This window comes from Abramis brama (assembly GCF_963993115.1).
Source record: "Abramis brama genome assembly, chromosome: 21".
Taxonomy (NCBI): domain Eukaryota; kingdom Metazoa; phylum Chordata; class Actinopteri; order Cypriniformes; family Leuciscidae; genus Abramis; species Abramis brama.
In genome coordinates, this window is record NC_139983.1 from 9,123,123 (window position 1) to 9,255,622 (window position 132,500).

Here is a 132,500-nt window from a genome sequence, read left to right on the forward strand (position 1 = left end):
TGAATAAACCTGACTTTACACGTTCATACATCGCTCACTCTTGCTTTGCTTAGAGCTCGCATCAACGGGGCATAAGCATTTGCTGAATAAACCTGACTTTACACGTTCATACATCGCTCAGACTTGCTTTGCTTAGAGCCCGCATGAACGGGGCATAAGCATTTGCTGAATAAACCTGACTTTACACGTTCATACATCGCTCACTCTTTCTTTGCTTAGAGCTCGCATCAACGGGGCATAAGCATTTGCTGAATGAACCTGACTTTACACGTTCATACATCGCTCACTCTTGCTTTGCTTAGAGCTCGCATCAACGGGGCATAAGCATTTGCTGAATGAACCTGACTTTACACGTTCATACATCGCTCAGACTTGCTTTGCTTAGAGCCCGCATCAACGGGGCATAAGCATTTGCTGAATAAACCTGACTTTACACACGTTCATACATCGCTCAGACTTGCTTTGCTTAGAGCTCGCATCAACGGGGCATAAGCATTTGCTGAATAAACCTGACTTTACACACGTTCATACATCGCTCAGACTTGCTTTGCTTAGAGCTCGCATCAACGGGGCATAAGCATTTGCTGAATAAACCTGACTTTACACGTTCATACATCGCTCAGACTTGCTTTGCTTAGAGCCCGCATCAACGGGGCATAAGCATTTGCTGAATAAACCTGACTTTACACACGTTCATACATCGCTCAGACTTGCTTTGCTTAGAGCTCGCATCAACGGGGCATAAGCATTTGCTGAATAAACCTGACTTTACACGTTCATACATCGCTCAGACTTGCTTTGCTTAGAGCCCGCATCAACGGGGCATAAGCATTTGCTGAATAAACCTGACTTTACACACGTTCATACATCGCTCAGACTTGCTTTGCTTAGAGCCCGCATCAACGGGGCATAAGCATTTGCTGAATAAACCTGACTTTACATATGTTCAGCTTTCACGCTTCTCACTTGCTGTAAGAAACCTGCCTTTACATGAGAAAAACCTGTAAGTAACATTTTTGTTCGCTGTTACTCAAATGCTATCAACAAATTACATGAAGTTTTAAGGTTAAACTGTTATTTTTTGTTATTATACAGTACGTTCTGTTCAAATGTTACACTCAATTGTTCAATTGTTTCAGTGTTGTCTGTTTGTGGCGTCTGTTTGTTACGTTTGTCTTGTCCTGTCTACCCACTCTGAGCCTGCACCTTGACGTGGTGAGTGGGCTTCTAACTAAGCCAGGCTAGATGTTGAGAGTTAAAGCCGAGATGCTGGTCATCCTTTCTCTTTTTCAGACATGCTGGTGGTTGCGGTTTCCAAGTTTTTCCAGTAACGAACACTGCTAAGTATGAAAGAACTTTTTAACTCAGATTGAGGACAGTGAAGAGCAGCACACATACAAAGCACACATACAAAGTTTAGTTATACTTAGTCACTTGGCTGTTAAGCCAGGTTAAGTTAGATAACTCAGACAACATCTGTAGTTTACTGTATTATATGCTTTCTAGCCAACATGTTTATAGCCACCTATCAGACCAATGCAATTAAGTGAGATGAATTATTTTCTCAGCTATGTTATTATTATGTCATTGCTATTACAGGTGTAATAGATCCTGGTGAACTTCTGCCGCTGCAGCATCGAGAGCATCCTCACCAATTGTGTCACAGTATGGTATGGTAACAGCTATGCCTCTGACCGGAACGCACTGCAGAGGGTGGTGAAAACTGCCCAACGCATCACTGCTTCCTCACACCCCTCCATCAAGGACAAGCGATGCTTGAGTAAGGTGCACAGCATCACCAAAGACTGATCTCACCTCAACCAGACTGTTCACTCCCTTCTCCTCCAGGATGCGTTACAGGTCTCAATGCACCCGGACCAGCAGGTTCAGAGGAAGCCCACCGATTAACCATGCATCAATTAACCATGTTAATTATGTGCCCAGCAAGCACGTTATCTTTACCAATGCCTAATTTCATCGTGCTTGATGTTAAATGATATTTAAAATATGCGCTCCCTGGGTGGTTAAATAAATATGACTTATTTAACTTACATTAACTTACATTTGACTTACATTAGCTGTTTAAGTTTAATTAATAATGTTAACTAGCATTTAGTTAGCAATAATTAAGCTGTGCCTAGTATGTTATCTCCTTACATATACCTATTGGGTATGAATTCAGATCACAAGTTCTTGAATATAATTTTACATAATTCCTTAATATTATGCATTAACTTAATATGGTGTATTGGCGTTAAATTTTAAAATAGATAAATACTATGCAAAATGACAAAATAACTAATCAGAAAACTTACCAAAAGTTGTTCCTGCTCTTAGCTTATTGATTCAATGATTCAGATAGACAGTAAAGGATTTATCTTGGCACCGCTACTAGAAGACTTACAACTGTCAGACAGGTTGCTCACGTCACATCTACGTCATCAAGCTCAGTTTGAGTCTGCGCAGTACGCTCGGCCATCAGGAAGTGAGTGCTTCAAATTTGCTTCACTTTTCTCCGTTGGAACCTATGGGGTCGCTGTGTCCAGTTTATATACTGTCTATGAGATTGAGGGGACTTAGCCAAAATTGTGAATGTTTACAACTCTCATGCCCCTCCCCCACTACCACGAGCACCCTCCCATCGAGTTTGTGCTCGTCAGTGTGTGTGCACCAGATTTTCTGTGAACACACCCGTCTCTTCAGCATCGAAGCATCATTTTCTTTTCCTTGGTTGTTTTGGACCTCCTAGCTCTGGTTGTTAACCGAGGAATTGGAAGCTTGTTAGCAGTGTGCAAATTGAACTTGTACCTGAACTTTAAAGGGGGCTCCAGGGCTCGTGCGCTAGAGATGTGCAGATCAGCTCTAACTTCACCTTAATCTGCTGTTAAAAATAAATCATCCACACGCCAACCGCTCAAACATTATATCATGATATTCTCTGATTTAGATATCTGCACCTGATCATCACATTACAATTATTCAAATTCTCAGTGTTAAGCATGATGATATGGTAACATATCACACTGAAGTAGGCTGCTTTAAAATGAAAATGTATTTAATATAAAAGTTCTTTTGGCAAAATTACATATCCTTAATAGCCCTTCAAACTTAAATTGTCACCGTTTCATTACATCACTGTTTGAAAACACTCTTATCAGAATATTATTTTATACCTTTTTTCCCCCTAATTGTATTAAATGTATGCTTCATCTTTCATTTCAAATTCTTAAATCTGAAATTCAATTAGGCACTATATGGCTGTAACCAATCAAATTAAATCATTTACACTGAAAAATTCAACTGTATTAAATGAGATTATGAGATTGTTTGTCTTAATGAGTGAGTCATTGAGTCATTCGTTCAAACGATTCTTTCAAACTGCTGATTTATTCAGAATGAGGCGGTTGTTTATGAATGGGCAATTGAATCTTTGACTCAAACGATTCGTTCAAAACGCTGAATCATTATGTAATGAAAACGCGGTTAGTGTTCCCGTTGAGATGTTTGGAACTATTTTTGCTGCTGAAACAGAACATAAACGGTCAATATTGCGTCTAAAATGTAAGTGACTTAATTTTAAGTATTTGTTTATTGGTAACTTAATTGTAACTGTGTTTATTGAACTGTTATATAATCAGTGTCACATTTTCAATTGTGATGAAATTCAGGAAAATGGCACTCTTGGTCGTGTGATGTTGCTTAACTGCATATGTACTATAATATGTTATAAATAAAAACACTCCACATTTTAAATTTTTACCGCAAGATTTCTCCTCGAGAGGCTGCGCAACTGTTACCGTCAGTACATTAGGTAGGCTTAGGCTATATATTATTATCAACAATCAATTGGCACTTACATTGAATGAAATAAAATCTGAATCATTCTCACGTTTTGGTGATTCCCTAGTTATTTTATATTTAGAGAGAGAGAGAGAGATATGACGCACATTGCGTTTTACCGTGATGAGAGTTCCTTGCCTTTATTAAACTCTTTCAGAGTGACAGAATGGAGAAAAAAAAAACCTTGGGAGAAACCAGGCTCAGTCGGGGGCCAGTTCTCCTCTGGCCAATGAACGAACAGTGTATGGTTATGATTCAGGCAGCATTACAGGTCAGAAGTCAGATTGGATCAGAATATTTATCCAGTTCCATCTGGTTGAAGATTGGAGTCACGCCGGTATGGAGACGAGTTTGAGGAGGATCAGTGCCGATGGCTGTCGTGTCGATGAGGCCTTCACAGGGGAGAGTCTAGTTGACAATCTCTGCTGACACTTCAGGGATGCGTTGTGGTCGTGTCTAAGCGCAGGTCCTCCATGTGATCTGGATATGGCCCGGATCTGGTTTGACCGGCTGACTACAGTAAACCTCAGAATAAACAGAAAGGCTAACATTAGCATAGATGCATACTTCTTATGATGCAACGAGTACATCTGGTGTTATAGGAAGTGTTCCCGGTTCCGGCTGACTTAGTTTATGCAGCCTAACAATCATTTAACTGATTTTAATAATAGTAATTGATAATGTGTTGTGTATGCCAGATTAAAGAGATGTGTTCTTAGTCGAGATTTAAACTGATTGTGTCTGCTTCTCGAACAATGTTAGGAAGACTGTTCCAGAGTTTAGGTGCTAAATAGGAAAAGGATCTACCGCCAGCAGTCGATTTTGATATTCTAGGTATATCACATGAAGGACTATAATGCGTTAAGAGCTCGCTCGCGTACTGGTCAGCAAAACCATTTAGTGCTTTGTATAAGTAATCAGCAATATTTAAAAATGTATATGATATTTAATAGGGAGCCAATGCACTTGACAGAATGGGGCTAATATGGTCATACTTCCTGGTTCTGGTAAGAACTCGAGCTGATGCGTTTTGAACCAGCTGTAGTTTGTTTATCATGCGTGCAGGGCAACCACCCATAATAGCATTACAATAATCTAACGCATGAACTAACTGTTCCGCATTTGTCTTTGAGAGCATATGACGTAATTTAGATGTATTTTTAAGATGGAAGAATGCGGTTTTCCCAGAGCACACCCAGGTTCCTAACCGACGGCGAAGACTTGACAGAGCAGACATCAAGTGTTAGACAGTATTCTAGGTTATTACGTTTTTTTGTCCAATAATGAGAAACTGTTTTTTCATAATTAAGTAGTAGGAAATTACTGTTTAAGATGATGATTTTAACCCAGTTTATATAAATAAGAAGATTGATCATCTGATTTTCGACTTATTACTGTACCTGCCCTGAAAACCAATCTTTTAAAATATCGACACCTGCTGTTCTATTTGAAGAGCCAAAAGAAAACTTTTGAGATCTCGAGCTGTTGTGGAAGCGAATCTTAGTACAGGCCCTGGTTTCTTTCCTTTGCTGCTGTCTGCACTAGGTCTTCCAATGCAATGAGCAATGTCAACATTGTTCGCCACAAAGTTATGCCCTTCCTCGACAACCAGCGCTTTGCAGATCTCCATCACCCAATTTAAAAAAAATTTTTTTATTTTTGACTGACAAAATGCCGGCGGCTGGAAAGTTGTTCAAAAACTTTTTTTAGTAAACTCTGTGTACACAAACAATATTCTCAATGCTCCAGGTCATGTGTAGAGCCCTGGTGATACTTCAAGTAAAGTTTTATGTTGTGTCGAGCCGCCTTAGTGTTTTAAAAATAGCGATTTTTGATGCTGTCATAGAAGTGCCCCAAGCACTCCCATTCAAAAGGCAATTTGACCGAAAACGAAAATACTGTCAATCTTAAACGTGGCGTTTCCATCCTAATTATGCTAAAGGAAAGTTTGCCTCGGTTAGATTCCCCAAAAAGACCCTAAGTTGCATTTTGGCGAGTTACGTTTTAAGAGCGAGATGGGCATCACACTGCGTTTAGCAGCTTATTTGCATTTTGCACTTTGCTTCAACTTGATGAGCAGATGTTTCCTGATAAAAAGAGAAGTTAGGCTGTAATTTAACTCCCTTGAGAAGCTGCTGCATCAGTAAACCTGAGATGTCTTTCGAAACTTATTGCCTCTGACAAAAGCTAAAATAAATAAAAAGCATTCAAATTTATTTATCTTTCCTTTCACTTAGTACTCTTTCAGACATTGAATTATCCATATCCTATACAAAGAATCACGTTCACAGATAATGAAGGCCTTCTTTTGGATGTCTTTTCATGAGGCACTGAAGAATAGTTCCTGGGTGTGTTTAAAGAGGAGAGCATAACCTGCACATTGCTTGTTCTTGTAGGTTAGAATCTGATAGGCTTCCCCCATAAATCTCCCCTTTGAGGGTTGTGATATCAGATGTTATTAATGCTTCACTGCTCTTTTAATGAAGGACTCTCTGTACGTCTCTAGTGTTTTCGACGGTAAAGGCATCGATAGCGCAGCGAACACCAATGGGACTGGTAAATATTATTTTTGTTCTGCACTCTTTGAAAAAAATGTTCTATATAGAACCTTAAAAGGTTCTGTCAGATGTTATGTAGAACCTTTTAGGGGTTCCTGCCATTTTATCGATTTAGTTTATGTAGTTTTAATTCATTTTTAATTATTCTTAAATGTTATGAATTAAACAGCTTGTAAACATACTTTATCACTAGAAAAAATTTAAAGAACCCATAAACATGAAAGTATTAAGCAATCATTTAAGACATTTCTCTTTATGTAGAACCTTTCTGGCATTGAGTCAAGAACCCTAGGGTTCTGTAAGTTTAGTTATTTTCCATTTTTAGTTGAAAACGGTGGCACCTAAAACTAAACAAGGCAAACTTTTTATGGGTTTTGGCCGTTCATTTACACGACAACAGCATTTTGGGGAGCCTGAAAATGCAAACTTCTGAAAACAATACTGTTATCGTCTGTGTAAACTACAAAAATACAAATTTGTGAAAATGGGTATGTCATGCGCATGCTTATTACATGTTCAGTCTATAGGCGTGTAGTTTCTCTTTACAAAGTGTAGTTACATTTACAAAATGCACAGAATATAGCGTTTTTAGCCGTTTTCACGGATCCGTGTGAACTTTATGTGAAAAACGCAAAGGAAAAACTTTTTCACGTTTTTAGTACAACGTAGTCGTGTAAACGTACCTTCTGTCTTGCCTTAGTTCTAGTTTGTTCATTAGTTGTCATAGTGTCGAATTAGTCCTCACCTGTTCCCTGTTCTGTTGATTACCTTCCTCATGTTTTTAGACAGTCTTCCTCAGTTTTAGGTTTTGTGTTGAAGTTACATTCTAGTGTGTATTTCTATATTGTTCCTGGTGTTTATTAAATGTTATTTCATAGTTTTTCTGCATCACGCATCTTTGTTTGGTTCATCACTTCAGCTAAACTGGGAAAATAGATCCCCATTGAACCCTTTTCTTTCTGAGAGTGTGATGTGATCGTGCTTTTAAAGTGTAGTTTCCTGATATCTTTACTTTTTTTTTCTTCTTCTCAGCATAACTCTCATCCGAAGCTTTACCCCGGAGATATTCTTGAGTTTCCCGGAAACAGTTACTTTTCTCATTTTGGAGTTTACTATGGTGAACGGGACGGAGTTCCTTACGTGGCCCATCTGACCATAAGAGGTGAGTGTGTGTGTGTGTGTGTGTGTGTGTGTGTGTGTGTGTGTGTGTGTGTGTGTGCGATCTGTTAGTGTGAAATCTGAAACTCATTCTCTCATCATCTCTCTTCAAGATTCAGACACCAAACTCCTCCTTTTCGGCCGAGCTATAAACGCCGCAGTAAAGCTTGACCCGCTTGATGTGGTTGGGAAGAGATACAAGGTAAGAAACTACTTGGATGACAAGCATCCACCTCGAGATTTCTACACTCTCATCAAGCCGGAGATCGATGACATCATGGCGAAACCCATCACCTTTGACATCCTGTTCAACAACAGCGAACATCAGGCCACAATGTTTCGATACGGGGTTAAAAAGTCCGAGCAGGTAAGAAATATTTTCTAATTCTAAACATGATTATCATCTTTTTCATTGTAGAGTCGACTTATTACACTTGTTCTGGAAAACATCATTGGCAATTGAGTAACATTTTTGAAAATTGTTTCCAGATTGAAAAAGTCTATTTCAAGATAGTTCCCACCTGGAAAGATTTATTTGAGAAGAAAAAGATTTAAAGGACTCGTGCTGCATGAAGACAAGAGTTCAAGATCATACAAAAACATACTTTCTTTCTTAAATAATTCTTAAATGAAACAAAATATTGGAACCTACTGATGTCAAATATGCAAAATTATTTGAAGTTGCATACAGTCTGAACAAATGGAAAAACCACAATACTCTTTATTGTATTGAATGTCTTGTAATGTGTATTGAATCTTCTGGTTCACGTCTCGCATGTTTCCACAAGGAGGCGGCAGACAGTAAAAGTTTACATTGCATTGAACAACAGGAATGATAAAATGTCTTCATTAACCAGCAAAATGTCTTTTACATATTCTTTTTTTTTTTAAGTGTCTAACTAATATAACTAATACAACTAATAGAACTGAAAAAATAAATGACTCTGACCTTTTTATTAATGTAAATGTGATAAATAATCTGCAGATAATCATGTGCAAAAGCCAACAAACTTTTGTGTCTCATCTCATCATAGTATAGAAATTAAATTGATTGTCTCTGACCTTATGGATTTATACTATAAACGTGATGAATAATCGACAGATTTTCATGTACAAAAGCCAACTAACATTTTGTAAAAGTAGAAAGTTATTAAAATGGCTTCCACAAAAACCGAGTCATTTCTGTTCATTTTCCACTTTAGTTAAAGCTTCATTTATTTTATTTTATTAAAGCCTCATTTTATTATTATTATTATTATTATTATTATTTAGAAATTCATATTAAATATATGAGAATATATATATTGAAGACTTTAGAATTTTGACAACAAGCAGATAAACACCATCTGCCCAGCAGGGGCCGAATAATCATGTTGATATGGATAGAATGCATGGAAACAATGATGACTGAAGAGCCTCTCGTTGCTTTATTTTGGATGATCTCTGTGTTCACTGCGGCATGACGGAAAAGGATGCAGGTGTACAGTATGTGTGAGAGGGACAGTTCCCTAAACAGAGGGTGATAGAAAAAGGTCATAATACTAACTATAAAAATAAACATAAAGGGAAGCCTCACACTCTTATGCAATCGCTTATCGCTTGGCTACTTTCAGCTAATTATTCAAATTTTAAGTCAGTTATTTATATCTTTTGGTGTAGTGTGTCAGTAGGAAATTTCCAAACATTCTTTTTGCCATTAATTGTAATAATCCAGTGAGATTTGTGTATGCACAAGGAGTCTGACAACAGCCGGTATGATCTGATCTCACCATCGAGTCCGTCTGTGATTACATGAAGAAAAAGAAAAAACTGAGACAGACTAAATCCAGAAGAACTGCGGGAACGTCTCCGAGATGCTTGAAGAAACCTTCCTGCAAAGCTACAGTACTGTGAAAATGATATTAATATTAACATGCCTAAGACTTTTGCACAGTACTGTATAGATAGATAGATAGAGAGAGAGAGAGAGAGAGAGAGAGAGAAATGATGATGTATAGATTATATATATAGATTAATATGCCACACCAGTGAGGTGGATGGATAATCTCAGCAAAAGAGAAGTGCTCACTAACACAGATTTAGACAGATTTGTGAACAATATTTGAGAGAAATAGGCCTTTTGTGTACATAGAAAAAGTCTTAGATCTTTGAGTTCAGCTCATGAAAAATGGGGGCAAAAACAAGTGTTGCATTTATAATTTTGTTTATATATGTATATTATATATGTATAGTGTATACATACAGATGTTGTAGTGAGAACTTTTACTGAAAATATAAAAAAAATCTTCAACTTTTATTTTATTTCATTTGCCAAGGCAGCATTTCTCATTTTCACCGATATAAAAATGGATTAAATAAAATTATATAGAGTATAGACATTTAAAAACAAACTAATAAAATGATTAAAAAAATACAACTTTAAAACTAAAAAAAATAAAATAAAAACAGACTGTAAATGTAAACTAATTCAAAATAGTTACAAAGTCAAGTCACCTTCATTTATATAGCGCTTCTAAAAATATAGATTGTTTCAAAGCAGCTTTACAGTGATGATAGGAAATTACAGTAACAGAGATTGTTTTGGCTTTACAGCAGCTCTAGAATTAAGTTATTGTCCAGCTAAAGTTAGTTTTGATTGATTCACTTCCGTCGCAACGATCATTAGTTATTAACTTAGGGGCCGCTAACACGACACCGTTTTAACTGAGAACCCTTAAGTTCTCTCTGCGCAAACTTTAAAAACGTGAACCTGTGAGAACGCTGATGGCGTGCACATGCGTATTACGAGTTTATTCTATAGGTATGTGCGTTTGAATATATGTGCGCAGGCGTGTAGTCCTTCTTTACAAAACCAACCCTCAACAAACTACTTGTCTGGCCTTTAAATTTATAATACAGAATTTTATCACGTGAACCGGAATTATCCCGACAACGTTTTATCTGTAGAGAGGTAAAGGACTGCGGTAAACCTCGGGATAAACAGAGAGACTAATATTAGCATAGACGCCATTCTTCTTATGATGTAACAAGTACATCAGGATTTATGGGAAGTGTTCCCGGTTCCGGCTGACCTAATCTATGCAGCCTAACACTGAATTATAGAAGTCTATAATGTGTTGTGTGTATGCTAGGTCAAAGAGATGTGTTTTTAGTCTAGCTTTAAACTGACAAAGTAAAAAGATACATAATTAAAAAAAAAAGTATAATAGTATCTCAGTGATACTAAAATCACAGATACTGATATTTTCAAGTATTTAAAAAATGTTTACCAAAAAAATAATAAAAATGGCATGCATAATATTATCTACAAGACTTTGAATGGAGGCTGTTTGGTGGTTAAAACTGAAATAGTTACAAAAAAATTGCGAAGAAGAATAAAACTTAGCAAACACTACAATGATTTAGCAGACCAATCTTTCCTGTCCATCTCGTCCCTTTAGATGTTCATTGCTTTTAACTGCTTTTGCACAAAGTCATTGTGATGTACATGTTACTTTGGTGAGACTTCAGTGAAAGAGTCAAACTAACAGGCCCTTCAAAAATCATTTGCATAATGAATTATTCTGAATCTTATTGCCATTAAGAAAGTCAATTAACTCAAACGGTTACAGTGGCAGCAAAAATACACTGTCTGTCACAATGAGTTCTGTGTAATTTAGCTGTCTTGTTGTGTTAAGAATGATACTCTATTAAAAAGTTGCAGGCCTAATATTTAACTGGACTTCAATCACAAGTTTTCCACTTCATGCATTCCGATCAAAGGATACATAATAGGTGGTTTGCAGTCACGTGATTGTGATGACGCGCGAAATTCAAATGGAGGGCAGGAAGTGAAGAGCGGAATGGACGAGATGGAGGAAAGTCCGTACTGTACTACTTTAGACGCTATTACAAAAGAAAGATATAACAAAAAAATCGAAACATATGTTGGACGTGATCTTTACGTTATGAAGAGGAGCGATTTTCTAACTGAATTGAAAGATTTGCCTTTAACGTTACGTTTGTCTTCAGTTACAGGGGTAACTTACAAACCCAAAGAAAAGAAGAAACAATTACTCTGACTTTACAAAGTTCGGAAACTGGTACGTTACACAAACATACTAGCCACATAAGTTGTATTAATTCACCTTTGACGAGGTGATCACTGCACACACGGGCATTTTCCGATTCGGCTCCTCCCGACCGCAGACGTAGGTTTGCAAGCAGAGTAGGCGGCCAGCCGATTTTGCCGGGGCTTCAGTCCCGAATGTATTTTGAAATTTTGACGACAAATATGAAACCGGACAATAGCCTATTGTAAACCTCCGAAATCATAAGTTGCCTTATTTCATTGTGCTATGGCTTTGCTGCTGTCTTTGACTGGTGATGAAATCTGTCTCACTCAGAGACGCACCACGTGAGCGATTTCAGCCTATCCTAGATTTCTCCAGGATTTGCGCGCAACAGCAAACAATCTCACAGCAATTAAATTTGTTTTATAAATAACGCAGTCAGCAGTAGTGATGGGCGATACTGCAAATTTTGGTACCGATCCGATACCAAGTAAATACAGGGCCAGTATCGCCGATATCGATACCGATACCAATACTTTTTAATTTTAAAAGCATGCACTTTAACTTGTATGCACTTTCCTGTGCTAGAGCAGTGTGTCATGATTTATGAGGTGAATGCATCATTAATATGATAAATCTGAAAATGTTTTCATGACTACTAGGCCTACATATTTTGTGATTTGTGCTCTCAACTCGCCTGTAATTAGTCAGTGACTTTTACAAAACTACCCTAATTATAGTATTAGCCTACTAGTACTAGCCTACTGTTCAAAAGTTTGGGGTCTGTAAGATTTTTAATTCTCTTCTGCATTTATTTGATCAAAAAATACAGTAAAAACTGTAATATTACAATTTAACATAGGCTATCTGTTTTCTATGCCAAAGTAAACTAATTTATTCATGTGATCAAAGCTGAATTTTCGGCATCATTACTCCAGTCATGATGATAATTAATTTTAATATGCTGATTTGCTGCTCAGGAAACATTTCTTATTATTATCAATGTTGAAAACAGTTTCATATTTTTGTGAAAACCATGATACATTTTATGCAGAATTATTTGATGAACAAAGTTGAAAGAACAGCATTTATATGAAGTAGATTTTTTTTTAACAGTGTAAAACCCTTGACTGTCACTTTTGATCAATTTAATGCATCGAACCTTGTTGAATAAAAATATTAATTTCATTAAAATCTAACTGACGTCAACATTTTGAACCGTTATGTACACTTTTGGTTTGTTTATTGCGAAATAACTCCCGATTGTTTCTCTGTCATCTAAGCAAGGCTTCGTTTCCCAAACGCACTGGGCCTGTGAGCTCAGCGAAGCACCAGCATCGAACGCTCTCTGTGATTGATTGGTTTCGTCTTGTATCCAGATGACTAGGAGAAAAAGTTCTATCCTACACAATTATCCGCTAACATTCGCTTATTTTTCCACTTAGAAGCTTATTTTAGGCACTGAATTGCGTGCTAAATTAATAAAAAATTACTGGTAAAAAAAAATCGATATTTTTATGTGAGGATCGATCCTTTTTGATACCACGTCAGTATCGAAGTATCGATACTTCAGGATCGATCCGCCCATCACTAGTCAGCAGCGCCGCACAGTCCTCTGTCAGATGAGATGTTGTCACGGTATATGTCCGAATATAAAACTCAGAAACACGAACTTTCCTGTCATGTCAGCCGTGCGCTCGAGGCGCACACTCTTCAATATCACGCACTAATGCAATCAATACATCTAGCCTAAATCGTTCATGACATTCTTTTAACTATAAGCAACCCAATTTGTCTAGATATGTAATATTATTTCCTTTGTATAATGAGCTTGTCTTTGTTTTAAATTATATTGTATTTTTATTGTGAGTGCATGTGAACTGCTGCACAGTCGTGTGATTTTAGTCAGCTTGATTAACATTATTACAATGTATTCCTATTTAACACAAATGCTCTTTGCTAATTATAGAAACTATAAGCAAAATTGAAAAGTTTGATCGATTTGAGCAACCATAAACGACGCAAAACATAGGCATTTTTAGTTTGTTATAGTGCTTCCTAAATATAGCACAACACTTCCTGCCCTCCATCTGCATTTCGCGCCATGGCAACGCAGTGACGTGACGTCATATGCAAACAAGCTATTGTTTATGGAGTAAGCCAATTTAAAAGCACACAAAAGACATTGATAAAGGTAGGGGATTTTGTATTACTCATACTCACTGTTTTGACAGCTTCCTTTTTAAATATTATAGAACTTGTGTGAAAATCCTTTCCGGTAATTATATGAAAGTTAAATAAAAGCAAAGAATAAACAGTCGGCAAATACTCATCTGGTATATGCATCAGTTCTTTGTAAGAAATCCATCTGAGAATAGAAAGGCTTATCAGAGCAAAAGGAAATCACCGAACCAGAACCCCAGTTTCATCTGTTAAGGTTCTTCTCTATTGTTTGCGATATGAGTGCTAGATTGAATCCCAAAATTAATTTACTGAGCAGCATTAACACATATAACAGCAGAGCTAGAGCTCAAAGAAATCTCTCACGTCACTGGAAATAATTAAACCAGCACACGCAAAAGAAGAAACTATTACTGCTGCCTTTTGGATGAATATAAATACAACTTATCACTTGCATTTCTTATAGCTCCTATAAGCACAAATAATTAAAAATTAAAAAAAAAATCAGCTTTACACCCAAGATCAAAAAGAAATATAGACAGAGAATGTATTGAGGACTAATAGTATGGTAATTCACACTGACATGATGACTTGTTTCAGGATAAATGGACAGAAATGATGAATCAGTACTATCACGCACTCATAAATGCAAACTAAATACTTTTCAGTAGTCAATATAGATTGTTTCAAAGGAAATTAAAGTAACAGACTGTTTTGGCTTTACAGCAGCTCTAGAATAAAGTTATTGTCCAGCTAATGTTAGTTTTGATTGATTCACTTCCGTTGCAAAGATCATCAGTTATAGGGGCCGCTAACACGACACCGTTCTAACAGAAAACCCTTGACGTGCTCCGGCCGCTCATTCGCACAACAACAGTGCCTGGTGGCTTGAGAACGCAAACCTTGAAATAGATTCCAAGGTGCAAACCTTGAAATTTTTTGAAAAAAAGGTTCTCTCTGCACAAACCTCAAACCCGCAAAAATGCCGACGGCCTGCACATGCACATCACATGTTTAGTCTATAGGTAATAGCTTTTGAATAAATATGTGTGCAGGCGTGTAGTCCTTCTTTACAAACCAACCCTCAAAAAACTACTTGTCTGGCCTTAAAAATGTATAATAAAGAATTATTTATCGCTTCCGTGAAGCCACGTGATCCGGAATTATCCGACAACATTTCATCTGTAGAGAGATAAAGGGAAGGGAAGGTGGCCTTCACAGGGAAAGACTAGTAGACACTTCAGGACTGCATTGTCGTTGTGTCCAGGCGCAGGTCCTTCATCAGATCTGGATACGGCCTGGATCCGGCGGACTGCGGTAAACCTCGGGATAAACGGAGAGACTTTTATTGGGTTTTGACTTTTATTGGGATTTATGGGAAGTGTTCCCGGTTCCGGCTGACCTAATCTATGCAGCCTAACATTGAATTATAGAAGTCTATAATGTGTTATGTGTATGCTAGGTCAAAGAGATGTGTTTTTAGTCTAGATTTAAACTGACAGAGTGTGTCTGCTTCCCAGACAATGGTAGGAAGACTGTTCCAGAGTTTAGGTGCTAAATAAGAAAAGGATCTACCGCCAGCAGTTGATTTTGATATTCTAGGTATTATCAACTGGCCCGGAATTTTGAGATCGCAATAGACGTGAAGGACTATAATGCGTTAAGAGCTCGCTCAAGTACTGCGGAGCTAAACCATTTAGTGCTTTGTAAGTAATCAGCAACATTTTAAAATGTATACAATGTTTAATAGGGAGCCAATGCAGTGTTGACAGAACCGGGCTGATATGGTCATACTTCTGGTTCTGGTAAGATCTCTACAACTCAGTTCTTCAACTTCAGTAGGCTACTCTTCAACTCGGAGTACAACGCAGTACAAACACCTAAACACATTACAGTACAAACACCTAAAATGAATTATTCCTCAAATCATGCATCTTGTCTATCTCTAAGAGATCAAAATAATGATTTGAAGAAAAAAAAAAAAATCCCACAGACTTGCATCGAAGGGCCTGAGCCTGACCACTTTTGAATTTGACTACCTAGCAACCACTCACATTTCAATGTAAAAATAGAGAATGTAAGAATATAGGGGTTTTTTTTCCCGTTGCAAAATGTAAACCACATTATTGCTGAGCTAAAAGCATACATACAATATACTTTTGTAAAGCAATATATATAGAGTACATTGCAAATCTCATCTGCATTATTCTTTATATTGTCGCAAAAATGTAAACTATTATCTATTGCTCAGCTCTATAGTTGGATATAGGCTATATTAAAGCTAACTTTTTTCTTTATACATGCAGTACACTCATGTAAAAAAATATATACATCTATTTGTAGCCATGCAATGTAACTATATTATCAGCCAGCTCTTTATATAAAGTTGTTTATATAAGTATGTCCAACTTTATCTGCATACGTACAGCACCATGAAACAGTATGTACTATATAAAAAATCTCAACTGCTTGATTGTTTGTATCCCCACATAACGTTAACTATATTATCACCCAGCTCTGTTCTACTAACTATAAGGTATGAAGATATTAAGTGGGGGTGTTTCCTCTGAGGAGGCAAGGGATGCAGTGCCTCTTCAAAAAAAAAAACGGATGAGAAAATAATCCATATTTTAAAAATAAAACAACGCAAATATTACAAAATGTGAAATTGAAAAAAAGTGTCAACATCGCTCGCTTTTCTAAAGTAACACTGTCCAACAGCGACACCAGCAGGTAAAGTTACAGCGGGAGTCCGTGTCTGTCTTGCCTCTAGTTACTTTACTAAGTTACTTTTCAAAAACATGATGCACGACCTGAATACGCTATAAGCAATAGACCTTTCAGCCTAATTCTATTCTTTCTGCATATTCCATCATCTAAAATTGAATCAAATTAAACATTCTCTTTTTTTAAAACTTGTTTTATTAGTTTCAATATTTTAACTTTATGCACATTGCATCAAGCAAAAATTAAATTAAATGCAACAGTCTCAGACTTGAAGAAAATTGTTGAACATTTAAACCTATTTTCTGCACATTCCACCATATTTTAATGAAATAAAGAAAGTCATTCTTCTGTTAACTTACATTTCTGCATATTCCAGCATATAAAATAAAAATATTTTTTTGTAAAATCCTTCATTCGAATAGATGTAAATAAAATACAGCAATAAAATAATTAAAATGAAAGTCTCTCCTGACTGTATTTCAAATTATTAACATTTACGTATTTTAACAGTAAAGTGCAGAGAGGAGTAAAAATGAGTTTACCAAAACAGAAAATGCTGTTGCATGCCACATTTAGGCTGTTAGTCCAGTCTCATTTTATGGCTACCCTGACAAGGCCCTATGTTTTTTTGTTTTCTTTCGGAGTGGTTATATCGCATCAGCAGAAGCTTCTCAAACCTCCTCACACACAGTCTGTTCCTTTTCGGGGAAAGCACCAATCCACCTAAACTGAACAGCCGTTCCACTGGTGCACTGGATGGAGTTGGAGTGTTGTATTTCATGTACATCTTTTTGAGGTTTGGGAACTGATTCAGAATCTCAAGCTCATACCCTGACCTTAAATAGTCAGTTACTTCATTTTCTGCTGAGAAGCTTTCTGTGGGCTGGTTCTCAAAATCAAAAAAGTCCATTTCTTTAGGAGCAGTTTTACGACACACTCTGTTACGCTCATCTCTCAGCCATCGAAGTTTGAACTTGGCACAAGTGGCCACTGCAAGAAGTCCTTCTTGGCTATCCAGTACAGCATCAAAACGAATCTTGATGGCCTGTAAAATACAATTATTTTACTATATAAATTGGCTATTTTAACTATTTTGTGGGCTCTACTGACCTAAACCATCTCATGTGCTATCAATACTTTATGAGATTTAATTTTGGTTGAGGCTGTTTTGACCTCTATTTCAATCTTCTATTGATGTTAAGGTTAATATTCATGATTAATGATGATCAATATCCCTGATATTGAACAGGGGATGAATAATTGATCTTTTATTATATTCTATCATTTTAATAATTGTACTCACTGCTTAAAACAAAGTGTAAGATCTGCCCACCATGAATGTTATAATAAGTTCAACAAATCCACCCAAATCAATTATCAAATAATAATCTTACCTGTACAATAACATCTGGAAGGCTGGCTGTCATTCTAGAGGTCATCTTTCAGGGCAAGTGTCTTTGACATCAGGCTTGTGAGTGTTGGTAGTAAAGCCCCATAGGTGCACTCATCCCCTTGTAAGATGTCTAGTGCTACGGTCAATACTCCCTTTCGTTAAAGCGACACTAAGGAACTTTTCCTCTTCGGTCGCCCTACAGGTTGGAAGCGGAATTGTCCATTACCGCTGTCGCAAATAATTTCTCCGCCCGCAGTCTACTGTCGCACACACACTCGCTGTTTATCCAGCACCGGCTTTGGAATGAACGATGTCCACTGACAAGGTAGAGTATGTTGCATGATTTCATGAAAGTATGATGTATTGTGACATCAGAAACGAAGGAAAACTAAATGACTTGTAACACTTGACGTAAAGCAAGTCAAATTTGTATTTTTCTTATCTCATTCGAACTACAGAAACGCGACCCAGTTTGGCAAACTTGCATGGTGTGGTTATAGCAGATATAGGGCTGCAAAGCGAATCCAGAAGTGCCTTTCACCCTGTTACGACTTGATGAATCACTGATAAGATTTTGGAAACATTATTTTAAGGTAAAAAATGTTCCTTAGTGTTGCTTTAAGGCACTTGATTACCAGTTTTACGCACAGGGGATTCAGCTCATTCATCGGAATTGTGAAGATTCTGGAAATGGCCTCGTACGGGAAATTCCACCTTGTGGATGTGGGTACCATTATTTTCCTGCGGCTGACTTCCTCCACCTGTTCAGAGGCTAATGTTGATCGACTTGCTTTAGTCCAAAGAGCAGAGCATTTTGCAATACTACTCCTATATACAGCCTTGGTGTCTGCACAGGAATTTAGATGTTTGTCAGCATCGCTTGTTGAAATGAGGTTAATTGTGTGTGATGCACACCTGTAGTGTGGAGGGAGGCTAAACTGTCCATCACCAGATGCGGTTGAAAGAGCTTCTATGACATCTGTAAAAGTCGGTTCCTCATCATCACCTTCTTCTTCATTTTCAGATTCAGACTCCAAATTACAGGGCTGACACACTCTGAATGCTTTGGCAAAATTAGATGCATTATCAGTTACAGTGGCAACAACTTTGCCATGCAGTCCATATGATGAATGGATTTCTTCAATCTCTGCTCCAATTGCATCATAGGTGTGCCTGCCTCTAATTCTCTTACATGTAGGGCGGCCTTGTTGCGCTGTAAAGTGGAATTAATCCAGTGAACTGTTACACCCATAAAACGTTTGTTATTCACCGTCTAGATGTCAGCAGTGGTGGAAACAAAGTCTACATCTCCGAGTGCAGCCTTCAAATTAGTGTCCATTATGTCGTATTCTCTCTCAAGGTATCCTGCAAATGACTTTCTCTGCGGCAGCTTGACACCGTGTTTGGTCGGTATTTTTTCTACGGTGCGTCGGAACGATTCAGAGTCAACAGTGGAAATTGGCAGCATGTCCTCGACAATATAGCCAGCGACAAGCTTCTTCAATTCAGCGGCACTAAGTCCTGTCGCTTTTAAGTCTATTTTCACCTGTTTAGCAGGAGAGGGGCCCTCGGAGGTTCGCCCGGTGGAATTGGATTTATCCGCAGTGGTCATGTCAGTTGGGGGTTCAGGGTTTTTTTCAGTAAGTTTCACATTCCTGTGCCGGCTTGCTAGGTGCTTGCTCAGATTTGAGGTGGAGTTTTTCGCTGTAGATAAGTTTTCTTCCCATGCAGAGTGTACAGCGGACGCTGATGTTTTGTCACCTTTAACCGAGTCAAACTCCGGTACTTCCTAGCATTAAACGCTGCATGGTCCTGCTCTCTCCCGCGCTCCATGTTGTCTATTGTTCAACACTACACATGTCAGTGTTTACCACTGATGTCGCGGGCGCGGCGCTCATACGTCATTGTCACTCACGTCACGAGACAGTCTCACGAAACAAAATGACGCGGTTAACGCAGTAACGCAGCCTGCTTACGGGGAAGTAACAGTAATCTAATTACTTATTTTTGCAATTGTAATCCCTTACTTTACTCGTTACTTGGAAAAAGTAATCGGATTACAGTAACGTGTTACTTCTAACCAGTTCACCAAATCGAACTGAATCGTTCAAAACCGTTCACATCTCGAGTCAGCGCTGATCCACAGATTTCTAAAGTTACTCTCTTTCGGACTGGCCTGGCAGTCAATCCGACTGGAAATAAACCAATATCCCGGAGTATATGTTACTCCAGTAACTCCAACAGTTGACTAAACTGAGACATGTTGTGCTGAGAGAACTGATGAGCATGAGCAGCTGATACTGAGCATGCGTGTACTATCGTACGTAAAGCCACGGTCGCTTGGCCAGGTGGTATTTATAGCATAGGGGGTGGGATTCGCGGGACGCTTCAGATTCTAGAGAGCATTTGATTGGACAGAAGATGTGATGAGAAACTAAGGTCTGCGGTGATGTCATAAAAATCTGTGATCCATTTTAGCGGAAGTGAGAGACTGTAAGTTTTGAATGCTTACATCTCCTAAATGTGAATTTTGTCATTGTTTTGGAACACACCAGCTTATTCATAACCTTAAGACTAACATATTCATAACTAAAGGCTGAAACATTTTGACCATTTTGATTTTGAATGTTGATTTTACATTTTGATTTCAGGGGGTCTTTAAAGGGTTAGTTCACCCAAAAAAAAAAATTCTGTCAGTAATTACTCACCCTCATGTTGTTCCAACCCCGTAAGACTTTTGTTCATCTTCGGAACACAAATTAAGATATTTTTGATGAAATCTGAGAGCTGTCTCACTCCTTCATAGGTTTCTAGGTCATTGATATCTGCCAGCCCAGAAAAGTTAGTAAAGTACGGTGACCGGGAGGGGACATGTTTGGTTCACTTAGTTTTGTCGTGGCCACAACATATAAACTCGTGGGAACGTCATAATATCTCGTGGGCACGAGATCATATGTTGAGGGAACTACATCCATTTCTCATGGCTAACATGCAGTTTTATAAGATGTGGGAACCGAATCTTCACACGCGATAGGGGCTCCTTTTTTTTAACCCGGTCATAATTTACTCTGTTATTTGTTAATTTAAGTTTCTCATAATTTGTTTTTGTTTATTGCCTTAAAAGGGACTTTATTCGTGACCCAAGTATTTCATTCAAGCCAGCAAATTTCTGACGAAAAAGCCCATTCAACTTAAGAATGCGCATCAGGTGTCTTTCACTTACGTACCCATGTCTTAATGCCAGAGACCGCACTATATCCTTACATGACATTCCTAATTCAAAGTAAAATGTAATTTCATCAGTCATCTCCATCTCCGACTGCTGTATATGGTTACAGTATAGACCGATGTGATTCCCTCAACATAACTCGTGGCCATGAGAAATAGATGTTGTTCTCTCAAAATATGAAGTCATGGCCACAAGAAAAATATATTGCTCCCTCAACATATGATCTTGAGTCCACGATTTATTATCACGTTGCCACAACGTAATATGACGTTCCCACAAATTAATATCTCCTGGCAACAACATATTATCAAGTTCCCATGAGTTTATATGTTGTGGCCATGACAAAACTAAGTGATCCGAACATGTCACCCGGTCACCGTAGTAAAGACATCGTTAAAATAGTCCAAGTGACTACAGTGGCTCAACCTTAAGTTTTTCAAGCGACTAGAATCCTTTTTGTGGAAAACCCGACTTTATTCAACTATTAGTTTTCTTCCGTGAGGGCCTCTGACGCGAGTTCACGAGAGTGCCACGACACATGCGCGAGAACTGAGATGATGACGCTCACGATAATTTGATGGGAAAGTGTGAAAGGTAATAGCCTGGGTTTCCCCATGCTGCCTTGCGCACAGTGCGATTTTATTCACGCTGCTAGGCAGCCTGGACACCATGGACCAGATTTTCCCCTCAAAAAGGGAACGAATCACAGAACGGGGAGGGAGCAGCAAGAAGATGACGACGTCTATGCAACACACCGAAGCAGTTTGTTTATATCTATGGATCCAACATGGCAGCAGACGCGAAATTACCTTTCCATGCAGCCTTAGATAGTGTTCTAAGTAGTTTAGAACGCAAGTTTATTTCGAAACGATTGAAACGATTGGCTATGAGCTACGTACAGGCGCATTTGATAGACATTCGTAGCGCCCAATAAACGGCTCTGGGCATTCGTAAACCACGCCTCAAATACGTGAAAATGAACATGTGGTTCCCAGACCACGTCTCAATGAGACGAGGTCTGATGTTAGCCAGGCTAGAAAGGTAAGCCATTCATTTATATATATATATATATATAATAAATATCGCGCATGCGTCGTGTCGCTCTCGTGAACGGAAGAAAATTAATAGTTGAATAAAGTTGTTATTTTTGGGGGTTTTTTGCAGACAAAAAGTATTCTCGTCGCTTAATAAATTTAAGGTTGAGCCACTGTAGTCACTTGGACTATTTTAAACATTGTCTTTACTAGCTTTTCTGGGCCGGCAGATATCAATTACCTTGCAGCCTATGAAGGAGTGAGACAGCTCTCAGATTTAATCAAAAATATCTTAATTTGTGTTCCGAAGATGAACGAAAGTCTTATGGGGTTGGAACAACATGAGGGTGAGTAATTACTGACAGAATTTCATTTTTGGGTGAACTAACCCTTTGAACTGGACAATGACTTTCTTCTAGAGCTGCTGTACAGCCAAACTAATCTTTGTTGCATTATTCTCCTGTTATCACTATAAAGCTGCTTTGAAACAGTCTGTATTGTAAAAAGCGCTATATAAATAATGGTGACTTGAAACAATGTGTATTGTGCGCTATATAAATAATATGCAGCTCATAGAAATCCTCTATCGCAGGGTTCCTCAAATCTTGCTCTGATCAGGGTTGGAGCTAAACTCTGCTGGGATGTGGCCCTTCAAACACACCTGAGAAAGCTGAGAAATCACAGGTAGATGAGTTTGATCAGGGTTGGAGCTAAACTCTGCAGAGCACCGGATTTAAGGAACCCTGCTATATTGCATGCGCAACAGAAATTTGGATACAACTAATCTGCCTTGCAACATTTCTAATCAATTTGTGCAACTCACACTTGAAACAAACAGTTTCACCAATAAAGATGAATGATTTTTGGAAACATGTGGCCCCCAAATATGCCACTAACCTGCGATCTTCATGCATCATCTGTGGGACTGAGCATTTTGACGGGGTGAATTGTCCCTTGTGCACACTAAACCTTCGAGTATCAGAAGTCTCACTGATGGAGCGCCTGTCTGTTTGTGTCCTTCATCCGATGAGTATAGAGTGATACTGTCAAACGTCATTCTGAGAGTGAACTGTACGCTGTAACCTGTACAGCACATCTCACGATACACATCGTTTCAAAGCAGCTTTACAGAAAATCATGATGTTAATGTTTATAATATCTCCATGCATTAGCAGTTCCTTTAAGAGCTGAGCGATAATAGTTTATATTTTTCAATGATGCAAACAATCATTCAGTTGAGATTTACTACAGCATATATTGCTTTATAAGAGTATACTGTCATTTTACAGGTTAAGTAGAATGTACTATTTGTCCAACCTTTAATAAGGCTGGGCAATAATATAGATTACATTTTTAAGACCGTATAAAGAAAACAAGCAGTTGAGAACTGCATAAGCTATAAGATAAGTGCACTACATATTTATTGTTGGGCTTTAATTTTTATGGTTTTGTTTGGCAAAATGAATGCATCTGATATTTAACCTGCATATGCAAATAATATACAAAAAAAATGACATTTACAGATTTGGGAGATGCTTTTGTCCGAAGCAACCCCATGTCATGTACTACATGTAAATATTTAGTGGAACCATACATGTAAATACTTTATTTAAAACAAACACACCAATATCTAGATGCCGACAGCAGACTAAGCCTATCTGAAAACTGACCAATACATTATATTCTTCCTGTTATCCATCCATGCTAATTAGGAAACATTTGTTTCTGGCCAGAACTTCAATAAAATATTCCATCATTACTGAAATTGCCTAAATCCAAAGCTGAATATGGTAAATAATTTAAGTGTATAATCATTAACAAGAAAGTGTAATTATCTATTATACAAGTGTACAAAAAGCAGAAACTTAACTTGAATCTTAGCAAACAGGAAGGATGTATAAACACATGCTCTGTCCTCTGAGAGTTAGACATTGATATTCAGAACATAATTTAAGGCTATCCCATTTGAAAACAGTGACTCGCTTGTAACTGCAAAACACTGAATCCTTTGTATATGAAATGATTTCCTTTGTATATGAAATTATTTCCTTTTTGAAATGAAGCAGTCGCAGCGGTTGTAGTGGTGAGCGCCTTCCTCTCTAAACTCCATTATAAGACAGTAATCTCAGGTCAAGGCAATCAGTCTGCTTTAACAGAGAGTGTAATCACAGCTCCGCCTCAGGAAATGACCAGACTGAGACTAGGCCTAAGACAGGACGCTTTTACACTTTAGGTTTGTTCATGTATTAAAGATGGAAATCAGACTATTATTGACTAAGAGTTAGTGCTCAACTGATATTTAGAGCAGCGTTCCTGATCAAATGCTGAAATGCTCACAAAGGCTGCATTTATTTGATTAAAAAACAATATTACTACAGTTTAAAATAACTTGTTTTCTATTTTCATTTATTCCTGTGATGCAAAGCTGAATTTTCAGCATCATTACTCTAGTCGTTAGTGTCGCGTGATTCTAATATGATGATTTGCTGCTCAAAATATTTTATTAATTATAAAAACAGTTTTGATGCTTATTTTTGTGGAAACCATTATATGATATATACTGTGTGTGTGTGTGTGTGTGTGTGTGTGTGTGTGTGTGTGTGTGTATATATATATATATATATATATATATATATATATATATATATATATATATATATATATATATATATATATATATATATATATATAAAAAGGTCAAGGTCACTTTTATTTATATAGCACCTTAAAACAACATTACTGCTGACCAAGGTGCTTCACAAAAATACTAAGACTACATATACACAATTATGTAGGCCTGTGAAAAAAGATATTTTTTCAGAGATGACTTAAATGCATATAAGGAAGAAGATAACCTAACAAATTGAGGTAACGAATTCCACAGCTTAGGACCAAATACAGAAAAGGCTCTGTCACCTCTAGATTTCAAGTGAGACAGTGGAAAAGTTAATAATTTGTCAGAGGATGATTTAAGAGATCTTCGGGGAGAGTATGGACAAATAAGGTCTGAGATATAAACTGGAGCCAGACCATGCAAGGCTTTAAATACAAAAGTTAAAACCTTGTACTCAATTATGTATTTGACTGGTAGCCAATGTAAATGTGATAAAATAGGGGTGATATGCTCACGTTTTTTCTTCCCCATTAAGAAGAGAGCTGCAGCATTTTGAACCAGTTGCAAACGCAATAGTGAAAACTGGTTTATACCAGCATATACAGTATATTTACACTCACCTAAAGGATTATTAGGAACACCTGTTCAATTTCTGATTAATGCAATTATCTAATCAACCAATCACATGGCAGTTGCTTCAATGCATTTAGGGGTGTGGTCCTGGTCAAGACAATCTCCTGAACTCCAAACTGAATGTCAGAATGGGAAAGAATGGGCCGACTGATTCAAGCTGATAGAAGAGCAACTTTGACTGAAATAACCACTCGTTACAACCGAGGTATGCAGCAAAGCATTTGTGAAGCCACAACACGCACAACCTTGAGGCGGATGGGCTACAACAGCAGAAGACCCCACCGGGTACCACTCATCTCCACTACAAATAGGAAAAAGAGGCTACAATTTGCACAAGCTCACCAAAATTGGACAGTTGAAGACTGGAAAAATGTTGCCTGGTCTGATGAGTCTCGATTTCTGTTGAGACATTCAGATGGTAGAGTCAGAATTTGGCGTAAACAGAATGAGAACATGGATCCATCATGCCTTGTTACCACTGTGCAGGCTGGTGGTGGTGGTGTAATGGTGTGGGGGATGTTTTCTTGGCACACTTTCGGCCCCTTAGTGCCAATTGGGCATCGTTTAAATGCCACGGCCTACCTGAGCATTGTTTCTGACCATGTCCATCCCTTTTTGACCACCATGTACCCATCCTCTGATGGCTACTTCCAGCAGGATAATGCACCATGTCACAAAGCTCGAATCATTTCAAATTGGTTTCTTGAACATGACAGAGTTCACTGTACTAAAATGGCCCCCACAGTCACCAGATCTCAACCCAATAGAGCATCTTTGGGATGTGGTGGAACGGGAGCTTCGTGCCCTGGATGTGCATCCCACAAATCTCCATCAACTGCAAGATGCTATCCTATCAATATGGGCCAACATTTCTAAAGAATGCTTTCAGCACCTTGTTGAATCAATGCCACGTAGAATTAAGGCAGTTCTGAAGGCGAAAGGGGGTCAAACACAGTATTAGTATGGTGTTCCTAATAATCCTTTAGGTGAGTGTATATAGTTATAGTTTCAGGATACTTTGAATAGAAAGTTGAAAAGAACAGCTTTTATTTGAAACAATCTTTTGTAACATTATAAATGTCTTTACTGTCACTTTTGATCAATTTAATGGATCCTTGCTAAATAAAAGTATTAATTTATTTAAAAAAAAACCCTCACTGGCCCCATATCAATATATCGTAATGATAGCAGATAACATACTTAAAAGAGAAGTTCTAGAGAGGTGCAGGTACTGTATGACGTCAGAACCCGGAAGATGAATTCATCACTGGTTCCTTCCAGATTTTCCTATGGGTTTTTTGATTGAGTAAAATAAAGCCTGTGGTAAACATAACTTGATGAAACTTTAACGTTTTGTTCTACAATGTACACAGCACACACTCACACCCCAAGCTTTATTATCTAGTTACTAATAATTAATAACATACATTTTCAAATATGAGCACAATTTGCGTTTTTGCTATGGGTGTGTGTAATTTGCGTAGTAGAACAAAACGTCAAAGTATCGTCAAGTAATGTTTACCACAGGCTTTATTTTACACACAAATTGGAAGAACCCCATAGGAAAATCTCGTTGCTAATCAAAAAATGACCAATTACAGAAATTGGTCTGGCCGATGTCAAACAGCAATATCAATATGTTTGTAGCAAACATTAATGATTTGTGTAGAAAGCAGTATTGATTCAGTTTTTTACAATGCAAAGGATTATTTATTAGTTTTCTTTAGCAAAGCTGTTAATAAAAACAATTCATAATAAAATGTGATTTTTTTAAAAATATTAGGTTAAAAAAAAGGCAGTGGCAGATACAGAGTGCACCAAATATAAACAGCATCTTGTTTAGACTCAGTGACAGATGCTGTTCATACAAAATGTATGATATTTGAACAAAAGATGAAATATATGGGCAGTATAAATAGACACTGCCTTTAGAAAATCTTCATTATTGCAGAATATTACAAACGACTTCATACGTAAAGCAGTCAGAGGACTACTGAAATTCACTCAACTGACAATGGACTGTTATTATGCAATCAGCAAGCCTGGACATTAGAGCACTTTAGCCGAGCCGGTTCGTTCACCCGCGTATAGTTAAATCAGGACGATCATCTCATAACTTGGGATGAACAGGGATTGAGGTTTTCTGGTGTGTTTCCTTCAGCCAGGAGATGAGGATTTTATTGAGCTCTGCAGGCCTGAAGAGAGAAAAGGGAAGAGATTGGACTAATCGGATCATGTGATAGAACCAGAAATGACTATGGCATTAAAATAATTACTAATGCTTTCGATTACTATAGCTCATGCTAAGGGTTAGAGAATTAAACAAATCATTAACCCTGTAAAGCCTACTGTATCATTTTTGTAACGTACATTTCAAAGGCCTCTAAATTATCAACATGATCCAAACTTTGACGAAAAACCTGTGCCATAGTGACAGATTCTGCGCACACAAAATGTGAAATATATTCGTACTCAGTCTGCTACATGCTTTTAATTGCATTGTCTGGTTGATACTAGTTTATACTTTTTTTCTTTTCTTTTTTTAGCAAGTAAAAGCATTTTAGTATTAAGCGTAAAAATGTCCACCTTCAGCTCGTGAAATCTTTAGTATTTTATTAAGTAAACAGAAGAATAACTTTTATATTGTAATATATTATATATTGTAATAGTTTAAGGTGAACACTCACTGGACCGAAGCAACTTAGATTTACTTGATTATCCATGCATCATTATTTAGAAAAGTCATGTTCAGGCTTTTGAGGACCGTTTATTTATTCATCTCTCGATCATCATTGTATTGCATTACATTATGTGTTAAAACTACAGAGCACTCTTGAAACTAAGCACTTAAATATCATCTACATAAGACATATTATTAGGAGATATAGAGTGACAACTGATATTTATATGCATTTATTCAAGTAGTCTGTTATAAAGATTTCTTTGATTTACATTACAAGCTATCAGAATTTCATCTTACTTTTTGGTCATAAATTTCAGCAACTGCATTAAATTGCATATTTTTGTTCAGTTTGGGCCTCTGAAAAGCTCCATATTCTTTTATATCATATTATATGAGCCATAAAAGCCTGATGTATCAAATATGATACTCAACAAATGCAAAGGTTTTTTTGTCTAAAGGTTCAATTAACTGTTGCTTGTTTTGTTTTTTTTATGATTTAAATTATTATTATTTTTTTATTATTATTATTTTTTTATCTTCAGTAGTAAAAGATATTAACCACAAACCAACTCCACAAGAGAAAAAACACTCTGATCCATGTCTACCCTTAACAAGAGTGTTTGTCTTATGGGGTCACGGAGGTCACGTCACATGTCCTGCTTTGAAAATGAAGCTTACAGGTTCAGAACGTCAGCGTTCATCCATTGATTGCTGAAGTTCGGTGGAGGGTGGAGAGGTGGACGGGTCAAGAGATATTAAAATAATTTACGGCTGCATGGGGCCGAGTTATCGAGCCCTCGGGTCATTGTGGAGAGGACGGCTGAATCGTGGTCTGCTCTGATAGTAGGACGGGTAATTAGATGCACATTAACAAACACGACAAGGACATTGCCATTATGTTTCAGAAGACACATTCACACAGCAAAAATACATTTCTTTTCTGTCAAGTTTTTCCACAGTCAAGTACAGGCCCATGTGACTAAATTTGTTGAGAAAAACAGAAGACACCAAAATCTGATAAATCGACCTGAAACAGCCCAGTTGAACTAACTAAAAGCTTTAAAACGCAGTCGCACCATGACCTGAATGGAAAGAGCAGTTGGTGGTTAGGTTTTGACAGATCTGCTAACTGTACCAGTCATTTTTCACACTTAAATTGTGCAAGTTACATTTCACCCCTCGACCAACACTGTGGCTCATTTTTGGTAAAACAGTTTCACAAAAAAATTGGTGGAAATGCATTGGAAACTGGTCGGTTATTTAGAAATTCCTCTACTGAAGCCCCTTATTATAAAAGCCTATAATATGCAACGATGTCTTTGTTGATTATGGGGTGAGATGTGACCTGGATGGGTTTGTGACAGATTATGTGAGATTCATCCTGCATCCAGGGACTGCAGATGAAATTTAGCTCTGCAGCTAATTCTGGGACAGTTTCGTACTGTCCATTGTCCCTGTCAAATAAATAAAAATGAAATGAATGATTATTAGATTGGACTTCTAGTGTTTTTGGATTTGTATCTTTAAATCATGGTGAATGAGCAATGTTTTTCTCTATATGGTTGTTCAACCTTGGGGTGAGCTGGATGTTTCTGTCAGTGTCACGTTACTGTTATTTATGTGATTGGTTGGTTGACCGAGGTGATGGTGTTGTACAATCACTAAACCTGGCCTGACCCTGTTCAATGATGGAAACCCTGTATTCAGTCTATCCTTCATTTAAAACCAAATGCCTACACCAGTCCTGATAGTAAACGCTCTCCTCTAAAAAAAAAAAATTGTGTGCTGGTCTCCCTTCATTTTAGTAGTCTTACATGCTCAGGGCTGGTGTAACGCCAACAAAAGAAGCTCTAAAAGGCTTATAAATGACAATGAAAATAATCTGTCTGTCAGAAAATAATAGTCATATAATGTTGAGTTGACATTCTGAACATGCTTTCAACACAATACAGTGTGTTGCTGATGTACATCTGCAAGGTTTTAACATGACAAAATGTCTGGGTCATGTCTGGGTCATATTTCATCCACATAAAAAGGATAACAAATGAACTAATAAATATCTACAAATAAGCCTCTTTTTATATTTGTATTATCAGTGAGATACTATAGTTTTTATTAAAATGTATATTTATATGAATAAAAGTTTTCATTTTAGTTTTAAAGTTAAGTCATTTTGTTGAGCGTTGTCAATTTTTATTAAAGGAACACTATGTAGTTTTTCAACCTTCATAATATATTTCCAAGACTCTTGTGATGGTACATCGACTTAAAATAGGTTGAATGACACGTCTGCCATAGCCTGACGGGGTCTGTATCGCTTTTACTGGCACTACGTAACTTTGGGGTTCGGGTAGTAACCCGAGCACAAAAAGAACTACAAAATTCGACTGCTTTACGGCATACGTCACTTCCCCCACCACTTCCTCAAATTTGGACGTGAGCGTTTATACTGTCTATGGACGTGAGAGGCCAACCAGCGTTTGTTTTCGGCTTTCGTGCATATGTTTTTGTCATGGGGGGTGTTTACACCTGGCCACTTCATGCATTTTCTCAGATCGGATAGCTATCTGATCGTGAAAAGACCAGGTGTAAATGCCCTCCGAAACGCATTCAAGACAGATTTGAATCCGATCGCTCAAACCACTTCAGGAAGATGTCTGAGACGCATTCCAGACGAAACTGGACAAGTGTAAATGCATCTGGTTGTTGAAACCACATATGTAAATTGTACTCCTCACAAAAATGTTAAAAAAATAAATAAAAAAACGTGTGAGAGCGTGTTATAGTCTATATGTTATTGCCAGATATGACGACGCTACTGGAACACGCATTACCGCAGATGAGCATCTATTCATCAAGACAACGTGCAAACTCATCATCATTAAAAGTAAAGAAACAAATTGATCTTACCAGGGCTGTTACTGCTCTCTCTTATTGCTGTCTTTGATTTTGAAATTCTGATGATCAATAAAATGCAGCTCATATCTGTTGCTTTCGGTGACGTGCACTCCATTAAATCTGCATATAGCGCGGGAATTGAAGATCGGATTTAAATCCGTTTCGCAAAAACACATTTATGTGACCAGGTGTAAATGGAATCGTTTTGATAAATCAGAAATCCGATCTGAGAAAACGCACGAAGTGGCCAGTAAATAAATCTCTTATTTGTAAACTTGTTTGCATTCTATGTTGTAGGCCTATGTTGTTGCGCTTGCTTGTAGTATGTCATTTTTTGACATGCTGTTCATTCATCCATTGCTTATAATTAGACCAGTCCAATAATTTCCACGTCTAGCTAGCTTTCGATTATCAGAGCTGTTAACAGACTTGCTAACAAACACTTGTTTCTCTTACGTGTTTTTTGCGTTATGTTTTATTGCCTAGCTTGCCTCACAAACTAGTTTGGAGGGGTATTTACGACAGTGCAAGTATTCCACAGCGACTCTAGGGGTCGCTGTTTGACAAAAACACAATTTCTCCACAGTGTGCCTTTAATGTTTGTTTTTATTTAAATGTCTATGTAGTTTTTAATAATTTTTTAGTATATACAATCATATACTAAGTATTTACAACTGAAATGAGTGTAGCGTTTGATCTGAGAGACTGATGGGGAGAAGGATGAAGTTTCAGAAAACGATAAGATTCAAACATGCATCACCCACTTGAGCCAGCTAACCTGACATTGTATTAACCTTTTTATTCTATCAATTATTACACAAGAGTGAACTTAAGTACTAAAGGTCAGACAGTCCGTCAATTATTTTGTTCTCTCAATTTACTGGAAACCAAGTAATCCTGATTCCTTGCTGACATTTAAACAGCAGCACCCTGTAATTTTAGAGCCGTTCAGGCATGTAACTTGTTGCTGTATGAGTGTTTGATTATGTTTGTAATCGTTTGATATGTCAATATATCTGTAAAAAGTCATTCTTGTTATGCAGTACATTTTTATATCCCCATAACATAGTGGATAAAATGAAGTCGATTTATAAAGATGCCAATCATAGTATTTTTCACAAGCAATCATACGTGTGAATATTTAACAATTGCACTACTTTGAATTAAAGCAATGCTACTTTTAAAATAAACTTTAAGATATTTTTTTGTTTTCTTCAAATAAAATGTTTTGAACAAAACATTCTAGTGAATGTTGTTTGAACCGGCAATCAATTCATAGTTTTTCCCTGTGTTCTCAATATCATTTTCCATCTTGTTAGTCTTTTGTAAAAACTCCTTTTAAAAGCCAGTTCCTCAGTGACATCAACCTTCAGGAAGTGACATAAAAAAAGAAAGAAATTGTGGGTAAACAGGCACAAACATCAGTTTCCAGTGACCCTTACCTCTCCATCTGAGTCCAGTGTCCACACTCCTCAATGTGGCCTCTGGTGAGGTTGGGGACCTTCAGACAGAAAACATCCAAGACATCCAGTTTACTGAATGACATCACACATCACTGCGTTTAGGCAAGTGTCGGAATTACCACAATTCACATCTTTGTCTAGTAATTATAAACTTGCCATAGACGGACATGAACATCTCAGAGTAAAAATGATGTGAACGCAGAATTAACACGAAGAAAGAATAACTAAAGCTGTCTCACCAGGTTCTCCATGCCTTTGGCAAAGACTGGCAGAAGAACAGGGTCCTTTCCTGCGGTCACCATTAAAGCTGGCATCATGATCTGTGATGGCAGAAGCATTTTAAATGATGAACGAAAAACAATGCACCAATTTCATTCAAATAAATGTGCAATATATTATGTTTTATGCATGAAGAAAATGAAGCCTATGCTCCATTAAGATTTTTAAAATGATCTTATGTAAGGCTTAATTTTCTTTATGCAGAAATATCTTTTCTTTTCTTTTTTTCTTTGATTTTGGGGAGGAATATAACCCAAATAAATCCTTTACCATTATCATTAGAATAATCTGGTATATGCTGAATATCCCAATTTCATAAGGCATACCAAGTTTGATTGCATTTGCAGCATGAAACGACATTTAACAGCATCAATCAATCTGCAACGGATTTTTTTTTTAAACATTTTTTTTTTTTTTTAATGAAAGATAAAAAATTGGAAGAACCAGTTGTTAATTCCCACCCTAATAAAGATGCAAATTTATGAGTGATGCATTTATGAGTTAAAACACTTGAGCTCAAGTCATAGAGGGGCAGATGTTGGGGCAAAGGGAGCAGACACCATCTGCTTCCCTCAGGTCTAGCTGTGGTGTGTATTTGCTGGAATAAGGGGCACTGGGGTATTTGTGGCAGTGATGGTGTCAGAGATCTGGTTTGCTGGCAGAGAGCCGGAGCACGGTAAGGACACTTGCCTTGGCCCTTGGCCTGGAACTCATCCAACGCCAGTTCCTCTCCCCGTTACGGTACCAGTTCAGTGGACCCCTGGGACAAAACAAGACCTTTAGTGACAACATGTCATCCACCAGGTGCATGAGCATGCATATATTAGCAGTGCCAGAAATTTCACAGATAGAAATAAAAATTCTGTCTTTCCGAACCCGTATTATTTTTCCCAGAGAAATACTGCTGTCCTTGCAGTAAAATATTACTGATATAAATCCTTGGTTGATGGAGATTCAATTATACCGACCTGCTCATCATTTCTCTGGTATTTCAACGATCGTGTAACTTGTGCTTTCTACTTAGTTCCAAATTTATAAAAAAGCAAACATCCCCTCTAGACATCACTTTTGCCCACTACTGAAGACTTTTGAGGATCATTTGAATCAGTGAGTTGTTGACTCAAGAACAGATGCAATCAGATCGGTCCAATTCATTATACTATCAGTCCAATGAATACTAATAAAACATCATTACCGGCTGATATTGAAGGTATTAGTAGCCCAGAAAAAATAGCTGAGCTTTGGCGTGAGCACTATCGTGACCTGTTTAATTGTGTTAAAAGTAACCCAGTTAGAATCGATCATGAACATATTAATTTCTCAGCAGACATGATGGTTAGGGCAGCAGATATTCATGGTGCCATCAGTATGTTGGAGAACAACAAAGCCTGCGGTATGGACTGCATTACTGCAGAACATCTAAAATATGCCAGCCATAAGCTCTGTCCTTTGCTCTCCATGTGTTTTAATGGTTGTCTGGTTCATGGTGTCCTGCCTAATGCTATTATGTCTGTAATTACTGCCTGTGCTAAAAGACAAAGCTGGTAAGCTCAACAGTATTGACAATTATCGACCTATTGCATTAGCCAGTATCTTGTCTAAAGTACTGGAGAGAATACTGTTAACAAAGCTAGAAATGTATGTCCTTACTACTGACAATCAATTTGGGTTCAAAAGAAAGCATGGAACTGACCTGTGCATCTATGCTCTTAAAGACATTGTGTTCAGGTACACAAGCCTGAATACATCTGTATTCTTGTGTTTTATTGATGCGTCAAAGGCATTTGATAGAATTAATCATGAGCGATTGTTTGTGAAATTACTAGATAGAGGTGCCCCTAAATTTTTAGTGAGAATTTTAGTGTTTTGGTATGCCCATCAAACGTTTTTGGTTAAATGGTACAATGTTGTGTCTGCTCCATTCCTTGTTAACAATGGAGTGCGACAAGGAGGAATTATGTCTCCTATTTTATTCAATGTTTATATGGATGAATTATCAAACCAGCTAAATAAGTTAAATACTGGCTGTCTTGTGGGCAATTCTATTGTTAATCATCTTATGTATGCAGATGACCTGGTCCTGCTCGGTCCATATAGTGTTGGGCTGCAGCAGATGCTGAAGGTGTGCTCTCAGTATGGCATTGATTATGATATAAAGTATAACGCTAAGAAAAGTCACAAAATGATAGTTAGAAGCGATGAGGACAAGAAATCAACTTTTCCGACCTTTTATTTGTCAGATAGCCCTATTGCTATGTGTGAGGAAGTTAAGTATTTAGGTCATGTCATATCCACTGATTGGACGGATGACAAAGACCTGTATCGTCAGCGATGTAGAATTTATTCTCAAGCTAATATGCTTATTAGGAGGTTTTCTATGTGCTCTGACTCTGTGAAGTGTCTCTGTTTAGAACCTATATCACACCGCTATATACTGCTCAATTGTGGTCCAACTATAAGAAAAAGAGTATGCAGAGGCTCAAGGTAGCATACAATGATGCAATGCGGTTGCTGCTTTGTGTCCCTAGGTGGCATAGTGCCAGTCATTTGTTTGTGTCTACTGGAGTGCCAACCTGGGAGGCACTCTTAAGACAACTGATGTTTAGTTTTATGTGTCGCCTGGACAAGTCAGTGAACCATATAATTGAAGCCCTAGTCAGTCCTCTGAAAAGCTGTTATAGATACACTTCTAGGTTAAAGCTGCAGTCGGCAAGTCTGGCAGATTGAGTGGACTTAGCCAAAATTTTGAATGTTTACAACTCTCATGCCCCTCCCCCACTACCAACGAGCACCCACCCATCGTCAGTGCGTGTGTACCTGATTTTCTGTGAACGCGTCCGTCTCTTCAGCATCGATCAACACCATGGACTCGGAGGTAGGCTGCCCTGACTAATCTATCCATAGATAGCAATAACCGAGGAATTGGAAGCTTGTTAGTAGATTTTCTCTCCGCCATCACGCTTCGTACAATCTTCAGGCGAACTTCAGGCGTGTCGTGTGCATGTGATATTGTAATGTGCGCGTCTGCGCGAGGGAGGGGGTATCTGTGGCGTGTGCACGAACTGTGATTGACAGTCAGATCTCACACCCCCCTGCGCTGATTGGACCCGATGATCTGGGAGCAGTGGATTTTTGCAAAACAAATAACACGCTCCAGGTGGAGTTAGAAGCTCGGGTTTTTTTCTAAAACCACCTTATTTATGTTGTTCTGTCGGATTATAGTGTCAATTTCACTGAATTTGATCAAAAAAATGTTGCCGACGGCAGCTTTAAGACGACATTGGTGCAATAGCCTGTATATCCTATAGGCTAATATGGGAATTTTTTATGTATATTTTGTATCTCCTTTTTTATACTGTATGATGTGTTATATGGACCTGTGTCTGCAATAAAGTTTATAATAAAGTTTATAATAATTAATGAATCGTTCAGTGCGATTTGTGAAACGATTTTACCGGTTAACTGAAGAGAATCAGCTCGTTCACGAATAGCAATATCCAATTGCCTTCAGCAATAACCTTTATTGGACTATTGATATCAATCATAACCTCTAACATTACAATGAGTGCCGCCTAAAATCTGATGGAAATGATAGTTTGGTAAGGGTTGTTCCAGGACTAACATGTCCTACTTTAGTAAATCATGTTCGCATAAGAACACACACAGACACACAAATACCCATTTTGGAGCCCATTTTCTCAGCGTACCTGAAGCCACTCTTGGTGTACTGCTGAACGTAGTACTGGAGAGTAGACTCGCTCAGAATAGCACTGCGGGGCGGATCATCAGGCAGCCCCACAAACAATCCACCTGATGAACAAGGAAAACACAACGATAAGGACAGTGCATTCATGCAGGCTTGTGAGCCTCGGTGCACAAACAGTTTGTACCGTTCTTCTCGAGTGCGACTCGAATCAAACTTGCATTCATTTCTCAATACAAAAACATAAAACCAAATCCGAAGTTGACTGAATATCAGAAACAGTTTTAATTGCTGACGCTAATGATGCTGCCAATCACTCTCCATTGTTCATCAACTAATACGAATTCCAAATGTTAGTCATAGTTTGATGTACTTTTCTTACCTCTCTGGCAGACTCCAGCAGTGTTAAAGGTGCCCTAGAATGTGAAATTGAATTTATCTTGGCATTGTTAAATAACAAGAGTTCAGTACATGGACATGACATACAGTGAGTCTCAAACACCATAGTTTTCTCTTTCTTATTTAAATCTCATTTTTGAAAAACACCCCTGAAAAACAGGCGAATCTCCACATAACACCGACTGTGACGCAACAGTCGGGATCATTAATATGTACGCCTCCAAAAATTTGCATATGCCAGCCCATGCTCAATGCCAGGCGGAACTGCACAGCCGAATCATCGGAAGTTCTGCAGGTGAAGAAAAAACAAGCAGGAGGAGGATTATAGGGAAAATGGCAGATCTATCTATAATCGGATACCGCTACAGTTTAATTCAAAGTTGTTAGTTGCTCTGCCCATTTCACCACGGACTGTTTTTCTAACCTGGAACAATATCAAGCAGCCAGGCTTCTCTCAGCGTCTCATACTGACGAAGGGGGGCAATTTCAACTAACGTTATATTCCAGCAAGCGGTAAGTAGTGATTTTATTAACGATAATTTACACTGTGTTATCTAGATCCAGCGCGATATTGTTTTTTCCTCGAGAGACATCATGGCTTGCAAACGAGCGAACGAAGCATGGCAGTTGCTCAGTGTTTGGATGTACAAATGAACACAAAAGTATTTTTTTAGTTCCTTCATCCGAGCCTCTGGAGAACCATGAGTTATGTGAATTTCTGATGTGTAATTGTTCAAGTTCAGACTGATAATCTTTCTCTCAAAGTCATTCAATACTGTTTATGCATCAGTAAATCAAGCCAGTGACTAAACGCTCAACTTCACGTCGTTTCTCGCAGAAACTGCGTATAAAAGCTGTAATAGTAAAAGTTTTCCAGATAGCTCTACATGTAATGCCAGATATTTCATATGCAAGCATGTCAGCCAATCACAGCAGTGGGCAACAACACTGAAGTCTCACAGCAGACACGCCCCTTCAAACTGAGTGTTCAAATCAGGGGATGAAATCAGGCTAGGAAATATGCCTTTTATTTCTATTTATTTATTTTGATCTAAAAAACATACTAACATTATAAGGGCACCCCAGGAAACATTATAAAATAATAAAATAATCCATTCTAGGGCACCTTTAAACTTGGGAAATGCATCCTGCAGATTATAAAGAGAAGATATTGCAGATGGTTGCCTTTCAAACAGTATAACGTTTATAATGTATATGAAAAACATTGCCTACCCTACCTAGTTTACTTTTTACTTAAAACCTACCCAGATGGTAATACACAAATTTGAACATAAGCACATTCAAGCATTTCATGCAAAGGACTTAAACTGTTCGACTCGTGTACGGCCGTTACCGGAAGCTAGTGATTATAGTTCATAAAGTTATTAATATGGACATTTTCCTTACAAGAACGCATCGCTTCACTTCAGAAGGCATTTATTTACAACCTGGAGCCGTACGGATTACTTTTATGATGGATGGATGCGCTTTTTAGGGCTTCAAAAAACAAGGTACCATTCATTCCCATTATAAAGCTTTGAAGAGTCAGGATATTTTTTTAGTAAAACTCCTTTTGTATTCGTCTGAAAGAAGAAAGGTATATACACCTAGTATGGCTTGAGGGTGAGTAAATGATGGGATAATTTTAATTTTGGGGTGAACTATCCCTTTAAAGGGACAATGTGTAGGTTTTTAGGTATTTTATTATCTAAAATCAATATTTTTATTCATAAATATGTCCTCAATGGTATACAAATACCTCTGCTAATTATCTGACTTATCCTCATAAATGAAGAATTTATTATCTTTATATACATGGGACGGGTAGGTCCACGGAGGCTTCCATGTAGTTCCGCCATCTTGAAAAACTATAATAGCAGAGAGGGACAAAAAGTACTAAGCCAACGCGTTTCCACAACGCGTTTTCATTCAGAGCCAGCGTCACGTGACTGAAGCCAGCAGAAGCGGAGGAGCAGAGCAGTGAGATGCGCTTGTCACTGCCGCGGCAAGTTTAAAAGGCTGCACTGTATGGTTATTTATAATGGAGGACCATACAAATGCTGAGTCACAGGATAAGGAGTCCTCGTCGTCGAAAAAGTCCGAAATAGATCGTAAAAGGAAACGTGACCGGAGATTACAAAAAACAAGGGTTAATGTCGGGATAGCTAATGCAGGAGAAAGCTTTCAAAAGAGATGCTGAAGTTGCCTGCTTTTTTCTCGACAGGTAAGTCAATGTTACGGTCTTAACACTAGAAGTGCCAGAATTCCATAACTACTAGAACTGCCGCAAGCGGTCAAATAGATTCCAAACTCTATATCTTTAATGATAAATAACCAATTGAGAGATTAATGCATTTATTGTATTAGGATTTTCTTTTAAAAACAAAACAACACCAAACTGTACATTTAAACAAGTTTAATTATACATTTATAAATAAATAATATCCATAGATGTCCTGAACAAAATTACAGAGTAGCCTAGCCTATGTTTTCATGTTTCCACTGTTCGATCGCGCCCGCGCCCGCCTACACACACACACACACACACACACCATATTGCAGCATTGCAATCTTGACATTGCAGCCTGTTCATTATAGCCATAATAAAATAGTCAACCTAACATATAAAAATTCCACTGCTCTGAATATAGTCAGTAGCCTAGTACAATTCGTACAATTTTTGCGCGTGTGAAGAGGATGATTTTTCCGTCGCTATTGGAACGTGAGTGAAGTACAAAGCCTGTAATAAAGAATAGTTTACCATCCAAATACATTGCAAATGTTGAAACATTTTGATTCTAATTAGAGAGTTACGTGAGCCTAACGCCGCTTACTTTCACTTTCGCTTATAAAGTATTTCATTTTGGCTTGTTTATAGTTATTTTTTCATTCTTGTTCTGTTCTGAATATCATTACATTTAAATGATTTGTTGTTGAATATGTTTGTGTATTTTTTTTACCACATTTTATTGTTGTGTATATGTATAGCCTATAATAATACCGCGGAATTCATTGCGGTCAATCTGACCGTCTATGGCCGAAATATAGGTAAATGTTCATTTGTTTTTTTGCCTTGTGTAATTTATATGAAAAAACATTTTAAATGAAAATACAGACACTTTTAGGAAAAGTCAGGTACCGGCTGGATTTTATTTATTTTTTCAACAAAGTTATTGCAGATATAAAATTCAAAATGGTAAAAATTACCGCCATGGCACTTCTAGTGTTAATTACAAGCTTTTTTTCATTGCTTGGTTGTGAACTTTATTATATAGACAGTAGAACATTTATAGTTAAAAGTTAAACAGACTCTTTGATGAATAGCAGCTATTGAGTAAAGTAGAGAAGGCCCTAAAAACAAGGTTGTAAGTTTTGTTTGTTCAAAACTGTAACATTCGTTTGTTCGTTGTGTCAAGTTGCAGTTTGTTTGAAATAACAAACCAGTTCACCCGAAGGAAAACTCGATGAAGTGCTATTATAAGACATCCTGTCATAGCTTTTTGGTACATAACGGCTACCGTAGATGCAACACGCATTTGAAAATGCGAGGCGCTGGAGAGCACTATTTGTTTGAATGCAAAATACTATTTCACCGCTAGATGGGAGAAATTCCTACACAATGTCCCTTTAATAACATACTTTTCGCAACATCAGTCGCGCACTCGAGCTCCGAGGATCTTCCGCTCTTGGCTCATATTAAGTCAGGCTTGTGAGTTCAGTGAATTGTTAACTGGAGACGCACTCAGTGAGTTACTGACTCGAAAACAGATGCAATCTGATTGGTCCAATTCATGAATGAATCGATCGTTCAGTGCAATTTGCAGAAAACAGTAACAAAGTAAAAATACTTTGTTACTGTAAGTGTCCACCCACCACTGGTTGCCAGTGTTATTTTAGTATATATACTATTATAGTATTTATTCATATTTTGAACTTAATATTTCAGCTTTATTCTAATTAACACAATTTTTAATAGTATTAGATTACAATAACTTCATTGGCCAGGATGTTGCTATGCAGTTGCTAAGGTGTTCCGGGAGTTGTTTTTTTAGCACATTACTATATGGCCCACAGCAGCTCTAGAATAAAGTTATTGTCCAGCTAAAGTTAGTTTTGATTGATTCACTTCCGTTGCAAAGATTATTAGTTATTAACTTAGCTAACACAACACCGTTTTAACAGAAAACCCTTGACACGCTCCGGCCGCTCATTCGCACAACAACAGTGCCTGGTGGCTCGAGAACGCAAACCTTGAAATAGATTCCATGGTGCAAGTCTTAAACATTTTTGAAAAACGTTATCATCTCCACGTAAGCTTAAAAAACGTGAACCTGTGAAAACGCTGACGGCGTGCACATGCGTATTACGTGTTCAGTCTATAGGGATGTGCGTTTTAATATGTGCGCAGGATAAATAACATGGCTCTTTGTTGGATAAATGGCATTGATACGTGTGAATGCAATTATTGGCTTAGTGTCTCCGCTGACGTGCTCCTCTCCTCCTCCGCGGTGATTTCCTCGTTTTATGGCTGAGACGTGCAGCAGAAGGGGATTGTGTCTAGAGATCCCCGTCTGCCCCGACACCACAGTCATTAAGATGTGGCGTGTGCGACCTGCGCCTGAGTGATGGCCGGACGGCCGTTCGTGATTCATTACTCCAGGATCAGAGTCCCAGATGAGAGCCCTTTATGTGGCCCTCATTAAGATGCTGGGTCATTCAGCACGGCTCGGCTCTTTGATCCCCATCAGCACTGGCTTTTTGATGTCGGTGATAAACAATGTAAATTTCGAACAGATAAACCGATCACTTTAGATCTCGTGCACAAGATTCCTGCTCAGGCAAGATTAATTATTAAAGTGCAACAATAATTATTATGGTTCTTTTGAACCTCTTATTAAGATACTGGCAACAGTGGCAAGATTATGATCTTGGTGAAATCTAGTTTTAACTTCCTAAATACTCACAGGTAGAACATAATTTTTGAGCCAAGAATACCTTTTTAAAGGATCATTTCACACACACACAAAAAAATTACTGGGACAATGCCATTATTAGGCTTATAGGAATATAGTGCATATACCAAAACTGTTCGGAATTTGACAGACATGATCACTATGAATGAACTGTCATTGTTTGGATACATGAAGGTTCTTGCTCTGCTTTGTATTAACTCTAATGAAATAAATTGAATTAATGTTAAATTAAACTCTGAAACTTACAATCTCAGTACTTGCAAAGAACATCAGTTTGAAGGTTCGTTCAAGGTTTTTCTCCATTTCAGCCTCTGCAACACCCTGATACAAAAGATAAGAATATTTATATGCAGAAATACATATAAATGGTATCATTTTACAGTAATGTCCCATTAGTTAATGGACTACCTAACTATGAGCAATACATTTTTTATAGCAGAGCATTTTTAAAAAATCTTTTTTAATGTTAGTTAATAAAAATACAACTTCATTGAGAAATATAATATAAATATTATTTGTAATGTATATAAAAATTACTTAGAATGAACATCACATAATTCAATGGTGATTTTACTCACAGGCTTCTGAAAATATATCTGGTAATCAAAGATTGGCACGGCCTTGAGCTTCTCCAATGGATTTGTTTTTGGATCCACAGGAAAAAGGGGGGTGTTGAGAGACGCCACAGCCCTGCATGTCAAAAGTAAATGATTAGCATGGGAAGCAAAAGTGTGAATGTCTGTTCAATGTGCACAATATGACGACATACATTCTTTAACCATTTTGTTAATGATTCTCTGCTTGAAATGTAATACCTCACTCTCTCAGGATGATACTGAGCCATGTTCCACACGAGGGAGCCGCCCCAGTCGTGGCCCACCAGGGTGACCTGAGGGATGCCCTGCGGAGCAGAAAGACTCAATTATAAACTGATTTATGCAATAATCATCAAACTGAGAGAATTTCACAAGCAAATGTCATGACATGAGAAATCATATTTCAGTCCAAAACTATGAAGTTATTAATACTATGTGTAGAACTATTAAGATGTTTTAAATTGTAACATAAATACACAAACAAATACAAATAAATACACAAACGAAATTGTAGAAGGCAAAATTACTTGAATAAAATTTCGAAAGATGCTCGAAAAAAGAATATTTGAAAGAAAGAACAAGATTTATATATATATATAACATAACATTTTGAATATTCATAATTCTAAACCCAAGTCAAGACAGCAAAACAGTCTTGAAGAAGCAGTCCTCAACACTTGGGCCAAAATGTGTCTGAATATAACAAAAGAGGAAACAACTAGACAGCTGACTGAAAATATTTATATTTATATATATATGTAACCTCATGACCCTATAGAAGCTGAAGTATCAAGGAATCCAAATTCACTTTTATCTAGTAACAGATAATTATACATATGAAGACCAATCATATTAGAGAAAAATGATGTAATGAATCATGTCACCTGTCATGCACTTACTCTATATAAAACTGTTGTACTCTTTATGTCAGGGGGGATTCTATCTGAAATTGTTTTGAGATCCTCCCAGCCACGATTAAAGCATATTGAAAGGCATTGTCTGGAGTCTGTCTGGTTACTGCTGCACAGCAGGTTAGTGGAGCACTAGAGACCTTACTCTACTCTCTCAGTCGCAATCCCATATGGAGTCAAAAACACAGATCACATGATTCGTGTTTCTCTCTGCCTTATTTACATACTTAGACCACCAACTCTAGGAGGTAAATGGAGGAAAATGACCTCCTTCACAGCAAAATGACAGTCAGACCCCCCCTCCCCCCATTAATGCCTGAGGGGAAATAAACTCAAATACCACTCACATAAGATTCTTTTGTGAAGATTTGCGCCCATTCAGACATAAGACAGGCTTTGTGCACAACTTAACCAAATACAGAAACGCACCGCAAACGTGCTGCAAATACTTGCAAGGCACATATGATCAGGATGTTAAAATAAACAAAAAACTCATCTTTCAGGTCATCGACAACACCACTGATGAGTAGACATTGAACAATAAGCATGTCCCAGCCAGGTTCGTCACTTGTTATGGGTTCCCATGAAACATTTCCATTGTGGCCTGTGCTATTTGCAGCACATTTCTGTATTTGTGTGTGTTGTGAGTGTTTGCGGTGTGCAACATAATATCAGATTGCAACATAATCAAATTTCAACATAATCAGATTGCAACATTATATCTGTTGTTCATGATAATAAATAGCATGCATTTCTAGTGCTAAGCCAGACGGCAAGGTAGCCAAGGCACACGTAGCCTTAGGTCACTAGTGTTTAGCCGGTCGGCAAGGTAGCCAAGGCACACGTAGCCTTAGGTCACTAGTGTTTAGCCGGTCGGCAAGGTAGCCAAGTCCCGTGAGAAGAAAAAAGTAAATATGTCTTGGCAATAGATCAGGGTTTTTCCTGCCATGAACATTTACTGACAGCCGCCAAAGCAAATTTTTATCTTATTTGATCAGTTATTGTGATTTGTGATTTATGATTGTAGATGACTGATACGCTTGTGACAAGGCGCATGTTAACTGAGAAAGAGAACTAGCAGAGAGAGAGAGAGATACCATATCTAGTGTACTTCCAGGTTTCTTCAACGCATTTAGTAATACAGTTCTTTCTGAATCAAAGTTTCAAAAAGCTCTTCAAAATGCTGTATGGTGTTCCATGCACCATGTACCGATGGCCAAGCACACCGGACAGCAAACAATTTCAGAGGCTGCGCAAAAGCTGAATAGGGCAACTGTCCAGACAAAATACTGCAATAATAATAATGATAAGCAATCTAGCACGTTGCATGACTGTTTATGTTTACTGTTAGAGGTCATAAACCATCATATTTTTGTCCTTGGCTGCCACCTCAAGACAAATGGGACCAAAGATACTGTGATGAATTTACTTCACGTGGCCAACAGGACAATGCCTCACTGCATGTCACTGACAAAGAACATGCTGAAAGAGTATAATGCTGAATAGGACATTTATATAGTCTGGTCAAGTGAAAAAGAATGGGCACATTCAAAAGGAATATTTAAACAGCAGGCATATTTGATATTCCTTCAAATAATCCAAAGCAAAATCAGAAAAGACCAGCAAAACTTATGCATGCATTTCAGGACAAATTCACTGAACGGATGCAACACTTTTGCACACAGTGTTTTTAGCACAAACACTTGCAAATCAAGTGCTATCAGCATTACAGCTTGCAAACCCACTGGTCTGTTCAACAGAGATTGTGAACCAACTCACAAATATAAAAAAGTCAGTTAGACGCCCTAAACCCTTCAGTGTTATCTGAGCAGAAGCAGTTTTATATCATGATATGTGCTGAAAAACTGCTGTTGTTTTTTTTGCAGGATTAAACATTTCCAAAACACATGCAATTGCATTTGACAGTATATGAGTACACTTTGAGAATCATTTTGCATGCTGAAGTAGAGATCCTGATAGAGCCTCGTTCATTTGAGGTCTCTGTCTCTCTCAGTTCTGCTGCCACACATGGCTTTGTGATACTTTTAATAAAATCGGGGAATATAATGTGCAAAGTCACGTTAACACACATTTGCTCAAGCTGAAATCAACAAGAACACTGTACTTGAAAAAGGGGAACTCTGTCCTCTGTGGGTTTTTCTCTGTCATTTAGCTTCTCTATTTTGAGAGGTGTAAAACAGCAGAGCTCAATGGTCTGATAATGAGCAACACTGAAAATGGATAAAGAATATCTGGACATTCATACAAAACTAAGGGTACATTTACACAACAACGATGTGCTAAAAACAGAAACGTTTTTCCTTTGTGTTTTCCGTGTACAGACAATAATATTGTCAAAATGATTGTGAAAATGACTAAAAACGCTGTATTATGCATGCCAGGCCAGAAGTTGGCGGTGTCACTTCGTAAAGAAACATTACACGCCTATAAACTGAACATGTAATGCGTATGCGGACGACATCCCGTTTTCACAAAACAGTTGTTGTATAATTCAACGGCCAAAAAAAACGCACAAAAAGTTTTCAATTTTTAGTTTAAAACGGTGTCTTGTAAATGGCCCCTAAACCCATCAGTGTTATCTGAGCAGAAGCAGTTTTATAACATGATATGTGCTAAAAAACTGCAGTTTTTTTGTGCAATTAAACATTTACAAAACAAATGCAATTGCATTTGACAGTAGCCTATATGATAACACTTATGATTACACATTAAAGTAGAGATCCTGATATATATAAATGACTTGCGGTGAGTGAGTCATTCGCTCTATTCATTAAAAAGAACCGGCGCGTAAGATTAATCCGTTCACGAATCGTAGATATGTGCGACCAGCACGGACAACCCCATTATGTGCCGTCAAGTTATGCTCCATGAATTCTTTTTCAATTCAGACTGCAAACTCACAGTCACAACTCAGTTAAAACATCATTTCTTTTGCCGTGGCGCTGTATATAGGAAATAGTATATTTTAGTACTTTATTCTGTCTGCTATTCGAAGGAATGCAGACATTCAGGAATCACTAAAGTACTTTAACGTAAACCTATTCAAATTAAGAACCGGTTCTCGAGATCCATCCTTTAAGTACATGTGCTAACATGACACAGCCCTTCATCAAAGTTTTTTTTTAATATTCTGTTATATAATAAGTAGCCTTCCTCAATAATCCTGTGATTATATGTATGTGTGAAACAGTACATACCATCTTATCCAAAAATGCCACCAAATCCTATAGGCCACGAGGGAGAGAAAAAATGATCAATTTCGTGAAACATAACAGATTTAATCTAGATGAATCTAATTTTTAATGGGAAAGATTTGCTTACCAGCATGATCTGTTCTTGAGAGTACTCCTCAATGTCTGCACAGACAGATGGGAATAAAACAGCTTATTCTATGATCTGCATCTTCTCATATGATAATAATAATAAACGTTAGTTAATGATAACTACAGAATATATTCTATCAGAAGGATGACACTTAATAAAATGCTTTAATGAAAAATGCGCTTAATATTTTGATTGCATTATCATTTTATAAAAGCAATAAGGCCTTGAGATTTTGTAATATTGAGCATGTTTAAAATACAGCACAGCCTCTCATATCTTATTCAAAACATGCACTCCACACACAATTAAAGTTAAACGTCAAACCCCATCACAGAAGTGACCCGACACGCATGGTGAAGAGCAATGCTGCTCGTTTTCACACTCAGTGTGATGACGCAGCGATCAAAAGGGAACAAGAATGCTAGAACCCCTTAAGGCATTTATTTCAGTTATCTGGAAATTCATGCTGCTTTTAAGTGAAAGCATGACATTTGAGCAAGCAGCGCACGCCACACGCACGCACACATTTAAAACAAACTCTCGGCAGAAGTTTATAGATTCTCTTACTCGTGCATTGAGTATATATAGGACACTTCAGAGATCAATGACACTTTTTAGGGTTTAATGCGATTGCAAGCAAAGTCAAACCTGACCTGCAAACATTAATGAAAGTTACTGTTACCAAAAAAAAAAAAAAAAAAAAAAAAAACATAGCTGTAAAAAAAAAGCAAGCAGCATGTTCCAAGATCAAAAAACATAACCTATTATACATAACTGTTTATCTTAATGAGGCAATACAATTTCCAGTCGGAATTGCTTATTTATCTTGAACGTCCTTGATCACAGGATGCAATTTAAAAAAAAAACCTTGATGACTTCCTGGGAAAGACTATGCATTTTCAATGTACAATAAGCAAAAAATAAAGTATCCAAGCTAAGTTTACGTACAAAAAACAATCTGTGTACTGATTCTGTGGATTGCAATTAGTAGTATTCATAGGTTAGGGATCTTGCTAAACACAACTAAGGGCTTTTCATACTTCGCCTTGGGGTTTTAACGGTAGGTTAATGCCATTTTTAACCCAGTGTTTAGCAATGTGTCATACTTTCTTTTTTAGTTTTGAAAGGGGATGAACACTGCCTCTAACAAGTGCAGTTGTCTTTACTTCAAAGTTGTGAGGAATCAGAAGTAACAGCAGATCTTTTCTTCTGAAATGCGACATATTTGCTAGGGTAAAAAAAATATATGGCGGGGGCATGGTTCTACATCAGCTGTTAACTGGATTTTAAGTTGTAAGCGTTGCACTCAAGAGTGAATGCAGACGAGTGTGAGCTTGCAGGGGTGCTTTTTAAGCAAACTAAATGATTACAGATGTTCTGCATACACCACCAGAGTGAATCGTTTTCACTGTATGGTCTAGGTACAGGCCCGGCAAGAAAAATCAAAGCATGAGATACACTCTATTAGAATTACAACTGACCAGGTGGTGCAGTGGAGTCACCGTAACCCTTCATATCAGGAGCCAGAACCCTGAAACCAGCATCGGCCAAAGCCGGAATCTGATGAGAAACAATAAAGAAAAACAATGGTAACACTTTACAATGAGGTCCCATTAGTACATTATTACACATTATTACAACTAAAATTAACTAATGTTGAGAAATAGTAATAATGAGCACTAATGTGCTTAAACAAGAGATTTAGAATGGTTTAAAATAGTTTGAGCTGAACAATGACACTATTGTCTTTTTTGGTGTGTGGGTTACCACCTCTGATCTTTGACCATTAACCTATGGCATGCTCGCATCAATAAACCGATTTCATGTTGCATCCGCTGGAAATGTTGATGTTCCTCACCTGATACCTCCAGGAAAACCAACTCTCAGGGAAGCCATGGCACAGGAGCACAGGTGGTCCGTCTCCCATCTCCACATAGTGGATCTTCACACCAGGCTGAAAAACAGAAGAACACCCTTTCTGTCAATAACACATTGCCAGTGAACTTTGGCATGATTATGACAGAAATAAGTATTATAAATTACCTTAATATTCACATATCCATGAGAGACGTTTTCAGGATTACAAAAGGGTGGCTGGGGGTCACTGGTGACCTGTTGGGCAGAACATCCCGCACATATGTAGTAAATACAGATAGAGAGGTTATCGATAGCATCTTTTTTGGAGGCTCCACAACATGGTGGGAATTACATGGTTTAGGATCAGAACTCCTCACCTCTATTCCTGTAAGCTTCTGGATTTCCTTAAGAGTCTCAGTGATGTCCTTGACTTGAACAGATGTTATTCCCAAACCTTCAGCTGCCTTGATGCTTTCTTCATTCACATCCAGCCAGACTGCCTTAAACAAGTAAATTAAAAGAATATTTGGTTACATCTTTAACTAGCAGGCTTTGAATCTGCAGCCAATTTTCAACTGCAGACCTTCTGAAATAATTTCCTGCACCTACTTCTTCAGGTTTGACAGCAAGTTTCTCAAGGGCCTTGTTGAAGATGTCTGGCTCGGGGATTCTGACGCCAGCATGGCAGGATCGCAAAACCAGGTCAAAGCGGCTTTCCAAAACGGAGAAAATCCTAGCAATGGCATCTCTCTGAGGGGTGTCGTCCACCCAGATATTGGCCAGGACGCCTGTAGCAATGCCTTAAAAGCAGAAGCGGACAGTAGTGAAGTATTTTTACTCCGCTTAAGTACATTTTTCAAGTGCCTGTACTTTATCAGAGTGTTATTTATTTTAAAGACATTATGCTTCGGAATGTCATGAAGTAAAAGTTTTCCCAAGAAAAACACTGAGAAAGTACAGATACTTGTAAAATGTACTTGAGTAAAGTAAAAATACTTCACTACTGTCCACCTCTGTTTAACAGTTCACCCAAAAATGAATCATCATTTGTTGTTTCAAACCTGTATGAGTTTCTTTCTTCTGTTGAACACAAATATTGCTTTAAGAGATAAATCGACATACCCTTTGAAAAAATATAAAAGAATTTCATATCTCACATCTCAAATCAAAAGCAACATACCGTGGTGACGAAGGATGGCAGCAGCATCAAGAACTGGCTTGTTGAATTCTGCCTGACCAATGACACTGAAAAGCGTCTGAGCTGAGAATTGGTCAGGTAAAGACAGACCCTGATCAGCCGCTACCTTCTGACAGCCAGCATCAAACTCAGAAATCATCTGCAAGAGGTAAACAGAAATATTTCTGTTGCACTAAATCAGACCGGATACATGTTATATCATGTCAGACGCACAAATACATTTTCTGCTGTAGTAAAACATACTGAATAAACACTGACAGCACACTGACTAAAATGATGAATCATGCTTAACATGAATGAAAGAAAATGACCTGAGTTAGGGTGAGTTTCCCTTTCTCTGAGCGAGACAAAGCATTCTCACTGCCAAGTTTTTCATTCACATTCTTTATGAAACCCCTAGAGAGAAAAAAAACATACCTTTTAAACCAGTTATTTTAATATTGATAAAATATACTCTTAAATCAAAATGCTAAAAGTTGTTAAGAATATCTAAAAACGAAAAAAAAACGTGTTTTATTTATATAATTTAAATAAATAAATAATAGTCACATACCTTGAAACGCCAGTGGTTTCCTCAAACTTCTGAAAAGTCTGGGCAAGATGAGGGGTAATAACACCACCCCACAAACTAAACAACACTGCCTTCTTCATTGGAAACTAGTTTTATTTCCTTTTATTCAAATCTAACAAGCCTCTGTGAAAAAAGAAAAAGGAACACAGAGGAGAAAACATTATACAACTTTCTATTTAACTTACTTCTGCCGGGACAAAAACACAGAATTCGCAGGACAAAGATCATTGTTCACTGCGGCCAATAAGTAAAGATGGGTTCAGTAAAGTCCTACATTTACCTGATATGCCGCAGATTCTGGGACAGTTCCCGCAAAATTAGTGACCTCAGTACAGGAGACGACTTCTACAACTACTGATGTGAGGATAGGCAGGCACTGCCGCGATTCATAAACGGACTCTCTGGGCGTATTACGATACAGTACTACTATGGCGGAGGCACAACTTATTGAATATTAATCACGTTACTTGACGTTCACCAAATAAGCGTAACTGATTGGCTGAAAGGCAGAAGTTCGCAAGAGGGCGATGATCATCATTTGGCGAATAATTGATATTGATTAGATTAGGAAAGGTTATTATATCAAGCAACGTCAACAGGACCTATTTAATATTCATGAGCTATGCCTTGACTAAAGTATTTAAAGTCTCTGATATAGTAGTTGCAAGGGATCAAATCAAATGTCAAAATGTTAATCGCAGACTTTGTCAAATGTTTGTAACCGACTATATTATTTAATATTAAAATGGTTACACTTTATTTTAAGGTGTCAGTATTACAGTGTAATTATAAGTACAGAGTAATAATTATTAACTACATGTAGCCTACTTACTATAGGGGTAAGAATGGGGGTTGGTTTTAGGGTTAGTTGCATGTAATTATGCATAATTTATAATTATTAAGCTACTAGGCTGCATGTATAACAATGACACTGTAAAATAAAGTGTTACCATTCAAATATAAACGATAATAGATTAAAATAACACGATAACAAGTAACAGTTTGCAATATCAAGAAGCAAAAAGGTTTTGTAGCTAAAATAAACAGAAGCTGATGAGACAGTCGAGACAATAAGTTACAATTGCTCTACGGTTAGGTGAATATTTTACGCGAAATTGGCTAAACCTAAAACAAATCGTGTCAAATTAATATGTACTTGCTCATTGCATTATTTGATAGTGTAATGATTAAGGACTTTGCACGTGCAGTTATGTCAGCATGTTCACCCCTCCCACTGGGGCTCTCAGTCCGTCAGAGCGAGTCTGAAGCCGGAGCAACGATCAGCACATCCAGCAGTCATGACCAGTCATTGCACACGTCTCTAGCGGACTTATTATGACTATTGATATGGGGCAAAATCATTTCAAAGTATTTTTGAAGAATCTGTGGCCGCTCTTTCTTATTGTGGAACACGTTAAACCTGGTAAGTGCACTTCTTTTTTTTACTGGCGAAAAATATATATACAAATATGGAAATCGAATTAATTAGGCTAGTTCATGTAGCTATGTATTTAAAATCATTTGCATTTATATCTGAAACACGTAGCCTACAATGTAATGCAAAGTATCTAAGCTATCAGAAAGTTTTAGATGAAGTATTGAGTGTTAGGATCTGAACCTGATTTCACCAAGTGCAACATGTTCCTGGATCAGCATCTTTGTTGATCCTGGAACAACATTTCAATCAACCAATCAGATTTGAGGGACAAGTGTACAGTTTATGAAGATTAGGGTTATGTGTTTCTGCATCAGTGTTATTAACATGTCATTTCCCTCTGATTTTAGGGTCATTTGTAATGTATAGGGTTAGGACTAAATTTCCGTACAGGAATGTTGATCCAGGAACATGTCTCTTTGGCAAAAGAAAAATCATGGTGACCATTAGTATCTTATTCGCATATATTTGTGGATGAGAGCTTTGAAATGCATATTAATAACATTTTAAACATTTTCTTTTTTGCACAACAGTCTACATATAGCATATTTTAAGGCAAGACACCCCATTTGAATAGGGTAAAAAAAAAAAAAAAAAAATAATAATAATAGATATCTCCATACTTCCCCAGTTGGTTGATTAGCTACATTAAGCATTGCAAAAAAAAAAAAAAAAAAAAATATTAGGTGTTATCTAATTAAATAAGCACTCATTTGCATACATTTCTAGAACAAAAATCTGAACATTGAATGAAGTGAGGTTCAAAATATTATTATTATTATTTTTTTACATATTAACAAAGGTAAAATGTTGACATATTAGAGCCTAAATACTGTCAACAGCCAGAAAAAAAAGCCATTCTTTTTTAGGAATAAAATCAGGCAAATTATATATGAACAAACCCCTCTGTAAAACCTTCAGAATATAGAATACAAACAAATGTTTTTCTGGCTAATTGCAGGAAAAAAAGATATGAACTGCAATTAAAATCTACAGACGCAAATAGATAAAGTGCTCTAAAGATACACTTAAAAGTGTATTTTGGATGTTTTCTTTCCACCAGTCCAAAAAAAACTGTTTTTGTAATGTCTCGCCATAATTCTATATGGAATCTTAAGTCCATTGGAAATGTTTTTAAACAAGCTAAACATTCAGTACTTATGCATATACAGTGGGAATCAAAAGTCAAAATAAAAATTCGGAAATTAATATTTATATATATATATATATATATATATATATATATATATATATTTTTTTTTTTTTTTTTTTTTTTTTTCTTCAATTCAACTGAAAGGAATGCGACAAAGAAGCATTTTCAGATTATTGATATTATTCTCTTTTTTTGACCCTCAACACACTGTATGTTTGCATTGCATTGGTTCCTGTCCACTCCACTCTTCTTTCCATTTAGATTCTAATATGAATTCCACCCTCTGTACTAAGAAACAAAAAAAACACACATCACAAATCACTGGACGGCTGGATTAATTAGAGCTGACTGCAGTGATTAAGGAACAAATAGTAATTACAGTGAGGAGGCGGCTCTGCTCGGCCAGTCTTTTCTTTTACCCAGCCATAACTATGACCTATTCAGTGTTGCTCATCCTCCACTGTGCCTTTCCAAAACATTTATCAGACACTGTAATCAATTACAGTGCAGAATTAATCAGTTATCACTAATAAAATAAAGTGCATGATCAAGATCTGTCAGAAACTCTCTCTTTGTCTATGAATATCTCTTGCAGCTCTATCAGATGGTTGGATCCATGCGCATGCAGAAGACAAACTCTTTAAAAAACTCTTCCTCGGTTACAATAAGTGGTCCAGGCCTGTACGGAACATCAGTGATGTTGTCATCGTCAAGTTTGGTCTCTCGATCGCCCAGCTTATTGATGTGGTAAGTTGATATTTTGCATGTTTTCTATGCTTGATGCTTGTCTCAGTCCTGGTGAGTGGCAAATTCAAAGCATCAATGCACTAAGACCATCTTACAAATGCAAGTCATTTTGGCCATACATTTAGTAGCGTTAACAAGAGCTTTACATATTCTGATGGAAATGTCCGGTTGCTAGGGTCTCTGTAATATTCTGGTCTCCAGAAATGGCTCAGTCCCTCTTTAAATTATGTTTTATTAACAAAGTTCGGGAGGAGCACGTTCAAATAATCAATCAATCAATCAATCAATCAATCAATCAATCAATCAACTCATCAAACAATTACCATGTTGTAAGAAAAAATGATGTGGACGTCGAAGATCTCAAAAATGAAGTTTATTACAGCATAGCAGTGGCAAGGTACACAAAGCACCTTGGGTTCACCGGCGTCAGAATGAACCCCGAACATACCCAATCCTAAACCTTTTATCCTGGTCTTAATGGATATGAAGTTGCTCTTCTTGCAACAGCTGTGGTCTGTATGTTAATGAAATTGAGACACCCCATGGTCCCTAGTGTCCCACAGAAGGTTCTCTGTTATTCTTTCAAATAAGAACAGTCAAAGGTTAAAGTGATAAGATTGTTTGAAGTCCCTTTAATCAAGATGGTTCTCGATTGCCCTCTGTCACTCCCAAACTATAGGTGACACCTGTGCCTCTGTGATACTATTTTCATATTACTGAGATTGGATGTAATCGTCTCTATATGATAATTAAGCTCTTTTAAGCGAAGGAACATTTTGATATATATATATATTGGAGTTGAAGTGGTTTGGAACAGACCATAATTTCTTATAGACCCCCATTTGATGCTCTTGGCCCAAAGTAGCATCACAACCACTCCCTTTACATAGATAACACCTCCCGAAACCTGGTGGGCAGGTGCCCCAGTGGCGGTGTAGCCCATGGCTTAGGTCGTTCCCATCTATGGCCATCAGAGAATCTTACCCGTCATAGGGTCAAACACCTCCTGCACACTGAGTTATGGCTCTACTTCACTTGAGCAGAATTATCATATTTTGTGTTAAGAAAGAATTTTTTTTCTTTTTTTTTTAAGAGGTAATCAAAAACCATCATATCCAATTGGAACATTCAATATTGATCATAGAATTATCTTCAATCTTACGTCTCAACTTGGAACAAATAACATTATGCATTGGCAAATAATAAGAAAGATACATACAGCCGTTTTAAATGTGACATTCCAAATTAAACCAGAATAGGGCATATCTCAAAGTGTCCATCAAGCATTTGTTTTCTTTCTTCAAGGCCTTGTTGGGCTCTCACAATGTCTCAATCTTTCCTTTGCCTCAGTGATATTAGCATATTGTTTAGTTTTGATAACTCAAACTATCAACAATCAATAGACAATAAAATGTGCGTGTGTGTACTGTGCACGTGTGTGTTTGTGTCCATTTTCTCCGTGTGGACATCCTTTATCCACTTGTTTTCCCTCTGTGGAAAGACTGTTGTCCATAGTCTCAGAAATGGTTTGTTTCTGAAATCTCCTTTTCTTTCTCTTCTCATTGTCCATTCTTTTCCACTTGGACCATAAGTCCTTCTATAAGAAGCAGTCACGGGTGTTGTTCGAGTCTGTGCCTCTTCATCAGTTCCATCCATCCCATGGTGGGTTTCAGGGTTTTTAGGTCTTTTAGGCCTGCAGTTCATGATTTTGCAGGTCTGGAAATCTCTGTATTCTGTAATTTTTCATGAGAAAATCCCATGGCTCCACTGGTTCTACAGTAGGCTACTTCCTTCTCGTCCTTCAAACGACCATGTCATGTTTCTACATGAGGTGACTCCTTTCAGGCAAACATCTTTATGCTTATCTGAAATGATAATCAAAAAGAAGTTGCCCCCCCCCCCTTTTCCTCACAATCATCTTTTCACATTCAAAACATTAAAGTCAAAGGTTTAATCAAATAAACATCAAACATCATTAATGTCATAAAATTTCACTTTACAATTGATGTCATTTAAACATTTATAAAAATTATAACTACATATCAATGCTAAAAAAAAAAAATCATAATGAATCAAAAATCATAAAGAATCATAAAGAATCACCCCCCTTTTGATAGTAAACCTTTCTCTACAATGTGTTACTATCAAAAACTTATTCTAATTTGCATCAGCATTTGCTTGTGACTGATACAGTCATGTTGCTGGTGCAGTGATATATTTGACAAGGTGTGAATGACTTCTTTATTTCCTTTCAACAGTGCCAACTGGGTTTCTAAATTGCCTATTTTCTTAAGCAAACAACGATAGTCCATCTTTCTTTTGTGTGAAAATTGACACTGTCTTGCCTTGTGCCCCATCATTCCACAAGCAAAACAAACAACCTCCTTATCTTCCTTTCTTATCTCCAAACAGTGCCTTGCAATGTGACCATCCTTTCCACATGCATGACAGACAAAGTTTTGAAGAGGTCTCTCACTGTCTTGACAATGTCTAGCAATGTGACCAGCTTTTCCACATGCATAGCAAAGAATAACACCCTCTGAATTTATTCTTGCAAATCTCCTTGGTCCCTGATAGAAACCATTAGGCAATGTAATAGAACATTCTCTCTCGCCAAAGGCAGCAACTGGATGTCTAGATTTGGCAGCTTTCATTTGACTATTTGCATGAACATTATTGTTGTAAAACTGTCATTTTAGCAATAATGTCATTATATTCAGATAGTGGTGTCACATGCATTGTCACAGCAGACCGGGTGAGTTTGTCACATTTGTTAATCAAGGCAGACTTGAAAGTGACATCATTCTTAGTAATGTCCGGATTGCCACTGAAAGTTTTAAACATCTCCAATAATCGTTCTGAAAATGCTGCTGGATGCTCCCCTTTCCTCATGTGCATCTCAGATATTTTATCCCAATTAACTGACATCACACCTAAGACTTCAAGCAGTGCCTTTTTCCTCTCCGACTTATTAGCATTTCTGTCCTTTACTTTCTTAGTTAAGGCTCCAGACAAAGTCTCAGGCAAGCACATTCTTAACAAAACGCACGCATCACCATCAGTAAAATTGTACACTTCAGTATATTCCTCCAAGTTTTTCAGAAAATCTAATGGATCTTGTTTGGCAGGATCAAATTTCCCAATATTCTTGATCACAGCATCTAGTTCAGTTGGATTAAATCCTTGGGCTATGGTGGTGGTCATTGGTTCCTCCCTTCCTTCTCTAGCAGGCGTAGTCGTAGTAGAATGAACTGGTGCCATCGGAAATCTAACTCTACAGTCAGAGTATTGGCTACTGAATGACTGATAATCTTTTTCCCAACCCACAGCACTGTCTTCCTGCAAATCTGGCATCTCTGGAACTGGGTTACACAACATGACACCTAACAATGTCTTACTAGGGTTTTTCTCTGTTGAGCCATTCTTTATCATAAACTGACAAGTCGCCTTCGCTTCCTCCAAATTTTTAGACAATGTTTCCACAGATGATTTAAGCATACTATTGTTAGCTCTAAGAAGTGAAATCTCATTCTGCATCTTGACCTTTTCTTCTTTCCATATCGTTTCACTAGCCAGGTAATTTTTTGTAGAAATTACCCCAACACTGAGTCGCTCATTTTCAGCCTCTAACTCATCTACTCTCCTCCTAGTTACTTTGTATGAAGCAAAAAGTGCTTGAAGCGCATTAGCAATTTTCCCATTTTTGTTCTTAGGCATTTTGGGATCATTTTCAAACTTAGAGGTAGCCCACTTGTACGGTTTATCAACAATATTCTCTATTCCGTCAAACATTCCCTGAGAACCGTGTTTAGCGATGTATTTAACAATAATTTCTTCCATTTTCAAAAGTATTATCAAGCTTTAAAATATCTTGTGATCTAATAGTTATTCACAAAGTCTGATTTAAATGACTACACGTTAACTAGTTCCTTTAAGATATCCGTTAGTCTAATTATTCACAGCTCCAGTACTTCGGACACAAATGATCAAAATAGCCACACTACCTGAGGCTTCTAAACTTAACCACAGCCACAATCCATTGGACCTTAAATTTCATTACGCAAAACAGTTAAGAAATGTAACACTGTCACAGTACGTCGGACAAAACCACACTACGTCGGGTTTTATGTTATTTTCTTAAAATAATTTACTTAGCCACAGTACTTAATATTTATTCAATTTAAAACACTGCCACAGTACGTCTGGCAAAACCACACTGCTTCGGGTTCTTGTTTTAAACTTCACAGAGTCACAGCGCGTCGGACTCACTAGCCTACACTTTAACACACAATCGTTGTGAAATAATTCTGTGACCACACTGCGTCGGGTCTATTCAATTACTTTAGAATTTCCTCAGAATCGTTACCACTTCCCAATCGGTTTCAAGTACATTAGAAACATACATTTGTTTCAGTTACTTTAGAAACAACCAATCTGAAATAACACTGCCACCACAATACTTCGGGTTTATTCAATTACTTTAGAATCTTAACAGAATTATAAGAGACCAACACCAAATTTTAGTTACTTTAGAAACTTTACACTTAAGCACTTTGTTTCAATTACTTTAGAAACAACAATTCCTATACAACTCTGTCACCACACTGCTTCGGGCTTATTCAGTTACGTTAGAATCTTAAACAAAATTGTACGGAATAGGCTTAACAACTCCTCCTGCTAATACTGAATAAACCAAATTCGATCTCTTCTGTCCTTAATTTTTCTTTTCTAGATTTTTTTTAAAACAAGGAATTCCTTGACAAAAACAGCATAAATAAAAGAAAACAGCTTTTTCTTACCTTTTCCCTTTTTTGTTGGAAATCCGTCGACTGGGTCTGGCTCGCCAATGTAAGAAAAAATGATGTGGACGTCGAAGATCTCAAAAATGAAGTTTATTACAGCATAGCAGTGGCAAGGTACACACCTGTCTACCCTATCAGCATGAGAGGAAGCATCTATATATTCACTCTGTCAACTCACCTAACTTCCTTGACAGTTTCAGCATCCCTCCACCACCCCGACTCCTCACTCTTGGCTTGTTCTTTCACAGCCAGGAATACGGGGGGAGTACTCTGGGTTCGGCCCGAATACCGAGCCCGGAGCCCTCTCCTCGGACAGCACGCCAAATACGCATTTATTCTATCTGACTTATTTGTAAGTGTGAACTCGTGAATGGAAGTCTGTGGGATTTAGTCATCTACCAGACCGAATGTTTGATGCTAACTTCATCCTCTGATATTCTACAGGATGAGAAGAATCAAATGATGACAACAAACGTTTGGCTGAAACAGGTGACTGTTATAATCATAATTATAGTCTGTTATAGTCATAATTATGAGATAAAATGTAAAAAAAAAATTGACATCCCGTCATTGTGACAACCAGGTTCTGTTTTTGTCATGTTTCTGTTTGTGTTTGGACTTTGTTTTATTTCATTCAGTCTCCTTGATTCTGCCGTGCTTATTGTGTTCAATTATCCCTAGCTTGTTTAATCATTAGTTCCCTTGTTTCAGGTGTGTGGTCTTGTTAGTTTGTATGGTCCCTCTCCTTGTTCTCATTTGCCCCAGCTGTGTCTCGTTCCCTGATCCCCTCTGTGTATTTAAACCCTGTGTGCTCTCTTGTTCCTGGTCAGTAATTGTATGTAGGTTTCGTGTGCATGTACCTGTTGCCTGTTCTGAGTCAATCCTGTTCTGAGTCAATCCTGTTCTGAGTCAATTAAAGTCTACTGCTGCATTTAGATCCGACTACCGTCTCTGCTTCTACGAGAATCATGACAGTCATATTATGAGATAAAAAGTTGTCATTGAGATAAAAAATTTAAATGACATAATTATGATATAAAGTCAAAATTACAACATACTAAGTCATAATTATAAGATTAAATGTCATAATTATGATAAAACATTAGAATGATGACATCCCATCATATTATGAGATAAAAAAAATATGAGATAAAAAGCCATAAAATTAGATACAATTGGAAATTGACAAGTCAAAATTATGAGATAAAGTCAAAATTATGATATACTAAGACATAATTGTAAGATTAATGGTCATAATTATGAGATACAATGTAAAAAATTTACATCCCATCATATTATGAGATAAAAAGTTGTCATTGAGATAAAAATTTGAAATGATGACAATTATGATATAAAGTCAAAATTACAACATACTAAGTCATAACTATAAGATTAAATGTCATAATTATGATAAAACATCAAAATGATGATATCCTATCATATTATGAGATAAAAAAATGAGATAAAAAGTTGAAATTAGTTAAGTTGAAAATTGTCATAATTGTGATATAACGTCAAAATTACAACGTGTATATATACTTCAAAATGATGAAAAAGTCGAAATTATGATATACTAAATCATTATAAGATTAAATGTCATAATTATGATAAAAAGTCAAGTACACTTTTTGAACGGGTGGTAACGTTAAATAACCATTTTTGAATTTTGAAGAATCACATGCTAATAAGAAGGCATGTGACTTTGCAAAACGTACATCAATAAATGCACTTTCTTTAAAATAAATTAAATGTAGAATTTGGACATATACAGTATAGTAATAATGGTAACTCTTCAGAATAAGGTTTCATTTGTTAACATTAGTTAACTAATGTTCAAATTAGCCTTCCTGTAGCTCAAACAGTAAAGCACAGAAACGCCAAGATCATGGGTTTGATTCCCAGGGAAAGCAACCACTGATAAAATGTGTATCTTGAATGCAATGTAAGTTGCTTTGGATCCTGCAGGAATGGAACGATTATAAACTGCGCTGGAACCCCTCCGAGTTTGACAATGTGATGTCTATTAGAGTCCCGTCAGAGATGATTTGGGTGCCTGACATCGTCTTATACAATAAGTAAGTACTGATGTATATTTCTAAAAAGGTTGTGACACACATGACATATGCAGGAAGATTTTGTCAAGGTGGTCCTGGGTATTCGGAGATTAAACGTTATAGTTAAACTAACACGGTGTCCTGTTAAAACTCTGGAAGAAAGAGGGCGGTCCAAGTCTTAACGGCTCTATTAATATCTGTAGCCCTTAGATCCAGTGCTCTGGTGTTTCTGTAACATTAATATGTGAAATCAAACAGACATGGCGTGAAATAAGATGTTAAGCACTGCTGTAGTTGATTAAAAAAGGTGCATGTTTTAATCTCCTAATAAAATGTCAAATGAGTATTGTCTATTTTTGGAAAAACCAGGTCTGTCTATCTAGGAGGCAAATTTGATCTCGACAAATAGAAATTGAGGTCCTCTTGCATCATCAGACCTGAAGCAAATGCTAAAAATAAAAAGTGATGTAGATATTTGAAGTAATTATTGCAATTGTCATGGAACATCTTCCTAGAGGCATAAAGAAAGTTTCTACCCCAGATACATCATCAAAGACACTTCCTATAATTCATCCATATTTTAAAGAAAGCACTTTTAAAAGGCTCATATCATACTTTCTGTGGCTCATTTATAACGTTAGTAAATATTTAAGTTTTTTTATGGCCCTTTGAATGCAACATGCAATTTTCTTTTCTTTCTTTCTTTCTTTTTTTTTGCTGAGGCTTAAGACTTAGATCGTTTCTTTTACTCCGCAATGATGCATTAAATTGGTCAAAAGTGACAGCCAAGACACTTATAATGTTACAAAATATTTATATTTAAAATAAATGCTGTTCTTTTTTGAGTATCAAATCATCATATTAGAATGATTTCTGAAGGATCATGTGACACTGAAGACTGAAGTAATAATGCTGAAAATTCAGCTTTTATCATAGGAATAAATTACATTTTAAAATATATTCAAAACTAGAAAAGTTATTTCACCTTGAAATCATTTTTCACAATATTACTGGTTTTACAGAATTTTTGATCAAATAAATGCCGGTAACACTTTACAATAAGGTTCATTAGTTAACATTAGTTAACTACCTTAGTTAACATGAACTAAGAATGAACAATACTTCTGCAGCACTTATTAATCTTAGTTAATATTAACTTCAACATTTACTAATTATTCAAATCAAAGGTTGTATTTGTTAACATTAGTTAAAGGAAGTTCACTTCAAAATGAAAATTTCCTGATAATTTACTCACCCCAATGCCATCCAAGATGTTCATGTCTTTCTTTCTTCAGTGGAAAATCAATTAAGTTTTTTTGAGGAAAACATTTCAGGATTTTTCTCCACACAATGGACTTCAGTGGCAACCAGAATGTTGAAGTTCAAATTAATGCCGTTTCAAAGGGCTGTGAGTAAATTATCAGGAAATTTTCATTTTGAGGTGAACTAATCCTTTAATGCACTGTGAACTGACATGAACAAACAATGAATAGCTGTATTTTTATTATACATTAACCATTGACCATTAACAAAGATTAACTAATATAATAACTCATTGCTCATTCATTGTTACATTTACTAAAGTTAACTAATGAACCTTATTGTAAAGTGTAACCAAAAAGTCTTAGCGACCCCAAACTCTTGAGCAGTAGTGTAAACCGGTGTGGTTTTGTCTACAGCGCGGATGGCGAGTTCGCAGTGACCCACATGACCAAAGCCCACCTGTTCCACACGGGGAAGGTGAGTTGGGTTCCTCCCGCCATCTACAAGAGCTCCTGCAGCATTGACGTCACCTTCTTCCCGTTCGACCAACAAAACTGCAAGATGAAGTTCGGCTCCTGGACCTACGACAAGGCCAAGATTGACCTGGAGCAGATCGAGAACGCCGTGGACTTGAAGGACTACTGGGAGAGTGGCGAATGGGCGATCATCAACGCCGTGGGAACCTACAACACCAAGAAATACGACTGTTGTCACGAGATCTACCCGGACATCACCTACTTCTTCATCATCCGTCGTCTGCCTCTCTTCTACACCATCAACCTCATCATTCCCTGCTTGCTTATTTCTTGTTTGACCGTGCTGGTGTTTTACCTGCCATCGGACTGTGGAGAAAAGATCACGTTGTGTATTTCCGTCCTTCTCTCCCTCACCGTTTTCCTGTTGCTCATCACTGAAATCATTCCCTCCACGTCTCTGGTCATTCCACTCATCGGAGAGTACCTGCTCTTCACCATGATATTTGTCACCCTCTCCATAGTCATAACTGTTTTTGTGCTCAATGTGCACCATCGATCGCCCAGCACCCATAAAATGCCCAGTTGGGTTCATTCGGTGTTCCTGGACCTCATTCCCCGCTGGCTCTTCATGAGACGCCCAGAACCCGAGCTGAAGCACCGCAACGCGACCAACCTCTGCACATCTAAAAGCTGGCTTCAGCAGGAGACCGACGTGGACGGGCAGGACTGTCAGGACATGGATTTCGGGGTGGGGATGGGGATATCCGCGTCCATCTCGTCCCCATCCGCCGCGTCTCTGCACCTGTCCGACTCGGAGCCTTTACTCCAGAAGTACGAGCTCCGGCAGTTAGGACAGGTGATGAACCTGTGTCAGCGTCCAGCAAAGCTCACGGACCTCGTGTCAGACCCCGGTCTCAGCTTCTCACCGTGCGTCCTGAAGGCGCTGGACGGGGTGCGCTACATCGCTGATCACCTGCACGCTGAGAATGAAGACTTTTCAGTGAGTCTTTCAGTCAGGCAGACGTGAGGGATTATGGAAGCCTCTTTCTGACGCACAAAAAAATAAAATCATATCATAATAATAGAAAGTTGTAATTATGAGATAAAATTGGAAATTGACAAGACAAAGTTATGAGATAAAGTCGAAATTATGATATACTAAGTCATACTTATAAGATTACATGTCATAATTAAGAGATAAAATTTCAAAATTATGACATCCCATCATATTATGAGATAAAATGTTGTCATTATGAGATAAAAAGTTGAAATTATGATGCCATAATTATTATATGAAGTCAAAATTACGACATGCTAAGTCATAATTATAAGATTAAATGTTGTAATTATAATAAAACATCAAAATTATGACATCCCATCATATGAGATAAAAAGTCATAATTATGTCAAAATTACGACATACTAAGTCATAAAATTATAAAATAAAAAGTCATAAAATTAAATAAAATTGGAAAGATGTCAAAATTCGAAATTATGATATACTAAATAATAATTATAAGATTAAATGTCATAATTATGATAAAAAGTGAAAATTACAACATGCTAATTCATAATAATTTAGTCAAAAAATTAGAAAATTGACATCAAAATTATGAGATAGTCGAAATTATGATATACTAAATCATAATTATAAGATTAAATGTTATAGCTATGATAAAAAGCGAAAATTACGACAGAAGTCATAATATAAAAAGTCAAAATGAGAAAATTAGAAATTTACATGAAAATTATGAGAAAGTTATGATACACCAAGTCATATAAGATAAAGTTGTAATCATGTAAACTTAGTATCTCATAATTCTAACTTTTTTTATCAATTTAAACTAAGTCATTATTATGACATCCTAAATATCATTTTGAGATAAAAAAAAGTTAAAATTATGACACAAAAAGCCATAGTGAGATAAAAAGTTGAAATTATGACATTCAAAATTATGACATCCAAAGTCATAAGATAAAAAGAGATTAAGTTTAAAATAAGAAATACAGTTAGATATAAAGTTGCACTTATGGGAAATAAAGTAATAAAATAAAGAAAGAAAAGGTAATAGTGAGATATAAAGTCTTGATTTATAGAAATCGTTGCAGTTACTAGAAATAAAATTGCAGTTATGACAAAAATGTTGACAATAAAAGCAGTGACCTTTTAAAAAAAAAAAAAAAAGATTACATGGAAACAGGCTGATCGAAAAAGTGCAAAACCCTTTGAGTGAATATTGCGTCATTTTCTCCACTATCTAAACAGATATTCCTCATCTTCACGGCCACTGACCTCATTACATTGTCCACAGTTTTCCTGCTCTGAGCACTTTTGAACCGCACTTGTGTTTGCTTTTTGACAGGTCAAGGAGGACTGGAAATACGTGGGAATGGTGATTGATCGTATCTTTCTGTGGATGTTCATCATCGTGTGCCTGCTGGGAACGGTCGGCCTCTTCTTACCTCCCTGGATATCAGGAATGATCTAAGAGCCGTGATACACACCAACATCAAGAGCTCTATAAACACTTGAAGCCAAGACCTTTTACAGGGACCATTAAAAAGATGGCAAACACTCTAATTAATATATATATATATATATATATATATATATATATATATATATATATATATATATATATATAAAAGGTTGTTTTTTCTCTCTCTTCCTTTGATGAAAGGGAATATTTGATACAACGCAGGAAAAACAACTGAATGCCCTGACATTTAGTACTATCAAACTGCACCCGGGTCCTGTCGTTTCCATGCATAAAGAGCGGGGCCGTCACCGCCGCAATATGCAAAATTAACCTTTGGGAAAGAGGCAAACGCTTATGTGACCCTGATGGGTGGCAGTTCAATTCAGTTCACTCTTTACCCTTTATCCAACTGTTCAATGAATCGTAGATTACATTTCGTGCCGCTTTCAACAGCAATTATCTCCAAGGTCAGAAGGCAACTATTTATTTATAACTTTTTTTTTTTAAGTCTTTGAAAACACAATGCTTTTGATATTGGGAAGGTCGAGCAATTATCCAAGACGGGTCTGTGGACCATGTGGGTCAAATGGGACCTGGGAGAAAAATGACATTTACGACTTGAAATTCCGCTCGTCTACTGAACTAAAACACTATTTTGAAGTAACATGAAGAGCAATTAAAGCCAAACTAGGATCTGCCTTTATCTGCTGGAATCGAGAATGAATCGTGACATTAAAATGTCTCCTTCGGTTGTCTTCATAATTACTGTAAGTGAGACTATCTGCCAGTCATATATCCCTTAATAACTCTATTATACAGCTGTGAAAAAAGTCCCCAAAAGACTAATGATAAATGAGACGACATGAGCGCTGTCGCCCTCTGCTGATGATTGTGTAAAACACCAGGATTCCCACTGTCATGAAAACATAGAAATAAACAATTCAATTGAAATTATGACAAGTCATAATTATGATATAAAAAGTCATAAAATGAGATAAAAGTGGAAATTGACATGTCAAAACTATGAGAAAGTCGAAATTATGATATACTAAATCATAATTATAAGATTAAATGTCATAATTATGATAAAAAAGTCTCTAAATAAACAATTCAATTGAAATAATTAAAAAAAGGTAATTTGATCAAAGGCATTTTTGACATTAAATGAAGGTACAAAATGTATTAAAATATTGAATTGATCTTATCTACATGATCAAATTTGACACATTCTTTATCTAGTTAATCCAAACTGATTAAAAAGTGAACTCTCAATGATTTGAAATATATCACAAATTGTTAGTATTTTAAATTAAATTAAGTCTTAATTTATGGTGGCACTGAAAACTCAGAACAATTAAATGTACTTTTGTGATTCTAAATCAGTTGTACTTTATAGAAATGCTAATTGTATTGATGTTCTATTTATTAACCTACTTGTAAAGTTTAGAAAATTAAATAAGTTAATACTTTGAAATGACAAAACTGCAAAACGTCTGTATTTATTTCCTTCCACAAACATCTTAAAAAGAATTACAATCATACATTCGTGAAAATATATCTGAAAACATTCAACGTCGAAAGCACTGCTTTCATTAGCTTTCGGAAGCATAAATAAAGCGAGTTCAGTTCAAGCCAGGTCATTTACAATTAAATTCATCCTCTAGCTTTCTCATTGGATAAAACCCCCTGTTTGACATCCAATCAGGGATCAGATCTAGGGTGTGGCGGATTTGGCTATATTGGCTCGTACTCTGGCCTGGTCCACAGCGTCCAGGAGGTTCTTGGAGTCCATGGCCAGCGTGTGAGCGGCCGTCAGCATCTGTTTCTTACACTCGTCCTTCAGAGACGTGACGGCGTTCTGCTGAGCCAGACGCATCTTACTTATCAGCTCGGCCAGATCTTTATTCAGCAGCTTCTGAGTTCCTTCAATCTGAGGACCAGAGAGGATAACATACTTTATACTGCATTTAAGTGCATTCTGGGTAAAACCATCAATGAAGTTTCGTTCAAAATAGCTCACTAATCCAGCTAACAAAAATATGTTCAATGAACGGTTTGCTAATGTTCCCATTAAGTTCTCTGAACGTTAAAAATGGAAAAAAATTCAAGTTAAAAGGCGCTATACGTAGAATTCAGAAACCCTTGTTATTAGCGACACCGGTGGCTGTTAAGTGAACTGCAGCCAGCAACTTCTCGCTCGTGCTCGCATTCATGCACACATAACATGCACAGAATGGCTCTTTCAGCATTATCTTGAACATTGTATAAGCATTCATTTCATGCGTCATTGAACGAAAGAGAGGCTCTTGGGAGCAAGCGTAAACGGCAAAAACATCCTGAGTCTTTCACATAGAAATCAGTCTACAGGCTTGGGAAAGGTTTCGTTGCATCTTACATGCAGTATAGCCCCTTTAATTTGATCATTTTGTAAAAAGTATAAGAATGTTACTTTTGAATGTTCTTTAGATGTTCCGAAACTAAAACATTTCAGAAAAAAACTTTCCATGAACAATGTATAAATATAAGTCAAAATTATGAGATAAAGTCGAAATTATGATATACTAAGTCATAATTCTAAGATTAAATGTCATAATTATAAGATACAATGTCAAAATTATGACATTCCGTCATATTATGAGATAAAAAGTTGAAATTATGTTTCTGTGCTAACATTTTCAGAACAATATAGAGACCAGATAACCTTTATCGAATGCTCTATTAACATCTCTGGAAGAATGTTTGCTTGTACAATCCAGAACGGTCTGAGAAAGTTCTCTGTTAGCTGGGCAGTCACTATGGCTATAATTTCGAAATCCTTTTACCTCCGTTCTGATGGACTCATGTAGAGACGGGAGGATGTCGTCCACACTGCGGATCAGACTCCGCAACGTCATTCCTACCGACTGCAAAATAAGACAATAATGACCTTGTCAAACAGAAACACAACTCCAAACATGAAGCATTAAGCATAAATTACCAGAAATAAGATGTTCAAAGTTGACCCACCTTCACCACATTGACGTACTCTGAGGCTGGTAACGTGTTGACATCGTTCTTCAGCTGGACCACGACCTTCACCATCTCCATGACGTTATTGTAGACCATGTCATCTGTGCGATCCAGTTCTGCTGTGGGAGCCGGCTACGATGGTCAGAATCAGTCGTGTTAATATGTGTAGCAAATCATTGCAAATAATGTTTTTAATAAAGATTTTATCAGATGAAATTCGGATAATTTTTCTTGCATTGTGGTTTAAACCATGCCAGTGGTATTTGAGTTACTCAAGTCATTTTGTGTTTTTGTTATTGTTATTAAATATTTCTATTTAGCTTTAATTTATATTAAGCCCTATTTGGACAGGACTAGTTTTCTAAATGACGTTTGAGTCACAAATCTTAGCACTCGACGTTTGTGATTTCACATACCGAATCGGACGGGACGAACATCTCTATGTTTATTAGGTGGGAGTGTGTATGTATTTTAATTGATTATTTACTGATATAATTTTAATTTATTATAAAAACACTATTTATGTAAACTTCACGAGTTTATAGAAGTGGCTGTGTATAATAGACCCACATAATTAAGCAGAGAAATCTAGACAAGTGTCTTACGCTTACCTGACGCTGATATTAAAATGAGCAGGCTTCGCAGTTTCCACGATTTTGCTCTATTTGTTAATTTTATTGGTAACACTTTACAATAAGGTTCATTAGTTAAAGGGATATTTCACTGCTGGAAAGATGAATGTGTATTTAAATTGGGTCATTTATGTAGTAGAAATGTGAAATTATTTTAGAGGTTGGTGCCTTCTAGACTGAGAAAAGCCAGAAAATATATTTTTGGCTCATGTGGATGAAAGACAACAACTCCCAGAATGCACTTGCTTCGCTGCCCCATGAGGCCACTCCCAAGCCACGCCTACCGGTTACAGAGGGCAGTGTCGGAAGAAATGATACAACTAGGCTACTAGTCGACTCGAAACTGAAAAGACGTCGTTTTATCGTGAGATCCCCCTATGGGCGGGTTGAACACATGCGGAACGAGCTCCTACGACTGGCTGTAGTCTCTCGCCTCTGGCCAAAAAAGCCTCCAATGACGCAAAACGACGATTTTTGCCTCAGAGTTTTTTTTCCCAGACACACAATACAGAAATCTCTCATCTCGGGGACATGAGGGAGGGAAGCACGGTCATTCGAATATACTACCGGGTTTCTACTGATACAAAGCTTAACGCTAATCGGTGAAGTATCCCTTTAATATTAGTTAATGTATTGCCTAACATGAACTAACAATGAACAAAACATTTGTTACAGTATTTATTAATCTTTGTTGTTAGTTAATAAAAACACAGCTGTTCATTATTTGCTCATGTTAGTTCACAGTGCATTAAAGGTGCAGTGTGTGATATTTAGCGGCATCTAGTGGTGAGGTTACGAATTGCAACCAACAAAAGTTACGGTGGCCAACAGGAAAAGATGCCGTCGTCTGAGACAGCAGAGAGTAGCCAGTTCAGCAATGAGGTTTCTTTACAAAGATAAATTAAGAAATGATGTTTACTTTATTATTCAGTAAAACAATATGTTATTGCGAATATTATTGATACTTGTTCATCATTGTGTCAGTGTTTTATTCGCTGACTTTAGCTAGCTTCCTTGCACGAAGAACAACAAAGTAATGAAATGCGTTTGTCCGTTTAGGGCTACTGTAGAAACATGTCGGCGCATTTCAATGTAAAGGGACCCGTGGTGTGTGTAGATAGAAATGGCTCATTCTATGGTAATAAAAACATAACGGTTCATTAAGTAAGGTCTTTATACACCACTGAAAACATAGTATATGATATTGCATTTCTGTCAACAGATCCTCCTAAATATTACACAATGCACCTTTAACCAATGTTAACAAATACAACCTTTGATTTTAATAATGTATTAGTAAATGTTGAAATTAATATTAACTAAGATTAATAAAGGCTGTAGAAGTATTGTTCATTCTTAGTTCACGTTCACTAAGGTAGTTAACTAATATTGACTAATGAACCTTATTGTAAAGTGTTACCATTTTATTATTTAATTTTTTCGTCGGATACCATCTATATTGAAACGAAGTGAAAGATTGGTGTGCAAACGGTAACTCAGGTAGGTCAAAAACACATGACAAGCGTTAGTATAATACAGTATCGGCAATCACAGACATTCAAATTCGGACGGGATTAGATTTCTCAGAGGACCGTTGAGTTTGCCGAAAAACAGTAGGGCAGTTTGCCCTGGAATTTTTACAGAGGTTGTGTGATAAAAACACAGATTTAGCAGACACAGACGGGATTACAATCGCAAAGTATGTAAGAATTTCCCTTGAAAACTAGTCCCATAGGGCTTTAGTTTTAGTAATTTTTCATAATTAGTTTTTTTATTATTAATTCTTATTATTATTTCAGTTTTAGTTTTTTTAGGACATTAAGTTAAACTAAATTAAAATGATAAATGTTGTTAACTAGCTGAAATAAAATATGTTTGTATTTGTTACATCTTTTAATGTTATTTCAATTAATGTTTATGGTTTTAGTTTTTGTTCCTATATTAACCTCGAACCATGTATGTTTCACTTCTTTTAAAAAAAGTCATTAGTCTCTCTCTATTTGATTTAGTCCTTACTCTCATTTGGTGGTGCTGACCAAAGCTACTGCATAGCTAGGATACAGACGGTTTCATTTCAATTTCACCAAGGCTGAAGTCTAAAGATATGTGGTGAGGGAATCGTCCCTCATCCTCTTTCTACTGACCCATTATCAAGGTGAGCTCAAAAGGCCCAAAGCTCATCAGGTTTTAGTCACAGAGCTCCCAGTAAAACCCGTCGCTTTGATTGCTGCCATCTGCTCGTCTGCAAACTTCCAAAGGAAGGCTGACACCTTTACTCATCGGCTTCAAAAAGAGTTCAGAAGTCTCTTCTGCCCTTCAACCCCGTCCTAACCGCATTAAGACTGCAATTACCTGAGCGGACACCCGCGGGGGCTTCTCTGGGGGACCCTGGAAATTATCTGAGAGCCAAACAGAGAAAAAACAAAAGTGTGACAACATAGAAGAAGCTTTACTATGGATCCTATAAGTTATCATTGAGATTGTGGCAGTATAAGTATTGGCTACTGAAATATTTCCGATCTATTCCTTTAATAATTAATATTTAATCACGTCAAACCAGAGGTGCATCAAAAACAGTGTTAGCTAAACAGTTAACAGTTGTTAACTAAAACTGAAACGAAAAACTATTCAAAATCTTGTTCTGTAACAGAAATAAAGCTGAAATAAAAATAAAATATCAATATTACAAGAAAAACAAACACAAACTGAAATAGACCACATTCAGACAGTAGCAAAACATGGTCGTCATCTTGTATTTGAGTCCTTATACAGTTCCATTCACACGCAGTTAAGTCATTTACGGGAGTGACAACTGCATTCTATATCTGAACTCATGCATGTACATTTTCAGGACTCACAACCGCATTCTCGGAAAATGCGCTGTGTGAAAGGAACCGCACTGGACAACTAGTTGTCTGTCACATCATGCAGTGCGAGAGAGCCACTCTGCGCTGCACAAACGCACGCGTTTTCATGGGTTTTTATGTGTGGTTTCGGTAACTTACAACGACGGAGATATGAGGGTTTTAGATCCAGCCACTGTTCTCCACTAGAGCTGCTCCTGTCAGTTTTGTGCTATGCTCTTACACGCGATTCAACTGCTCCGCTCTCCACCCAAATATAAACGCTGCTGTCGTTTAAAAGTGCAGTAAGTGATTTCAGAGAAATGCTGTTGAAAGCGGATCGGACAGAGCAGCTCAACACACTTGTAGCCAATCAGCATTAGGGTGCGTGTCACTCATGATGGGGAGGAGAGAGAGTGAGCCAATCAGCAGTGGGGGGCGTGCCAGTCATGATGGGGGAGGAGAGAGAGTGAGCCAATCAGCAGTGGGGGGCGTGCCAGTCATGATGGGGGAGGAGAGAGAGTGAGCCAATCAGCAGTGGGGGGCGTGCCAGTCATGATGGGGGAGGAGAGAAAGTGAGCCAATCAGCAGTGGGGGTGTGCCAGTCATGATGGGGGAGGAGAGAGAGTGAGCCAATCAGCAGTGGGGGGCGTGCCAGTCATGATGGGGGAGGAAAGTGAGCCAATCAGCAGTGGGGGGCGTGCCAGTCATGATGGGGAGGAGAGAGAGTGAGCCAATCAGCAGTGGGGGGCGTGCCAGTCACGATGGGGGAGGAGAGAGAGTGAGCCAATCAGCAGTGGGGGGCGTGCCAGTCATGATGGGGGAGGAGAGAGAGTGAGCCAATCAGCAGTGGGGGGCGTGCCAGTCATGATGGGGGAGGAGAGAAAGTGAGCCAATCAGTATTAGGGGACGTGCCAGTCATGATGGGGGAGGAGAGAGAGTGAGCCAATCAGCAGTGGGGGGCGTGCCAGTCATGATGGGGGAGGAGAGAAAGTGAGCCAATCAGTATTAGGGGACGTGCCAGTCATGATGGGGGAGGAGAGAGAGTGAGCCAATAGGTGTGTTCGACATCGGCTGCGGCTGGATGTAACCGATCGGCGAGAGTAGCCGGCAGGCGGGGAGGAGCTGCAAACGGAGACGTGAAGTCGGACACTTTCTGGTTCCCGTAGTGACCGCTCACGTGGTGTTTGCATACTTTACCGCATCTGAAGTGAAATAAATGCAATATTTGCCAAATAATACACAGATGTCATGTTTCAGAGACATTTTCATTCAATACTTTATGTACTGCTTCATACAGCATCTGTTTAAACAAGAATAAAGTTCAACATAAGCTACTATCAATGAAGTGGATTTTGCATTTTTTTATCAGTTTTACTTTGATAAACATGACACAATATATACCATCGCAACTACATGAAAGAGTGTTTACTGTTATACAAAACTGATTTGTGAGCTATTTTAGAGGAACTAAAGGTGTTCGAATAAACACGAAACACACGTGATCGTTGTCATGCGGTGAATCCAGCCAATCGTGGAACAGCTGTGTCGTGCAGCCCAGTGCAGCCGCTCGTGAGAAGCTGCACTGGCTGAGTTCTCCGGCTATGTATCTGTATCAAGTCGGACAAAATTTCTAACCGGCATGCACTGCTTCAAGTCAGCCGCCGATCGGTCTGCGCAGAGCTGCATGAAGTCGAACAAGCCTAATCATGAGTCCTCCTCCCCCATCATGAGTGACACGCCCCCTAATACTGATTGGCTCACTCTCCCTCCCCCCCATCATGAGTGACACGCCCCCTAATGCTGATTAGCTCACTCTCCCTCCCCCCCATCATGAGTGACACGCCCCCTAATGCTGATTGGCTCACTCTCCCTCCCCCCCATCATGAGTGACACGCCCCCTAATGCTGATTGACTCACTCTCCCTCCCCCCCATCATGACTGGCACGCCCCCTAATACTGATTGGCTCACTCTCCCTCCCCCCCATCATGACTGGCATGCCCCCTAATACTGATTGGCTCACTCTCCCTCCCCCCCATCATGAGTGACACGCCCCCTAATGCTGATGGGCTCACTCTCCTCCCCCATCATGACTGGCACGCCCCCTAATACTGATTGGCTCACTCTCCCTCCCCCCCATCATGAGTGACACGCCCCCTAATGCTGATTGGCTCACTCTCCCTCCCCCCCATCATGAGTGACACGCCCCCTAATGCTGATTAGCTCACTCTCCTCCCCCGTCATGACTGGTACGCCCCCTAATGTTGATTGGCGCACAAAACTGACAGGAGCAGCTCTAGTGCCAGTCATGATGGGGGAGGAGAGACAGTGAGCAAGAGGGAGATTTGAAGAAAGAGAGATGGCAGAGAGACATTACAAAAGAGAAAATGTCAGAGGAATATCACATGATGTCAAATTGTCAGAGGAAAAAGAAGGGTTATGATCAGGCAACAGCTTTAGGACCTGTGATAATATTAGAAAAGCTTTCCAGCGCTGGAGATACCCAAGCGGGAAGGCATAAAAATGGAGTCAGAGGTTGTGTTGTTTCTGCTCTGTATGTGAGTAACATTGGTTTTGCTGTTTCACAGAACCAAGATATGCTGTTGTTGTAATGTTAGCTGTAGTAACAGGACAGTTTTGAGTGTCATTGTTTGTCTGGAGCTGCAGTGCTGCTCTTGCTTGAATGTATTTTTGTGTACTGTGTTCTTTTTTGTTCTTCCTTGTCATTCGTTCATCATCTTTGCTTTATTTTTCGTGAAGCTTTGTTTTGCTTCGCTTCTGCTATGATAAAGAGACACTCACTCTTGCATTGTGTGTTCATGCTTTTTGGAGGCGGAGCAATGAAGGGAGGGATGTGTTTGTTTGGGTTAATTCCAAATATTAACAGCGTTTCTCAGAAATCGCTTACTGCACCAAAGCAGATCACCGTTCTAATGAATTAAGACATTTTATATATATATTCATATAGCGTTGAATGCTCTACAAATAATTTGTATAAGTTGATAAACAATATAGCTTAATTAATTAGTGCTATCAAGTTATCAAAAGAGTGCTCAATCTCTATCTAGGCAGACTTTTTCCTTCTGAATATTTTGAAATTGAGTGTACAGCCCACAGTTAAACTTATTATATCCGATGTTGTTTTGAGTGTTTTAGACAATTATGAAAAGCAACTATAATGAATAAACGTTTATTTGACTTGACTGAGGCGTGCCGCATTATTAGTCACGTGAACTTTTCATTCTTTTCTATCATTTTAATTTGAGAATGTTTATCTTAGCTATTAGAATGATATAAAAATCGATACACACAAAATGGAATGGCATTACATACATGGGAAATTACATGACGGATAAAAACAGACAAAAAGAGAGCTAGTTTTTAAACTCAACTAACTCCGTCAGACTGGATATCCTATTAGTTAAGCTATTGCAACTTCTGAATATCTATCATGTTACAGTGCTTTGTGTAAACTTATGGATTACATTAATACTATAATGGATGATAAAAGCTCTAATTTGGGCAGTGTCGTTGGAGATAAAATAGGCTACAAAATGCATATCCAGTATTGCAAATCTTTGAAGCTGCCAGTAAGGAGAAAAACATGTGTAATGTAAAAGCTTTAATGTTTAAATTCATCCACTATAGCCATTATTATGTAATATGTCATACAGATTTTTAGACCTGAAAAATAAATTTCCAACCTAAACTCTTGTAAATCTTGAATGCTTTGGAGCACAGACTTAAGTTTGGTCTCTTTTTAAAGAAGACAGATTAGGTAGATAATTGCTGAAGTGAAAAAAAGTAATAAAAAAAAAAGTGAAATTAAAAAAGTTATAGAATTTAAGTATAGTATTATGAAAAATGCACAAAAATACTTTTTAAATTGCATATATATACTGTCTCCATATATATTTCCATATTTCCAAATCACGTTTTAATCAAAAACTCTGAGAAAATCAAAGCCATAAATCTAAACAAGCTGAGCTTTTAGTAAGATTTTGTTTGGGCGCAGTACCAAATGTTTTCACTAGATGAAATACATCTCCAATGCAGTCATTTTTGAGTGCAAACAATACAAGTGTGACTATTTTTTCAGGACCAATTAACCTTTTCGAATAATGTCCATGATGCAACTTAAATTTGCTGTTCATAACTCAAGGCTATTACATTACTTCAGAACACTTCAAACTGGTTTAATGACGACTGCTTAATAATCTCTGCTTAAGTAAAATATATGTAATTGTGTGTTACAATGAACTGACCTTGGCTTGTCTCATTTTCTGACATCTAAAATAAAGAAGAATATGTTAGCAGTGTATAACAGTAGAAGACAACGGTCGTGATGTGTCGAAGACAGTATAAAAGAGACTTATATATTACCACTTTCGCCTTTGTGTCATCATTGGCAAACGGATCCTGGAAAAGAAACAGAGAAACATGAAGTTAAAAGTTAACATGAAATGCTGTTCAACCTGATTAACTTTCATAATGTACGTATTTCAAGTGAAACGAGACAAAATATAGCACAGAAATACATACAGAACAGAAACGTCAATCAAAAAGGAAAGACATTTCGTTAGACTTCTATGAAATATTAGAAATTCTAATATTGTTTTCTTCTGAATAATTAGTAATGGTGCATAATATCAAGAACATGTAAACAAGATTAAGAGAGAAAGAACGTTTTGCTAACGTTCACATGAAAATGTTATTTCTGAATGTTCTGTGAGTGTTAAAAACGTCCGGATTTTTTTATGTTTTAAAAATGTTTAAAAACGTTCTTGGTTATGCAAACGTTATGCAAAAGTCCCCTGTCAATAATTTTATCCCTTAAAACTCATATTTGATCACCAAAATTACATATTTAAAGTTTTTTTCCTTGAAAAAAAATTATTCATGCCTTAAAATAGCTTGAATGTAACTACACCCTTGCCTCATTTAGTATATGCGGTTCTATGAATATGCAAATTAGCACCGCCTCCATTTGCTCACACCAGCTCACAGATCCACTCGTTGACGATCAAACGTTGACGTGATTGGTTACAAGGTAGTTTTTGGTTCACTGCAGTTTTAAATGCAAATGAGCTGCTGCTGCTTGCCCAGGGGGCGGAGCCTCACGAGCTCAGCTCAGAGCCAGGACAATCTCATCTCACAGAGTGATAATATCACAACAGAAACTCTCAGTAGCGGTGTTCAAGTCGGACAATAATGCCCACAGAGTCAGAGAATATATGTTGTATGGAGATAGAACAGGTATAGTTTTAGTTTAATTACGGTTATAACGTATTTGTCATCTGCTTTTATCCATTATTAATACAAGTCTGCTGTAGTGTCCGAATGATGGCCAAAAAAATACAGATGAGTTCAATGAAGTTTATTGTACATCACACAAAAGATGAAGTGTTAGTTTTACTCCAGAAAATCACTGTAAGAGCTGAATAACACAGTATAAGAAGTGCGCATTAAAGTCTTATCCATAAACTCTCTCTCTCCCTTTCATTATCATCAACATACACAGTGAATTACACAAAACACTTGTTACAACTGCGCTCTCTATTTCATTTCTGCCGTGATCACTGATCATCAGTAACGTTAACTGTAAGCTGGATCATGAACAGTTGGTACTGATCCATCCTCGAGTAACAACGAGAGTAAATGAAGACTGCTATATTCATTCTTACATCTTATAACAAAACACCTCAATCGCTTAGAGGACATTCTTGTCTACAGCTGTTCCGGCGTCGAAACAATGTTGGACTGTGTGTTTAGCTCACTCAGGGTCAACAGTCGTGGGAGGGGCTTGTGCAAAAGTATGTCACATTGCCCTGAATCTGAGAACAGGTTGTTCTGAGACACTGCTTATGATTTATGGGGATTTAAAAAAAAGCACTGGGTGGATTTTTATCATTATAGGGTGGTTGTGTACACACACTGCCAACACACATTTATGTTCAAACACATTGTAAAAGTGAATTTTGCATAATAGGTGCCCTTTAAAGACCAGATGACTTTCTATTAACGTTACTGGAAGAACATCTGTTCATAACTTTGAGAGAACCTTGCCAGGACATCAGCCAAAGTTCTGAGAAGGTTCCCTGTTGGCTGGGACGGCTCTGACGAGAGACAATTGATGACTTACCAGAAGCTTCTCTTCTTTCTCCAGCCACTTGTTGTCCTCCACCATTTCCTCTTTCTGCCTCCTTAAAGTTTCCTGCACACGCTGCCTGTCCAGTTCCCACAGCCGCTGGGCATCTTCCTTACTGCTGGGCTCAGGAAAACCACGGTCCTTCACAAACACACACACACACACTCAGTAATGCAGCTTTTATTCCATGTCTGTTATCATTAAGTCCATCAATATGCTAATAGTACTCAAAATGTCGAAATTATGCATTTATAGATTAGTCTATAGATTTATAGATGGAAAATGGGCCAAAAATGTCTTCTTGCACCAGTGCTGTTTTTGTTGACTAAAACCAAAAACTAATATTAAAGTACTAAAAATATTATTACATATTTTTTAAATTACTAATATTATCAAAAATAGTTTTCAGTAATTAAAATAAAGCTGAAATAAAATAATATAAATATGACATAAAAAAAGCTTGAAAACCTAAAAACTGGAAATTAGGCAACTAACTAAAATAAAATAAGTTGAAGTACAAAAATGATTAAAACTGAAATAACTATATGAATGAATTAAACCTACAAAATGACAAAAGCACATAAGAAAATTAATAAAACAAACTAAAAAAGAAAATGGAAAAAAAGTCAAAATATCAATAAACACTATAATAGTATATAAACAATTCTAAAATAGCACTCTCTTGGACTATACCAATTTTTGTCAATAAGCATTCCTGTAGCTCAAACAGTTCATAGAACTAGCAAAGCCAAAGTCCTGGAATATATATATATATCTTAAAAACAATGTTATATGTGCCAAATGCATAAATATAAATGCAAATGAAGTCCAATCAAATGCTGAACAGGAATGTCCCCCCCTCTGAGTGAGTTATAAATACCACCTGCTTCCAACTAGTATCAGCATGAAGCAGTTCTTCTGTGTCTTCTGCTGCGGTTACATTCATACTTTATTTCCTTTCTCGACCATAAGTAGGTCGCAAAGGAAGAGGCTGAAATTGATTCATTGCGAAAGTCTCTTTTTGAGTCTATGGCACAAGCTGTGTTGGGTGTTTTTGCAAGGCTGTGACATCGACTAAAGGCAGTTTGTTACATAAATAGGATGATTTTTTGCCACAGCTGAATTTCCTGTTTTAATAGGAAATACATCAACACAGGATATAAAACTGTAGCTATCAAGCAATCTCATGGAGTCTTTTAGGTTATTGGGCAGTGTTTGTTGGTCTGTGCGTTTAATTGGCTGTTTTTTTAATCGTCTAGCAACACTGCAAAATTTGATTTCCTTACTCAGTATTTTTGTCTTGTTTTCCAGTACAGATATCTAAAACTTTCTAAAATTCTGTAAAAATATATCAATACTAAATGAGTTTAACCTTAAAAGAAGAAGAATTGTCTGCCAATGGGGTCAGAAAAATAAAACGTTATTTTAAACCCAGCTAAAAGGGAACGTTGTCAGAGCTTCAGCTAACGTTCCGGCAAGGTTCTCTCAAAGTTACGAACAAACATTCTTCCAGTAACATTAATTTTTAGAAAACAAGACGCAATATCTGATGTTATTTTGCTTCCCAAGTAAATGTTAGGATAATTGTACTGGAAAACAAGACAAAAATACTGAGTAACAGAATCATTGTTTGCAGCGAGATGATCTAGGACATCACAGGATGCAGTATTTTGCAGTACTGAAGGCAGGTGGCGCTCTTACCCCCATACTGCCACGGCGAGGGGACAGCGGCAGGGTCAGCGTGAGCGCGAAACGCCAGTCTGGCGGGCTGGAGAGGACAGGCGAGCTAACACGCAGAGACTCGGGCAGCTGGAAAGCAGGTCGCATGAGCAAGAACACACAAGCAAAACTAAACCACACGACAAAACATTTCACACAATGACATGCATAACATGGCGGTTTCAAGCATATATGCAGAAAAGCAAGCCAAAACCACACGTACTGGAAATGGTGTGAATTGACCTAGATAAATGTGACCAACATATAGCTGTTTATAGTTCATAGTCTACCAATTTTAAATGCATCAGCCACAGGGTAAAACACAGGTGTATTGCTCAGGAGTTTCTCTTTCATTGCTCAGGAGACGTAATGAATCTCTAAGTTATGTTTTATTTCAGTATTAACATCGTCACAGATGTTTCTCTCAAAATTTCTTTGAAATATATACAAATAAAGCTATAAATTGAGGGAGAATTTGAGTTTGAGTTCATATTGAGATATCAGAATATGAGACTATGAGGAGATCTCTTCTGAAACACTAGAGGAGTCTTTTCTCAGGAGAAACGTGTGAGGAGCAAAAGACTCTCCATTTCATTTATTGCCGTCTATGAGAATGAAATTCGACCTATGGACCGTTTTGTGCAGTTAAAGCAACTACAGACATTATAGGAGGAAAAATCACCTGCCAATGTAGATGTGGATTGAGAGTGTTGAAACCAGATGGTTTCAATCTTGATGGCTTTTCATAAAACAAGAATGGGGATGAACAGAAAAATTATATTATATGATAAATAGTGTGTTAAATAGTACAAGTACCATATGAGAGAAACAGAGAGTGAAAAGACAGACACCTTCGGTGGAGCGTCGTGAGACGGCTTTATGCTTATGGAGCGGGTTCTGGTTCTCAGCTCATCCACCTCCATTTCCTTCTCCATTTTATGAACATTGCTGTGGGAAGCAAACAGAAAACATTTTGTCATTTTTACTCCTATTATATATTATTAATAACATTTTTATGTGATCATTTTTATTATGTATTTATATATTTTTTTATTTTATTTGTAATATATTTAATTTTTTATTATTATTTTATTATTACTATATATTTTATATATAGTAAAATATTTAATATATTTTTGTATATATTATTTTTCCGACCACTTATAGTGTTAGTCAGTATGATTTACATGTTTATTTTTAATTTTTTATTATAACTTTTAACATTTTAATTTTATAATGTTTAATATTTTTATAGAATTTTAATCTATTTTATTATTACTTATATCGTTCACGTTCATGTTGTTACAACATTGCATTGTTAGAATAAAAAAATAATAATTAATGGCCAATTGGCGATTGGCACGGGTTCATAAACTCAGCCATGCCGATCTTTACTCGCATTTGGCGATTGGCGAGTGCTAATTTTGGGCCCTGGTTACCTCTGTTCTTTGATTAACATTAATGGGAGACCGCATTAGTGGCTGCTGTCACTTTAAGACCTGCCGCTGCTGCACATGACCCGGATCTCACACGCGTCTCATTTTCTCACAACTCTTTACGTTCATTTAAGACTGACATTTTGGCATAATTGTGTGTGTGTTATTGTTCGTTCAAGCGCGAAAGAGAACTAGATTCTGTCAAGTCTGTGCATGCGATACTGGCGCTCGTCTTTCTGTGCGTTGTGTGTGTGTCAGGACATTCACAGACAGAGTGTTCTCTTTTGTCTTGCCGGGCTTGAATGGTTTAAAAGCATTTGCATGAATAAGAGCGTGATCATTTAATGTAACGCTAGCCAAAGGATGACAGAAAAAACAGACGCCGTGCGTTAATTGCGTTAAATATTTTGAACACATTAAACTATATATACATACATTTTTTACATTTATTGTAAACAAATTATTTTATAATTTGTTTTATTTTATTTTATTAGTGCTTGCACTAATTGTCAATTGTATTATTTTTTTCAATTGTATTATTTTTTCAATTGTATTATTTTTTATTTTATTTTTATTACATACATATATATACGTTTTATAATACGTATAATAATACGTTTTATTATATTATATTTATAATATTGTATACTTAAAAAAAAAATCACATTCATTTCTATGTTGTTTTTTTTTACAGTTTTTTGGGGGTTAGAATTAGACCCGTTTTTGAGCTCTGAAACGTTCAGGGTTCAAACTGACAACCCTACAGCTCTTTGACGACTAGGGCAGGCCGGCCAGCGGTGTTGTACCTCAGCTTGCACACTAGCTCAGTGAAGCTGGGTCTTTTTATTGTATTTTTTTTTATATATAATTGTTTTGAATGTGTATTATTATTTACAATTTTAATATTTATTTATAATAATTTTAATATATCATTTTATTTAATATTAATTTTTCCCTCAATGTCCACTTACTGTAAGTGTTGGTCAGTTTGTATTATTTTTATTAGGCGTTTGATGACTATCAGTGTCGTACCTCAGTTTGCACACTAGCTCAGCGAAGCTGGGTCTCTCACGGGGGATGTAGGCCCAGCAGTGGGTCATGAGGGAGTAGAGGGTTGGCGGGCACCTCTCGGGTTTAGGTAGACGGACGCCCTGCTCCAGCTGGTTTATCACATCCTTGTTCTCCAGCCAGAAGAACGGCTGCTGGCCTCCACTCATGATCTCCCACATGCACACAGCTGAAAGGAGAAGCGCAGGAAGCCGCCAAGAATCAGGAAACTGCTTTAGATGTTCATTGCAAAACTTTGATTGTGAAAAGCTTGGTTCGTCACAAGAATCAGCATTAAATCAGCAAGAATAACAACAGGAAATAGGGATTTACACCATGACGATGGCTTGAAAAATCCTGACGATTACACTGATTTATTGCCTAATATGATCAAAACAGTGATTCAGCTTTGAAAAGTCTGCATTGCGCTTTGCAGACGTGACACAACACGTCGTGCATCCTTAAACGCATTCATCTCTCTAACGCTACGTCACTCTTCAAAAGTCACTAACCAAACATCCAGACATCACTGGCCGAGGTAAACCGTCTGAAGTTGATGGACTCTGGCGCCATCCATTTAATAGGTAATCGAGTCACGGAGGCTTCGGAGAGAGAACAAAGTGTCATTTGACAGCATTCGGCATAAGAAACGAGAGTTAAATGAAACTGCTATATTAGAGTTAGATTAAAACAGAGAGATCTGTGACATCTAGTCAGAGCTTGCCTTTGTAATACTCTTCCTCTTCTATGTATCTGGACAAGCCAAAGTCTCCCAGCTTCACACAGTCTGGTTTGGCAACCAGCACATTTCTCACAGCAATGTCTCTGATGGGAAAACAGTGAAATGAGTAACTTGATTATCTATGCACCACTAACATAGGCTTTGTACAACCACATGCATGAGATACTATACAGATGATTATCAAAAGGAGATATGAAAACACGTACAATAAAATGCTGTTTAATTTATAATGGACGTGTGAAGTGTGAGAAATCAAGTCCTGATTTTGTATCTTAAAAGTTATACTTTTATAATAATTCATAAATTAATACCTTTATTCAGCAGGAATGCATTAAATGGATCAAAAGTGGTAGCAAAGACATTTCAAATGTTACAAAGATTTAAATATATGCTGCTCTGTTGAACTTTCTATTCATCAAATAATCCTTAAAAAAAAAAAAATCACGGCTTCTACAAAAATATTAAACAGCAAAACTGTTTTCAACTGTGATTTTATCATCAAATAAGAATGATTTATGAAGGATCATGTGATACTGAAGACTGTGTTCAACTGTATTAGAGTTTGATAAGATACAAAAAAAATTGTGATAGTAAAGGTTTTGTTTATGTAGTATGGTTTTGTATTTGTGAATGAACACTAAATGCAAGACAATTTTTCAGACTTTGACAATAAAGTTATCATCATCATCATTAGTAATGATACTGAAAATTCAGCTTTTCATCACAGGAACAAATTACATTTTAAAAATATAGTCAAATAGAAAACAGTTATTTTAAATTGTAATATTATTTTACAGTATTATGGTCTTTACTGTGTTTTTGATCAAATACATGCAGCCTTGGTAAGTAGAAGAGAAATCTTTTAAAGAATTTTAAAAAAATCTAAAAGTAAATATCACCCAAAAAAACGATAACCAACCGAGAGCAAATGCCCAAAATTTCAAACTAACTAGGTAATAATTAATGTTCACAATAATAGCATAATATATTTAAGCAAAGAGATGTTTAATTTGGGACACACAGGTCACAAAGTGTATCGGCGTACCTGTGTACCATGTTAACACCCTCTAGGTAAGCCAGGGCTTTACTGATCTGCACGCTGTACAGGAGCAGGGTGATATTGGTTAGTTTCTGCTGGTTCTCCGTCAGGTAATTTCCTAGCTGAAGTAATCACAGAAAAAAACAGGATGATATAAAAGTCTGATTAACAATATTGCATAATGTACTGTTATGAGCAGTGCCAGATTTACCCTTTATTGTGACATTGGAGAAGAGTGATTGTTAACAGATATAACAGAAAGTACCTTTAGAAGTCAATATACTGGAAAACAATCCTATTCCCTTAATGAGTAATTTTGTGTGATTTAACAATTCTATTGTTGTCAGGGTTCTGTCACTTCAATCTGGTTTATTCTCGGTTTGGTGACAGCCACAAGGTTTTGAGTTCATCCGCGTGATGCGTTGGGTTTAAGAAACCCTTTATGCCAAAAAGGTTTTATATAAGGTTCTATATAAGAAGAAATATCTTATATAAGATTGCATAATACTTTCATGTTAAACGGGTTATTTCAAATTTTTCCAGTGATAAAGTATGTTTATGAGCGGCTTAATTCAAAGGGCCTTATCATACACCCAGCGCAATGCAGCGCAAGTGTTTTTTGCTAGTTTCAGCCTGACACAGTTATCATTTTCACGTCCTGCGCCACATTGTTTAAATAGCAAATGCATTTGTGGCCATTTGTGCGCCCATGGGTGTGCTGGTCTGAAAACGAGGTGTGTTCTGGCACATTGTTGGCATGTTGCTATTTTGAGGCAACTGAAATAGACTGCAAAATATATATTTTTTTGTTATTTAAAAAGCGCGTTATTAATATGCACCTATAGGCGGGTCCACAACACACGTACAATTTGTCCCGTAGATGGTCTGCTTGCTGTAACCTCGCGCACGAGCAGATCCGTCTCCTCGCAAGAGAAGCGTTCAGTTTTTCCACTTGCAAATTCCACCATGTAAATAGCGAATCCGCAACTGGCTTTTAAAGGGAATGGGAGATGAGACTCTGATTGGTTTATTGCACGTTATGCCCAAAACACACCCATTACTCATTAAGAGAATATGGACAACCCTTTTAGACCGTGCGCCGGGTGCGCCGACCATTTTTCCTGTCGTTAAACTAGCAAAAGTGGATTGGACACAACATAAGTGCACTTGCACCGTGCGCTTTAGAACATGGACTTAGATCGTTAAAATAGGGCCCAAAAACTTTAATTAAGTAAATTACTAAATAAATTAAAACTAAATCCATAATATGGTCCTATAAAAGGTTATATATATATATGAAGCGTCTGACAGAACTGCGTACATGTTCTATAGAGAACCTTCTTTTCTAAGAGTGCAGAATTTAAATCTGTCTCATATTTGAACAAGTTTGCATCATTAATTCTGTTATTTTCCTTTTTATTGATGTGAAACTGAATAAAAGTGACGACTATTTTCCTGTAAATGAGCAAACCGTTGTCAAGCTTGAAATCAATGAAATAAATGAATCTCACCTCTCCATACTGGTAAAGCTCCATGACAATCCAGACCGGATCCTCTTCGATAATTCCTATGAGTCTCACAATGTGTGGATGGTCCAGTTTCTTCATGATCACTGCATGACAACAATATTTTAGGGGTTTTATTGTTAGGCATCAATTTGATTCTACAGGTGGAGGATAAAATAAGCCCAGTGAAGCCATGGATTACAGTAAATTTAGAACCGCCAAGTAATGTAGTTCTTCAGAAGCGGAATGGTTTCCAGGCAACACACAGTGGTGCAGTAATACTGATGTAATGCGTAAGGTGTATGTTTGTAGAGTAATTTACAACAGGTTTAAATGCAGCTCAGCCAATCACATTCAGGGACCGGAATTATCCGTTTTATGACAACTTACAAGCTTCACTCATGAACTTCTCCTTCACATCAGCTGTGCAGTCCTTGCATGTCTTTACAGCTACATTCACTCGCTCCCCTGTCTAAAAGAAGACACAAGATTTGTGAGGTTCTTGTCCAGAAAACTGAACTTGAATAGGTTTCTAGCGATTTCTACTAAATCCTTGTGATCCGCTGTATATTTTGGCCTGTAGGTGTGTGACTGATGCACTGACCTTGCTTTTATAAATCCCATCATGAACCTCACCAAAGAAACCTTCGCCCAGAATCCGACCGAGCACAACATCGTTCCGTGAGAGGCTGAATTTACATGCTGGAATACAAGGGGATTGAGTTAAAGATGTCAAATAAATAAAAAATAATTAAAAAAACAATTAATCAATCCCTTAAAATATAGTTTTGTTCTTACATGCAACTGGTTTATTTTCTGGTATCTCTGAATAAATATCTGAACCTGTGGGTGGGGGGGGGGGGGGGGGGGGACATTTAATGAAACAAAAAACTGTATTTATCTAACAAGCTTTTTATAAAATGCGGATATAAGCAGTATGTATATTTCACATACTTTTACTTTCCATGTCACAGCTGGTGTTTTCCATACTGCTTTGCAATAGAAAATTAGAAAATTAGAGAGGATCAATGAGACAGAATCAGAATTTATGTATATATATATATATATATATATATATATATATATACACACACCATTATAAAGATTAGAGATTAGACAGGATCAAACAGACAGAATCAGCTAGAAAACTATCAAATTAAATTATATAGGACAAAATACAGAAAAAGCTAAACATCACTGCTCACCTGCCGGGTAAAGGAGGTAGAGAGATTCGAGCATCTCTGTCTGGTAAACACAAACGGTAGTTTGTTATTCATATGGTGGCAAACACAGCGTACACTATGTGTTTTACACTAGCGATGGTAGCGCACTGACGAGGCGAGTCAAAAACTGTTGAAGCAGAAGAACTAGTCTATTTCCATTGGTTTCATTAGTGGATACTAATTTGAGATAGATGATGATGTTGCTTTCATGCCCTGGTAACATGAAAGAATAACACATATGCACCTTTATTAGGCTGCACTATTAAAGTCGCCTCGTTTCCATGCTCCAAACGACAGTAGCCATCAATTAAATCCACCATGTTCTCTGTGATGGCCAGAGATGCTGTGCTGATGGACAAAGGCTGAAAAAGACAAAACAGAAAGGCCAAATCTTTTAATGTGCATTAGTTTAATATTCATAAGAAAGTCAAGGAAGGTAAACAGAGCAATCAAGCTTTCATTTCAGCAAATATGTTTAGACGCATTTAGATGCATTTACCTGTTTAGCTCCGTCTATAGCTATATGTAGCAGCGTCTTTCCGTCATCCTGAAGGGTGTATTTAATACTGCGAATTTGTGCAAATGAGGCTAGTAAGACCGGCTAATGAGGACACAAAGAAAGCCATGTTAATATACATTTACATTTTTTTAAATATTGGATATAGAAATCAAATGCATATGAATCAAATTAGTTGGCTTAGCAAATAGATTTTCCATCAGTTATTTTCATGCCTAATTATGCCTGTTAAAATGTATTGTAAGAGCTACTGTTACTTTCACTGTTCATATTGTTGCTCTGTCATATTTTATCTTTAATTTAATAGCACAGTGAATATTTAGAGCTGCTCCAGCAGGGCTCAGCCATCAAGAGCAGTGAGTGATGTGCTCTTTGTCTTTGTTGTTAGATTAACATTGAGGACAAAGACAGCAGTACTAAGGTTTATTAGGCTGCTGTCACTTTAAAAGCATGTATCCAACATACACGTTTTCTTTTCAACGGTTTACGTTCACTTAAGAAATAACCGACTATACGGCATTTTGACAATTTTGTTTAAATTTGTCCATTCAAGCTCAAGAAGACATGAAAGAGAACTTGATTCAATATGCTATTCACGCGCTGTCTGAGGGGCAGCTTTCTGGGCGCGCTTCAGATACTAAATACTTTGCGCACAGAAAACTAAATTATTAATTATTAATTAAATTTGGAATTTAATTGACCATTCGCTAAGCCCCGCCCGAAAACCGCCACAGGCCAATTGTGGCTTAGCAACCGTAACTAGGCAACCGTAACAAATTCCACTCACCCTGCTGTGCATGAACATAGCTGTTCCTCAATTTGTGTGTTTCCCATTTGAATGGTCAGCGTACGAGGCGGCTGCTGCTTGCGCTGGGACCTATAGGCTTTAGCTTCAATTTTGATTAAATTATTCTCTAATCGGTTGCATATTATGTTGTGGATATATCCCTCGAATGCATACTGCAGTCCCTTTTGTCTTGCTCTCTCAGATATTTCACCTGTTCGCCAAAAATGACTAATTATCTCCTTGGGAATGTCTGACACCTGTGCATTCATACTGTAATCGACATGTGCCAGGCGCGAAATCTTGTCAGGCGTAGCAACAGTAACTTAGCGAAGGGCGGGGCTTAGCGAAGTGTCAGTTAAATCAATCTGTCCATTTACCCTTCCTTTTAGGACCTTCTACTTTTTACTTTGACCTTATTTTAGTTATTTTACCATCACCATCTTTCCTCTCTGTATAGGATTACAGTAGTTCTAGCAACTGTTGTTTCCCAAATGAGCTATATCGGTTATTAGTAACCCTTATTCCTGTTTCTTCTCTACCCCTCCTCACTCCTTAGTGCCAGGCCTATTGCAAGAAGAATGGCTACCGATAAACACACTGTAGGCCCAATGTAGAACTAGAAACACCTCCCATTGTTTGTCTTTCTTTTTGACCTTGAGTTGTTTGGTGTGTCCCTGCTAGCTTAGCTAACAGGCTACCCTATGTTCATGAGTCTACTCCAGCATCACCCACAAGTGACACCTTCTTAGCCATATCTCCAAGCTAAAACTAAATAGGTAAAACCCTCCTTTCTTCCTTTCACTTTCTGATTTTATCTTATTGTTTTATTTTAGTTTTACTTGTTACCCTCGCAGTGACAACCTGTGAGAAGAACCATCGGTATTTTGAGTAACAGTTTGACGACACGTACAAGCCTTTCTGGCTCTGGCACTACCAACAGCTGGACAGAGCAAACACAGGACGAGTGCAGAACTGTCTCCATGGCAACAGCCCAGGTACCAGCCAAGACACTGGGAGAAGCCATGGAAGACAGCACCCTCAACCTGCAAACACCACAGGATGACCAACCGCAGTCGACAACAAAATCCTCCCTCACATCCTTCATACAGTGTCAATCGGAGGCCGCACAAGGACAGCCGGACAAGCCTGCCTCAAACAAAGTTACAGGAGCTGCCGGCACAAGCAAGACAGCTCCCTGAACAGGACTCACCAAAGGAGTACTGCGAAGGACAAGCTTCTGACTCCTTGCCCAACACAGCTCAAGCAAGCTCACGTCGGAACCGCCACAAGAGCAGAGTAGCACTCCAACCTTCAGACTTCTCGTGACTGAGAGGCTAACGCAGGTTTCGTAGGTTTTGCATAGGTTTGCGCAGATGTAACTGATAATCGTTTGCACCTTGGAACCTATTAAGAATAGACCGGCCAATCTCAGAGGTTAAAAGCCTTCACTCAAGTTCCTCCTCTCTCTTCCTGTTTCTGCTGGTTGCTGTGCGTGTGGGACAGGAAACCCAGTTCGACCAACTTCCCCGACCATGACGGAGTCGGACTAACCATGCAAGTTCATCATATCTTCATTCAATGCAGAATAAATCGATTGCAACTTCAACGACTCACAAAACCATCAAATCAGGAACTTTAAGAAACTGCTTCAACTGCAATGCAAGTATCGTACAATTAACTGACTAAACAAGGTTTACTAATAAGCTGTGAACCCTTCTACGAGGCTTTGAAAATAATAATCTGATGGTTCTTTTCATAGTTAAATTAATCTTTTCCATAGCTTCATTCCCTGTTTCCATTCCCGGTTTCATTCTGTCACTTACCATTTTACCCATGTATGTGTGATTGTGTGTATGTGTTTGTTTAGATTAGTTCTGATTCTCTGCTTGCATCAAAGTCAATTTAACGATTTCTGGTCTTGTTACACGCTCTAAGCGCTGTACATGCTAAGAAAGAATGATTTTTCTGTGACCATGAAAAATACACTTTTCTTAGAATTAATGAATAGTAAAAAGTGTTCGTTGGACGAACTGATTAATTGATTTTAATATTAATTTAGCCACATCTTGATGTAGCTAACAAGTTATGATTAATTATTAATATAATTAATATTTCCTCTTTGACCTGATTTGTTACAAAAGTTTTTTTGTTTTTTTTCATTTGAGCGAAAGCTAAAGTTTAAGTGTGTTACTAAAATAACACACTTAAACTGAAACAAACACTAATAAAAAACACAACTAAACTAAACTAAAATTACAATAAAATTAAAAATATTAATATTACTATAATAGTATCTCAATGATACTAAAACTAACACATGATCAAATATATGTAGACATCTCGAGTGTATTTGGGGTACTCTATTTGACACCAATGATTAAGAGGCTACATTTTTTCCATTGTGGTCAATTGACAAATAGAAGTGGTTATTTTCGCTTTGATAGGCGAGTGCTGCTTTTTAGAGTAAAGGCATTAACGTGTTAGGGGATGTTCTTCTTACCACAGAGTTTTTGTCTGTGCGTTGCCGAATACCTTTGGGACCGATGACCAGATCCACAGTGACGCTCCATCCTTGCTACAGAACAATCAGACATTTGCAGCATTTACAGCATCACAATTACTGCTTGATCTACATTGGTCACTTAGACCATACTTGAATCAATGTCATGGATGCAAAAGATAACAAAATGTCAAAGCGACATGTTATCTATGCGACAGAAAGACAACACAAGCACATTTTTCAAGTAAAACATTAAGCAAAAGACGATTATTATGATTAAAACGGAAATAAATAAATAAAGTTAAAAGTATTAATCTAATTTCATAGCCACTGCAAAAGTGACATTTTTGCAGCATGTAATTGCAAATAACATTTGCCTCGAGATTGTTATCTAATGCAATAACCTTCACACATTTCGGACTGAATTTATCCATCCAGCCAAAACTAGTTCTCATGCTATTTCAGAGTTAATCTCACACATCAAACATTACCATCAAACATGGCTGTACTGTACTAAAAAAAACAACTTACCACCAGCTCACAAGGAAAAACCTCATCGTCAAAACTGGAAAAGACAGATAATGTCTCAAAGAACTTCATGATGCACTGCTCCTCCTTCAGCAACGCAAACTGCTGAAACGTTTGCTGGATCAGTTTTCTCAGGTGCTTCGGCTGTTCCCCACCAGACATATATGAACAACATTTTATCATTATTAATCGAAAATCACAAAACGCTGTTAGTGTGTTTTGGATCGCTTTGCTGCCTTATTCTCAAAGAGGTCAAGCAAATGTTTTTACCTTCATATTGCCGATTAATTCTTGAGGGAAGAACAACTGCAAGCCGACATCTTTCCTGGCGGGAGCAGAAATGTCATCAATGCACTGTGCATATCCTTGTGTGAAACTATCTTACAGCACAAGACAAACTACTTACTCCAGCAGTTCAAAGTTGGATTTTTTCTCCAGGCCGCTGGCATTCATGTCTTTATAAAACCTCCTGTTAGAATTGAAGAAAAATGAAAATGACTTTTCTGCAGCATTCTATGTAATATGTTGTCTTTTATTATTACATTTTAGTTATGCATTTTGCAGACACTTTTATCCAAAGGTATATACATTTCTATCGGTTCTTGCATTCCCTGGGAATCTAACCCATTGGTGTTGCCGTTGCCTTATTAATTGGTTTTAATTACCATAATAACCATCATTATAAAGTGGGTTGAGTTAAATCTGAAGTTATATTAATTATGGTATTTTCTTTACTTGTTTTCATGTGAAGTGCTTGGTACTTATTCTAAAGCTGTTTAGTGTAAAGCACTTCAAGCTGTATACAAATAAAGCTTAGAATTATTTCTGATTATTATTCATTTTTTCAGTTGATTCCTAGCAAGATTGTTTAAAGGGTCATATCATGCCCTTTTACAAGTTTTGATTTCGTTTTTGGGGTCATCGAGAATAGGTTGTCATGCTTTATGAAAGTTGAAAGTTAAAAAAAAAAAAGGTGATGGAGTGATAACTTAATGAATCCGTTTGAGATTAAATTAAAGGCAGGGTAGGTGATACTCCATCACTTGCGTGACATCAAACCTTTGTTCTAGAAACCTTTTTTGTTATGCTGGTTGAAAGTCTCTTCACATCCCGATACTGATAGCAATCACTAAGTTAAGTGGTCTAAATGTATATATATCGTCTGTGCAAGGTGTACGACCATGGTTGGCCAATACTATGTCCTTCCTGTTTGTATTTTCATACCTTCGCGCAGACATCACGTCATCAGCGTGTTTCATGCTATGCAGAGTTTGCACAGACACATGTCAGTCACCTTGAGTTCAAAATCAAGACTACAATGGAGGCGTTTCAGGGAGTTCAGAAACAGTGTGCAGGGGACTGATATAGACAATAACTCCCTTTGGAGTGACTTTGTGCTTTGGAACTTTGCAGAGCATTACACAATAAAGTTGAAAATATAAAAAAGCAACTTGAAATAATGTTCAACTTACCTGATCTCCAGACAGCCCAACTGCAGTGCCATCCCATCACTAACTCTCCTAGCACTGTGCTGCATGTAGTCACTGCGAACCTGCGGAACAACATCAAACAAACACCTTTATATGTGTGCAAAACACCATCACGCAATCTGGCGGCACTTCAGTGCTACATCCATGATGCTTCAGTGCAAATGGTGTTTCCTTTACTATTCAGTGTGTTCTTTTAGGATATGGGGTGGTGATTTTGAAGAAACCCTCCCCAAGTGACAGGTACTGACCTGCTGGTAGAAGTAGAGCATTGTGGTTTTGTCTTCTTTTAACTTCTCCAGGAAATCAGGAGGAATGTAACGGATCCTCAAATCATATCTGATCATGATAGAAGAACAAAAACAGAGTTAGTAACATATATATAAAGAACTAATTTCTTTATATATAAAACCTCAGACTATACTGAGGGTTTAGCTCAAATATATGACTTAAGCAAGTTGTTGTTGTTGTTGAAGAAATTCATATTTTTATTCAGCAAATGCGTTAAATTGACCAAAAGTAACAGTAAAGACATTTATAATGTTACAAAAGATTTCTATTTCAAATAAATGCTGTTCAACAAAGAATCCTGAAAAAAATGCATCAAGGTTTCCACAAAAATATTAAGCAGCACCGTTTTCAACATTGATAATAATAAGAAATGTTTCTTGAGCATCAAATCTGCATATTAGAATGATTTCTAAAGGATCGTGACAAGACGGAAATAATGATGCAGAAAATTCAGCTTTGCATCACAGAAATACATTAAATATTAAAATGTATTCAAATAGAAAACAGTTAATATTTCACAATAATAGTCTTTCTACTATATTTTTGATCAAATAAATTAAGCTTTTCAATGGTTAGTGTAGTGTATGTAGTGTATACATGTAACTATGTCACCCTAAATAAAGGGGTGACAGTTACTTTAGATTGATAAATATTAAAATGGTGACATAGATACTTTAGATTGAAAATATTAAAATGGGCAAAACATCTAATAACTAAAAATTTATGAAAATATATCTATTTATATTTATTTTAAAATTGAATAATAGAAAAACACTAACAGTTTATTTTAGGGTGACATAGTTACACGTTACTACATGTACTTACTATAGTAATAATAGTAAATTACAATGCATAATTACAAGTCACTAACCCTAAACCAAACCCTGACCGGAACTGTACAGTAAGTAAATGTAGTTAATTAATATTACTCAGTACTTATTTGAGTAAGTACAATGTAATTACCCTCATAATTACCCTTACTTTTTGCTGTATGGGACACACACACCTCCACACACACACACACACAAACCTCCACTCCGCCTCGACGTGCTGCTGTTCATATTTCAGCTCCACTTCTGCTACGGTGAGGTTCGGGTGCAGCCAGTGAACCTCGTCTGATTTGAGGTGTTTGAGCAACAGACCGTAGCATTCAAAGAACAAGATGTTGGGACCCAGTCGTCCGCTGTCCAGGATGGACTTAATAATTCTCTGCAGAATAAAAATCACACGTCAGATCCCTCATTATGACAGCAGAAAGATGCGCTTCATATTGCATTCATCATTAATGTGTAAAAATGCATGTTCATCTCCTCACCCTGATATTCCAGGAACTTTCACATTTGACCAGTTTGAAGTTCTTGCCCAGGTTGGCGCTGTTGCTTATGAAGCACACTTTGAGGATTTTCACCGCCCCCCTGCATTTATTCCCCGTCTCCGCGGACACATGCGGGTGACCGGGAGGAGGCGGTTTCCACGACAATGTATTGGTGTCACCCGACATCTCTACACAGGCTCAACTGACTATCAGCTCTGTGGAGAGAAATACTACATTCAAGCTCAGGCACGACTATGATGCAACAGAGGAAATCAATGAGTGACAAAATATGAGAACAAGAAAAAAATATATATTCTAGAGATGAATTCTTGTATTGTTAGCTTCATGTCCATATATTTGCCAGTTATTTGAGGTTTAGTTGTAGGTTGCTTTGTTAAGTTTTTTATTTTGTTTTGTTTTACATTTACACCTGGAAATATTCAAAAATGGGAATCTGAAAACAAAGAAAAGTTATCAAATCAAATTATTATTATTATTATTAATAATAATACTTCAATCCTACATAGAAAAGGCAATTTAGAAAAATATGATTAATAATAACAATATAGGATGAATTAATATTATTGTTAGTCAGCTGACAATTAAAAATGAACGAATTATAGTTATTAGAATTATATAAATCCTAGAACTATTATGACAGTAAGCTCAACCAGCTTAAAAACAGCTTAAAATATATTTTACTTGGAACATTAATAAATAAAATATATGAAGTAAAATTAATAAAAACTACAACAATAATAATATTGATTATAATAATACTTCAACCCAAACCCTAGGACAAGCTGTTTGGAAAATGGATGATGATAATAATAATAATAATAATAATAATAATAAAGGATGAATTATTATTACCATCATTATTATTAGAGTCTGATAATGAAAACAAATATTTTTAATATTATATACATAATTATTATAATGATTTAAATCTTAGAACTATCTGGCCTTAAGCTTAACCATCTTAAAAACAGCTTAAATGTAGTTTTATTTGAAACATTAAGTGTTTAGTGATATATTTGATCTATTCTAAACAATATTCGGTCACATTTCATACACAAATCTCTTATTACAGACAAGAGTAGTAAAAGGACATGACGTTCTTGATTAAACACACTATATTTCAACATGTTGAGACTAATGCAACATTTCCTACCTGGACGTGCTCCATGTCTTTGATGTATGAACGAGTTTACTCCTGTGCTACCATATGATGTCTGAGTCACAGGAAAGACAATATGACAAGTTAAAATAATGACAAGATGTCAAGCAGAAGCAACGGCCACTTTCAGAATATCATAGAAAGAATATAGGAAGTGAAATGTAGCATGGTTAAGCTTTTCTCAGAGTCTTCTACTATAAGATGTGTGCCAATCCTGAAAAACACTACCTCTATTATAATTCTCTTAAACTCATCAAAACCATCAACCTCAATTCTGGTTTCCTGTCATGTGGTATTGAGAGAAGTTACAATATGTGTTTGGAAATTGCGAAGGTGTTAAACATTCACACATTTGCATTTGTAAAGGAAATAAGTGCTTCACAAGAAACAAGAGGTAAAGAGAGATGTAGGAAGTACTACTACTAAAACAGTTAGTTTGAATCAAATGGCAGAATATTTTGCCCATTGTTTAAGACATCAGCTGAATATTTGTGAATCATGACGACAACAAACACTCCACAACATCCATACACATGCACTTCACCTGCTCAGACAGTGTCATATTTCTGACTCGGTGCTAAACACCAACATTAAAATAGAATCTCATTCTGAACATGGAAACATCTAAAGTTTGTAACACATCAGCACCTATTGAACTTCCTTCTTAAATGTTACTCTATGACTTTAAGGTTAGAAACTGTCATAATCTCTAATTCAAATATCAAAATGAAAATGCGTTTCAGACCTGAGAATGAGCTGATGTTCAGTCCAGCTATCTCTCACTCTCTATCTCTCGTCCGCTGTTCGTTTAATTCATATGAATCCAAACTAAGAGAGAGTGAGCTGAACTCCTGACGTGAGTGTTTTGGACACACCCCACGCGTGCCACTGACTTCCTCAAACTACACGGCAGTTCATCTCTCACACACACACACAGAGAGAGAGAGAAAGAAAGAGAGAGATCGAGATCATATAAACTGCATTAAAAGCTCTATTTGTGAGGACTTCTCAGACATACTGTAGGTTTTCATAGATATTTACTGTAACATCGACAGAAACATGCTGACATTATTAGGTATGAGGCAAAACACTTTACCCAGGTAAACATCTCTTCAGAAAAAAAGTAGTTTCTTTGGCAGAAATAATGATACATTTTTGGCATGAATTGAATTGAGTAATATGTGAGGAAAACAATATAATAAACATTGTTAATTTCCTCAATTTACATAGTTCATGCAGTTCTTACAAAACAATACATTGCTTTAAATTTTGCCATTTATAATATTATTATTATTATTATTATTATGCTTTTGCTGAAAAAGGGAAATAAAATGAATAATCAATAATGTGGGATACATTTTTATTATGCTTTTGTTGAGAAAGGGAAATAAAAATAATGTGGGTGTCAGCAACAGAAAAAGACAAGGCAGATAACTTCAACAACGGGGCGTTTATTAACAAGCGTTCAGGAATTAGTAAGCAGGTAAGTCTTATGAGAATAGAACGATCTCAGAACTTGGCTGAATGATAAACAGTTTTGTTTGTTGCAGGCAACCATGATTGTTCTTCTGGGCCATAACTTTCCCAATCAAGGTATTCTAGGTGGCCGCCCCGCCGTTGGGAGTCCAGGATGGTGTTGACCTCGGCTTCCACTGGAGGAGGAGGAGGAGGAGGAGGAGGAGGAGGAGAACCCTTTGAATATGGAGGGCGAGTTGGACAGCCCATATTGCATGACAAGGTACTCGTAGTGACCTGATGGTGTGATAAAATCATTCTTCCACTTGTCACCCTCACATATTCAAACGAGGTTGTAGGCGCTCCTCAAGTCCAATTTAGTGAAGATGCGAGCTCCACATAGATGCTCCATGGCTGCTTGGACCAGAGGAAGAGGGTATCGGTATTTGACGGCATGCGAGTTGAGAGTATGATAGTCAATGCAGGGACGCAAGCCTCCGTCCTTTTTCCCCAACAAAGAAGAAACTTGAAGTAGCAGGGGAAGTTGATGGATGGATGAACTCCTGCTTCAGAGCCTCCTCGATATTGTAAGACTGAAAATATTGGTTGAGGCCTGGTCTATGAGACAAAATGGCCCTGCTGGCTAATTAACATTCAACCTCCCCATACAGCCTTTCTTCCCCTCAGAAACAACAAAGAACTCACACAAGAACATGGTTTAATGTGAATGTTTATCATTGACTTGCGTTTTTGGTGTCATTTGAAATGTCTCAAAGTGAGTGGTACAGATATCTCATATCCAGATAGATAAAATAAAAGGAAATAAGGTTTAGAGAAGCTTAGAGAAAACTGGTTTAGAGATAAGGCCAGATAGGCCCCTTTCATTGAATAGAAGCCATTTGAGGGTGGTCTCGCCCATCCCCCATGTCACCTGGTCAGAGGATAAAGGAAGGTGTGCTCTGACTCTCAGGGCTCTTCTTTGCTGGTCACGAATGGAATAGGTGGTCTCTCTCTCTCTCTCTCTCTCTCTCTCTCTCTCTCTCTCTCTCTTTCTCTTTTTCTCTCTCTATCTCAGGTGCAAACTGGGTAAGATTATTTGGTGTAACCAATGTATAACCATGTACTAGATATTTGAATTGATTGTGGAATTGATCTCTGATATCTGAAATATTAAATTGTTACATGAGATTATTCTAACTGATCTTGACATTGTTCCTTCAATGGTTAAAATGAATAGTCAAACATTCGCTCACTTTTAGTGAGGCACAGATATTATTAAAACCTTTCATTTATGGAGTCAGATGAATTAACGAGAGAATACATAACTAAATGTATTGTAAATTTAACCAACCAATACTTTGCATGAGTGAGGACAGAGCACGTGATGACCTTCCCCGTGTATTGGCGGACCGGCAGATTGGACCAATCTCACGGGCCTTACAAAATGGTGACCCCGAGACGTGATCTCAAAACAGATCTAAACAGTATAATGCTAAATGCTATTGTCAATGCTAAGCCATGCTGCGCTCAAGGCTACGCTAAATGCTAAAGCCATGCTGCGCTCAAGGCTAATGTTAAATGCTATTGTCCATGTTGCTTTCAAAACGCTCAAGGCTACGCTAAATGCTAAAGCCATGCTAACCCTTGTCTCACTGGCTGACTGGTAGACCCAAAAGCCACATTGAAAACATTAGTATCCTATACTAAACCTAAACTAATCTTGACAAACTCTATATTGCATTTAAAAGCTTAAACTTTAACACCGATGGAATTAAATTAAGTAATTCAATTTAATTTGCTGTGAAATCATGTGTACTGATCATGTCCTGTTTACATTATGGGCTGAAAAGGTTGAGCCTACACTGTACAAACTCAGTAGAAAAGGTCTTAACATGGATGCTATTGACAATGAAATTTTCACTTGGTGGAGAACAGTGGGCAGTAAACAGAAGAAATCAAAACATGGTGAAATAATTGAGGCTTTAAACTTCATAAGTTATAAACGGCTAAATGAGTCAACAAAATTTCTATCTTCGCTTATGGATTCTAAATGTGAAGAAGTGCATTCTAAAAATGCAGAGGCACAAAAGTCTGAGGAAAAGATTCAAGATCTTCAAACACAGCTAGAGAAATTACTGGCTGAGCTGTTAGCCCTGACTAAAAAGTGTAAAAATCACAAAGACACCATTGCAGATCTTAAGGCTAAGCTAAATGCTAAAAGCAAGTCTCCCAACAAGCTTAACAGCGATTGGGCTAAAAATGTACACTTCTTAGATGAGGCAGCCTGCTCTAATAATCTTGTATCTTTTCAGACAGATGAAGCACGTGACAAAGTTATGAAAAGAGTGCCTGTTTCAGCCATTAAGGTGATACAGCACCCAAACGGCACAGAGTCAACCATTCGGCGTCCTTTAACAGTAACTTAATGTAGCTTGTTTAAAGCAGAGATCGGACCATTCCCTTTGAAAGGGGCATTCGAACCATGGTGGAGACGCATTGTTAGTCTAAAACATGCATTTCAGCTCGAACCAAAAGATATTTGGCAAATTGTTATCAGCTCAATTCCAGATGTTCTGATCTATAAAATACCACAGGTTTTGATGACAGGCACCATTGTGCAGTCAATGCATCAAAATGAGCCTGAGAGCGAAATCTTGAATAGACTAAAACAATGCCTTCGCGAGCTGCGTGGTTGTAGTGCTGTTGGATGGGAATTGATTCTCAATCGGAAACAGAGTTTACTGAAGAATCGTTTGAGACATATGCAGAAAATATGTTTGAACTTTTTGAGGAGTATTCTGGAATTGAAGGTGTTAACCACAACAATGTAATTCTCCTTGAATTCCTACTTACAAATGCAGGGACGCGTGTACAGCAATCACTCATGTGTGGTGCTTCTCCAGCACAAAATACATTCGAAGGTATTGTTAACTGGGTAACAAGAATTGAGTCACGGAAACAAATGCATGGTGAGGTAGCTGTGTTAGAATGTCATGAAGATCCTCCATCTGCAGGAGAATTCAGAAAGCCACACTGTGGCAAACTGAACAGATTCTGTAATTTCTGTCACAAAACAGGCCATACAGAGGAAAAGTGTTGGTCACTGGGCAGAGGCAGACCTCCACCGTATTTCATAAAACGCAGACAATCACAATCTAATGACAAAAAACAGCACTCTGCAAGTAACCAAAGCTCAAATGCATCTAAAACTCTTACTGACCTAACAACTTTGGAAGCTCAAGGCCTTCAGCTATTAGCGTCATTTGCTAGTCGGGTAGCAGCCCAATAGCAAATGGCTTAATAGTTTAACATCTAAATTCATTGAACCTGTCTGCATTTTCAAAATTCAAATTGTGCTTAACACATTGTGCACATAGAACACAATTTGGTTGTTTGTGCTACAACATGCACATAGGCTAATTTAAAGTTTATTCTTGAAACACAGGATTGCTTTACTGTAAGTGCATTTGAAACACTTAAGCAAAGGTGATATAGATGTTGTATTCTATTGCTTTGCTGTGGGTGTATTTCACTTAGGTAAAGGTTGTAGATGTTGTATTCTAGGCCATGTGTCCTGTGTAAACTGAATTAAACATGTGTGTCTGTGCTGAATTTGGTGGCTATAATGTGATTCACAACGAATTTGAAAATCATAAACAGCGATCGCATCTCATTAATCCTGAAAACCATTTCATATTCAAAGTTCCAGAGACGCGTCAGAGAACGTAACAACTCTGAATTTTGAACAAAAATCATAAATTCTTATGTTTGAATTTATTCTGAATTACTCTGAGATTTGTTTTTCCCAAATAAGTTTAACGGATTCGTATATTACCACAAGATTGCGTCAGAGATTAGCCACGGCTAATAACTGATATCAGGAAGTGTGCGGGCGACTTGGATGAGAGGATGGGTTAGTCCGGCTAGGATCAGCGAGATGCTGGTTGATCAACCTAGCTTGGACGCTTCCGATGACTTCTGTTCTAATTTAATAGTTTTGGAAAACGATTGAATTAAGTTCCTGAAGGGCATCCAAGGGGCTATTGAATATATCTTTGATTGTTGCGCGTGGGAATTACGACAAAATCCTAAGATATTTGGCTAACTGCCTCAACTTCTGATCTTCGGGGCTGACCACTTGTGCCAGAGACCTGGGTAAGGAACTCGAAACGATATAGTTTCCTAAACTGAGCGGGTAAAATATAAATTAAATAGAGTTAATAGAAGAATCAAACGTTAAAATGGCCATTTAAAAAGACTAAATGAGAAGAAAAGGTATTTGAAACCTAGAAAAGAAAAAAGAGAAACAGCGAATGTAGATCTTATAATTATATTATAACTTGAATTATAATAAACATTATATTACACTCGCCGAGCAGGACAATAATTGGGGAAGTGTGACTTTCGTCATTAAAATTGAATTTCTGAAACAGAATTTCATTTGTGTGCTACCCAGTGCCAAAAAGGGGCGGAGTATGCCTTTATTTTTCACCGTTAGAAAACACGGCTAGGAGTGTGGCACAGGTAATAGCACGCTAAATAATCCTTGACTGGGGTGCACCAACTGAATTGAATCTGATGAGATAAGTAAATTTACGAGGAGGGTGTGAAATGCTAAACAGCAGACAGAAGTACCACAGTTTTTTGCAGGTCAAAAAATATCTGCACAAATTAAAATGTGTGAACGCATTGCACATGCAGCGGACTGAAAGCTGAACTGAAAAAGCAGCTTCAGGTGTCACAACACATTGAGACAACAGCAACAATTCAGACGTGGTCACTGAAACTCGGTTTCATGTGACATCTGGAATTAAAATTGCAATTGACATGATAATGGAACAAGTAAAATAATTCCACACGTCTGGATTTAATGCTTTTGAAATATTGGAATTATCTGCCTGTGGTTCGCTCTCCTCGGTTTTATGTCTCAGGCTTACTTCTGCAAAATCCTCGGAAGACAGATGCCAGGAGGGGCAGGAGCCCACCTGGAGCAAATCCAGGACAGCGGAATTGATAGAACATAACCTGAGACTCGGGAGATGGGTGAAAAGACACTTCAAGAGGCCATTCACATCTCACAATAGTACATCACTACGTAAATATGGCCTCTTTAGAACTGGAACAAAATTTGCAAAACAATTGTTATAGATTAGATTACACCCATCTCCTAGAAGTGAACACTGAACACACACCTCCATCACTATACCCTCACAGCATCATCACCTGGGGTAGATAGTCTATCCAGGCTGAACACTGCACATCAGACGAAGATGTGTCATCTTCACACTAACAGATCCAGATAGCTTCACACACACAGGGTGGAGGTGATCTCATGATCATGGTCTAACAGAGACACAGAGAATAGCATACGCTATTCACAACAAACTGCCAACTAATGCAACACACATGGACAACTGAATGGCTACAGTCACAAATCAAGACAAATTCTAAGGCAGACCTGCCATTAAATTTCAAACTCCATGATTGTTGGTGGGAGTTGAAAAATCAGAGGGCCCCTGATTTCTCAACATACCTACTAATAACAGAAACATAATTAAAATGGAAAAATCTGAAGTGTGACCGCTTCAATCAATTACAAAATTTACAATTCAACTCTGTCATCGACTGTGACTTAGCCAGATAAATACACACACACACTCTCAAACACACTCTCCGTCACAGACACACACACTCTCTCTCTCACAGACAAAAACACACTCTGACATTCAAAAAAAAAGAAAAAAGAAAAAAAAAACTTATTTTGATTTCTGCATTTAAACTTATTTTGATTTTAATCCCTGAAACTTATTTTGATTTCCTTTGATTTTTTCAGACAAACATTTCTGAAACTTATTTTGATTTAATTTCTGAAACTTATTTTGTTTTCTGCATATTTGTATATTGTCCAATTTACTTGCAACAATGTATTTGGGCATCAATTCAATTGAATCTCTATGTTTGGTTACACCAAAATGAAATGTTGTTTTAACCCAGCACTGGCTGTTTTGTTAGAAATGCCATTTATTTAAATGTTTCTAGAAACAGGGTAAGAGCTTGTAGGATATTCCTTTGTCCTTCCTCGACCCTCTATAGGAGTACTATTGGCGTGGTAATTAAAAATCAGGTAATTAATGAGACCAAATGTACCACTCACATTTGCTGACATGAACATGGTATTTTACATTGAACATGACATGACTTTGCTTTATTGCGTTATGCGTTCCTATGCATTTCCTTACGACTGTAAGTTCATATGTGCTCAATCGTGAAGCGGACATTTAAGATGCTTTTCAGGTGTCTCACACAAAGCAGTGTGGATCGAATGAGAACCCCTTCATCCACTGAGGTCTGCCCAGACCACCGTACCGCTGGAGGTGACCGGATTGGTCAAGAAGGGTCAGATCATCATCGCGGAGAAGGTGCCAGGGAAGCGGAAGTTTCTCCATGAAGGAATGACACGTCAACTGAACAAGTCACAAAAGGTCCAGATTGACTCTATGAACTTTGCTCATGTCACAGGATTACAGGAAGAGAATCTGAACGCATTCATCCACGTGCTGGACTCAAGCTATACACCTGAAGAGAACAGGTGTTCTGCAGGTGAACACAGCCCACTGAGCTTCTACAGACACCGTCATTGCAAAGACAATTATTGTGCTACATCTTCAAGGATTATAACAAACGTCTTACTGTGACCCCGTAAGTGTTCATCAGAATGTGACCCACGGGATCAAGGAGGGAATCTGTAAGACTGAAAATATTAGTTGAGGCCTGGTCTATGAGACAAAATGGCCCTGCTGGCTAATTAACATTCGACCTCCCCATACAGCCTTTCTTCCCCTCAGAAACAACAAAGAACTCACACAAGAACATGGTTTAATGTGAATGTTTATCATTAACTTGCGTTTTTGGTGTCATTTGAAATGTCTCAAAGTGAGTGGTACAGATTTCTCATATCCAGATAGATAAAATAAAAGGAAATAAGGTTTAGAGAAGCTTAGAGAAAACTGGTTTAGAGATAAGGCCAGATAGGCCAGCCCCCCTTTCATTGAATAGAAGCCATTTGAGGGTGTCCTCGCCCATCCCCCATGTCACCTGGTCAGAGGATAAAGGAAGGTGTGCTCTGACTCTCAGGGCTCTTCTTTGCTGGTCACGAATGGAATAGGTGGTGTCTCTCTCTCTCTCTCTCTCTCTCTTTCCCTTTTTCTCTCTCTATCTCAGGTGCAAACTGGGTAAGATTATTTGGTGTAACCAATGTATAATCATGTTCTAGATATTTGAATTGATTGTGGAATTGATCTCTGATATCTGAAATATTAAATTGTTACATGAGATTATTCTAACTGATCTTGACATTGTTCCTTCAATGGTTAAAATGAATAGTCAAACATTCGCTCACTTTTAGTGAGGCACAGATATTATTAAAACCTTTCATTTATGGAGTCAGATGAATTAACGAGAGAATACATAACTAAATGTATTGTAAATTTAACCAACCAATACTTTGCATGAGTGAGGACAGAGCACGTGATGACCTTCCCCGTGTATTGGCGGACCGGCAGATTGGACCAATCTCACGGGCCTTACAATATACTCCTCCATTGCCTTCTAGTGGACTTTGCCTTTGGGTAAGGTAGCCACAGTCCCATGGCCGATGAGGTGACATCTTGGTTGTCAGCTGTTTGCTGAAGACATCCTGGAATGCTAGGTACTCGAGGGGGACCTCCTGTGGATTGAAGGTTTCAGGACTCTCAATGGAAGTGGAATTAACAGTGATAGGTACTAGAGTGGGGGTTTTCTTAAAGAAGGGTTGTTTCACAGATTTTTTCTTGTTTTTTCTTGGCTGGTTTCAGACAGCTCATGAAGCAATGTTCCCTCCACAGCAGGATCTCCCTACTGCAGAAGCAGTAGTCGGATAATACCACGGCCCAGCGGCTTTCCCAGGATCGAGTGCATGTGGAGAACTTGAAAACAGGGTTTCTTGGGTAGACCAAGTTTGCCAAGAGGGTCGAGAGAGATGAAATGTCCTGCTGATCCAGAATCTATGAGGGCTTTCGCTGGAACAGAACAGCTACGAGTAATTAATACGACATCAGTTCTCGTCAATGGTGGGATTGATAGAGGTAACTGGATAGTACTCACCGCTGGGCATGATGACAGTGGCTCATCGTCTCTCTCCAAGTTTGTTTGCTCTCCAAGTTTGTCCTCTCTCCGAGTTTTGTTTTGTGTTTTACCTCTGTTTTCTTAGCTTTTTGTCTTAGTCTTATCTCCGGCTTCTAGCCTTGTTTTAGTCTCGTGCTCATTCATTTCTATCTACGAGTGAAATGGACTTAGCCTGAATTACAAGTAAACCGTTTGAACTTCCCGCGAACGAAACGCGCTCCGGAAGAGCTGAAAGAACGCTTCAAACTCACGGACACACCGAGGACGGACACTCACAAACACGCATTCTTGCTCAGCACCAAAGATCCATGCAAGTATTATTTCTATAGAGATTTAAATGCGTTTAAGATTATCTGCCCCTGCTTCTAGGTGATCTGATTCTTTGCTGGCTCTCAAAGGTTAACTGTTTGTGATATTTTGCCATTCTGTGATCTGCTCTTTCTTTCTTTCTTTATTTAGTTTCATTATTCTGTTTATATATATTCTTTTTAAATGTAGTCGTATGTTTTTATAGTTTCATTTAGTAAAACCCATTATACGCTTGATTGTCTCTGTCTGCTGCTCACCGAACAAAGTCTCTTAAATGTGTGACCTTAAGCTACAAGCTTCATATTACTGAGTACTTTAGTTAGTAATCTTATAGAACAGAAAGTTATTCTTCGTGACCAGAAGAATAACCTTTCTTAAGAGTTTATAAGAATAATAATCCTTCTTGAGAGTTGATAAGAAGATTGTATGGTCGGTTTGGTGGACGAACGGCTGATTCAATGTGAAATTAATTCTGTTAAAGGTTATTCTGAAATTTGATCTATAGCCTATCTGTATATTCATAATTGATTATAATTCGTTGTAATTAATTGTCTATATATAGATAAAAATACATGGGCTATGTATTCCCTTTTTGGGGCGATTTAAAATGTGTAGGTAATAATTGATCATAACCAGTATGATTAATTATTAATTATATATTCCCCTCATTTGAGCCAATTCGCTAGTACAGGTTGATGAAAGTTGATGGGAACAGGACTATTCAATTCCCAAATGGATTTTGCCCACTGTAACGCTCGTCCGGACAATAGGGTGATATGCGTGATTTTCGCTTGATCAGTAGCGAAACATTGAGATTGCATCTCAAAGTAGAGTGAGCAATGTAACAGAAACCCGCTGCACTCCTCCGCCTCGCCTGTGAATGTCGCTGGACGGGCCATGAGACTGGCAGAGGCAGATGTAGAAGAAGTGGTGACGAGGGGTTGCAGTGATAGACATAGCGCTTGCACCAGATCGGCAAATGGATCTGCTGTGGGATTGACATCGCTTGAATCTAATCCACGCTGCATATTGATCTGGTCTTTTGTCAGCAACAGAAGAAGACAAAACAGGTAACTTCAACAGGATGCTTATTAACATAAATGTTCAGGAATCAAGCGAAGTAAGCAGGTAAGTCTTATGAGCATAGAACGATCTCAGAGCGTAGATGAATGATAAACAGTCCTGTTTGTTGCTGGGGCTGACTGGTGAAAACGGGCTGATTGACTGAAGATGACTGGTGAAGGCTGAAGACAGATGACTGAAAAAGATCTCAGAGATGAACGTACCAGGTGAGTATACTAGTGATGTTTGGTTCTTTAACAAATCGTTCTATTGATCCGGTTCATAGGACGTAACCAGTCGAGCCGGTTCATAAATAGAACTTTAGTTCCAGGTTGTTGACGAAAGAAGCACGAATGAGCCGGTTCAACCAACGGATTACCGAGGAGTCTGATAAGCGAGTTGGCAAATACTATGCAAGCCTGTGGCAGGTAGTGGAAATATGCTTACTATGACTACTGTTATTAAATAACATTTTATTAAAATCTGCAAAAACATTTGTCGAGAGATATAAACAAATTTTACAATAGTTTGTGCATTCAGATTATATTTTAAGTTAAGCATAATCAAGGAGTTTAAAAGACTGGTTTATTCTTTCTATATATATATACTTAAGACATGTAGAACATATCCGCATTTATGCATGTCTGTAATGTGTGCTGTAGGTGCGAAACATTTAGGAATCTTATCCATGATGTAGGCTACTCAATATTGGTCAGTCATATCCGACAAAGGATCCGCAAATTAAACTGTGACCACAAACACCATTAACTTAAGTGAATGTCAGGCAATAATCAGCTATTTCATTTGAAAGTTTCAATATGCATTGGCACAAATTACTTTATTTGAATGTTTCTTTGATATAACATGTTACTGAGTTGTAAGAAAATAAATACGTAGTACCATCACTGCTTAGTGACGTAAGGAACCGATGAATCGGTTCATTGAAACAAACTGTCCAAAAGAACCAGTTTGTGGAAGTGAATCGGACTTTACATCACTAGAGTATACACGGGTAAGGAGCCAGATAAGGTGCACGGTAGGAACAACAAGACCATACAGCGGTGAACTGGAAGGTGACTGCTTATAAAGGGGAGCTGTGATGAGTGGGTGCAGGTGTGACTGATAGACTGAACTGAGAACTGAATCTATTGGGTGGAGTGGAGAGGTCTAGTGTTGAAGTTGTGTTCTGACTCTGTTACAGTGGGATGAATTATTATTCTTATTCTTCTTCTTCTTATTATTATTTTTATGCTTTTGCTGAGAAAGAGAGAATTTTTTTTTTAAAACAAACAAACAAACAAACAAACAAACAAACAAACAAACAAATAAATACATTTAAAAACTCTTATGTTAAAGTTTGGTGTGTGTGCCATATTGTGTCATAGTGAAAGTGTGTTTAGAGGATGTTGAAGCGGAAGTGCGTTTTACAGCAGAGGGCACTACTGATGTTCACTGCAGATCTGTCCACCGAATTGCAGCTTAACATTTGGTAGATTTACGATCTTGAAAACTGTACTGCTATTTGGAAACAAAAAAAAGTTCTTGGAGTGTGTGTCTGTGTCATGTGATCCTGGATCCTTCGGCTGAAAGATGACAAATGAACACTATTCAGAGCTTCATCATGTGTCCTTTTACTTTCTAAAAATGGTAAGTACTTTTTGTTTTTGCAAAACTCAAACACTATTTAATGAAGTTCAAAATGGAAGCAGATTATGACACTGAGTGAAAATATATTGATATAAATTTCCTTTCAGTTCATAAAAATATAATTTAACAACCTTAGCCCATTCTGATGCATCACAGAGCATTCAAATTAGAGCAGTCTAAAATAAAACTACAAATAATCTATTGCTTCCTTTAGTTTACTATTACCTTGTTTCCTAAATTTAAACTTTTAATTTGCACTAAAATGCCTCAACTATTTAACTGCAGATGGAAATAGAAGGTTTCGGTTAACAGGTGCAACTTTATGATCAGATAAGACGATGATGAAAACCCCACTGCAGAACCAATTACAAAATGTTTCATTATTTCTTAAAGGGATACTCCACTTTAAATGAAAATTCTGTCATCATATACTCACCCTCATGTTGTTTCAATCCTTTATGAATTTCTTTCTTCTGCTGAACAGAAAGGAAGATATTTAGAAGAATGTCAGTAACCAGAAAAGAAGTAGGAAAAAAATATACTATGGAAGTCAATGAGACCAGAAACTGTCTGGTTACTGATATTCTTGAGGGTGAGTATATGATGACAGAATTTTCATTTTAAAGTGGAGAAAAAATTAAATAGGGCCTATTTGTGAAATCTTGTGGAAAATGTTTAAAACATTAGTTGCTGCGCGATAAATTCCTTTTAAAATAAAATATAATGAAAAACACAAGACAGAAAACACCCTAGAACTAATTACACTTATAGTAGCAAATAGTGATCTGATCAGGGACCATGTTTGCATGCACATCATTTGCTCATAGTAATTGGGTTGATGCATTTACATGACGGTTACGTACGCATAATATGACCCGATTCTCATTAATATCTTAAAATTCTCATGCACGCAAACGCAGTCAGTGTCCGTTTAATTAACAGTGAAATCAATGCAACAACCTTTTTTATAACACAAAAAAGGCTCTCGTCCTTACATAAATAAGAGATTCCTATAACATACAACTAAAACTCACTTTTGGGATGTCGTCCCCTTGGAATTATAAGGTTCTATCTGCGTTCTAAGCAGTTTTGAGATATTGAGCTTTAAAGTTTTTGCATTCCATTCGACTGTGTAGAAAGAACCTTTTTATTTTCTAAATAAAAAGTTCCAAAATGTACACAACTTAAAAAACAACATCACATAATGTAAAGAAGTGGTCACAGAATAAGAATATGTGAATAATTTTTGACAAAAATGATAGAACCTTATAATTCCAAGGGGACGATGTGGTGGGTGTATAACTTTGATTTTATAACTTTATGATTTTATAATCATATGCATTGTATATTGTTAGCTTACTGATTTAAGATGAAGATTAGTAAAACGGTGCCGCAAGTATTCTGTTCACTGGACATCAACAGGCATCTACAAGAAAGCATAAACATAAGGAAATAGATGTAAAATTCATATTCAGTTATACATGCATGATTTATCACACATTGAAAGCACACATAACTCTTAATTAACCATCAACTCCATTATTCACTATGAAACTGCTGATGGCAGCAAATCTCTGCCAGCACAAGTTCACCACAGGACACATTCACAGAAACGCTGACCTTTCTCAATGTGTGAATGAAAAAGTGTGGCTAAGCTGATACAAGAATAACGCAACCATAATTTACATTGGCAACATTTACATTTGATTGGATTGAAAGATGCACATTGTAGAATGCCATGTACAACACCACGGTCATTGTAGACTTTGATTCTGACAGTACAGATTCTAATATAGCTTTCTATGCACCATTTATCATCAGAAAGCCCACCTTTTTTATCCTCCTCCATTTTACAGATGAAGCTATGAGACAAATAATAGCAGGTTGAGAAAATAGCTTGTGGTTATAACCCCGGAAGTCTCTGAGCTTAAAGAGAAAGATGACATTTCCTGAACTTCCTTGAACCCACTCAGGCCTTTAGACATTTGCTGCATTTATAAGACGACACAAGCACAATTCATTAGTCAGCAGTATGAACTGAACTTACTTCCCATTTTAAGAAGTGCTTTTGAGTTATTGAGGGTTTTTTGTGTGCGTTGTGCCGACCTCGTCTATGTTTGTTATGATATGGTTTTGCATCTTATGGTATTCACTGCATCTTGATGGGTCATTTTGATGCACTAAAAAAGTGCATTACGGACATAAGAAACGAGTGAGGTAAGCATGATCACTTTTTATCACGGAAATACATGCAGCATGTGCATCTTCTAAAGATGCCCAAACAGCTCAAAACTATTTTAAATGCAAATAACAAACTGAAAAAAAAAAAAAGTGGGTAACACTATTTTACAGTGTCATTGTTAAATGATACAGTAATAATAACGGTAGCGCTTTATTTTATAGTCCTGTTCCGAACGCATGTACATACTACACATGTACGTACAATAACTGGGTTATAATTAGGTACTAACCCTGAACCTACCCCTAAACCTAACCCATGTAGTTACCTTATATAACCAGTACACCAAGTGCACTGTAGGTACACATACTATAAAATAAAGTGTAACAGTAATAACTATAAATTATGCATAATTACATGCAACTTACACTAAACCAAACCCTAACCCTACAGTAAGTACATTTAGTTACTTAATATTACTCGGAACTTAAACGTATAATTATAGTGTAACGAAGACACCATAAAATAAAGTGCAAGCAAAAAGTGTTTAATTTTAATTGTGACATTCTGTTTACAGATCAGTAATACAGTCAGTGCATAATGTAATACTTGCATGCATTGACCTCAGTTGGGTTGCGGATCGGAGTTGCAAACTTTGATTGTGTTATACTGTATGCACAGATATGGTTAAGAGCTCAACGCAGTCTAACAAATATTTGAGTAGCAGTTTCTAAAAATGCTTGTAATTGAAAACACACGTACAGTGTTTTAATAGTCGACTGTACTGTAGTGAGCACTAGGTGAGGTGGGTTTACCTCAAGAATAGATAAAGTTTAGCTATAAGTATAAATGAAACTTGAGATGTGACCTTTAGCTGAGTAACGTGAGTTGCGTCTCAATGTTGAAAATAGATATTTTGTCATTTATTTTTTTGCTTGAGGCGCACAAGAGTTGATGCGATTTAAATTTTATGCAAATGCACACAAAGTATTTAAATATTATGTTAAATTCATAAGTATTTCATTCAATAAATAATAATGCAGAGGATAAAACTGAAAAGTGACCCATAATTTCATGCTTAGAAATCTATAACAATCGTCACCTTTGAACTACAATAATAATTTATTTCTTAAAAATAATAGATTTAAAAAAAATATATATATATATAGAATGTATCATCTTCATGCATTCCAATATTCCACCCGAACAGTTTGATGGAGAAATAAATAAAATAAGTAAAGAATAATTTTTACACACATTACACCAATTGTTGTAACTACAGCTATGTCTCAGTAAATGTGTGATGCACAACTACTGAATTCCAAAAACTGTTAATAATGTACACGGTCATACAACGAAGCTGAACATGTTAAACCAAAAAAAGAAAAAAAGAAGAAAAAAACGGTGCCGACAGAAAAAAAACAATTGGTTCAATTGGTCTTCAATTGGTGCTAACTTAAAGACTGTTTAGTTTTTAAGTCTCTTTTTTTTTTTAAATAGACAGGGTTGAGATGATGTTGTGCCTCAGTAGTGTCTTTTTTCGAGAAAGTACAGATCTTTCAGTTTTGTTTGTCTGTACTCACACACTGTCACTTTTAAGTTTACTTCAAAAGGTCTAACAGTCGCCTTGTTCCACTCACTGGTCAGAGTCTGACGGCTTCACGCACTCAGAGTAAAGTGAAGATGGAAACTTTCAAAACCACAGTGCACACTTGAGCCTTTTGACACTCAGATGCTGTGTTAATCTGATTCAGAGAGTTGAACGAATGATCTGTTAGCACACTTTCTTTAAACAACACACTCAACACTTGGTCTCTCTCAAACCACACGAGTAAAACATTATTCTGTACATTTGCAGACATTGTTTTGTAAGACAAACCTCAGATTGGTAATACGTTAGAGGTAGAAAGAGTAGAGGCAAGTACATTTTTAAGCCAGTTTTGCCATGAGAGATTAAATTCACTGAATTTATGTGAAAATGTTTGTACAATAATAATATATTTTTTTAGGACAGCAGCATCTTTCAACGAGCTCTTAGATACAGATCAAACTGTCGTCCTATATTCTGAGAAGACCATGTGACAGGAAGTGATAAGATGGTGTCTATACTTCATATTCTAGATCTAAGAGGAAGCCTCAGACTGAGTCATGGTGTGAATTTACTGTATCTGTTGTGGGTGGAAAAATAAGATATTATTAGTTTGCTAAAGACAGATTCCTGTCGGTATGAAAAAATGAACAAATTAATCTCAGACACGATCTAGACTTTGACAAGTGTTTGAAAAAATCTAATGGAAATAAACTGTGAACAACATATATTAAAGTCGACATGAAATTAAAATGTGCACGACAGTAAAGTCTCTGCTCACCAAGACTGCATTTATATAAACAAGGCTACAAAAAATTGTGATATTGTGAAATATTATGACAATTTAAAATAACTTTTCAATTTGAATACATTTTAAAATGTAATTTATGCCTGTGACAAAGGTGAATTTTCAGCATCATTACTCCAGTCTTCAGTGTCACATGATCCTTCAGAAATCATTCTAATATGCCGATTTGCTGCTTAAGAAACATTTATTATTATCACCAATGTTGAAAAAAACTGTTGTGCTGCTTCATATTTTTGTGGAAACTGTGGAAATCTTTTTCCCCTCTTTGATAATCTAGAAACATTATAAATGTATGTGTCACTTTTGATCAATTTCATGCATCCTTGCAGAATAAAAATAGAAATAAAAAATATATATTACTAACCTAAAACATTTGAATGGTAGCGTGTATAAAACAGGTCTTTCCTACAAGACAAAAATGTCTTTGTAAACTTTCAAAAAAATATATAAGATCTTGCTCTGTCTTGTCTTACAGGAAAATGCTATTTTTGAAAACCGCTGACGGAATAATCAATGATGGAAAAGTTTCATGGTGACATTCAAACCTCCATGTAATTACATCCCCCTCAAACCATTAGTTTATCAGTATAGAAGCGGCACTTTAATCTTTCTAAAGATGACGGAAAACCTGTACGAGACGAATCAGTTCAACAACCACACCAACAGGACCTATTTGCTCCAGCACAGCCCAAGTGCGTTGGGAGTAACTCACTACGGTGTACCTAACGTAAGCTTGGTCCAATCATCTCCAATGTCTCCGCTACTCAACCACGAGCAACTAACATCTCCTGGCACTCCAGCACATGAACTTTCTCCAATGATTGACATGCCAAACAGTGCCGGGAACTGGGAATATGATCAGTTTGGAAGGTCATCATGGGGATCTTCTTCTCATGAAGAACTAGCAGAGACTAATCGAATCTACCCGTTTAACATCACGTCTCAGAACAACTCATCACTGACTTGCAAAGACAACGGCAGTGCTTCTCATCCTCAAAGGTTGGACTCATTCTCGCAGGCTTTCCCTACAAAAAATATTCACCCTCTCTTTGTTGATAGTAACAGAACAGATGATAAGCACTCAGAAAACCACATTTCAGGGGGTTTGCACTTACCTCAAAGTCTTCCAGAAGGATCGGACAGGCAATCCTTGGAGTCTCCAATTTTTAACACAATGGTCATCCAAGGCCAAACGCAAATGATATGTGAACAGCCCGGCTTCCATCTGTCAGAGAGCCAACATTCACTGCACGGCCTTTACCAAAACCACCAGCAGTTTCACTATGGATACCAGCAACACAAACAGAAAGTGAACAACATGGAGCAGGTAAACAGGAGTCTCCATAAGCCACAAAGCCCTTGGCATCATCAGCACGGTTATCAAAGCCACCCAATGTCATATCCAATGGCCTTGAATCAACAACAAAGAGGGATATTTGCACATAAAACTCACAATGACTCTCTAGAGAGCCATGAACCTGCTCAATCACCAACTTACGGCCACCGCCAAGACTTTAAAGTCCCAGAGCAGCAGATCTTCCATTACCAGGACCAACAGCATCTTCGTTCACTTTCCCAACCTGGCAATCCTTACCTCACCCTTCAGTCCCAAGATCAATCAATCCCTGCAAAGCAAAACAACATGTTTAGTGATCACTCCGCACCCAGCACACCTGTGTTTTCAAGTCCCAAAGAAGATCAATCTGGTTTCAACTTCCCTCAAAGAAGTGAAGATCTTTGCAGTCCTCTTTATCAGAACAAGAGTTCAGGGGTCTGTAAAGCTCTTCCACAGGCGACTATGAGAGGAGATATTTTTCATCATCTCACCGCACATGCGCCTCAGTGGTCACAGGTACCGTATTTTTTATTTTAATACTTCATTAGCAACTCATTTTTATTTACGTTAAAGGTTTCTCAAAAATGTCTTGCAGGCATCTTCACCAGATATTCAAGATGAGGCTATTTCACCTCATTTCAGGTTTGACTCTAACCATAATCCTACTAATCAATTTAGTCAGAAAATCATGTGCTTTTCACAATACCCATTGTTTCGAAGCAGCTTTACAGAAAGTCATGTTGTTTATCATATCGTAATATATCTTCATGCAGCATATTTGCATTTATAATATTATAAATCAAGCAGTGAAGATTTGCTATAGAATATGTGAGTCTGGGTAAGGTTGGGGTAAAATAAATTATAACAATTTGGTGTAGTGACAAGCCTAATTATTATTTGGTGATGTTTATCATTGACACAGTTAAGTGATGCATATAAATGACAGGATAAAAAAAAAATCTGATAATATCACCCACCCCAAAGCAGTTTAACATGGTAAAGCAGTCATGGCATAATACTTACACAATACATTGTACATAATACCTTTAGCCCCTAAGTGTACAAACCAAAGGCAACTGTGGCAAGGAAAAAAAACTCACATTATTTATATATATTATACAGTAGTCAACATTTGAAGTGGATGAAAACCTTTCAAAGTTATACATGAATTTTGAACAATACCCGTTCTTGTCTTAGGACAGCTTTGATAAACTGTTTTGATCCACTTCAAATGTTGACTACTGTATAATATAGTATGTGGATTTGGATTTCTGTAGAGCAGAACCTGGGTTGTCGAGAGAGGAGGGATCTCATACAAAGATGAGATGCACCGTATGTCAGAGGGAGTTCAAAAGTCTTCCGGCATTGAACGGCCACATGCGCTCACATGGAGGACTGCGAACACACCCCACATCCATCAAAACGGTACAAACCACACTCATTTTGATCATCTATGGAGTTGTTTGAGTAAAAGACAGAGGTTTGCATGAAATACGGCATGCTGATTTGCCCCACTGATTCAAGTTTCTTTATTTTAACAGAGAGACGGGCACATTCATCTGTCTACTGAGGTTGCTCAAACCAACCCCATCATCTTACCTGTGTCAGTACCCGTCAAGGATTACCAGGCCCCAACCAAACTTATGCTCAACCTTCTGTGCCCAAAGAAAGATGATCAAAGCGGTTTAATTAAGTGTGGTGCACAGTCACCCCTCGCGTCTGTACAAAACCACCCTTCCTGTGTGAGTTTCTGCCATTAATAGTTATTTTTAGCCGCTGCTGATCTTGAACATCACTTCAGTTTTCTGAGAATAAGACTGCTCAAAATTAGAAATAGAAATTTCTGACAAATCCTCCAAAACTTTATATATATATAAAAATAAAAAAAATCTAAATTGGAGTTTTGTAGCTGTTAGTCTGTTACAGTAGCTTCTAGGCTATCTATATTGAAGCTGACACATTTTTGACAATTTACTTTTAGCAATATATGCATTTAAAATGTGCATTCTCTCAAAAATATTGATGACACATCTTGCATTTAGGAGCCTGTACAAATATGTGCCCATTTGAATATTCCCTAAAACAAAAATGTCCCTCTACCTAATGCCTTCTGCCACCAGATTTGCATTAGCAAGGGGCAAATTTATGGCTGTGATGTAAACTAAACTTTTTTCAAGAAACATATTTGATGTTTTGACAAATTGGAGGCTAAACTTATACATTTGTACAATCTTATTTGTTAATTTTTGAATGATCTGCATACACCCCACTGATTTATGTTTAGGGGTGGACCTTTATGCTTTTTTTTTTGATCGTACAAATTTATACGAAATCACCAGCTTGTAAAATAGTTACCGTACATTTTCTTGTGAGATTGGGTTGGCTATTTAAAGTCGGCATGAAACTGACATTATGAAAATCTCTCCTTCTCTATTGTGACATACTGTATATTCGGATGAAACCTCTCAGACAAAAAAAAAAAAAAGGGCGGGACTTAATTTTGTCCGTTGGGAATTGATTGGATGGTTGAATCATTGTTTGCTGTGATCTGAGTGACAGGTTGCGTTTTGATTAAAGATTACAAGGGCACATGCATTTTAAAATAATAATGATAAATCATTTATTAATAAAACACTAGAATAGTGCATACAAAAAAATATATAATTAATTAAACTGCCTCTACATCCAATTCAACTCTGAAAAAATTAGGAAACACAGATTGTCCAGTCTTTTCATTCATATGATTTGTGATCTACACAAAAAAAGTTTCTCTTCTGTGAGGAAGAGTAGAGCTTTTGCTTAGACTGAAGACTGGTACATACATATGTTTTTACCGCTTTATTTAAAGAGAAGACTTAACATTTAGCATGCTAATACTTTATGTGCTATTGTTTGCAAACAGTTCACTGGCTATATAGTATAATTCAGTGATATGACAAAAATATATATCTATAATTGAATAAATTCAATCCTGTCATGAAACCATGTAAAATTAACTTTAAAACTACTTCATTTGGTTACTTTAAAATTACTCAAACAATGTTTTTCATAGCTTCAACATTATCAAATGAAGGTATGTAATCCCTGATTTCTCATTACGCATTTTAGATAAAGAGATCCGTCTCGGATGAAGAATGTGCACCAAAGCAGGTAAAAAAGAGATACCGCCACTGTCTGGTCCCATTGATGATTCCTCCGCCCAGTGCCGGTCAGGAGTCCCGAGGCGCTGTGCTCTTCCGCAGTCAGCTGAGGACAGCAAGCAGCATGGGGGACGACGTGCCGTACACTCCTCCACCAATGCTTAGCCCCGTACGCCCGGGCTCGGGCCTCTTCAGTGCCGTCAGTGGAAGAGGAAAGAGCAGTGGGGTCGAGTCTTCTGCAGACGGTAGTGGAGATTATTATATCTCTAGATTTTATGACAATAACAAACATTAAAGAGTTATTTTTACTGAATTCTTGCCTGTTCACACCAAGGAAAATAACTATGAAAATAAAGATATAATTCTAAAAATCATCCTAAAAAGTATAGCAGAGTCCACACCTCAACTAACACAAATGGCACGATGTCTTTGGAATAATTTTCAGAACTATTATTTCCAGCTGACGAACGATAAAAACATTGACAACCAATCAGAATCTATCCTGCTTTCGTTTTAGTTATCATCCTTGGTGTGAACGGGCCTTTATTTTAGATGCATGGTGAATGCTTGTTACAGTAGCTGTATTTTCATCTTTATAATAAGCATTATCCATCTTTATCTATAACTAACAGGTGTTAAGGATGACTGTGGTGAGACTTCAAGGGAAAATGCAATTAATGTAACTCCGTAAGTAGTTGTTTTTACGTAAAGATAATATGGGTGTAAATTCAATCCCACTAATGGCAACAAATGAAATGTTTTACCTTTGAAAAGCTGCTGCCATGATGCTTGGTGTTGTGGGTGGTTGCCAGGGCATTGCTATACGATTGCTATGGTGTTGCTAGGTAGTTTTTTACTGGCCCAACTAATACCCAGAGTTCATTCTCAAGTCTCAGTGGTATTCTCTTCTTTATGATAAGATGGGCACATGGTGATGGAAAAGTATGAAATGAAAGAAAAAATTATATTTCAATGCTTTTGTGTTCCCAAAACTTCTACCCAGAAACTTTGCATTTGCTTGCAAAAAAAAAAAAAAAAAAGAAAGAAAAGAAAAGAAAAAGAGAACAAAAGGGTTTTTCACGCGAATGCAGAAGCACTGAAATAGTTTTTCCCTCCCATTTCATATTTTTTTTCATCAGGTCTGCCAGATGGGGAAAAAAAGCTTATTCACTTAGAAAAGTAATATCCCACCTCCTCAAGTTGCATGATTTAAGGTATACATACCATAATAAGATCGAAAACATTAGACACTTCACCTTTAAGCTCAACAATGTGTAACTGCAAATTATTTTATGGTCAACTGCTTGCTTTATTTATTACATTTAAATAATGTCAGATTAAAATAACCAGTAAATAAACAGTTCTTACATGTTCTCTACAGTCACATTAATGTTGGTAAAGAATTTCAAGCAAAGATCCCAAACATTAAGAGTAAAGCCCTCATAAAGGAAGATACCCATAATGCTGTCCTTCTGTGGTTGCCCACCAAAGACCTGGATACCCCTGATAACCAGCAGAAAGGTAACTAAAAACACACATGTATTTCACTTTTGTGCTTAAAGAATGCAGCAACTACAGTGATTTTACAATGCAGAGAGGGCATTCTTATGAACAATGCAAAGCAGAACATAAAATTCACAAAGTAAAAGTTAACTAGGCTAACAATGTTACACAAAACAAACTAGATTAGACTAGGTTCCTTGTTTTCCACAGTTAGAAGAAAAAAGAAAAAAATCTGACTACCATTGATTTCCCCCCCCCTTTTAGTGGAAAACCTTCTGAAAATGGCTTGCTCTAGTGTACTACCCGGTGGTGGAGCAAACACAGAATATGTCCTTCACTGTCTTTTTGAGTGCAGAGGAGATATTATGGTAATTATATTTCTTGTAATCGCTTCCTGACACTAAAACTTGTCTAAAAAGCCTAAAAATAACTATTATGTTCCAGAACACCCTGGAAAAGCTTCTCCTGACAACGCTAAACACATCCAGCCTCAAAACAGACTATCATTACGCAGGTGCGTGACTCTTCAAAAGATTTTGTACCCAAAAATAAAAAGAGACATTAATTTTGTCTTTCTTATTACTGTGCTACCCTCATATGCAAGAAATCCTTCCTGAGGAAGTATAATAAGATTATTAATGAAGTAAAGGGAATACTAAATGCATCACATTACAGTATTTCTTCTATTATCATCAACTAGGATCAGACAGGTGGACACTTCAGGAGAAACGGCAGCTGAACAAAGCACTTTTAAATCATCACAAAGACTTCTATCTCGTCCAGAAAATGGTAGTTGCAGTCATGCAATAAATAATAAACTTTTGTTTTCTGTAAATACATTAGCATTCATTTGGTTTGGTGACTGTAAGAATGTTTTTTATTTATTTAGGTCAAGTCAAAGTCAGTGTCTCAGTGTGTCGAGTACTATTACACATGGAAAAAACGTTTGCGTCTGGGTACAAGAATCAGTACAGCTCTGGCTACTCCTGTTCAAGACCAGCGGGTGAGTTACAGCGCGGTTTACAAGTAATACTCCTCTGGGGGGCAAAAGCAGTGACCCAAGATTCAGTGTTTAAACACTTAAGATGAATTTATAGAAAATGTAAAAGTGCAGACGCTTTGATATGTTATCTTATTCAAAGACATTCAGACATTTTTAAGGGTGATTTAGGTGTATACATACTTTCTGTAGTCAAATTATTACATTTATAGAGTGTTAAAAGACTTAAATGAGAAATGCTACTACAGTCATTAGCTTACATCAAACTGATTTGAATTGGAATGATCTATAGTAATAAATATTTTTAATGCATAGCCTATATATATATATATATATATATTTCATTAGGGAGACTGGGCGATAAACAACACTGCACAACTGAACAAAGAATCCAACAGCAAAATATCAGAAAACTCCAGCGCTGTGTTTGTCTGTGAAGTGTCAAACTCTGTGAGTATCTGTGTACATACTGAAACCTCTAGGTGCTTTCTCCACTTCCTGCCATTTACACCTTTCTCTAAAACAAGCTGTATTCTGCCTCTGCATTCTGTGACATTTAATGCACTCACTCATCTACAGTATATGTCCTGTGTATAATCTAAGTCGTGTTATTGTGTAGCAATCAGCTAGGTATTTCAATTTACATAAATTCACTGTTTAAATTAACGATTAAGTAATCGATTAATCAATAACCTTAACTTCTTAAATCCGAAGCAGGGGCACTACTAAGTTATCATGTTACTTAACCACTTGCTTATCTAGCACCAAATAGGTGTCGTTTTAAAGCTTAGAAACTTGGCTTTACAGTGAATATAGGGAATATGGCCATCACAAGTGCTTTCAATTTGCTGACATATTAGAAGTGCTCTATTTTCATAGCATGAAAAAAATAACTGTGTTACATAACAGACTTGTGTCATTTGTCGTTGAAAAGGTCTCAACTAGCAGAATACAAGAAGCATATTTGTTTCAGTTAGAGTTAGAGTTTCAGTTAGAGACCAAACTTTATTATAAATGTAGTATTTGTATGAAAAAGCATCGTTGACGCACCTGCAAACAGTATACACGAGCGCCACGTTTTGGTTTGTAACTTCGCGCAACATTAGTAACCCTTAGTAGATAGCATATCTTTATTTAGAGCAGGTGGTGTCGAACGAGCCCAAACACAACATAAGACAATGTGTTTGATCACGGAGTGACATGACATGCTGCTTGGCTAAAGCTATAGGACTTCCAGGATCCGATCGCATCACGATCATGACGCAGTGTTTTCCAACATCATTGAAAGTTCAACCAACTAGGGAGGTGGTGTAGAGACCAATCGGACACTGTTTTACAGCTGGAGCTCACTTGGATTGGTTTGATCGCTTAGATTGACAGGTCTTGATTTACCATGAATAGGAGTGCACAGCTGAAACAGCGCTGGAAGATCATCACTCATAAACCAAGTAGTTATAACATTCAGTAAAATCACTTGTTTGGATGGTATTTTAGACCCTTGGTTAAATGACTAGCCTACCTAATCCATTGCATGGCTTGAAGATGTTAATACACTTTGGGTGTGTAATCAGCTCCCTAGTTCAGTAGTCAGGGCACTGACTATTAACAGAGTAAATGCTCCGATACAGAACATAGCTGAGGGCGTGTGCTCACCTCACCTCACTCTCATGGGGCGTGTGCCCAGGTTCAATGCAGACAAACAATAGCAGATCAGTTGTCACCTCACTGCACAGACAAAACATGCGGTGCAAAAGATGGGAGGTTGTAAAATCTAGCAAAAGTGTTGGTGAGAAGACCAACCTGCCGCTAGACAGATGTCCTGAATCGACATCCCTTTAGCCAAAGCCCATGAAGAAGCCACACTCCTAGTAGAATGAGCGCAAACTCCAAAAGGAAAGATCTCATTCTCAGAAGCATACGCCAATGCTATTGTTTCCACAATCCAATTAAATCCAAAGGCGGTTTCGAAACTTTCGCCCTCAAAAACGGACAAACAGCTGTTTTGACAGCCTAAATTGCTAAGATCTGTCCACATAAGTGCGCAGAGCGTGAATGGGGCATAAGGGGCGTGGCGCAGGCATAGTCCCCTGAGGAGCAAGCGCTTGAGGCATTATAATTTGTGCCCTAAATGACATGGAAAGCACCATGGGCACATAGCCATGTCTTTGTGTCAGTCTGACTATACACTCATCCTTCCCAAATTCCAGACAAGCTGTTCTGTAGATAAAGCATGAAAGTAACCCACTCTCTTCGCACATGCCAGAGTGTGAAAAAATGTTACCAAATTGTGCTTCCCCACTGAACGACAATCAATGGGCAGATGGAAAGCAGAAATAGCAGTCACATACACCTTTAAAGTGGACGGTGTGCACCCGTTATCCAAAAAGTCCTGTAGAAATCCTGGGTCTTCATTTCTATATTTACACCATGAGGCGAAGACCTTCCATTTCAGGGCATAAAGGGCATACTAACTTCCGCATTAGTATCCAGCACACGCTGCAGCACAATCAACATCTGCCTCTCGCGCTGACCTGCCAGTTCCACTACTCTGGTCTGGGATGTCATAGTGCCCATCGCTTGAGATAACGGGTCCCTTCATAATGGAATTGGCCACGGGGGAGCCGTCTCCGTTCTCCGTGGACCGTGCCACCACTGGACAGCATGTCCGCGCCACAATTCAGATGGCAGGAGACATAAATTGCTTGCATCGATAGGAGATTCCCGTCCGCCCACAAAAGGAGACGCTCAGCGGGTGAGAGTGAATACCCTCTTGGTGATTGATGTAAGACACCACCGTCGGGTTAGCGTGCTCATACAGCCGCGAGTCAAAAAATGCGCATCTGGCCTCTTTGCCAGGCAGTGCGTAGCACACAAACTTTCAACCAGAGCTGAAGTGGTTTCATATGCAGGAGTACAAGCTGGCACACAACTCCATCAGTCCCAGCAACCTCTGAAAGCACTTCAGAGAAACCAATTTTCCCGGCCTGAATGGTGCGAAAGAGTTGAGCAGAGAACGTACGTGCTCGCACACTTTGTAAATGCCCTCAAAGCCAAAGCCAGCCCGAAGGGGAGGACTTTGAAATCATACGCAGTGCCCTCAAACGTAAATCTCATTCTGCATGCCAATTGAAGCGTATAACTGCTTGTCACGGTGTTTATCACCCACTCTGACACCCACGTAAGCGCACGCTATGCACTGGCGCAGTGAGAGAGAGGTTGTAGCGCTCTGTGATGTGACTGAGCTGGACCCCTCTCGAATAGGGGGAGCAGCAAGCCCGATTTCCTCTTGGACTTCCAGGGACAATAGAGCTTCTTCCAGGCTTCGTGATCCTGCTGCAGAAACCTTGCTGGCTGTTCCGGTGGTGACCAGTTGAGGCCCAGGTCTTTAATAGTCTCTGAAAGAATCCTCAACAGCTACTCATCCACCGCAGCTGGAAGCTCGGTCACCTCACTGCGTTGAGCCTCAAACTCATGACAGGACCAATCACCCGAGTCAGAGGCCGCAGTGGACATGACGTCATCGTCGTCATCCTCGCCTGCATTGCCAACAGAGATCAGGTTACAGGCTTCATCAGAGGAGAGAAAGCCGGTCTCAGAATAGGACACAGTAGAAAACACACACATCATGCATGTCGGAGAGCTCGATGGGTCCACCACACACACATGACATTTCTTGATGGACATCATATTCCTGCCAGAAAACAGAGAGAAAGTGTTGTCCTCTTAAAGAAGAGATCAACGGCGAGAAGAATTCAATGCTTGCTTCGTGAAAGAGGAAGAGAAAGATTCTGAGGCAATGGCACTGAGCACTGAACTATATAGTGAATGGCTCCACCCATAGCTTGCACTCTCAGTCACCATTGGCCAGTAATTTTAACTGCCGTGATGCAATCAGGCTTCAGTATACAAGGAAGGAGAGGGATACCCCATAGCATTAGCATGCAATGTTGAGAGACTGACTTGAAAGGGAACTACACGCTCTGATGATGACCTTGCTTAATCGACCCATCGATAGGTTTTATCAATTAAATGAATTGATCGTCACTTAATTGTTAGCATACCTACTAGCAACCACTCAGAACACCTTAGCAACCAAAGAGAGACATGATCAAAACACCCAGAACACTTTAGCAACAAAGCAACACAATTCAGGTTGATTGAGACACTTTTTCCCAGTCATCTCAATGGCAAAATGTGTCCCAATCAACCTGAATTCACCCCTACATCTTGTTCAGTGATATATAATTCCCTTGTTGATAATGCTCAGTCTGTTGCATTATATAAAATGTAAATGTGTGTTATATATAGTATAACCTATTCTGTTCAATACAGCAACAAATGTTGCATATTCCTAATAACGAAGACAATTCTTTGCTAACAATACAAGTTGATTTTAGTTTTAGGATTTGCTTTAAAAATAAATAAAAAACATAAGATGATTAGATAATTATTCAATCTAAAATTACATGCTGTCATTATTTACTCACCTTTATGTAGTTCCAAACCAATTCTGTGGAGCACAAAAGGAGAATTTTACGCAATTACATTTCTGAAAACTTAACATACAGTTAACACTTAGGCATATTCTTTTAAAGTATATTGTCTGTAATAAGTAGACTTTTTAAAAGTATGCTGAAGTGCACTTCTTTTTCACAATGGGTCTTTTCCATACAACTTCTGTCAAGCTGCAAAAACACTATAAAAGCACCATCTATAAGTACTCCATACAACATCTAATCTTTCCCTCTGAAGAGTCTTATTCCAGAATAGTTTACTGACAGTTAAAACAGAATAAGTTACTCAGACAAAGATATTGTATGATTTGGTATATAGTGTATGATTTGGTATATAGTGTATGATTTGGTATATAGTGTATGATTTGGTATATAGTGCATGAGTTGCATGCTTTTTTTATGCCGTTGTCCATTTTGCAACTTATTACAGTTGTTTTAATAAAACTTATACTGTTGTTCTAAGGAAACATGGGGTTGGAACAAGTAAACATTTGTCTCTGGGTAAACTATTACCATCTTTCTCCCAGCAGAATGGAGAAACGTGGAACCAGAACAATCTCCGGCTGCTCTGTAGCTCTCCAGCCGAACACAGAGCGTCCACGGTGACCCAGTCTTTGGGTTCGGCTTCTGTGAGAAGTTCTCCCTCCAACAGCACCACCAGCGGAGATACTGATTCAGCCGTCTTTCCCTGCAGTGAGTGTGGAAAGTAAGCTGCGTCCTGAGTCAAAAACAGAAACATCTTCATACAGTTATGAATCAGTGGTCTGATTCACGATATCTCTCTTTTCATAGGGTGTTTTTGAAGGTGAAAAGTCGGAATGCCCACATGAAGACACACCGGCAGCAGGAGGACACACAGTTTTGGCAGTTTCCCAGGGTTTCTGAGCCAGATCATGTGATTGTGACACGTGGTTGCCATGTTACACCACTAAAACAAGCCATAAACCTTCATTCTTTACCATATGACAGAACCACAGAAGTGAAAACATCCTTAAATGACATGCGCAGTGAGTCAGTGCAGGAAATAGATCACCCTCTGAAGACGCTTCCTGTCCATAGTCCACTGGACTATATTCCAAGTTAGTAGCTTAAGTTTAGCTGACTGAAGAAGGACATTCTTTGTAGACTATAAAACAGACTACTTTATGTAAATGGTACAACTATATATGTATATTAAAACTAATAAGGCTATGGCATATCTTTGCTTTAATTTTTGGTGTTAAAACTAATGAAATGTGCTATTTTTTATCTGCTTGTATTTTGTATCACTTTTTTTATTTGTAATTAACCACCAGTTGACTATTAAACACTCACATTCACAACACATGGATGTCTTGTGCAATATTTGCATTGCATATTTTTCCAGTGTAAACGATATAAGTTTAGCTTGTTGATCGATGGGTGATTTTATCCAACTTCTCACCACTGCTTTTTTAAAATAGTAGTTCTTCTCTATTTCAAGCAAAAATATTCAACATGGTTGTCATATGACCTCATGGCACCTTTTTAATATGCACAATACACAAGCTGCATGTTGAATTACTAGGCCTCTATTTATGAACACAGACTTTGTCAGTTTGCAATCTATGACATCTGTAGCATAATAAAGATACTATATGGCGTAACTGTATGTCCCGCATATACATTAATTTTGTTACTGCAGACTGAAAATATGGGCTTTTGATACAGCAACACACACTCACACACTGCAAGGAAAGTACTAGGGGGTCTGTGGAAATGACAAGAGAAAAAACGTAATAAAAAAATAAACACATATACATATATATATATATATACATATATACATATATATAAATATATATATACACACACGGGATAATGTAGAGCGAGGCTCTCTCTCTCTCTCTATATATATATATACACACATATATATATATACACACATATATATATATATATATATATATATATATATATATATACACACACACACACACACACACATATATATATATGTGTGTGTGTATATATATATATATATATATATATATATATATATGTGTGTATATATATATATATATATATATATATATATATATATATATATATATATGTATATATGTATATATATATATATATAGAGAGAGAGAGAGAGAGAGAGAGAGAGAGAGAGAGAGAGAGAGAGAGAGCCTCGCTCTACATTATCCCGCTTATTACATGGCTACCTACCAAATAAATCAATAATTTGACACAAAATATTGATTTAAAAAGGAGTTTATTGATTTAAAAACGATTGTATTGCTTCCGCTAAAGAAAAGTCCGTTCCGTCTCTGTTTTTCATGGCAACGGTGTGTTACACTTAGCAGCAGTCTGTTATCAAGAAATAACAGACTGCATTCTACATTAGAATTCAACCAAGCCATGTAATATGTAATATATATATATATATATATATATATATATGCTAATATTAGTAGTCAACAATTAGCACGAAACGCAGGGCAAAAATAGTGACATTCGCAAGTACGTTTGGTCTGAATAAGGTAGTTTGCTATTTTAACTGTCAAGGTTTAGTTCTAATTAAATAACATAATGGGTCGTAAATATATATATATATATATATATATATATATATATATATAGTACACATACACACACACGTACATATACATACATACATAGATACATGTATATAGTAGTCAATATATGAAGTGGATCAAAAAAAGTTCATCAAAGTGGTCCTAAGACAAGAACGGGTATTGTTCAAAATTCAAGTATAACTTTGATGAACGGTTTTTGATCCACTTCAAATGTTGACTACTGTATATATAAACATAATATTTTATTTAAATAAAAATTAGATAGAAAAGATAAATAAAAGATAGACTAAAATAAGTAAATGAGCAAATAAAAAAAATATTCTAACAGTACAGTGCTACAATGAGTTGGAAAAAATGTAATAGAAACTATATATGTTCTAATTAGTATTTAGACATTTATAATATTTTTTCACAAAGTAAATTGGCCTTTTCCACAAGAAACTAAACATATGCATTTAAAAGTTTGAGGAGTTTAGGATGAGCGTCCCTTAGAACAAGGGTGGTAATTTGTGGGTGCGTGTCAAAATTCAAAACCCCTGCACAAAAACATTGTTTTTCTTTCACCACTGATTCACCTGTCCTACACAAAAACATTGTTTGTCAGAAGTGGGATTCGAACCCACGCCTCCAGAGGAGACTGCGACCTGAACGCAGCGCCTTAGACCGCTCGGCCATCCTGACATGCTACATGCTAATCACATGCTAATATTAGTAGTCAACGATTAGCACGAAACGCAGGGCAAAAATAGTGACATTCGCAAGTACGTTTGGTCTGAATAGTTTACTATTTTAACTGTCGAGGTTTAGTTCGAATTCAATTACGTTATGGGTCGTAAATGATTGTCCAGGCCCCTTCTAAAGTAGCAACAGAAGTCTTTGTTAAGTGCCGTGGGCTGGAAAATTATTTACGCCTGAAAAATGACGATGGGAAACTGTGGATTCGAATCCCACTTCAGACAAACACTATGTTTTGTGCAGGTGAATCAATGTATGCACGTAAATAGTAATTAAGGTAGTTAGCTTTTTTTGAAAGTTGAATAAATAAATAAAAGTAATTCAGGTAGTAGCCATGGAAGTCTTTGTTACGTGATAACTGTTACTTCTCTCAGCGATGGTCGAACTGGGCCAATCACAGTCGTTTGTGATTATAGTAAAATGTACGTAAGTTAATTTAATTAATTTTACAGAGATTACTAAATTGAATTTTTGTTATATCAACTACATGTAGTTGCGGTTATTATAGTTAAAATGTTTAATAAAAATAAATGTTTCCAGCAAGTCAAAACACTTACTCCGACATCAATGTGGTTCAATCTATGGGTTCAATGGAGGATACGGCTTTGTCGCCCTTGAGCGCCCCCTGGAGGAAGAGCCTGCATGTAGCACAGACTACAGTAACATGTGCCACTAATGGTCGAACTCGACAGCTGTCGAGCAGGGTTCAGTTCCAAAGACACGACATTGTATTTGCTAAAATAATATATGGATCAATGCATTAGTATTTAGAGAACAGAAGCAGTGTGTGATTATCAGGGTGTCCAGAAGGGAACCGTTTAGTGGACTGATATGGACCACGTCGAGTCAACACTGAACTAAACAAGGTACAGAGAATTATTAGCCTAATGTTACTTCTATTTGCAATCAAAATACTCGATTAATTTACCATGTACACCAAGAACGTGACATAATATATGATATACAATGTGCAATGCAATATTTTTGTGGTTACATTACATAATATTATTTGAACTGTAAAATTGCATTAAAAATACAATATTTAAATTAGCATTATAAATTGCACTATACAATACAATATTATTTAAAGGTACATTATCTAGCGGTTAAAAAAAATGCATTAATTTTGCAGAAGAGGATTGTTTTGATTGTGTTTCGGTTCTGCAGCGGATGAATATGGTTCTTTCTCACAACTAAACAAACACTAAAACACTAAACATTAACTATTAGGCTATAGTATAATCAGTTTAGATGGAGGATCACAAGCGGACTGGCTGAAGATGATGTTACTAATAGACACGGTAACAGTTAATTCCTTGAAAATAAATTCCAGCACAGCTAACGTTACAACAACCATAGTGACATTAAATGACCCTTCACAATAGATAATGTTTTACTATGAATTTTAGAGCTATGGCAATTTATCTTTAATAAAATATCTTACCTGCTGAGTAACGCCATCTCTGCGTCGCCTTTACAACACTTCAAACCCCTCAGTTCTCACTGTTGATTCTGGTTTTATTACTGGTTGATTCCCCGGAGGTTCAAATATTTAGCTGCAGATTAACTTCTCTCGCTCGTTGTGACAACTAACCTGTAACGTTACCTCTCCCACTGTCCCAAACCATACACGCAAAGTATACAGGTGTTATGGATCAACTGGGGCTCGTGGTAAATTGACATGCGCGTGCACCCAAAACGTTGTACCTGGGCCTGGCTTCCCAGCTTGAGGCGGCAGATTCGTCGAATGCCATTTTCCACGGAACACAAATAAACAAAATGTTTTCCACAATGTTTGTAAATGTTAGTATCATTTGTGGACTGTGTTGTTTCCTTGTTCTCTGTTCTCATGTGGGCCTATTTCACGCAGTTTATGGGAGAGTTTTAGCGTGTTTTCATGTCTCGCCTCGCAACGTTATTTTGAGACGTTTGTTTTAACGGAAACTGATTATGATGCTTTAAATAAATTTGAGCGCATTAAAGATTTTTTTCTTTGTGTATAACGCTAGTGTATAGGCAGTATTTATGGCTATATTTAAATATATAAAAGCTATATTTATGGTTCATTTATGTTTTGAGTTTATAAACTTTTATAAAACATTTGTTTTATAATTATCTTTAACATTTATGAAAATTGAAAAAAAAAAAAATAGAATCTGTATTTTCAGAACAATACTAGAGCCTGTTTAATCATTCATATTGAATGCAGGATCATTACCTCTGATCATTACACAGGAGCAAATGGAGAAAACTGCAAGTCTTTCACATTGCATTTAAGATATGCATTTTATCCATCTGGTCATCATCAACTCATGACCTTTGACTTGCTAGTGTCATCCTTTACTTTTTGAGCTACAGGAACTATTTTTATTTTATTGACTATAATATTTTACAATTTATGCTATACTATTTGCTATTTTATTTATAGTTATTATATTGCTACTATAGTATACTCATACTCAATTGTATTTTAGGCTACTAAAAGTTAAACTAATATAGGGTAATAATAATATGCTATAGAATAAAACTGCTACAGATTCTATATTGAACTATTACATTTAATGTTATATTACAAATACATTTCATAAATTTAAACCGGACTCAAGTTGTTCTATAAATGTTTTACCGCTGTAACAAATGTTTAAGGATTATCTTATAATTAGGGGTCCACGCTGTGATATTAATGTTGCCCACTAGATGGAGCCACAGGATACGGACTATCTTAAAGTCCCCCTGTGGTGTTGTTTATGTCTATGTGGTGTTTTTAATATGCTTAAAGACAAACCATGTGCAAATTCATAAGTCAAAAACCATTGCTGAGTATTTTCTCCTTAAAACTGCAGTGAAAAAAAGACAGTCTAAAAAACGCGGTTTAAAATCGCTGGTGTTTCTGACGTCACAAACTACCCTGCGGGTGGGCGGGCTTTAGCATATCATTAACTGCTGTGAAGCAGGGGAGTCTCAAGAGAAGCCAGGTTATCCCGGTGTATTTTTCTGTTGATATGAAAAATCGGGTACATTTAGCAATATAGTGGGTGAACTATGTTGTTCAAAGTTGTTCAAAGCCTTTGTAAGGATACGGATTATTAAAAGGCAGCTGTCTGACTGCAAAAAGGCATTATAAACTTGATTTTCACCTCAGGGGGACTTTAAAACTCATATTTGATCACCAAAATGACATATTTAATGCCTTAAAATACCTTGAATGTAACTCTACACCCGATCTTCATTTAATATACGTCGCACATAAATATGCTAATTACCCCGCCTCAACTCACTCACACCAGCTCAGAGATCCAATCGGTCAACTTACTGTAGTAAACATGGCATAATAGCAGTTTAATTCAGCCATATATGTTTGAACCAGAAACTGATTCAGAAGAAGAAGTGAAAGAGTGAATTATACAGGCTCGTATACTTAGTCGATGTATCATAATGGTAATGCATTAATGTTCTTTAAGACAAACCATGTGCAAATGTTTGAAATGTTTTTATTTTCATTTTATTCATTTTTATTGCATTTTTCTGTCATTTTTATTTCAGTTTTAGTTATTTAAATAGCCTACTTTGTGAAACTACACAAAAATGTGAAATCTTGCCTTTGCAAGCAGCTTCATATTTTATTCCAGTTAACATTTATTTATTTTTATGATTTTGGTTTTAGATTTAATTATAATAACAGGCCCAAACAGCACTTTAGCAGAAAGATTTGTAAATTTGAGACGGTTTTTCCTCAATCTTGCAGATATGCGACAGTGGGCCTTGTTTAGTGCTAACCAATGTTTTAATGTAACTCACACAACAGAGAAAACTATGGCTTCGGCACAACCTCCAAACTTCTCCTGGGTGGACCCTGGTAAGGTGGCAGGACTGGCAATGCCACGAATGACGGCCCACTATCAGTACCTGCTGGACAACGGCGTCAAGCACCTGGTGACCCTGTGCGAGCGCAAACCTCCTTACCACGACACCTGTCCAGACCTCACCCTTCATCATATCAAGATTCACGACTTCTGCGCCCCCACATTTGATCAGATCAAGAGATTCTTGTCCATAGTGGAGGAGGCCAGTGCGAGAGGACAGGTAAAACATTCTTCATGCACATCTGTGTTCTGCAGATATGTGTTAAGCATCTCTGTGTTTGTCTACTGGACTTTGGCAGGCTGTTGCGGTGCACTGTTTGCATGGTTTTGGCCGGACGGGGACGATGCTCGCCTGCTACCTGGTGAAGAGCAGGAAAATCAGTGGAATCGACGCCATTAATGAGATAAGAAGCATACGCCGAGGGTCTATTGAAACCCGAGAGCAGGAACTAATTGTGGTGCAGTTTCATCAACAAAATAAGGTGTAAAATAAGAAAATGTATATTTTTAATGCAGATGCTTACGAATAATGTTACATTCAGCAATAAATAATTATTTATTTCCAATGTATGTATTTATTTTTGAAGATCTTGATCTTATGGGCAAGGCTGTACATGTTGCTATCACTGAAAAATATTAAAAAGCAGTGCAACTGTAATTAAAGTCACTAAAACATCCTGCTATTTCCACTATTAATACATTCCTACAGGACATTTCTATGACATAGTGCACTATTTGAAAAGCAGTGGTGAATTTAGATAAACTAAGCCACCTTTTTAGTAACTGAAATGACATAGTGGCCTATCTTATATGAGTTTACCTTATGTGTATACAATTTTAAAACTCGCATGCGGTTCAGGAGGATCTGGAAACAAACCATGAACTATTCAGCCTTGTTCAGTTCGACACCAGATTGTCTAAATGATGGTAGCCTCCAGAATAAAATTATCTTAGTGGTTTGCCTTTTCATCAGGACACTTTGACTTTACTTGAAGTGACCATTTCCAAAGAAAACAGCTGCTGACGCTCCTTAAAGCTCAGGTTCTCTGGGGCTCGCTGTGTTTTGAAGCTTTTGTGATCCATTTCACTGTAAGAGTATAAAAAACCCCAGATTATTACAGGTTTTTGTAAATAACCAATGTGTGAAACAAAAAGATGTCACAAGGGCTATGTTAGAAAAGACATATTAAAATGATAATTATTCTTATTTAAATTCAGTTTTTGTGAGTTCTGTCCTACAAAAAATATAAAAAAACTCTGGGTAACAAGTAAACAATAAAACACAATGACAAACACAACAGTCAATGATATAGTAAAGATAGAACTGAACTGGGATCTCAGAATAATTTTCATAAATGTCAGATTAAGACTAAAATTATAAATTCATTACTGGGCCTGAAGTAACTTAGGTTTACTTGATTATGCATAGTTTACACATTCAGCAGTTTTCAGAAAAATCATGTTAAAATGTATCAATTATGATCCATCAGGCTTTAGAATAACTTTTATTTGTTCGTCTCTCAACCATTATATGTTTTAAAACTACAGAGTTTTGATCATAAAACTAAGCATTTAAATATCATGTTACTAAGACATATTATTGGCAGATATAAAACGGCAACTGATATTTATATGCATTTTATGTAAGTATTATACCGTTATAAAGATCTCATTGATGTCAAGCTATCAGAATTTCATCTTACTTTGTGACCATATAAAGATCATACCAAATTGCATATTTTTGCTCTGAATAAAATGGTGTTTTTTTCTTCCTCAAGTATGAGTTCCATATTCTCACTATCAAACTATATTACACTCTTAACCTGAATTAGTTGACTACTCGCAAATCGCGTGGAAACCCGTTGCCCTATACCACTTTAGTTTTTACACAAGCTGAAACTAAACATGTTGAGTTGTATTAACATTCATATCAATCATATGAAAAGACCCAGACAATAAGAGATTAAACAGATGAAATGAGGT

At 37.3% G+C, this 132,500-nt stretch overlaps 7 protein-coding genes and 1 long non-coding RNA gene across 14 annotated transcripts in view; 4 read left to right on the forward strand and 4 right to left on the reverse strand.

The window, feature by feature from the left end:
• Positions 1–6,255: 6,255 nt before the first annotated feature.
• Positions 6,256–8,727, forward strand: plaat1l (phospholipase A and acyltransferase 1-like). Its single transcript, XM_084096183.1, has 4 exons — positions 6,256–6,396; positions 7,431–7,560; positions 7,670–7,923; positions 8,046–8,727. The coding sequence occupies exons 1-4, from the start codon at positions 6,388–6,390 to the stop codon at positions 8,109–8,111; spliced, it is 459 nt and encodes a 152-aa protein (XP_083952309.1). The 5' UTR covers positions 6,256–6,387; the 3' UTR covers positions 8,112–8,727.
• An 18,379-nt stretch (positions 8,728–27,106) lies between these two features.
• On the reverse strand, positions 27,107–50,716 carry ephx2 (epoxide hydrolase 2, cytoplasmic). Of its 2 annotated transcripts, none has more exons than XM_084096344.1 (20): positions 50,576–50,716; positions 50,278–50,418; positions 50,036–50,120; positions 49,707–49,863; positions 49,136–49,326; positions 48,904–49,026; positions 48,713–48,781; positions 48,528–48,623; positions 48,151–48,229; positions 46,667–46,701; positions 46,543–46,569; positions 42,633–42,718; positions 42,396–42,507; positions 42,064–42,138; positions 36,828–36,861; positions 36,450–36,552; positions 33,433–33,502; positions 32,703–32,783; positions 32,443–32,501; positions 27,107–27,614 (listed from the first exon to the last, which is right to left on the reverse strand). In XM_084096344.1, exons 2-20 carry the CDS (start codon positions 50,373–50,375, stop codon positions 27,530–27,532), a joined length of 1,665 nt encoding a protein of 554 aa, XP_083952470.1. In that variant the 5' UTR covers positions 50,376–50,418; positions 50,576–50,716; the 3' UTR covers positions 27,107–27,529. The 2 variants fall into 2 exon arrangements, with proteins under 2 accessions (XP_083952470.1, XP_083952471.1); XM_084096345.1 differs by having other exon boundaries at positions 48,904–49,022; positions 49,132–49,326.
• An 882-nt stretch (positions 50,717–51,598) lies between these two features.
• On the forward strand, positions 51,599–64,814 carry chrna2a (cholinergic receptor, nicotinic, alpha 2a (neuronal)). The gene is made up of 6 exons (XM_084097640.1): positions 51,599–51,718; positions 53,479–53,630; positions 58,877–58,921; positions 60,398–60,507; positions 62,166–63,225; positions 64,589–64,814. The coding sequence occupies exons 1-6, from the start codon at positions 51,631–51,633 to the stop codon at positions 64,712–64,714; spliced, it is 1,581 nt and encodes a 526-aa protein (XP_083953766.1). The 5' UTR covers positions 51,599–51,630; the 3' UTR covers positions 64,715–64,814.
• Positions 64,815–66,188: 1,374 nt separating this feature from the next.
• Positions 66,189–95,554, reverse strand: ptk2ba (protein tyrosine kinase 2 beta, a). Of its 2 annotated transcripts, none has more exons than XM_084096351.1 (31): positions 95,400–95,554; positions 94,649–94,709; positions 93,475–93,689; positions 93,190–93,368; positions 92,120–92,207; positions 91,854–91,933; positions 90,788–90,850; positions 90,652–90,706; positions 90,385–90,525; positions 89,854–89,928; positions 86,549–86,650; positions 86,294–86,411; positions 86,032–86,071; positions 85,781–85,818; positions 85,625–85,669; positions 85,431–85,528; positions 85,217–85,298; positions 84,833–84,933; positions 83,328–83,443; positions 82,265–82,365; positions 82,053–82,142; positions 81,526–81,730; positions 79,909–80,005; positions 79,740–79,796; positions 77,333–77,479; positions 75,574–75,609; positions 75,456–75,480; positions 70,699–70,745; positions 67,712–67,846; positions 67,528–67,608; positions 66,189–66,635 (listed from the first exon to the last, which is right to left on the reverse strand). In XM_084096351.1, the coding sequence occupies exons 3-31, from the start codon at positions 93,658–93,660 to the stop codon at positions 66,420–66,422; spliced, it is 2,844 nt and encodes a 947-aa protein (XP_083952477.1). In that variant the 5' UTR covers positions 93,661–93,689; positions 94,649–94,709; positions 95,400–95,554; the 3' UTR covers positions 66,189–66,419. The 2 variants fall into 2 exon arrangements, with proteins under 2 accessions (XP_083952477.1, XP_083952478.1); XM_084096352.1 differs by having other exon boundaries at positions 85,781–85,815; positions 95,400–95,551.
• An 11,472-nt stretch (positions 95,555–107,026) lies between these two features.
• On the forward strand, positions 107,027–124,682 carry LOC311071806 (transcriptional-regulating factor 1). Of its 5 annotated transcripts, none has more exons than XM_084096346.1 (15): positions 107,028–107,290; positions 112,341–113,717; positions 113,797–113,843; positions 114,479–114,626; positions 114,743–114,943; positions 116,310–116,586; positions 116,974–117,028; positions 117,723–117,862; positions 118,109–118,212; positions 118,289–118,358; positions 118,545–118,633; positions 118,734–118,847; positions 119,193–119,294; positions 123,886–124,064; positions 124,151–124,682. In XM_084096346.1, the coding sequence occupies exons 2-15, from the start codon at positions 112,395–112,397 to the stop codon at positions 124,440–124,442; spliced, it is 3,141 nt and encodes a 1,046-aa protein (XP_083952472.1). In that variant the 5' UTR covers positions 107,028–107,290; positions 112,341–112,394; the 3' UTR covers positions 124,443–124,682. The 5 variants fall into 5 exon arrangements, with proteins under 5 accessions (XP_083952476.1, XP_083952472.1, XP_083952474.1 ...); XM_084096348.1 differs by having other exon boundaries at positions 107,031–107,290; positions 123,889–124,064; XM_084096347.1 differs by lacking the exon at positions 107,028–107,290 and adding an exon at positions 109,276–109,507.
• Positions 116,445–127,261, reverse strand: LOC311071810. Its single transcript, XR_014603928.1, has 4 exons — positions 127,212–127,261; positions 123,872–124,076; positions 123,332–123,354; positions 116,445–116,577 (listed from the first exon to the last, which is right to left on the reverse strand). It is a non-coding gene; the product is annotated as an uncharacterized lncRNA (long non-coding RNA).
• A 25-nt stretch (positions 127,262–127,286) lies between these two features.
• dusp23b (dual specificity phosphatase 23b) lies at positions 127,287–131,195 on the forward strand. Its single transcript, XM_084096354.1, has 3 exons — positions 127,287–127,520; positions 130,460–130,737; positions 130,817–131,195. Exons 2-3 carry the CDS (start codon positions 130,468–130,470, stop codon positions 131,003–131,005), a joined length of 459 nt encoding a protein of 152 aa, XP_083952480.1. The 5' UTR covers positions 127,287–127,520; positions 130,460–130,467; the 3' UTR covers positions 131,006–131,195.
• A 155-nt stretch (positions 131,196–131,350) lies between these two features.
• Positions 131,351–132,500, reverse strand: part of afdnb (afadin, adherens junction formation factor b) — a gene marked incomplete at its 5' end in the record, with an annotated part of 15,288 nt that continues 14,138 nt past the window's right edge. Inside the window, one exon of the mRNA XM_084096290.1 lies at positions 131,351–131,604. Within this exon, the coding sequence (XP_083952416.1) occupies positions 131,487–131,604 (118 nt within the window). The 3' untranslated portion in view covers positions 131,351–131,486. The remainder of the gene's footprint in view (positions 131,605–132,500) is intronic.

What these genes read in the sequence shown, in the direction of transcription:
- ephx2 (XM_084096344.1), bottom strand. Translation starts at nt 50,375, where the DNA reads ATGAAGAAGGCAGTGTTGTTTAGTTTGTGGGGTGGTGTTATTACCCCT. An exon ending in GAAACCACTGGCGTTTCAAG is followed by an intron (nt 50,121 to 50,277) that starts GTATGTGACTAT and finishes TTTTCTCTCTAG; the next exon opens with GGGTTTCATAAAGAATGTGA. An exon ending in CCAAAGGCATGGAGAACCTG is followed by an intron (nt 32,502 to 32,702) that starts GTGAGACAGCTT and finishes TTCTGTCTGAAG; the next exon opens with GTCCCCAACCTCACCAGAGG.
- ptk2ba (XM_084096351.1), bottom strand. Translation starts at nt 93,660, where the DNA reads ATGTCGGGTGACACCAATACATTGTCGTGGAAACCGCCTCCTCCCGGT. An exon ending in CACGTCGAGGCGGAGTGGAG is followed by an intron (nt 92,208 to 93,189) that starts GTTTGTGTGTGT and finishes TATCATGATCAG; the next exon opens with ATATGATTTGAGGATCCGTT. An exon ending in ATGACACAAAGGCGAAAGTG is followed by an intron (nt 75,481 to 75,573) that starts GTAATATATAAG and finishes TCTTTATTTTAG; the next exon opens with ATGTCAGAAAATGAGACAAG.
- chrna2a (XM_084097640.1), top strand. Translation starts at nt 51,631, where the DNA reads ATGACTATTGATATGGGGCAAAATCATTTCAAAGTATTTTTGAAGAAT. An exon ending in CAAACGTTTGGCTGAAACAG is followed by an intron (nt 58,922 to 60,397) that starts GTGACTGTTATA and finishes TGGATCCTGCAG; the next exon opens with GAATGGAACGATTATAAACT. An exon ending in GACATCGTCTTATACAATAA is followed by an intron (nt 60,508 to 62,165) that starts GTAAGTACTGAT and finishes TTTTGTCTACAG; the next exon opens with CGCGGATGGCGAGTTCGCAG.
- dusp23b (XM_084096354.1), top strand. Translation starts at nt 130,468, where the DNA reads ATGGCTTCGGCACAACCTCCAAACTTCTCCTGGGTGGACCCTGGTAAG. An exon ending in AGGCCAGTGCGAGAGGACAG is followed by an intron (nt 130,738 to 130,816) that starts GTAAAACATTCT and finishes GGACTTTGGCAG; the next exon opens with GCTGTTGCGGTGCACTGTTT.
- LOC311071806 (XM_084096346.1), top strand. Translation starts at nt 112,395, where the DNA reads ATGGTGACATTCAAACCTCCATGTAATTACATCCCCCTCAAACCATTA. An exon ending in AATGCAATTAATGTAACTCC is followed by an intron (nt 117,029 to 117,722) that starts GTAAGTAGTTGT and finishes TGTTCTCTACAG; the next exon opens with TCACATTAATGTTGGTAAAG. An exon ending in CCCTGATAACCAGCAGAAAG is followed by an intron (nt 117,863 to 118,108) that starts GTAACTAAAAAC and finishes CCCCCCTTTTAG; the next exon opens with TGGAAAACCTTCTGAAAATG.
- plaat1l (XM_084096183.1), top strand. An exon ending in GGCCCATCTGACCATAAGAG is followed by an intron (nt 7,561 to 7,669) that starts GTGAGTGTGTGT and finishes TCTCTCTTCAAG; the next exon opens with ATTCAGACACCAAACTCCTC. An exon ending in GGGTTAAAAAGTCCGAGCAG is followed by an intron (nt 7,924 to 8,045) that starts GTAAGAAATATT and finishes AATTGTTTCCAG; the next exon opens with ATTGAAAAAGTCTATTTCAA.